The 114965-nt window shown below is 36.4% G+C and overlaps 10 protein-coding genes across 10 annotated transcripts in view; 5 read left to right on the top strand and 5 right to left on the bottom strand.

Moving 5' to 3' along the window:
• LOC120421069 (glucose-induced degradation protein 4 homolog) overlaps positions 1-3283 on the top strand; it is a 7734-nt gene extending 4451 nt beyond the window's left edge. Inside the window, exons 2-5 of the mRNA XM_039584214.2 lie at positions 1523-1690; positions 1754-1867; positions 1930-2048; positions 2106-3283. Coding sequence (XP_039440148.1) covers positions 1523-1690; positions 1754-1867; positions 1930-2048; positions 2106-2169 — 465 coding nt within the window. The 3' untranslated portion in view covers positions 2170-3283. The remainder of the gene's footprint in view (positions 1-1522; positions 1691-1753; positions 1868-1929; positions 2049-2105) is intronic.
• A 4130-nt stretch (positions 3284-7413) lies between these two features.
• Positions 7414-16938, top strand: LOC120421059 (uncharacterized). The gene is made up of 4 exons (XM_039584204.2): positions 7414-7883; positions 7958-8972; positions 13987-16297; positions 16356-16938. The coding sequence occupies exons 1-4, from the start codon at positions 7782-7784 to the stop codon at positions 16612-16614; spliced, it is 3687 nt and encodes a 1228-aa protein (XP_039440138.1). The 5' UTR covers positions 7414-7781; the 3' UTR covers positions 16615-16938.
• Positions 16939-24185: 7247 nt separating this feature from the next.
• Positions 24186-35599, bottom strand: LOC120421081 (protein spitz-like). Its single transcript, XM_039584228.2, has 2 exons — positions 35382-35599; positions 24186-25893 (listed from the first exon to the last, which is right to left on the bottom strand). The coding sequence occupies exons 1-2, from the start codon at positions 35449-35451 to the stop codon at positions 25193-25195; spliced, it is 771 nt and encodes a 256-aa protein (XP_039440162.1). The 5' UTR covers positions 35452-35599; the 3' UTR covers positions 24186-25192.
• A 749-nt stretch (positions 35600-36348) lies between these two features.
• LOC120421080 (max-like protein X) lies at positions 36349-92404 on the bottom strand. The gene is made up of 4 exons (XM_039584227.2): positions 92176-92404; positions 91972-92100; positions 91309-91905; positions 36349-36505 (listed from the first exon to the last, which is right to left on the bottom strand). The coding sequence occupies exons 1-4, from the start codon at positions 92183-92185 to the stop codon at positions 36408-36410; spliced, it is 834 nt and encodes a 277-aa protein (XP_039440161.1). The 5' UTR covers positions 92186-92404; the 3' UTR covers positions 36349-36407.
• LOC120421078 (DDB1- and CUL4-associated factor 7) lies at positions 66136-68083 on the top strand. Its single transcript, XM_039584225.2, has 2 exons — positions 66136-66389; positions 66974-68083. The coding sequence occupies exons 1-2, from the start codon at positions 66151-66153 to the stop codon at positions 67815-67817; spliced, it is 1083 nt and encodes a 360-aa protein (XP_039440159.1). The 5' UTR covers positions 66136-66150; the 3' UTR covers positions 67818-68083.
• Positions 73097-79997, top strand: LOC120421076 (aminoacylase-1B-like). The gene is made up of 2 exons (XM_039584221.2): positions 73097-73336; positions 78844-79997. The coding sequence occupies exons 1-2, from the start codon at positions 73219-73221 to the stop codon at positions 79953-79955; spliced, it is 1230 nt and encodes a 409-aa protein (XP_039440155.1). The 5' UTR covers positions 73097-73218; the 3' UTR covers positions 79956-79997.
• LOC120421082 (uncharacterized) lies at positions 79988-81533 on the bottom strand. Its single transcript, XM_039584229.2, has 2 exons — positions 81295-81533; positions 79988-80361 (listed from the first exon to the last, which is right to left on the bottom strand). The coding sequence occupies exons 1-2, from the start codon at positions 81472-81474 to the stop codon at positions 80008-80010; spliced, it is 534 nt and encodes a 177-aa protein (XP_039440163.1). The 5' UTR covers positions 81475-81533; the 3' UTR covers positions 79988-80007.
• On the bottom strand, positions 80368-81288 carry LOC120421079 (probable histone-lysine N-methyltransferase set-23). The gene has a single exon (XM_039584226.2). It carries the CDS (start codon positions 81232-81234, stop codon positions 80389-80391), a length of 846 nt encoding a protein of 281 aa, XP_039440160.1. The 5' UTR covers positions 81235-81288; the 3' UTR covers positions 80368-80388.
• On the top strand, positions 83893-85256 carry LOC120421077 (tRNA:m(4)X modification enzyme TRM13 homolog). Its single transcript, XM_039584222.2, has one exon. It carries the CDS (start codon positions 83929-83931, stop codon positions 85192-85194), a length of 1266 nt encoding a protein of 421 aa, XP_039440156.1. The 5' UTR covers positions 83893-83928; the 3' UTR covers positions 85195-85256.
• A 1650-nt stretch (positions 92405-94054) lies between the features above and the next one.
• Positions 94055-97335, bottom strand: LOC120421049 (actin-5C). The gene is made up of 2 exons (XM_039584191.2): positions 97175-97335; positions 94055-95489 (listed from the first exon to the last, which is right to left on the bottom strand). The coding sequence occupies exon 2, from the start codon at positions 95479-95481 to the stop codon at positions 94351-94353; it is 1131 nt and encodes a 376-aa protein (XP_039440125.1). The 5' UTR covers positions 95482-95489; positions 97175-97335; the 3' UTR covers positions 94055-94350.
• Between the last annotated feature and the right edge of the window lie 17630 nt (positions 97336-114965).

Here is a 114965-nt window from a genome sequence, read left to right as displayed (position 1 = left end):
ATTCAGAATTACAAAAAATTATAATATAATAGAATAATAATATTTAAAATTCAAGACAAAATCAAAAATATAGAATTCGAAAATCGAGCATCTAGAAATTTATAGATTCAAAAACTCAAAAATTAAAAAAAATATATATAAAAAATAAGATTCAAAATTAAAAAATCCTAAATAAATAAAAAAATAAAAACAATTGCAAAATCTGGGGATTTTAAAGATTCCTAAATTTAAAGGATTAACAATTTTAAAATTGAAACCTGAAAATTCAAAAAAACATAGATTTAACTTCAAAAAATTTAATTCCGTTTTTGAAAAAATAAATAAAATGAATAAATCAAAAATGTAAAAGTTCAATAATCAAGAGCCTAAACATAAAAATTCAGATGTCTTAAAATTCATAAAATTACAAATTCAGATGTCTTAAAATAAAAAAAAAAATCAAAGGCTAAAAATAATTAAAAAAAAACAATAAAATTAAAGATTCTTAAATCTAGGGATTTTAAAAATGTAAATAAAGTTCATACTCGATTATTTTTTTAAGTCCACACCAAAATTTCATTCCGGATAATCGAACCACGAAATGTTGATTTTCCTCAAAATTTGTGTTTCTTCTCTAACCTAAAATATGACTTCAAAGACTTAAAGAATTTAGAAATTTAAGAACTAAACTATTTTTGCCTTCCTCACCTTACTGAGGAAAGGCTTTAACATCACTCGAAAAATGAACTTCCTAATTTGACCTCCTAGACCCACCTTCACGTATACATATCGACTCAGATTCAGATCAAATTCTGAGCAAGTTTGTGTGTGTGTGTGTGTGTGTGTGTGTGTGTGTGTGTGTGTGTGTGTGTGTGTGTGTGTGTGTGTGTGGGGATAGGGATGTTGGTCTGTGCACCGAAAAATATGCACTTGATTATCTCAGCACTGGCTGAACCGATTTGGCGTCCCTATTGAAAATTATTAAGTTTAGTAAAGTACTTCAAAAGTTATGCTAAAAAAAATATTTTGACTAAAGTCCGGAAGATTGTAAAAAGGGTGGTGGATTAAGCAAGGTTTTTTGTTACTAAATTTATGTTTTTTTTTATATCTTGACATTTTTAAATTTTAAATATTTAAAATAAAATAAAATTATTTCTTGATTTTACAAATTTCTACAGATTTTTTTAAAAGTCCTATAATATATCTAGTGTGTTTCATAACAAAGTTCACGATTTCATGAGCAAAAGAGTTGGAATGACGATCAAAAAAATAAGCAGCGTTAAACAAAATTCACAGCTCATGAAAAATGTTCACGAGTTCGTGAATCGTGAATGATATTCTTAAAGACGAGTCAAATCTCTATGTTTATTTTTTTAGCGTTCATAAAGTTCATAGTTCCGTGACGAACATTCACGAAATCGTGAATCGAATTCATGGAAATCATGAACAAAACTCATGACGGGCATCACTGAAACTCAAGACATCATGAATCAATTTTGAGGTTTTTTAAAAACAATGTCTTACTTTAAATTCCAATTTCCAGCACGTCGACGAGGCCAACTCGTTCCTGTGCGGCTACCTCAAGATCACCGGCCTCACGTTCGAGTTCCCGACGCTGACGACGTTCTTCGACGGCGAGATCATCTCGAAAAAGTACCCCTTCCTGACGCGCAAGTGGGACGCCGACGAGGACGTCGACCGGAAGCACTTTGTATGGGGGTTTTTCTGGCGTGAAATTTTTTCGTGATTTTTGCATTGATTGAGATTTTTTCAGGGCAAATTTGCAGCCTTTGTCGACTACCAGAAGAACTTCAACTCGGACGACTTCGACTACGACGAGCTGCAGAAGAGCGACTACGTGTTTATGCGATGGAAAGAGCACTTTTTGGTAAAATTATTGTGAATTTTCGATTATTTAATAAATTTCTAAAATCAAAATGGCTTCGGCAGGTACCTGACCACAAGATTAAGGACATCAACGGAGCGTCATTTGCCGGATTCTATTATATTTGCTTCCAAAAGTCGCGGGCGGTTATGGAAGGTTACTACTACCACAGATCCTCGGAATGGTTAGTTGATTCAACTAAAAAATTAGCTGGAATTCAAATCTCTACTCTATTTTACAGGTACCAATCGTTAACGCTGGAGCATGTTCCAGAGTCGTGCATTCAGATTTACGAGTTTAGATAAATCTGCTGCTTACTTAAAAAAAATAAAAAAAACACAAGTTTTGCTTGTTGATTAACCTACACATAGAATTGTGCGTTATCAGCTATTGTTGAAAATGTTGAAGAAAAAAAAAACTCACAAAACATACACGCAAAAAAAAACACTTTAATTTATAATGGGACAAATCATTAGCGTGCGTCGCGAGCTTGGAGCAATTTTTATCCTCGTTTACTCTAACAAAACCATATGCTACAATCTAATAGGACAGTAAAATGAAACCAACAAATCTTAACTGAGTTCTCTGTAGGAGGAAACGCTAGCGTCACTTACACACAGACACAAACACATATTAATACGATGATAATAATTTTATATTGCGCCTCGAACATTATGACACGTAAGCAAAAAAAAACTAGTTTCAAGCTACTCGTAGCAAGTTATAGTCAACCTTTTCGGCGAGTCTAACGAAATTCAAATTTTGACGAACGAAACGAAAAGATTACAATTACAACCCCCTACTTATAATTTTGGGAGTAATGTTATCCAATAAACGATATAAACAGCCCGCATAAATAAAAGTTCTTGGAAGAAAATCCAATCTAAATGCCATTTCGCCACACGGTCCCAACACCAATTCGCGTGTGAATTATTTAAAACTTATGTCCCAACTCAAGTTAAAAAAAAGCAAACCGACGAAACGAATAAGAGTGAAAAACCACAAAGTAGGAATAGCATGTTCCCCCTTAAAAAAAAACTAATATTTCAAAAAAAAAACAAAATTAAACACCCTCTTTGATGTTGTACGTGCGAGGGCGCAACTCGCTAGACTAAAGTTACGAGTTGGGTGGGCCGAACAGAGCAGGGAGACCTGCGTATAGGGTATTTTGTAAGCGAGCGAGCGAACGCGCAACACGCGTTCTTGGAGGAGAATATTTTTTTTCGAGATGCTGTAATGATATTACTAGACACGTATTGTAATAACACTGTACTACTCTCTCTCTCTCTCTGTCACACATCGCGCCCCCTTGTCTCTGTCGAAAGCAAAACTTGGGTCATGAATCGTATGAATTATATATATACATACTTATATTTTCAATAAAAAGCGGGATCGCGACAAAAGAAACGCGAGTCAACGGTTTTTTTTTTTAAGTTGATTTTCAGTATCACAGCCTTCCCCCAAACTTCCGTGCTGCCTTCCGTATCACACAGAAAACTGCTTTGTAGAATCAACCTGTACGAGGTTTAAATCAACAAAATTTTTGTTGAATATAAGCAACAAAAAAAATGCGATGAAACAAACCTTGATTTTCTCAATTCCTTCCACAAAAGTCTTTTGTTTTTTTTAAAAAAGCTGCTTTGACGTTTAGCGTTGATTCAACAACAGGGTTGTTACGGGAGAGTCGAAAAAAAATCCGCGCCAAATCCGCGCCGACCTATAATCCGAAACCGCGCGAAATCCGCGACATATAAAAAAATACCGCGACCAACATTTAAGAAATTTTATTTTTTAATGAAGAAAAACTAATTCAGGGGGATCGAAGTAATCTGGGAGCGTGAACAGACGTATATTTTTTTCCGCTGTCATATTTTTGGAATTGGATTTTTTTTAAAAACGTTCGATTTCAATTTTTAAACCGGAGTTCCTGTACAATTTTAATGGTGGTAGCGGTTGAGGTAGTGTCAGTGGAATATCAAAACCCAGAATTCAACTTCTCGTCGGCTTGATGCTCTTCATGGGGGTGACGATTACACGAATAAGAAGGCAGGATCAGCAACAGCTGGAGCACTTTATGAAGTGGTCATCATCTAGGGGGCGGACAAAGTCGTCAATACACTATCAGTACATTAACATAAACGGTTAAAGTATTGATATTTCGTCAATATATTGACGAAATCCCACCGTTATTACTTTACCTTGATTGCCCGAACTGTCATAATATTTACAAAGAAAACATAACCACATTTTTGGAATTATAAAAAAAATGCGTGAAGGCACAACAACGTTTGAAATAATGGACCAGCGATTGGACCAACTCGGAGAACCCACGGATGCCGACCGACGTCGGTGCTGGACCGCGATAGGAGGAATGGTCGCCGCACCGCATAGCCGATCTTTTTCTAGCAGACGATCTGTGTCTCGTGGCACGGGCACTCGACGGTCGTACTCCCGGGAAGAACCCGGTCGGCGTTGGCATTTTCAGCTTTGTAGTCTAAAGGGCGGTCATCATGCTCCTGTTCCAATCTACCAATCCGGCCAGCAGTAGCAGACTAAATGCATCGTGTGGTGAGAAGTACCAACTTGCGGCGTCTTATGCCTTTGCTGCCGGTCGAGCTGTACCAGGATTGCTGCTGGAAGAACTGAAACCTTGATTGTTGCTGCCCGCTTCTTTACTGTAGTCCTGTTCAAGTCCAGAAGTCTTAGAAGAATTACGATTCAAGTGGATGGGTGGATTTGTTGGGCCATTACACCTGAGGTGCGGGGGGTTGAGGGGACTGGGGGAGTGCGTTATTGGGGTGAGTTCAGTTATGTGATTGTTGTGGGGTGGAAGGTGGGGGTGTGATGGGGGTGGTTGATTTGGTGTTGAAATGGGGTGACATAGAAATAGGAAGGTGGGCAGTGAATATGAGGTTTTTTGCGGATTTTGTGTTTGTATTGTAGGTTTTTAAGTTTTGGGTTCTAGGTTTTTTTTGTTGAGCATTTTTGTTTGATTTTGATTTGTGGGGTTGGGTGTAATTGGGGTTGGGAGTTTGGATTTTTTGATTTTTAAGAGGTATGTGGGTGACTGGGGTGTATCCTTTTGCCGCGCAATTTGGGTTAGCACTGTTAGTTGGGATGGGGCGTGAGGGATTGTTGAGGGTGGCGTTGTGGGCTATTGCGATTAACATAAAAAAAATATGACTTCAAAAATTGTGGCATTCAAGATTTTAAGAATTTGAGAATTCAAGAATTTAAGAGTTAAAGAATTTAAGAATTTTAAAATTTTAGAATTTAATAATTTAAAAGCTTAAAAATACTAAAATTATTTTAGATTTGAGAAATATTATTTGTTATTTTCTATATTGTTTTGAATTTGATATTTTTTAGTTTTTAAATTATGACTTTTTAATTTTGATTTTTTTTTAAATCTTCAAATTTTTGATTACTTAAAGTTTTTGTTATTTTAAATTTCAGATTTCATAAATTTTGAATTAGGAATTTCAGATTTTTTAAATTACAATTTTAGAAATTTCGAAAACAAATTAGTGTGTATTTTGATTTTTTTTGTTAATAAAAACTATTAAAACAAAAAAAAGTTTCGAATTTTTGAATTTCTGAAGCTTTGAATTTGGAATGTTCGGATTTTTTTATTTTAGAAAAAAAAATATTTCTACCGATTAAATCTTATATATATATAAAAAATTTCAACGGTTTTGTTCGAACGCGAATCAATTCAACACGGAACGTCGGATTAAGGTGCTCTTTGTTGCGTTGGGTTCGTATAAGTCCAAGGAAGGTTCTTACGCCAAAAAGTTACAAAGATTGTATGGGAAAAGTTACGCAAAATCAAATTTTGATCACAGGAGGCTGAATAAGCAAAAAAATTAAAACGACAACAAACGAAAAAAGGACAAGACGAAGTTTGTCGGGTAAGGCTTGTTCCATCTAAAATTCTAAAGTGGAGGCCAGCTTCTGTTACGTCCAGTCAAGCTCATATTTGGCGCCCACCAGAACAAGCTCCAATAATAGTTTTTGTTACACATTCTGATGTCTATATCTTCGGGAAAAGTTTGTAATATTTGATTTACAACATTAAAAATTGAATAAATCCAGTATAAAATTTAAAAAATAAGGTTAAAAATTATTATCAAAACTCAAATGAAATTAAATATTCAGAGCCGGAGACGTTAAGAAATGACAAGAAACATATAAAAAATAATTTCTACATAATCTTCATCTTCATTTTTCGACGTTTCGTACTAAGACAATACAAACAAACAGTTTTAGAAGAAAATTCAATTGATAAAAAAATGAAATTCTTGCACCCAAAGGAAAAAACTATTTATCGTAATCACTGATAATATTTTTCTTAATAACTTGAAAGTAATTCTATTCCTCTCAATTAACTTATTTATCAAAATCGCCATCCGCGCGAAATCCGCGCCTGGGCAAAATTAGCCAGCAAATCCGCGCCAGATCCGCGCCATCCGTAACAACCCTGAACAAAAATCTTGATTTTCAAATTAACAAAACGTTTTGTTGATTCAAATATGCCTTATTTTTCTGCGTAATGGTGTAATCAATGTGTTCGTTGAAGTTCAGTTTTTCAGCCAGCATAACCCCGAGGCATTTCATCGTCTCCACCCGCTCCACAACTTCGTTTGCACTTTGTCTTCGCAATGTTTAGCTGCAGCTTCTTCCATTTCAACCAGCACGTGAATCCTACTAGCTCTTCGTTCGTCACCAATCACAAATAGAACCGTGTCATTGGCGAACCGGTACTCTTCGCACTGCCGGTTTTTGTGTCGTTTATGAACAACAGTGGGCCTAGCACGCTTCCTTGAGGAACTCCGATGGATGTTGAAAAATACTCACCAACATCTTCAGCTCTGTATCTCCTTAACACGCCGCACAAGGCAATCGTTCCGAAACCTCTCCGTTTCGACGTCTCATCGTGGTCGTTGGCGGCTGTCCTCCAAGATGAATCGAAAATTTCAAACACCTCCTCAAAGTTGACCTCGTTGTTGCCTGAAAAGAAAGAAAAAAATATCAGTATCGATAAATTAAAAAGAGAGATGTGAGCCGGTAACATGGAGTGAAACTTTCGCAACTGTCATGGTAAACTTCACAGCAGCTTGACTGAAAGTTTAACTCCATGTTGCCCTTTTGATTTCTCGATAGAAAAACCTGCATCTGCAAGAGGTACCTTGAATAGCAAGTCCGTGTTCGGGAAATGCTCCGTTCGAAACGCGCTCAGACGGAAATATGGTTGGCGTCTAAGCTAGAAGCGTTTAGTTCCGTTTTGGCACTCTTTTAGATCACATTGACTACCTTGCGGGGAGTCATCCCTCGATTGCGTAGTGTAAGGTTGCACATGTTTCACATACAAAAACATGTTTTTACGTTGTTTTTATGTATTTTTTTTGAAAAGCAGTAAAAACATGCAAAAGTTTAAATTTCTTACTCAATCATGGACGACCCCCCGCAACCAAAACAAACCACCGGCAAGCCGCCGAAAGCGACCGAATTCCGACACTCCTCCCACCCCCCTTCACCTGGTGCACGACGCGAGGTGGAAATTCTAGCCCCGTGAAACGTCAAACCACCTCACACACCCAAACAAAAAAAGGAAAACATTAGCAACGTGTCGTCGGGTGCGTTCTTACTTTCGCTCACTTTGATTGATTCCGCGCACTATCGCGCGCGCTGCTGATAAAAATGTGCATCCTCTGTTGACGACGGTCGGGCGATCGATCGCAGCAACCTAGTTGCAGTTTCCGCGTGCGGCGATTCATTCATCGATCGGAAGAGAGAGCGAGCGAGCGCGTGAGGAGTGGAAAGTGTCTTGAGCTTTAAAGCAGGGCTTGCTGGGGTTTTTTACACACATAGAACAAAAACAGACACCTGTGTCAGCAAGAAAATAAAAAAAAGCGTCATGGAACTAACGGTAACTGGAGAGTACGAGACGAAACGGCTCGAGTGGCTGGACCGGCTGGATGCGGCCACCGGAATCAACAGTGTCCTGCAGATATGCCAGGTGAGAGGGCACTAACCTTACCCAACGCACACGCGAGAACACTGTGCAAATTACGCAACTTGGCCTCGTTTCAGGACATTTGCACCGGCGTCGATCGGAAGCAACCGGTCGGGGAGGAACCACCGGGGACGGAGATCGCGCCCGGTTCGCCGATCTGGGGCACCCGGCTCTACCTGAACAACGAGCTGCTGGTGCGGTTGCGACGGCTGATGGAGAGCACGCGGACCACGTTCGCCCAGCGCCGGATCATCGCCAAGTCTCTGTTCAAGATCTACGCGCACCAGTTTCGCCAGTCGCGGATGGTCTTCCCCGTGGGCGGTGTCCTGCCCAAGGGCGCGATCGCCGAGGAGGAAACCATCTCCATCTACGGCATGATCTTCTCCGGCTTCCTCACCCTCCCGGGACTGGAAGATCTGACCACGATCGTCAAGCGCAACTTCGAGCTGTTTCAAACGTCCGGCTGTTACACCCGTCACTTCAACACCGTCGCCGAAAACATGCTGGCCCTCTGCAAGATTGACCGGTACGACAAGTTCTTCAAAGATCACCAGGAAAAGATCTGGCACACGATCCTACTCAATCTAGAATCCCCCTACAAGGGCATCCGCGAGGGCATGCTCGCCCTCCTGAAAAATCTCATCTACGACGACAAATTCGTGCGCTCACTAGTACTCCCAGCCATCCTCCGCTGGAGTTGGCTTAACCGCAACAAACTGCACATCCTGCTAGCCCTGCTTGGCCGCTACCAGTTCAAATATCTCGAGTGTCTCGCCGGCGAACAGATCCACCTCTACCCCACCCTGGAGCTCTCCCTCCACTACAAGCACCTCTTCTCGGGCAGCCAAGGAATCGTGCGGGTGCTGCAGAAGCAGGGCGACGATCGGGTGTTTGAGCTGCAGGTTAAAATCCTCATGTACGGCGAGATTGGACTGGTGCGGACGATGATCAAGCAGTGGTTCTCGAACCTGACGCAGGCCGATTTTCGACGGTTGTTTCAAATGTTGCAGCTTGATCAGCTGAAGGTCGGTGAGAATAGAAAGCTGATACCGGAGTATCTGAAGCGGGACAACTTTGTCAAGTTTTTCCAGTGTGAGTATTTCTTTTTATGTTAGTTGAACCTATCCAAAGTATCCTTGAATTCAGAAATTTAATTCGACCACGGTAACAACTGCTGCTGATGGGCATGTTCAGGGATGTCCCCGCAACTTCTCGGTAACATCATGACCTATGTCACCAACTTTAGGGATAATCTGAGTTAGCTAGAGCTCACCACATAGTGCAGAATAAACCTGTTTATCGACGATCTAAACGTTAAGACTGCATTCGCATTCGCATGGAGATGGTGATCTTAGCGGGTTGCAGACTGGATTTCGTCATGTATGTGTGATAATTGTCCAGCCTAGGGACGATCTAAACGTTAAGACTGCTCCATAAAACTCAAAATTAAAAAAATGTTTAATTGTCATAAAAGGATAAATGGCAAATTTGAACACTGCAAATTCTACAAGTATAAAAATCTGAATTTGCAAAATTTTACAAACCAATATGGAATTTAAAATGTTTTTTTTTTTTATGTCAAGGTGCTATAGCCAGGATCAAGTCAGTACAAGTCTAGTAACAAACCAAATTCAAATTTAAAAATGATTAATCTAAACAATAAACTTGATCCTGGCTATCCTACATCGATTCGCTAAAAAAATGAATTTTAAATTAATAATATTAATTAATCTTTACAAAGCTAAAAAATTAATAAAAAAAATCCAGAATTTTACTGAAGAAATTTCATAAATTTCATATTTATTTTAACAACTTTGAAAATTAAGATTCAAAAAATATCTTATCAGAAAAAACTTAAATTCAAACATTTTGAAATTTCAAAATGCTATAATTTATAAACCAATCAAATTCTTTTTTTTTTTTTTTTTTTTTTTTGGGAGGGTGGTCCAGCCGCACATCGTTGATGTTGAAACCTCTAAACTGGGCCCTCGTCCTGTCACGTCCGTCAGTAGTCTTGTCGTACATTACAACTAGAATCAGATCTGCCAATGAATTAGTACACTTCGACCAAATAAACACTGACGCTGTATGGATCTGACTCTAGAATAAATGCACAGTTGTGTGTTATTCATTAGTCCAAAATGTTCAATTATTCATTAAAGTCCAAATATTCATTTGCTAACTACTTTGGATTGAAAATCTAAATTTTAATCTAAAATCCCCTAAACATTATGTTCAAAACTAAACGTTCCTTTAACTGTTGTAGTACTACTTCTATCAAAAAACAATAAAAATTTGTGAACTGATATACAAATAGGATAGAATCGCGATTTTACAAAGAAATGACCATTTACGTCAAAAGATCCGTAGTTCCTCGATTCGCAACAATGATCAATACAACCATAATCCGAAAACCGTTAGTTCAACAGATCAACGAATTTTGTCCGATATCATTACATTATTGATTGATCGAGACTCTATGGACAATTTGACATAAAAGAATGCCTAGTATTCTACATCAATCAAAGTTTATTGACAGCATTACTCTAACTTAACAATTACAACTAAATTTATCATCAAATAAATTTGGAAAGCATACAGTCCCACCTAAATCCCACATTGTGATAGTGAAAAAGTCACAGAAGCAGCGGTGTCTTGTGCAATTGTGATATTTTCACTATCGGAGAACTACCTAGTTCACGAAGACAGCTTATCGGTCAACGCTTAAGCCCTGGGGCTGCGACAAAGCGAGTTCTCGTAGCATGAAGTGGTGTCCATAGTGCTTATAAAAAAGAATGTATACCCAAATTTTAACTAATGCACTAGGATCAAATCATGCCCCTTGACTTTACAAGGCCCAGGGAATTTATAAACCAATCAAATTCTGAATTAAAACTAGAGTAGATGACCCTATTTTGGACCTACTATGCAAAGCATCAACATAGTTTGCCTTGTTCTCGGGAACGGTTAAACTAATTTGACTCGATGCAATTCTGTAGCTTAATTTATGCTTAACGGAGCACATCAACCAGAGCTTTTGCACCAAGAATTTTGTTACCGATATTTTAGTATTTTCGAAACTACGGGAACTGTCTATATTTTTTTTTTTCAACCCCTAATGTACTGTTTACTAAGCGATTTACAACAAAATTACCTTTTTTTACAATCAGATTGTTGCAGGATTGGGTCCGTAAGTTTGTCAATTTTGGAATAAAAAGACTTCCTTGGTTGCTGTGCACCCTTAACATTAACTATACTATTGAAAATATATTTTTTTTGATTATTATATGCATTTCAAGCTGTCCCTATTTTCGACCCAAGTGGGTCGATCGATTAGTTGAAATTTTGACAACTCGAATTGCGGAATGTTATTGGCAACACGCAGGTTCAACTCGAGGGGATGCTTGAACTTTGGAGTACCAAAAAAACACGTGTACTTTGAATTTTTCAAAAATATTCAGACGGGTCTCCAAAATTTGTATGTGATTTGTATTTTTTTTTGTCATTTTTTGTAGGTCAGTTTGATCAATCAAATCAAAAATTGATCAATTTTAAATTCCAAATTTGCTATTAAAAAATATTAAGCTCAAATTTAAAAAAAGCTCATAATCAAAATGTAAAAACAAAAATCATTTAAAAATCGAGGACTCAAAATATTTTTTCAAAGTTGAAATTAAAAAAAAAAATAATTGAAAAATAAAATAAAAGAAATACAAAATCAGCAAACAAACAACATCATATTCAAATCAAACACTCAAGGAGGTATTAGATTATGATAAACAAATAAACAAACATACTCGCCAACTCTCAAATTCGCCAAGCTCGCACATACCAATTTTTTTTTGCTGAAATTCAGTAAAGTTTTACTGCATTTTCATCTACTGAAATTTCAGTAAACGATTCAGTAATTTAGATTTTACTGAATTCTCAGTTAACTGATATTTGTCACTTTGACAGATGATTTACTGAAATTTCAGTAAAATGGTTGTCAAAACAACTGAAATTTCAGCAAAAGAAACGTCAAATTATTTTGCTGAAAATTCAGTAATTTTCTTGTGGCAGTTTGACAGATCATTTTCTGAAGATTCAGCAATCATTGCTGGTATTTCAGTTACCAAATTTTTATTTCGGTTGTCATTAAAATACTGTTATTCATTCATTTATTTCATCAATCGTCCTAACCTGAAAAACAGGTGGTTAGCATCGAGGCCTTCGTTATCAACATTTTTCTTACCTTTGTTTCTAAAGATCACAACACTATTTGAAAGAGGATTTTCTCTCGGCAGCATCCAAACAATAAGTCAGAAGTGACGTTTCAGTTTGACAGATAGCCAGTTACGGATTTTTCAGTAATTTTTTTGTTTATTACCGAATTTCAGTAAATGTGATGATAACTGAATCGCATTCAGTTATTTATTTTACTGAAATTGCAACCAAACAAACTGTCAAAAGTGCGAATTTGTTTGTCGTAGTCTAATACCTCTTTCCGTTTGAAAAAAAAAAACCTTAAAGATTCCCGTTCCCAAATTCAACATTTGACATTAAAACCTAATTAAAAAATTTCAAGTTTCACAAAACTTTCGAAATTAATAAACAAAAACAAGATAAAATAACAGTTAAGTTCAAAAACTTCAAATTTCAAATAGATAAAAAAATTATTGAAATAGATTAAAAATTCTAAAACTTTTGATTGAAGAACTTAAAATTCTTTAAGTTCTGAATAAAAAATATGCTCGAAAACCCAAAACAAAAGTCAAAAATTTCAATTTATAAAAAATCTAAATTATTTTTTTTAATGATGTAACATATAAACTTATTAAATTCACAAACTTTTTTATTCAAATTTGCTAATTCAAAAATTTAAGTTCCCAAATTTAAAAATTCAAAATCTGGAGTTTTTTTTTTTTTTTTTTTAAAAGGTCCAATAAACCAAATTTTCAGTTTTTGCTGTTTGTGTGCTATTTAATACCCCTGACATAAGGCGGTTTCAAAAACACCCAAAAAGCAAAAACTGAAAATTTGGTTTATTGGACCTTTTCAAAAAAAAACTCACGAAATACATTAAATTAACAAAACAAACTAGAACCCTGAAATTAAAAATTTTCAAAACAAAACCCTTAACAAATACAAGATCCAAAAGTTTTATTTAAATTAAAAATTTAATTTTGATAAAAAAAAACATAATTGTCAAAAGGTTTCATAAATAGTCAAGATTCGCCATTTTTATTGCCGATGGATAAGCTGTTCCTATTTTTTTTTTTTTTTTAAAATCTGCCGGAGTTCAGTTGATAAATCTGTGTATGATCGATCAGCTATTATTTTTTAAATATTATAATTAAGCCTTGACAAAAAAAATTATAAATAGAAATAAAAAGATACTTGGGTTGAATTACAGCACAGATAATATTTGTGATTAAAGTCCAAGTGAAATTTTCTAATGTTTTCGAATAATCGTGTCGGTTGATTTTTTTTTTAAATATGAAAGTGCAAATTTATAAATTATTTTAATCTTTTCTAGATAAACCAGTTATATTAAAAAGCAAAAGTTAAAAAAACTCTTTTTTTATGAAATTGATCAATGAAATGAATCAATTAATTAATTAAAAAGTAAGGAAAAAAAGGAATACAAATTTTTAAACATTTCAATAATCCTAAACCTGGCTATTTTTTTATTTTCATACCTTTCCAAAACAAAAAAATCACCACCATTAGTAAACGAAGATAAAGGCCACCACCTTAGCTTACAAATTTCTAGATCACTTCGGAGTTTATGTTTAAAGCTCAATGACCCAATAAAAGACCAATGAGAAAAATACGTGAGAAATGTCCGAAGTTATTTTAATGGAGTCTTAATTATTTTTTTAAATATTTTTTTATTTAATATATTTTAAATTTGACAGTTTCATAAATTGAAAGTTTAGTATAAAATGTTCTAAATGATTTTTGAACTTTTTTTTTTACTTTTTAAAGTTGATAGCCAATTTTAGATCGTCGATCTACTGAAAAATTAGGGCGGCCAGGCCTACTGCGTAAACTTAACCGCAGAGATGATTCGTCAAAGTGGATCGCGACTTAGTTTAAAATTATCATTTTTCCCTTCCCGCAGACATGAACCTCTTCCGGCGCGAGTTCCAAACCTGCAAGGACCTCAACATCCTGCTCGTCCTGATGCTCCAGGTCAGCACCGAAGTCGAGCTGGAAAGTTCCTCGATCGCGCTGCTGGTGGAAACGCTCGTCCACCACATTACGACGCCCAGCGCCAGCATCCACCCCTCGACCAGCGTGTTCTACATCTTCAAGCTGAAGGAGTACATCCTGCAGAACCTGGCCGTGCCGTCCTCGATCATCGGGGCGACGTTTGTGGCGCAGAGCGCCAAACTGCTCTCCCACATTGCGTCCCTCTCGCTGGACCGGTACGAGCAGAACGAGGACGCTTACGCGATCGTGTCGGAGTTGATGGGAACGTCGGTGTTCCATCAGCATCTGCAGAAGCAGGCCGCACCGGAGAGCAACTACCACGCGATCATAACCAGCTTGAAGATGTTCCAGTGCTTTGCGTCGTTGTTTTTGGAGTTTACCGACGAGTCGCCGTACAGGTTGCAGGAGAAGACCGTGGACGGGGTGCCGCACCTGCTGCCCGTTGAGGCGGACACGTTCTACGACATGATCTACACGGTGGAGCACTTGCTGGTGTCGGAGTTTGACGATGTGAAGGCGACGGCGTTGAGGTTGCTGTACAACAAGCACTTTGCGTATCATTACGGGCCGGCGATGCAGGGTCGGCTGTCGTTGATCTACTCGTACAAGAACCCGTCGGCGGTGCTGGAGGCGATGATCAGCTTCTTTGACGAGTCGCACATTGCGCTGCTGTCGTCGTTGCGCGACCACGAGCGGGATCTGTTTGCGATGATGAAGAATGATGGGCAGTTGTACAATCAGATTGACGCGATCACGGAGGCGTTTTTCGGGTACACGGAGTCGCGGACGTTGCGGATTCTGGACGACATTAAGGCGTTTCCGAAGATGTTGATCTTGGTGAATCGGGTGGTGGAGTTTGTGCTGCGATCGCTGAACTGTGCCAAGACGGACGAGCAGCGGTTGATGGTGGGGTCGACGTTTGAGATTATGGACAATAGCTTGCAGCTGCTGTTGGAGCGATCGTCGCAGCGATCGACGAATTTGGCGGCGGACAAGAAGACCATGATGGTGGCGATGTGGAAGGCGCTGCGATCGGCGGGGAGTTTCCTGGAGAATTACGCCATGTGGACGCTGGACAATTACCGGAATCGGTTGGATACGATCGATCATCTGTCGATCTGTTTGAGGGCGTTCATCATGATGCTGCTCAACTGTTGCCACCGAGGGGCGATCGAGTCCGCTGGAGTTGGGTTTGGTCGGGTGATCAAGAAGATCGCCGCGTTGAAGGAGTGTTTGGTTGTGAGGAACGATCACCGGAGTCGACAGGCGAAGCGCATCGTGGAGCTTGCCGAGCGGATGTTCCGCGCGTTGGTTCGACTGGATCTGCAGGAGAGTGACTTCCGGCGGTGTCGCGGCTACCTCTGGCTCATCCACAACTTTATCAAAAGTGACTCTAATACTAACGCGGAGCGATCGTATTTGAAGATCTACATCGAGATGCATCGGATGCCGGTGAACGGAATGCTCGTTCCGGCGGATGCCCTCAGCAAAATGTCCGTACTACAGCTACACCAGCTCAACCTGATGGTTCGTGAGGCCACGATGAACGAAACGATCCTCGAGTACATTGACGACCTGATGATCATCGCGCTGGAGCGGTTCAAATCCCCCGAATGGACCATGCGAAACGCAGCCCTGCAACTGTACTCCTCGATCGTGACCAAGCTCGTCGGTCAACGGCAGCAGTGCTCCGACCCCGACTGCAACTGGCCGATCGTGTACGTCTCCCTCAACGAGATCATCTTCAAACTAACGAAATCCACCAAATACATCCTGAAGCAACTCCGCTCCGCCGATCGCGTCCCAACGCCCTTCCTCATCCTGGTGCTCGAGTTCCTCGCCAAGGTCGAATACCGCGCGTACAGCGTCCCCGGCCAGAAGGCCACCGTCGTCGACTTCCGGATACAGATGTGGCGCTTCCTGAGCCACGAAAACGACCAGGTTCGCATCCTGGCGGCCACCTGCTTCACCCAACTCCACGAGTTCCACGACGAAATCCCGCGCATGATGGAGAACCTCATCATCATCCTGTTCACGGCCCGCGGCAACGAAAACTTCCGCCACGGCCTGCTCAAGGCGATCCACTTTTGCATCCGGAAGTACGTCACCAACGCACGCCACGTCGGCGCCTCCAAGGAAGACTTCCTCGCCCAAATGCGCCACCTGATGGAGAAGTACTCCGTACTGGACACGGCGATGGTCTCCAGCTATCGACTACGGTAAGGAGATCTTCAAACTTCCTCAACGTCCAAAAGTCAAACTCTCTCTCTCTTCCAGATACCACCTGCTCGACCTGCTGCTCTACCTCGGTTTTGCCAAGATGGACCGCACCGTAGTTGCCCAAGTCTTCCACAAGCTGGCCCCCAGCAACCACGGGTTGAACGTGTTCCTCATGAAGACGAACGCGCTGTACAACGCCCGGGCGGAGGAGACTTCTCACGGTGGCGACCCGCCTGCGATGGAGTACGAGGTGATCATCGAGTGCTCGGACAATTTTGGCGGCCCCGGAGGCGATGCGGATCCCGACGAGGACTAGCGGCGGGGAAAGGGGGTGGTAGAGACGACGCCCCCTCCTCCTTAGAAGATGTTTTTTCTTGTTATACTCTTTTGCGTTCTGCAGGTTAAGATTGTTAGTACAAACGGCACGGTTTTGTCGTTTTAAGATGTAGGTTAGAAAGTGATTGTGAATTCGATTTTTTAACGGTTGGATTGAATGTAATTGTGTATATTGATGAAATCAAGTTTGAAAATATACTCGTGCAAAGCAGCTTAAAGATTGCGTGTGTGGACTTGCATGCAAATTGGCAATCAAATTGCAGCACCATCTGGTTGTTGAGACAAGAACTAAGATAAAATGATGTCTTGCTGAGTAATTTTATGGATTTATGCAAATTGTTCATGTTTTTGTTTAAATATGTATCTATTATTTCAATTTTTACTGTCAGTTCACAAAAAACTACCTTTTTTCAAAAGAAAATATTTTTTCGGCGACAAATGAGTTTGTGTTTGTGCGTTTGTGTGAGATGATTAAAATTTGATTTTCTATATGGTTTTTTTTTAAGATCCGGGCAAATTTTTAATAAATCATTTTGTGACATTTCCAAAAAGCTAGACTTGACATAAAAAACTTTTTTTTTGTAAAAATAAAAAAAAAATATAAATTTATATAAAATCAAAGCTTTGAAAATTCAAAAGTTTTTGAACTTTAAAATATTCTGATTTAGAATTTCAACTTTATTTTTTTAAATGACAAAAAAAAAAGATTTTTCAGAGAAAACGTATTCTTTCTTTAAAAATACAGTTTTTGATTTGAAAAATCATTAGAAAATCAATACAATATGTGCCATCAAGGTGGATTTTAATTTAATTTTCAAAATTTACGACGATAAAAAATTTCAGATTGGGCTAAAAAACATATTTAAAGTATAACATTCAAAACCAAATAAAAAAAAATCTTAAGCGTTCCAAATTCTGGAGTTTGAAATTTATGGAATTATATTACAAAATTTATAAATCCTTTGATTCTAGATTTTTTTTAAATTCTTTAAATCTAAAATTCAAAATATACATTTTTGGAGCCATATTTTAGGTTACAAACTCAGCTTTGTGGATAAGAGTACAAACTGGTTTTAAAATTTTAAAATTCCAGGATAATCGTTTATTTTTTAAACTTTGACTTTATATTTTTTTAACTAACAGTTTTTCAATTATAATTTCCTTGAACTTTTTAATTGAAGCATTGCTGTTTTTTTTTATTTTTTGTGTTCTAAAATTTAGAATTTTAGATTTTTTTTATTAATTTTTGATATTTAGAATTTTAAATTTGTAAATAACTTGAGTTTTTTATAATTTGAAATTGAGCAGTTCTCTACTGAATCGGTCTTTTTTCTTTAATTTGAATTTTTGTATTTTTTATTCCGACTGAAACTTTTTTGGTGCCTTCGGTATGCCCAAAGAAGCCATTTTGCATCATTAGTTTGTCCATATAATTTTCCATACAAATTTGGCAGCTGTCCATACAAAAATGATATGTGAAAATTCAAAAATCTGTATCTTTTGAAGGAATTTTTTGATCGATTTGGTGTCTTCGGCAAAGTTGTAGGCATGGAAAAGGACTACACTGAAAAAAATTGATACACGGTAAATAAAATTGGTGATTTTTTTTCACTTTTTGTCACTAAAACTTGATTTGCAAATAAAAAAACTTTTTTTTTCTTATATGTTTTAGGGAACATCAAATGCCAACTTTTCAGAAATTTCCAGAATAGGCAAAAAATCTTTGACCGAGTTATGATTTTTTGAATCAATACATTTGAAGACACCAAATCGATCAAAAAATTCCTTCGAAGAATACAGATTTTTGAATTTTCACATATCATTTTTGTATGGACAGCTGCCAAATTTGTATGGAAAATTATATGGACAAACTAATGATGCAAAAAAGTTTCAGCCGGATTAAAAAATACAAAGAAAATCAAATGACCGAAATCTCAGAGATTTTTCTAAATTTTTTATTTGTTTTGTTTTAGCTTTGTATTTGTATTTTTGAAATTCTAATTCAATTTCAAATCCTAAATTACTGTGTATATTTTTTTGCGTTTTTTTTATATGGAGTTTTGCGTTCTTTTCGAGCTCCGTATCAGCCTTTGGTGCTGAAAAATTTAACACTTCTGGCGCAACTTGTCCGATTGTCTCGAATTTTTCAAAATAGTTTCAGCTGTCAAAATGCTTATCCTCCCCTTTTCAAATGTTGCCTCAGAAGTGTCAAACTGCAAAATAGGATCGAAAAGTATTCTTTTTCGATATAAGTACTAAAAAGTTGAACTTTTCAGCACTCAAACGGATGCTGAAAAGTACTTTTTAGCATTGTTATTTTTTTGCCTTTTCGTTTTTAGATAACGGCAGAAAATGTAAGTTGTTTCGAAACGGAATCCTAATAAATGTGTTTATGTTTTTAACCATAAAAAATTAAAGCAATAATTATTTTTAAATCGAAAAAAAATATTCAAAAAATATATTTTAAGTTTATCTTGATTGCTTGATTGCTATCTTGATTGTTTATTTTGTCCTCTTGAATAATTTTAGTTTTTGAGGTAAACAAGCTTTTTTTTATTAAAAAAAACTATTTTAGTATTTTAGAGAGAAACTCATGGTGAAACTATTTTTTTTTGCATTGTCCTAATCAATGATTTTTTTTAAATCAGAATTGCAATCAACTGAAAACAAATCAAAATTAATTTAAGCATTTTAAAATACTGCAGCGCCGCATAACGTTTTATTAATTTCGATTTTATCGCAAAATTGAAAAAAAAATCTTCAAATTGCTGACATAGAAAATGCATTGATAATGTTAAATAAAAAAAAACTCATAAAATAAAATAATAAGCAAATTGCGAAAATCTAGAGAATTACTCTTTAAACCAAAGCATCTCGAAGATGGCGTCGGAAATTGCATGCAAGTTGGCACTTGGTTTGCAGCACCACCTAGTTATTGAGGCAACAACTATGACAATTTCGTTCCAGAAACAAAATAAAATAATATTTCTGTGAGTTTGATAAAACTCTCACCACTTTAGGGGTGTTTTCGGACTTTCGAGATGCGCCCATTACCTTACAGATGCTCAACCAGAACGCTCAAACTCTTTAAGACTTGTTTTCTGTTCTTTCTTTAACTCTATTTACGCGACAAATAAATCTTTATCAACGAACAAACAGGGACTTTCTCTATCATTATTTCTAGTTTGAAGAAACCTTCCCGGTGTGGTTATTTTTATAACTTTTTATATTTTTTTTAAATAATAAATTTTAGGTCAGTTGTTTGTTGTGTTGGACATCATCTCGAGTGTATGTGTGTGATTTTGTTTTAGTGTAGTAGTAACATGTTATTGTCAACCTGCTCTCTGTTAACCTCTACTTTATCCTTCTCTTTTACTCGTTTCGATGTTATGAGTGTTTGTGATTTTATGTGGATGAATCTGCAGAGGTTTGTTTGTGTGTAGGTGTGTCTCTTGTAGTTGATTAAATAGTAGTTTAAGTAGAGTTAAGACATTTACATCAGTCTTCATCGTATGTGTTGTAGGTTTTTTGTTTGTTTTCCACTTTATTTTGTCATGCCATCTCTTTGTTCTCGCTTCTATTGTTCTCGCTTTTTCTCTCTCTCTCTGTTGCTTGCAAAACATCATAAACAATCCAATTCGTTCAACAAATAACATTTAAAGGCGTTTTATTAAATTTTTCACTTGAAGCCCACTGTGTTGCATTGGTGAATGTGTGTGAGTGTGTGTGCGAGAGTGAAAGTCGGTTTTGCATCTGTGAGCGTGAGCTCTCGTTGTGAGCGATTTTGAGATTTCTAAGCTTTATCGTGTTGAAGGATAACTTTTACTTAAATTTTTACAGAAAAAAAATAATACAGAGCATTGTTTTCCATCGTTGCGTTGTTTTGAGAGCAATAGTTTTAGATTCCGTTTTTTTCTGGATGTACAAAAGTACATTTTTGATTCTTTTGAAGGCAACGAGTGTTTCAACTCTTTTTTATTCGTCATATTTTTTAGTTTGATTTTTGTGTTTCAGTGTAAGGCTTGAAGCATTTTTTTTTATTACGAGTATATTTCTTACAGTGTGTGTTTGTGTAAATGTGAGTGTTTTTTTTCTTGCATTCTAAACGAGAAATGTTTTCTTACATTAATAATAATAGGCTTCGAATAGCAGCGTGTAATATATAAGTATAGCGTGGTTGCTTTTTTAAAATATATATTTTTTTCAGTAATCATAATCGCATATATAAATACATAATATTATAAAAAAGTGATGGAATGTTAGTGAGTTGTGTGTTTTTCTTTTACTTTTAGAGAGACGTTCACTTGATTTCTTTTCATTTGTTTTAAATCCCAAGTATTGTGAAATTGTCTAACTAGGGTGTATAAAGTGTCAGTGTGTGATGATTTTTTGCATTATTTTTCGTTTGCGTTAAATAAACTCAACTCGTTAGTTGATAGGAACCAAATGTTTTTTTTTTATCTTCTTCTTCCTCTTCGTGTCATCGTGAATATTTTGCTCTAGATTAAAGTGTAATTGCTCGTTGGTTTTTTTTTTTTCATTTTGCTTGTGAATGAACGAGATTGCTTTAAGAGTGAGTATTACCGTCTCTTGGTGCGCGATGAACACGTTGAATGTTGCAAAAATTGATGACAAACCAGCTCTAACTAAATCAGCTTGTATTTAAGCGGAACAGTCTAGCACGTAAAGTGCGCCAAATGCTGTGGCAACCGCAAAGCGAACCATCGCGAGCATTTTTTTTTTGCTTTGAGAAAAATAACGAATCTTTAGAAATTTGTCAGTATAAAATAAGGCTGGCAAAAAAATTATTTTTAAAGTTTTTGTCAATTTAATTATAAAATTTGATATTATTTTTTTAAATATTTGGTACAAAAAAATTAAAAACATAAAAAAAATAATTTCAAAATTAATTATTTTCAATTTTTTCAGAAATTTTAGAAATTTGAAAAGAATAAAGAAATCGCATCAAACTTTTCAGAATAACAATCATAAAATGAAAGAAAACTCGCAAAATAAAAAAAAATTGAGAACTCAGAATCGGTTTGGAGAAAAATATATTTTTAAGAATTCTTTGATATTTTGCATTTTTTTTAGGATAGAAAAAGGCCGATGCAAATATTTTTCAAAGTTTATGTCGCCCCCCCCCCCCCCCCTTCAAAATCGGTCTGAAAAATCAGGGGGCAAAAAAAATATTTTTCCAAGAAACTTCAAAATTTCCATGAAAATAGAAGTCTAATGAACTGAAAACAATCTAAAAAGCACATTTCTGCATTAATAATCTTATTTAGCATGTTTGGGCTTATTTGAAAATGTTTTTATTTTTTATGAAATTCCAATGTACAGCACCGCAAAAAATATATTTTTCGCAAAAAATAAAATTTTCGTCAATACTTAGATATTTTGGAAACTAATGATGGCAAAACTACTGGACAGGTGTATAATGCATTTTAAAACACTTTTTTCATTAAAATGTTGATACCATGGCTCGTAATTTCAAATTTTATACTTTTTTATTTTTTTGCCCCAAATTAAGTTTCCAAAAATTCTAAAATTTAAAAATTGTAAAGATTTAAAAAAAGTTTTTTGAATTTTTTTTTTAATACAAAGAGACGAGTTGGAACAACTCGTCTCTTTGTATTCATAGTAATGCATTCTGCTAAAACGCTCAACCAAACCACAATATTATTTTTTGAATACAAAAAATTTAAATTTTTTTTTTAACTGGAAATTTTGTTTTTTTTAATTTTTCTGAAAATTTACAAATCTTATAAAACTGCTCTCAAAATTGAGCCAAAGTGTCAACTTTTTGATCAACATCCAAAATTAATGAAATTGTAAAAGGTTTTAAAAATGTAACAGAATTCCAATTTTTTTTATCTAATCTAATCTAACCCTATCGCAGCCAGTCTTTCGAGGGCATCCAGGAGAATGCCTCAGGTTGATTAACACCAAGCATCTTCTTGTCATTATTAACATTTGCAGTGACCCATTGCATTAAATTGCATTGAAACATCATAAACGTTTAAGCGGCCAGGCCAACTGCGTAAAGTTAACCGCAAAGAGGATTCCATTTTTTTTATTTAAAAAATTAAAAAATAAGAAAATTATTTTTTTTAATTACAAAAAAAAATGGTGCCGTCATCAGGGGTGACATTAGGTCATTGGGGGATTGGGACATTTAGTTGAGATTGGTTCATACAAATTTCGACATTTTTGCAAAAAAAAATAAAAAATTGTTAAATCTTTATATTTAATAAGTAATAATTTTGAAAAAGAAATTAAAAATAACGACAAAATAAAAATTATTTATACAAAAAATTCAGACATTTAAAAAATCCAAAAAATTTAAAGAATTCAAAATTTTGATTTTTTTTAATTTGTCTGAAATTTTAAAATTTTTAAAAATTTACAAATCTTTAAAAACTTTTTTTTATATCAAAATTTTAAAAGTACAGTACAGACTTCAATTTTTCAAAATTTATACAAAAAAATCAGACATTTAAAAAATCCAAAAAAATTAAAAGAATTCAAAATTTTGATTTTTTTTAAATTTGTCTGAAATTTTAAATTTTTTAAAAATTTACAAATCTTTAAAAACTTTTTTTTGTAACAACATTTTAAAAGTACTGTGCAGACTCAATTTTCTGAAAGCCTCGGAAAAAGGATATAATACTCTGTCAAAAATTACAAAATTTACAATTACAAAATAAGCAAAAAGTTACCTATAAAATCTAGATTAATTTTGCATAGGAAACCAATGACTCATAGGTTGTTTTGAAAATTTATTCTTAGAAATTAAATGTTGCAGTCCAAAAAGGATGATTCCGTAAACATAATCTAGCGCACTTTACTAAAAGCTCCAATAGCAGATAGGAGGAGATAAAAAAGCTCGCCGTAACAGCCGCAAATTTGTTATAGAAAAAAATAAACATGCAGCTGGTTATGTTGTAATAGACATGACCAGTATGACAAAGAGCATTACAGAATAACAAAATTCAAATTATTTTAAAGAAATATTTGCGAATTTTGGAATTTTATATTTTTTTAAATAAATTTTGTTAATTTTAAAAGATTTTTTTTATGGTTTTGAAATTGAGCTATTCAATTTTGAATGTGGCTTCTCTGTAAAATTTGCAATACAGAACTCTAACAAAGTCCAGATGGTTATGTTGTCACAGACATGACCAGAATGACAAAGACCAATTTTCGCCACAATTTTTTCTGTTTCAAGTGTCATTCAACGCGCACCCTTTCTGTTTCCGCGGTAAATGTGTAAAAGAGTGTGTTAAGTGTGTGTGTGTGTGTATGTGTAGGAATAATATTTAGCAACTTGCCATTGTTTTGTAATACTGATGTTTTTGTTTTTTAAGATCTACACAGAAAAGAGGGTTGGAGGAAAAAGGAAATTTAGGGGTTAAGGTTTTTTTTGTTGTTGTTTTGTTTTGAGATGAATTTATTTTTACTTTTCTCGCAAGAAAATGCTACCTAGTTGTTATAATATATTTTTTATGTATAAGTTTTGCGGGGGGTTTGGGTTTTCAAGGGTAGGGGATGTAGAAGGTTGGGATATTGCGCGCGCAAAAATATAATAAACAAAAAAAATATAAGCTTGCAACTTACAACTTATAAAAGTACTAAAACGTACTCTTTGGCTTACGTGTTGAATGTGGGTGCAAAGTGAGAATGATCTTTTTTTTTGTTTTGTTTTGTTTACTGTTTAATCATTGCATGGCTATTGTCGTTGTCGGTTGTCTCGGTTTAGTTTTTTTGTTTTGTTTGTTCGGGTGTGACTATTGTTTGTTCTACTTTTCTCAAGTAACTTTCTACGCTTTTGCTCTTACTTTACTGTTTAACAAAATGTGTGAGTGTGTGAGTGAGGGATTTTTTTGGGTGTTTTGTGTCTTAAATGGCTAGGCGGGAGGGGAAATAAAGAAAAACAAAAGCTGACGGAGAAACGCGCAAGCGTTTCCCCGGGCTTTTTAAACACTATACGGAACTTACGGAACTAGCTTTTTACACATTGGGAAATTATCATCGCGCTTGGACGCTCACGTGTTAAGGAAGGCCACTCTCACTCTCTCTCTCTCTCGCTCTAACTAAGTAACTAACTAAGAATAATTTAATAATACGTTTTCTCTCTCTCTGTTTAGCTGTTCAGCTGTGTTTTAGGTCGTCTAGTTCGGGGTCTTTTGTTGGGGGGAGGAGGAGGACGATTCCACAACGGAACAGTTCTTCTCAGCTTGCTAATCCAGCGCAAAAACTGAACCTGAACCAGAAAGGTGTGAAGTTGGCAATCGCGCGCGCGCGCGCGCCCTTTACCCTAATCTCAATTCCCATGCGCGTCCAGCATGCAAAAACAAACGAAACCAAATCTATTGCGCGCACGCGCGCACGCAAACCTGTGTCCTTCAAGGACCATGTCCCTTTCCTCCCGCGCGCCCTCTCCGGAGAGAACTCTCTACTCTCGAGTTGTCGTCGTCGTCGTCGTCATGGATTGGTGGGGGGGTCGTCGATCTATCCCAACCAGCTCGGGGATACAGATCTCGCTCGCTCTCGGACTAACTCACCACCTTTTTGCTCTTCTTCAGCAGGAGTTGCTTGCTTCCGCTAGCTGAACTCACCGCCGACGCCGCCGCCGCTCCGGCTTGGAAGCAGTGCAGGAAGTATAGCAAAACGAGCACCGCTATCAGTGCCAGAAACGCGCCGTAATAGATGCTGGCCGTCTCGATGTGGATCTTGGACTTGCGCATGCTCAGATAAGTTCCGTCCAGGTACTTGGACTCGCACCGTTCGCCCATGAACCCGTCCGCGCACTCGCACGTCGGCATCGTCGAGTTGGCGATCGTAAAGTTGTAGCACTTGCCCCCGTTCAGGCAGTAGTTCTCCTCGAACAGCAGCGAGCACTTGCCCATCCGCATCAGCTGGTCCTTGTTCGGCTGCGGAGGCTGGTTCTGCCGTTGATCCGAACTGCTGCTGCTGGTGGTACCTCCGGGGCCGGGGCCACTCCGCGGGTCCGTCACCGTCGAGGTCGGTCCGCTCCCCGTCACGATGGCCGTCTTGGTCGTGATCAGGGTGAAGGTCGCCGTCGCCGAGTCCGGCATCTGCTGCTGCTGCTGGCCGCCATCGCCGCCGTTCAGGTTCAGGTTGCCGTGACTGCCGGTCGTCGTCGTAATCTTGGCCGACGACGTCGTTATCACACCGCGAAAGTGGGACACTGGTCGGGGGCGCGATTTCGGCATGGATCTGCTTGAACAGCAGTCTAAGGGAGAGAGTGAGAAAAAAAGAAAATTAGTTTAGTCTTTGAAATTGATTTTTGTAGTCCATCCTGTAGCATCGAAGCTCGGATGGCACGTCGGCGGTTATACTGATGTCCACAGTGCCACGTGAAAAAAAAATAAAGAACTCCAAACTTCCAAACTTATTCGACTCATCCAAAATGGGTTTTCCAACATGTTGCGAATCAAAACAATACCTTCTACATTAGCATACATTCCTTCTCCAATTTTACGTGTACCTCTCTGATAGCCGCTCAACTCGGATCACTTTTGATCAGAAGATTGCTAGTCCTTCCCACAGGTCACTTATTAGGTTAGAACATGATATTTTGATGAAGATTTCGATTTCACGTGGGTGTTAAAATTTCTTTCAAAATTAAAAAAAAATATATTCAAGGATGGTATCCATAAAAAATCTGAAATTTAAATTAATTCGTGAATTTTCTGTTTTTAAAACCATAAACATTTAGCACAAAACGTGTCGCCAACAGCAAATTCGGAGCAACATTTGAAACGGGCACATAAGCATTTTGACAGCTGGAACTATTTTGGCAGTTTGATAATAAGTCATGGACTTTTTTTTCTTGAGTTCAAGTATTTAGTGCACGGGTTGATGTGAATTTTATTCACGTTGATTATTTCTTTGATCGTAGTCATTCCATTATATTCACGAAATCATGAGCATTGTTCATGATCACATGAGACATGGCTTCTGAACTATTCATATCTCAAGTATTACCTAACAATTCGAATTCGAAAATTCATGACATAGAAATGAAATACTCGCGTATTAATGTAATCACAATTGTTTTTTCCGCGTGTTAAAACTTCCAATTTCTCAAAAGTAAAAAAAAAAGGTTTCAAAGAATACGTTTGCACATTATCTTTCATCATCTAAATAATTCGTTAACCCTCCACAGCCAAATTTTTTTTTCGTAATTTTTAGCAACTTTTGTTCTACGAAAAACTTTTCTTCTCTTGTTTTATGTTTTTCTTGTTTTATTTTTTGTCTTTTAATTTGCATTTGTCTTGTTTAGTTTATGTTTGTTTTTAGTAATATTTGGCCTATTCTACCACCTGCTATCATTACATTTTGCCTATCCAAATTTTTTCATGTTTTTACAGACACTTTTTTTTTTGCTTGCTATAGAATAGCACCATTATCATTTAAATTGTAGAAAAAATGCGTAGAGGCATAGTCTAGAACACTAAAAAAATAACTGCATACTTCTTTTTACTTAAAAAATTGGAAATGTTGATAAAAAAACACAGCCAAAGTTAGCCCCTATTTTTTTTTAGTTATTGGTCACATAAAACAAGTAAAACTTTCAATACAAAAAATCTCTAAAATTTTACAGTTCTTCTTTCTAATGCTTTTTAAAATTGGTTGAAAAATGGAATTTTGGCGATTTTTTAAATCGAAGCCCGTCTAGAGAATCCCTTGGATAATTGAGTCTGGACTGTACCCCTAAATCTGTACAAGATTATTTTAAAATACTAAAAACTTTAGAAAATAAAATTAAAGGAAAAAACATTAAAAAAAAATTAATTAAAAAAAACATTTTTTCAATTATTCTATTATCTGAAGTCCCATATAAACCTTTGGATAATCGATCAAAAATTCGGATAATCGAGTCTGGACTGTATGCTAAAAATACTACTAAAAATTTAAATTATCCAAAGGTAATGCAATTTATTTCTTTTAAATATGTAGTGCAAAAAAAAATTAAGGCATTAAAAAAATTTATATTTTAAAAATATTCGTTTTTTTTATTTTGTCAGAAATTTAAAAAAAATAAAAAAATAAAGAAATCCAATCAAACTTTAACAATTTACAAACAAAAAATTATTTTGAGAACTCAGAATCGGTTTTTTGAAAAAAATATTTTTAAAACTTAAACTTTAAAAAATATTTGCAACGGCCTAACTGTATTTTGCTATATTTTTGGTTTCGAAATTACGAAAATCACGTTTGAAATTTAATTTTTTAGGTGAAAAATCAAACTTTACAGAGATAATTTTGGGATTTTCATTTGTCTTCTGGAAAGTTGTTGGGCTTGTCAATTTCGCAATTCGCAATTTTCAGTGTAAGAACGGGCCTTGACCGATCTTATGCACCAGGTTCCCGACGAACACGCACTGCCCTTACACCTACATCTCACCCTTGCTCTGAGTCAGTACGAGCAACTCGCTAGAACACGCTTTGAGTGTTCGTGCCAGGCATGCACACCTTCTTTTCCGGTTACGCATTTTAACTCGGCCGGGGGTGGTACATTACGTAGGGTTTGATGTAAGTATAAGCGCCTAACCATTTATAGTGTGCCTATCAACTTTCATTAAAGCAAAAACTGTTTTATTTTTAGTTTGAATTCAAAACTAATTGTTATTTTACTGTGTATTGTTTTCTCCTGAAATATTCCCTAATGTTAAGTCGTGTTTATCTGTTGATATTTCTTATGTCGCGGTGTTTTGTTACAATTTTTTGGACCCAAGCATGTTATTCAAAAGTTTACCAAAAGTACAATAGTAGTATTTGTGTTAACCCTTCAATCATTCCATTAATTGAATAAGGGCTCGAACCTCACTTGTTAGAAAACAATAGACAGTAAAGGAGAATATACTTTATAAAGAAGCAATAGTAAGAGAATCATAATTGTATGTTAAAAAATAAAAAGAACAAGCTTGATGTAGTAGATGTAGAAATAGGCAATAGTTTATAAATAGAGATAACAAACAAGCTTAGATTATTGCTATGATGGGCAAGATAAATAATTATTAAAATAAATAAATAAAGAAGTAAATCAACAAAGAATAGGCAAATGATAAATAGACTTGGTATTACTAGTACATTAGGGGAAGGTTTATTTTAAAGAAAACACATAGTTTGTCAAAGCAGCATTATTTGGAAAAAAAGAGTGACAAGCATTGAGAGATACGAGAATCAAGAGTTAATAAAATCAAAACCAAATGGAAAACAGAAGAATCAGTGAAGAAGTACGAATCAGTACTAAAAACATGAGATAGATGGTAGCTAAGAATGAAGAGAAGAGAAACCCCGTTGTGCGATGTTTCAGGTAAATCCACAGCAGTTGACTCAACATACTGCGAATCAAAACAATACCGTCTACAATCACAAATGACTTCCCTTTCCCACATTGTCGCGCCCCTTTCTTTTAGCCGTCTCGACTCTGACCCGCGGTGGTCAAAGGTTTACGATCCGTTTCCACAGGCCACCAGCTAGGTCATCATGAAAACCAAGCCAACGTGGAGGTAAGAAAATAGGACACTCGCAAGGAACCAGAGCTATACTGTTCTGATCAAGATAATTCGGATGATCTAACAGAACTACGGATGTAGTTAGTTACGCTCCTTCCAGGATGTTCCTTACGTGGACGTCAACCGAAGAGCACGAAACAAGGTCAGTGCCATTGCATGCTCTTAGGTATCAATCCTTGGCCTGCAAAGTTGTTGGGCTTGTCAATGTCTTAAAAAACGGAAGGAGGAGAGTAAATTTTGGCTCATTTTAGCGTAACGTACTTTATGGATAAACCAAACCTACGATCAAATTTAGAGAAAACATCGCAAACAATAAAAAAAACTGAACTCATAATTAAGTGAATTAAGTAATTAAGTGACAACTTCTTGGTCAACATCCAAAATAAAAAAAAAAATCTATAAAATTATAAATTGTGAAAAGTTTCAAAAATTTAAAAAAATTCAATAATAAGTTTTTATAAAAATCACAAAAAAATGTTAGGTGCCATCATCAGGGGTGACATTGGGTCTGGGGGTGAGGTTGGGTCACACAGCAGCATTTTTGTATGACCAAATCTTACCCCCTAGACCCAATGACCCCTGATGACGGTAGTACAAAAAAAAACATTTTAAAAATTTAAACAAATTATAAATCTTAACATTTAATAAGTAATAATCTTGAAAAAAAATTGATTAATTAAAAAAAATAAAAAAGCATTAATAATTTCATTTTTTTTTAATTTAAAAGAATCCTAAAATTAAAAAAAAAACTTCCAAAAAATCGAAGAAAAAAATTTCAGAAATTTAAAAATTGAAAAGATTTTTTAAAATGTAAAATTTTATAAATGAAAATGATTAAGTTTTTTTTAAAAATGACAAAAAAATTAAATATTTTTTTCAGAAATAACCCAAAAAGTTCAAACATTTCAAAAAAAAAATTTGAAAGAGCTCGAAATTTTGTTTTTTTTTATTTGTAAAATCTTACAAATTTTGAAAATTCACAAATCTTTAACAACTGCGGAATTTAAGCACTGTAAAGGTGTAAGTAGTAAATGTTGACAAAGTGTTAAGCAAGTGTATTTTTTAAAAACAAAGCATGAAAAAATAAAATCCTTCCATTTTTTTAATTTGTCTATTTTTTGAAACTTTAAAAATATAAAAAATTAAAAGACAAAATAGACTAAAATGTAATAGTCATTTATTAAAAGCTATGCATTATAGTTAAACAGTTTTTTTTCACGATAAATGAAACATTTCCTATTCCGAAAAAATAACCTGCCATCAGTGCACCGCCCAGTCCTGAAACAACAGGGTGAACACCTTATCGGTAAAAAGTGATCTACATTTCGGCCCGTTTTTCACCTTCCCTAAATGAGAGTCTTTTTTTCCGAGGTGTGAACAGTTGGTCGTCGGTGAAAAGTAAAAAGTGAAATAAAAAAAACACACACACATAAAAAAGCAAGCGTTCCAAGAAGATAAATGTAGGGTAATGGTTAATGATATTCAACTGGCCACACGCGTCGATTTGTTGACAAATTTTCCCCTTGTTTGAGTTTCGAGGCTTGCTCGAAAAGGGAGTGCCCTCAAACCAACCACCCGGGGGGGGATCAGGTGACCGACACACGAAGCGACGAACCCCTCCTCCTTCGGGGGCAATATGTTAATCGGATGGGATGGATATTGGTCGTGATGAGTTTTTTTATTCAGTCTTATTTGTTGGTTCGGGAAAAGGGGGAAATTGTTTAATACAATGTGCAAATGTTTTAATGATGCCCGACCTGGTGGATTGGCTTAGCTTCTTGAAGATTGATATCTAAGAAAGGAACATGTGTTATTCTTGCATTTAGTTATACACTTTGCGAAATTTATTTCTGGCAGACTTGAATTTTGACAGTTTAACGAATAATTTAGATAGTATCTCTCATCCTGGGAACAAAAACATTTCTAAAGTAAACTACTTTTATAAATTTTTCAACACCGTTAGGACATTGCAAATATTTTTCAAATGATGTTTCTACCACCCCCTCCTTAAAAATTCTGATTTGAATAATTAAAATATAGGTAAGTTTCTTTTCGTGGTTTGACCAATAAAATTTTTTGGCCCATCTTTAAAGCACATGAATATAATTTTGGAAATCTAATCTTACGACAAGTTACTCTTTTACGTACTTTTACTTTGTAGTAGATCCCATTAATTTCCATTTTCCAATTCATACGCCATGTACAATTTGCTGAAGGAGCTATTGCACTAAGCTATTGCACAGCTGTCAAAATGTGCGAGTTTGTTTGCCGTAGTCTAATACCTCCTGCAGTAAGATTTGCCCCTGTAGATTTTGCGAAATGTGATCCGTTCTCAGAATCCGCTCTGCGGTAAACACGACGAAGTGGGGCTGGCCACTTCAAGATTTAAGTAGTTCTCTCCGTTTGCATCGATCAGCAAGATTTTGTTTTGTTTTTTTTTTTTTTTGATACGCATGAAACTTTGTCATTTTATTCCCTGTGTCCGAGGAGTCATTTGGCATCCATTTTTTCCATACAAGTCTCCATACAATTTTGAAGGGCTGGTCATACAAAAAGGGTACACAGAAAAAAAAGTTGAATTTTGGAATGTTGAAAATTTGGCAGGTTGAATATTACCTCTTTTTTTTGAGTAATAATTACATAAAAAATGTGTAAAACTGTGAACCTGATGAATATTCATCAAAAACTGATGAAAATTCATCATTTTCTGGGATTAAATTAATCTTTTTTTTTTACGCAAAATCTGTTACCATTTCCTGATGAATATTACCATCATTTTTTTTCTGTGTAAGGTTTACCCTTTAAACTTCCGTTTATGTCATTCGGAAGTTTTTCTGGTCATTTTAATAAAAATAATTTTAAAATGCATGTTTTCCTGAGCAAAAATTTAATTTATGAGTTTCCCTATTTTGAAATTACTTTTATGGGGTGGTAGTTCAAGGCCTTTAGGACGACCAAGAAAATCCTCAAAACCTAATATTTGGATAATTCCTTAAATTTAGAAAAAATCTATGTTTTTAATTGGATGTTCTGAGTCCCCCTAAATGTCCAAAATGTGGGATAGAGATCTTGGAGTCTTCCGCCTTAACAACAGGGTTCTACCAAGTTCGCAATCATGGTTCATATTCAGTGATGTCCGTGGGACCCTTTGGCATCATTATGAACTGTGTGGCCAAGCATGTAGCGTTGATTTTGGTTCTGGGTCCTCCAGAGTGTCCTCAAATACAGAACCCGCTTTTAAAGATTTGGCGATCTCCGATTTTTTAAAATTAGCAAAGAAATCCTTCGCAAAAAGCGTCTTCATCGGCTCCCACTCCACAGTCCTGCTTTGGAGGACTCATAATATTGGATGTATGGGCTTACAGATATAAGCTTTTAATTACATTGCTCATAACTGATAAATTGATAATAGTTAATTTTTTTCAGTGTGGTAAAAATCTGGACTGTAAATAAGCTTACGTAAATATTAAAACGAATCAAATTAAAAAGCTGGCAAACTTATGGGAAACTGGACGAGCTTTCCGGTTAAAAAATTTCAATCCCTGAAAAATCAAGTCCGTCGTATAGAAATTGCCAAAAACCACCAAAAAACCTATTTTTTCAACATTTTTATTTTTTTAAACCGCTGTATCTTCACAAGGATTAGTCAAAGGACAATGGTCAATATGAAGACATTTATGTAAAATTGTTTGGAAAATCGATTCCCACTATCGGAAATTTTGACGTTTAGACCACTTTTCAAAAAAACAGTTTTAGTAAATGATTTTTGTATTTTTTTTTTTTTTGAGAGACATACTCCTGCGTTTTTTGTGAGTCTTTTTATAACATCTTAGACTATTTCCTCAAAAATTTTGAATGGAAAAAATTGTAATATCACCTAAAAATTTAACTTTTAAACTTAAAAATTTAAAAATCTCATAAAATTGGCCTGGATTTTTCATTCAGTGCATTTTTATCAGAAAGCCCGTCCAAGTTTCATTGAAATCGGAGAGGGTTTGGTACAACAGTACCAGAAAAATTCCAGATTTGAGCTGGAATTGCTCTTTTAAAAAACCCAGAACAAAAATTCAACTTTTTCTGCTTGTTTTTTTTTCGTTTGGAAGTTTTGAATGTTGATTAAAATGGCTTTTGTAAATTTCTTAGAGACTATCATTGGAAAGGTAGTTCGAAGACCTGTTCGATGAGTTAAACAATTGAATGATCTGGCAACCCTATTGTGACATATCATCACTTAACAGAGTTTCTTTAAGCTTTTCTAGACCATATGTTGGACATTTCGAAATTATACGGTTAAACTACACTGCTTTTGAAGATCTAGAAATTTTTACAGTATCATTTGATTTATATCAAGAGTTAATATGGCAAAATGTTTTAATTTTTTGAATAAATTAATAAAAACGTTACTTAATCCACCTTTAGGTGTTGGGTGCCTTCCTCGCATTCATAAAGTGAATACACTACACAGCCTCAAAAATGTGTATAAATAACACTTATTTTATCAAAATATCTAAGATCCGGCTTGAAAAAATTTATTAAAAACACTAAAGTACTTATAACTTTTGATAGGGTTATCAGATCTTATTTCTTTTGGGCTCGTTAAAATGATCTTTTGATTACCTATCCATGGGTCGCATGATAGATCCGGACAACTTTTTCATCAAAATATTTGAGACCCGGCGTCAAAAAGCGTATAAATGACGCTTAAGTACTCATAACTTTTGATGGGGTTGTCAAAAGTTACTTCAGTAAAGTCTGTTTAATCATGATTTTAAATAAAGTAACATAAACAAAATATCTGCCATTACCAGTTCCTGTTTATATAGCCCTGTCAACCTGTCAAACAAAAGACTACATGAACCTCGTGACGAAAAAAAAGCATCATGAAAAAAGCGTCCGCCTCAATAACAGCAGGGTGATATAGACGTTGGTGATTTCAAAAGAAGTTATGTTTGTTTTTCTCAAATAAAATTACGGAAATTATGTTTTATTGAATTTGGATGATCAAGTATTAATAAAAGCAAGGTTTTTCATCGTTTGTTATCATTAGCACATCTTATTTTGCTTTTATATTAAAATGGGAATTGAAAATGGATGCTCAACATTCAAATGCGTTTTTCTTGAAACGAATGGTTTGTACATGATGCTTTTTGAAATGTTGGCATCGATTTGTTCAGAATTTGATTCTGAGTCGATAGGCATACGTGATGGTGGGTCTACGAGGTCAAATAAAGAAGTTCATTTTTCGAGTGATGTTATAGCCTTTCCTCATTGAGGTGAGGAAGGCAAAACTAGAAATGCAAAAGATAATGATAGGAGGTGATAGAATAGGCCAAATACTATCAAAAATAAACATAAATTAAACAAGATAAATGCAAATAAAAATACAAAAAAATAATAAAACAGGAAAAACACAAAACAAAAGAAGCAAAGCTTTTCGTAGAACATAAGTTGCTCAAAATGACCTTCTGAACACGGAAAAAAATAGTAAAAGCTTAGTGTTTTTCATAAATTTCAAAATTCAATGAGTCCAGAACTTTTTCGTTGAGAGCAGACGGGAATCGAACTCAGGACCATTCGCTTCCAAAGCAAACATCGAAACCATTTAGCCACGATTGCTCCCCTCAAATAACGACCCAAAATAAGAAAAAAAAAAGTTTTTTCGTGATTGACAATTTCTTTTTTTGAATGGATTTTTTTTTTCAAGGACTCTGGATAATTGAGTCTGGACTGAAATCCAGGTTGATGTGCGTCATGCATTTGAAATGTTATTGTTGAAATTTAAATACTACAAATGAGAAAAAAATATCAATATTATGGCAACGAAATTTAGTTTTTTTTTAGTCTGAAGTATTTAATTTTGATGAAAATGACTATGGTAGACGTATTACTCTGCTGCTTGATATCGCTCCAGTCCGTCCGTGTAATTTCGTCAATTTTGACATTTTGTAACAGCAAAAAAAATGTTTTAACTATCATAGTTTTCCATAAAATTTTGTAAAATTTAGGTGAAACCGACATAACATTAAAAAGTTGCACAAAAACATATTCATATAAACCAAATTAAGAAAACTGATCACACGATTAGATTTTTCTCAAAACAGACAACAAAAATTAATTTAGTCTTTTAATAAATGATGATGTACAAAATTTACGCAAAACAAACAAACAAACAAACAGAAATAAAGAAAAAACTCACCTGTGATTAACACAACTGATGACAGCATGATGAATAGTGTTGCATAGAATTTTACTATATTCCTATTCATTGCTTATGAATGAAAGAAGGCAATCGTCTTCTTCTTCTTCGTCTGCTTCCTCGTCGTCTTCTTCTGCGTTTTTGTGGTGGTGGTGTTGTTGATGCGACGTACGTCACGTACGTCTCTCCTTCTACTGGTAGTATGTGTGTCTTCTTCTTCCTCTTCTCCTTCTTCTTCTCAACTGTGCCTGTATGTGTGTGACTGTCTTTCGTTTCGCTTTTCGCTTTGGGTTGTTTTTATTTCTTCGTTTCGGGGGAAGATTTTCACTTCTTCTGCTTCTTCTTCGAGGGGGGGAGTCTTTCTCCACGTTGTTTGAATGCCGCTTCGAACAAACACACTCACGTGCACGCACACACACGGACAGACACACACGCTAGTTTCGAAAAACTATTTTGCGTTTATTAATGCTACTGAAATTGGTTATTCACTCTTCATTCGCTGCTACTAGCTTCGTTAATAAACAGAACTATACACAATTAACTTCCCGAGATGCACTTTTTTGCTTCTTCTTCTTCCTCTTCTTCAAGCTTATTTTGGGTGGTCAGTTTTTCTTTTCTTCGTTGTTTGATTCTTCTCAGAGCTTGCCGCCGCGACAAAGAGGGATCGAGCGTGGGAGGCGCGGTTCGGTTCACCTGTCCGGTTCTTCCCGCTGGACGATCTTACCCCTGGAATCGACGGGGAATCTGCTGTTGAGGCTGCTGCTGCTGGTCCAGATGATCGACGACATTCCAACGGACGTCGGATAATCGAGGGGCAGACGACGACGACGACCAAGCAGCATTCTCACCGTGGCGGGACGGCACCCTCCGGCGAAGAAGATGATGGCGGTTCGGTCGTTCCGCGAGGACCATTTTCGAAGACCCTCTTAGCGACTACGACGTTCGAAGCCGGCAATCCTTCGGCGGGATGTCCTCGACGGTCGTCGCGACGTCACTTCCTTCCGCATGATGACGATGACGATATCTTCAGCAGCGAGTCTTCAGCAACGGGTTCATCACCGTCTGGGACCAAACCCCGAGAGAATCCAGTTCACACACAGTCGTCGTCGTCGCGGTGGTCCGGGCTAAAAGAGAGAGAGACAGAGAGAAAGAAGGGAAAAGATGAAAAAGTACGAAAATAATGATATTGTGAGGTTGACCCGCTCTGCTACAACTCTGTGTGGAGTCAATCGGTTTTCGAACACGTTCGGGCTCGGAATTGTGGGAACGGGAAGAAGGTAGAGAGCGAGAGATGAGGCAAGAATGTGCTTTGACGAGGGCGTATCGAAGGTTAGGGTTCGATTGTTTATCGCACGTACGCTGAATTAGAAACGCACAGATCTGATTTTGAAGGTAACTCTGAAACCTTCGAAGACCATAGGAATCTTTAACTGGACCACCCTAATGATCATATGAACAACACTCCCCTTTAGATTCAGTATTGTGTTGTCGTTTGAACATTTGTGCTCAAGCGCAACCGATTTCAACAAATCGTTTTTGCGGTTAACTTTACGCAGTGGGCCTGGCCTGGTACTAATGAAAAAAAAAAACAATATTTTGCAAAAATGTCGTGAAAATGTTTTCAGATGAATTATTTCAATGTTTTCAATCATTATTGTCGAACCAGCTATTTAAAAAAATCACTTTAACTTTTTACGCAGTCTGGCAACCCTGCCTATAACTGGGAGCAAATATTTTTTTAATTACGTAGTATTTCAACAAATCCCTAAATCATATGGATTTGTCATGCTCGATAGCGATAGTTCAAATTGACTTCATGAATAAGAGAAAGCCGGAAAAGAATTTCATAGTTTTTATTTATTTTGCCTAAACTTTGTATTGGCCTTTTCTTTGACCAAAGAAGCTTATTGGAACCTGTTTTTGCCCATACAAGTTTCCATACAATTTTGGCAGCAATGCGCATACAAAAGGGATCAGGAAATTACGATCAATTTGGTGTCTTCAGCAAAGTTGTAGGTACTGGTTAGGACTAAACAGAAAAAATAGTAATACAGTCCAGACTCGATTATCCGAAGGCCTTGGCAAATTTTCACTTGGGATAATTGAACAACGAAAAAAAAAATTTTTAGTTGTCTTATTTTTGATTGTTGAGCTTTAGTATGACCCCTAAACTGCCGTTCAAGCATAATTGTCCCATGTTCAAAAAAGTGCAACTGAGAAAAACGCAATTGAAATTAATTCGACCGTTTTTTGTGTTTCTACGCATAATTGTCCCGTGGGTCCCTGTTCACCCCATAAGTCCCTAATCATTCCAGTTAGCAGTTTATCACTCTTATTAGTTATCTTCTTGGTATACAACAGGTAAACAAGACACAATACTTCGTCAAACTAATGATTTAGTGAAAGAAAATACTTGGTGGGACAATTATGCGTAGAAGTACAACGATGGGACAAACAGACTTGGTGTTGTTTTCAATGAGTTTCCGAACAAAGTACTAGATTTTATGTGTTTTTCTTAAAGTATACGTTAAACTAAACTTAAAAATGTCTAAAAGTCAAAATCGTCGAAAAATGACATGGGACAATTATGCGTAGAACGGCAGTAAACTACTCTAAAGTGATTTTAAAAAAAATCCAAGATGGCGGCCAAAATGGCGATGATGGAATTTTGAAAAAAAAAACATTTTTTAATTTTACATGCAATCGACCATTAAAATTTGACTTAAATGGGATCGCAGAAATCGAATTTCATGTTTAAAGTAAGAAAAATATGAAAAAAAAGTGATCGTGATTCGATTACTCGAGGTCCCATACAAACCTTCGGATAATCGAACTTTGGATAATCGAGTCTGGACTGTAATCTCAAAAAAAAAAAAAATACTCGATTTTAAAATATATTTTTTATTACTAAAAGTTGAGTTCCCAAAACCCGTGTTTCAAGGGACCAAAAAATGCTTTTTGAGCAAAATGTTACAATTTTTTAAAATGGCGAATTTTGAAACAAAGACAAACAAAGTAAAATCTAATTTCCATTCAAAATTACTGTTTACAGATTTTTTTGAAAAATTTCACCGTTTCCAAGTTAAATTAACCTTTTTTTTCGATTTTCAAACAAAGTGCCCATAAGTGTCTGTTAAAAAAAAATCAAAAAGCAACAGAAATTTCCTGAAAGTTTCTCTAATAAAGATGGAAGATTTGTCTATTCGTTGCTGCGATACAGCCACTCAAATATGCAGAAACAATAAAATTGATTCTTTTTAAGGTGTCACCATGGATGTCACCGAAACAGCACTCAATTTTCGAATAACGATATCTCGGAACCTAATGGCCCGATTAACAATGAAATAAATAAATAAATAAACAACCATTTATGGAATTTTCTGAACCATTTGAAAAAAATATATTTTGAAAATATTAAACTTGCAACTAATTTTTCAAAAAGTTGTAATATTCAATTTTTGGACCTTTAGAAATGTTAGTCTTAATTTTAATTTTTTTAAGAGATCACAAAATTTCACGAATGATTCCTTTGTTTAACTTAGAAAATCGCAGAAAAAAACGATCTCATTATTTTTTTTATTGACAACTATGCAAAACAATATTTTTAAGAAAAACTTCAAAATTTTAATGGGAGTGGAATATTTTTTATTTTGAGTATTGTATTAATACAATAATATAATTTAAAATTCAAAATCTCTTACAAAAGTGCGTTTCTTAAAAAAAAAAAGTTTCGTAACATCACGCAGAAAAATATTTTGTAGAATCAACCTGTACGAGGTTTGATTCAACAATTTTTTTGTTGAATCTAATCAACGTCGATTTTGCGTTGAAACAAACCTTGATTTTCTCAATTCCACAAAAATCTTTTGTTGTTTTGAAAAAGTTGCTTTGGCGTTTAGCGTTGATTCAACAAAAATTATGATTTTGAAATCAACAAAACGTTTTTGCGTGATGTTTTAAATCAAAATTCAACTATAAGAAATGCTTAAGTTTTAAACTGAGATTTTTTTTATTATTTCCTGAGTTTTTTTTTTTAAAAAAGAACCAATAAACTATTGTCTTTCATATGTTTATAGGACCTAATAAAAAAAACTCAAGATTTCTTCCAATGATTGCACAAAATCTTTTTTTAAACTGGTCACCTTTGAAAATATTTTTTTATGCTGAATTGATTTCTAAATACTCACATTTAAAGCAGTGCAAACTGTTTTTTTTTAAATCCAATTATTTTTTTAAAAAACGTTCCATGAATGTAAAACATGAAAAAATAACATCGAAGGATTTAAAAAAAATAAAAAAAAAAGCTTTTTCTTCATTTGACGAGTCAAAAACTTTTGAAATTTGGCAACCCTGTCATGAAATTTCGCCCCTGAATGAATTAATGTAATGCGTCATTCATACTTGGTATGTTTCATTTAAAATAAAATCAGACAATATTTTTTTTAAATGCTCTCAAATGATGAAAAAAGATTTTTTTTCCAAGTGTAACCAAAATAATGACACATTTTCATAGCAGCTATTTTATACATTTCGAAATTAAATACCTATTAAGATTTTTTAAAGAACTTTTAGACAATAATATTTGAAAAATGTTATAAATCAAGAATTGAATAATTTGAGTAATAACAAGTTAGACTCGAAAACTGAATAAAAATCTCTGCATGGCTTGATTAATATCAGAATTTCCAATCAACATTGTAAAACAGTTAAGGGGGTATTAGACTATGACAAACAAACTCGCACTTTTTTACAGTTTGCCTGCATTTGTTTGCAGAAGTGCGAGTTAGTTTGTTTGCCATAATCGAATACCTCCTTTAAGCTAAAAATCGATTTTGGCAAAAGTCCAAACATTTACATTTTAAGAAATAATTTTGAAGGATATCAAAGATCTGGCAACTCTGCCAAAAATTAAGAGTAGCGAAGTAAAACTTTCAAAACGATCCAAAATCAAGTGTAGTTAATTTTAGAAAATAAAAAATTCAGAAAGTCTTTCTAAACATCATTGATTTATATTTTCTTCCAAAGTGTCTGAAACATTGATGATCTGGCAATTTTTTCAATATATCACCACTTTAAAGAATTTTTTTTTCTAATTTCGAGTGGGAAATTTTACAAAAAAAAAAAACCATTCTGATTACAATTTTTTCAATATTAATAGATTTTTTTCTAGTTTTATAATTCCAGAGCGAAAGAAAAAAGGTAGATTTCAAGCCAACAGAAAGAACATAGCCAACCTCGACGACGATGATGTTGGCCACACCGTAAGAAACTACAGGAAAAAAAAGGTTCCAAAGGAAGGAAGGAAACAAAGGAACGTAAGAGCCACGGTGGGTTTATTTATTTTCTTGAAAAAAAAAGTGATCTGTTACATTTTTTAAAACAATTTTTTTATAAAGTAAAACTTAATTGTGTATAAAACACAAAAAATTAAGTCTATGATATCAATGATATCATAACTGTTTTTTTTTTCTGTTTGATCCAACATTTTTCGAAGGGGGAATTGATGTAGGTAAGGGAGATTAAATAATGCATTGTTTTTCTAACCGTTTTGGGATGATCGTCAACCTTCTTCAGTTTTTAAAGTTATTGTATTTTCGTTTCGTGCTAGATTTAATTTAGTTTAATGACTATTTTATTTTTATGTAGGGGAAACACATGTAGGTACATTGAGGTTTATTTTCAATCTTTTAATTTTTACGATCAATTTAAAAGTACACCGCGTTGCAAATATGTCTGTTTTCCATCTCTTTTATGCTGGATGAGACTGTGTAAGTGCAGCAGAAAATGAAACGTGTGAACATCAACAGAGAGATGGGAAGTGAGGAGGAGAGGAAGAAAAAAGAGGCACCGACTTGGAGAAACATAAATGAAGGAAAAAGGAACGGCCAGAAAAGAAGACAATTATAGTGGATCGAAATTGGGCGCCGTGTCGGAGTTGTGTGGAGGTTTTTTCCCTCTCTCTCTCTCTCTCTTGAATTTTGCCTACGACGACTTGGTGGGTACTTGCTCTGTGCTCAAATCAACAGCAAAAACTACAAGAAGAAAGATGGATGATGGTCTCTGAGAGCAGTTTTTGGGCAATATTTTACGACCGGCCAAAAGAGGCAGCAGCAGCAGCCAAATAACAGCTAAATAATAATGCCCCTTCCCGAGACTGACCATAGATCTAAAATATATATAAAAAAAAGAAAAATGTACACGCAAAACAAACAGACTCAGAGCCGAGTCGAGTCGTCACAAATGGGATGGGAAAAAGGCGATTTTGTTGTTGTTGTTTTTCTTTTCTTTGATGATTTTATGGCTGCTGCTGGTGAGGATGATGATGATGATGGTACTTTCCAGCAACCAATGCACTTCTCTCTCTCTCTCCCTTTCGGATTTGGTGGTTGGGTATAATAATTTTGATATTCAAAACTGCCCAGCAAAGAAACGGCAAGCAAGCGAAACCCATCCCCAACCCAGCAACACGATTCATGTCGAGACGGGCAGCTGCTGCTGTTGCTCTTGGAGTTGGGTTTTCGGGTTGAAATATGGATGGTTGGTTGTTTTCGGGGGGAAAAAAACGAGCTAAAAATTATGGTGCCATCGACATGCTAGCTGCCCCCCTTCCCATTCCCATTGTGGCCGGCGAAAAGTTTGGCACAAACCCGTTGGATGGCCAAAAAGATATGATTCATGGACAGTTGCTTCGTTTTCTCAAGTTTGAAGTTCTTAAAAAAAACAAATTGAATCATTTGAAACTGAATATTGACCAAGTTCATAGCATCGCTGCTTGGGAGGCACGTCGACGAGTAAAATTGCGCAACTTTAGACCTAGCCTTCACCGAAATTAAAGAGACCCAAATTTGCATCTGCCCAACAATATGCTCGTCCAAGTATAAAGGTACAGGGCTTTTAAACACGTAAATTACACGCAGTCCGGAACAGGCACACCTTCTGGGCGACGACGGTCAACAAAAGTCGGGAAATCGATATCGAATCGATCGACACTCTTCACATTGGGTGAGTTTGAACTGAAAAATTGACATCTTGGGTCGTCGGTTGGCGTATGGTCAGAACCCTTGGAGGAAGATCGCCAAGTTAAGCGCGCAAGACTAGAAAAAGATAGTGGTGAAATTTAGCAAATATGTATATTAGCACTTGTGAATAAAAAATAATATGGTTGTTGAAGTATTTTTTCCGACCTTCTAAAATATTTGTTTTATTATTATACGACATTTCTTTATTTATTATTGCACTAAACATGACCGTCGTAGCAAAAACGCAATAATAAATTGGAGCGGTATGTCCACGGATACCCTCTTTCCCTATAAATTATGTGAAATGTGAAATCTGCTCACAGAATCCTCACTGCGGTAAACACAACGTAGTAGGGCTGGCAGCTTTTTTGTGTAATAAATTTCGAACTGTATTTGTCTGTAATTGAAGACCATTTTCCCTGACTTTAGTTTCGCTATTTTACTAAACTTGACAACACTGTTGAATGAATTGTCGCCGCCTTATGTTAGAGCTCAAAATGTGTTTTTTTTTTTCAATTTTTTATTCGAAGTTCTTAAAATTAAACATTTTAATTCAAAGTTTATCCCATAAATCTTCTACTGATACAAGAATAAATGATATTGAATGAATGTGAAGTACTTTGACCTATAAGTAAAATTGTCATTGAAGCAACTTGAAATCATTTTTTAAAAAAATACTATTTTTTAATGATTAAGAATTAAAATATCTTATAAATGTTTTTATTTGTCAAATACTGCTAATGTTCGAAAAAAATGGCAATACTCACAGGAAAAAAAATGTTTTGAAAAAACGGAAATCCTTCCAGAAATACTGCAAAAACGTGTGAACAAACTTTCAAAATTTGCAGTACTATTTTTTTATAACATTGAAGGTTAAAAATATATAGTTTTTTTCTTTCTTTTATTGAACAAACTGTATTACATTAGAAAGAAGTTAAAGTTATTTAAAAAGGTCATGAAATTAAATACTTCCATTTGACACTTTTTATCGGAAATGTTGTTAAAAAAAAATGCACAGAAATGCACATGCACATGTATCTGTGACGTGAACCGTAATGTACGACAATTTAAAGTAATATTCTCTGTAAAATCGAAATGTAGCAAATTAAAAAAGGTTTCCTTTACGCTACAAGAAATAAACAAACAAACAAACATTCTACACAGCAAAAAAAAATGAAAGGAAAAAAATGGTTTTAAAATTTTGAACTTTTATCAAAACACAAAATGGGTATGTAAATTTATGAAATTCTGTATCTTGAGGAGGAATTTTCTGATCGATTTGGTGTCTTCGTCAAAGTTGGTAGGGTTTATGATAAAGTCTTTTCAGAACAGTAGGCACACGGAAAAAATCCCGTTTTTCATTTACCTTTTTATGACTGAAAGTTGAGTTACCAAAAAACGTTTTTTTTTTATTTGCGAGATTCTTTCATAAAAAAATAAAAATGTCTGAAAATAGATATTTTTTTTATTTTAAATTTTAAAAACATACAATTGTTGAAATATTGTATGTATACTGAAAAGAAACTAATATACCCGGTTTTCAAAAATCCAGAAAGAAAATTACAGAAAATTTTCTCGGCCTTTTAACAATACTTTTTCAGAGGTGCTTCTCGATGAGAAAAATAAATAAAAAATATTAAAATATCCAAAAAATCTAAATAAAAAAAAAACAAAAATTAATGAATTTATGCCTTTAAAAATACAAAAAAAAAGAAACAAAATTAACAAAAAATACAATTCTAAAATTCTGGAATTAAATTTTCAAATTCCTTAATAGGTATCTGAAAATCTTATTTTCTAAAATATTCAAATTCTTAAAAGCTACCATTTTTGTCGCCATCTAAAATTACAAAAAAAAAAATTAGTCATATTTTAGGTTTTTGAATTTTGACAAGGACTTAGAGGCTAGGGTACGTTATCCATTAGTGGACCCCTTTCCTATAGTGGACCCTCTGAAGGGTTTTTGATGAAAAATTCAATAATATCACAATTTTAAGCGTGTTGTTGACTACAAATCTTTTATTTGGAATATTCAGCATCATTTAGAACAATGTTGACTGACATTGAATTGTCCTTTTCACCAAAATAAGTGTTTTGAGTTCGACATCTGAAATCAGCCATGGCCACTAGCATTTTCGCAACAAAACTGCATTTATATTTTATGATTAAATTAACCATCCAATCATTTTTTGACTGATTATTTAACTTTAGCAAGTCGAAGTAATGTAAGTTTAAGGATCTTTACTAAAATAAAGCGAAGAAATGCAATTTTTGAGCAAAAATTAGGGGGGTCCAATATAGGACAACGAAAATCCAAACTTTTCCAAAAGTGGACCCCTGTTAATAAAACCTTCAAAAATGATGAAAACTGTGTATTCAAGCAAAAGTTTCTCTAAAACATGCAATAAATGCTTGTTGTTATCAACCTAAACGCATATTTTTCCAATTACGAGTATAAATATAGCTGTTTTCATGTTAAAAGTACCAACAATGCTGAAGCCGTAAGAATTTATAATTAATCAAAACTATAGTTAATTGTACTTAACTGAAGCATCATAATTGCAGTTTGAAATGATATTTTGTAATAATAAATCAATAACAAAACATTTTTTCACAATAAACATGCGTGGTTTTATCAGCAACTGTAAACAATTCTATTGTTTAGTTTCGGTCAACCATTTATGTAATTAATATGGAAAAATTTGCATCAAGATTACTTTTTTCAAATTATTTTTATGTTTACAGTGGTTTTTGAAACGTTTTCTCTGATCTTTTTCGGAAATAAATGTGTTTAAATGTCTGTTAGGTTTTTTGTTGTTTAAAGCCAAATTGGTTAACAAAAAATATTTGTTTATGATGAAAAGTGAGCAAAATCCATCTTTTATTCATTATATCTATCATAAGACCTACACCATGCATCAAAACATCAAATATCGGTAAAATTTGGTATAAAAATAACAGTTTGCCTATAGTGGACCCGGGTCCACAATCGGATTATGGACCCGGGTCCACTATAGGAAAAGGGGTCCATAACAGGCAAAAAAAACTTTTTTTTCAATTGGCTATTTTTCTGCTCAAAAACAAATAACTGATGAAACAAATAGTCAAAATTGTTCAAAAGACTTCAGATTTCTTTGTTTTGTACAAAGGGTTATGAAAAAGTGCTTAAAATATTGAAAATTTGTGAAAAATGTGCTTCGGCTCTACTAGGGGGTCCACTAATGGTTAAAATACCCTAAATGTTAAAAAAAATAAAAACCTGGATTCAAGATTTTTAATTTTTAGTGGTTTATGAAATTATATTTTTTTTCATGTTTAAATTGTATAATTGTTGAATATATGATTTTTTATGTTTAGAATCTTAAAATTACTAACTGTTTAAAAAAAATCAAAACCTAGATTTAGAATTTTAAATTTAAGAGTTTTAGCAATTTTAACACTGGAACGCCCAACGCATGTCCAACTTACACGGACGCCCAAGCCTCCCAAAAAAGTTGGAACGGTAACTTCAACTCGCTGGTTCTCGGGCATTACTCAACCAATCCAGACGATTCTTGTTTCCAGGGATTTGTAAGAATGTCTAGATGATCCTAAAATTTTGCAGAACTTGATTTGAACAAATCTGTTATTTCTGCGACCGAAAACATCGTTCCAACTTTTTCAAAAAGACTGCCTCCGCGGAATTTTTGGCGATTTTTTTTTTACACGCGAAAAAAAAAGTTGGAACGATGTTTTTGATCACAAAAATTACAGATTTGATCAAATTGAGTTCTGCAAAGTTCTAGGATCATCTAGACTTCTAACAAATCACTGGAAAAAAGAATCATCTTGATTGGGTGAGTTATGCCCGAGAACCAGCGAGTTGAAGTTACCGTTCCAACTTTTTTGGAGCCTTGGGCGTTGGAATGTTAATTTACATTTTTCTTAATTGTATTGGTTTATGAAATTATAATTTAAATAGGGATTTTAAAGTTTTAAAAATTTTGATTACCATTTTTTTGTATTTTAGTGGTTTATGAAATCATAATTTTTTTAATGTTTGTAATTGTATCTTTGTTGAATATTTGTTTTTTTTTTTAATTTTGAATCATAAAATTACTAGCTGTTAAAAAAATCAAATCCTAGATTTAGAATTTTTAATTTAAGAGTTTTAAAAATTTTAATTTACATTTTTTTTAATTGTAGTGGTTTATGAAATTATAATTTAAATTATGATTTTAAAGTTTTAAAAATTTTGATTACCATGTTTTTATTGAAATTATAATTACTCTATATATTTTTTAATGTTTGTAATTGTATAATTGTTGAATATTTGTTTTTTTATATATATTTTGAATCTTAAAATTACTAACTGTTAAAAAAAATCAAATCCTAGATTCAATAATTTTAAACTCATAAGGCTGGTACAAATATTTTTAATAGTTTTTGTCTCCCCCCCCCCCCCCCCCCCTTCAAAATTGGCCCGAAAAATCAGGGGGCAAAAAAATATTTTTACAATAAACTTCAAAATTTCAATGAAAATTCAAGTGCAACCAGCTGAAATCAAATTAAAATACATTCTCCTGCGTTTAAAATCATTTTTAGCATGTTTGGGTTTATTAAAAAATCTTAAGATTTTTTGAAAATTTTCGATGCAAAATCTTTTTTTTCGATACAATTTTTGTTTTTGTCAGATCTTAGATTTTTTGAAAACTAATGATTGCAAAACAACTGAACTAGTGTAAAATGCATTTTAAAACACTTTTTACATTTAAATGTGAAGACTATGGCTTGTTATTTAAATTTTTATATTTTTTTATTTTTTTGCCCCCCCCCCTTGAAATTTTAATGGTTTGTGACATTAAAACCCTTATATATATATTTTTTTATGTTTTAATTGTATCATTGTTGAACATTTAAATTTTTGATATTTTGAATTTTAAATTATTAAAATTTATAATATTGAACTAGTGGTTTTTCAAATATCTAAATTTTAGAACATATATATATTTTTAATTTTTACTTGTTTATTTTTGAAGCTTTTAATTTGTGATTTTTGATGTATTTTTTATATGTTTTGACAAACATATTTTTATTTTAAAATATCTTAATGCCTGTTTTTTTTTGTAACTCAATATATCTTCTTTTGAAACTTAAAGTTTATGTTTTTTCCGAATTTTTGATTTTGTAATTTAACTATTTTTTTTAATCTTTTGGACTTTTCTGCCCGAAAATTTTATAATTATTGTTTGGGAGAATTAGTTTACTTCATTTCGAGCAAAAAAAAAAAACTAAACAGAATCCATCCTTTTAATTTCAAGATTCTGCGTTTAGAATTTCGGCAGCAGAGGGAAATGTGGATTTTTCAATATTATTACATTGAATACAACATTTTTGATACGTTTGTAATTTTCTGTCGCATTCAAATAAGCAAATCCAAAATGTTTGATTCTTTCATCAAAATATCTTGCCTAGGTCAAATGATAAAATGCCTAAAGGTCGAAATAAGTCTGTAAAAAAGTAAAAAAGTTTTTAAAGCATAAAAGTTCTTAAACTTTTTCAAAGTTTATTACCTAAAAATCAAAATTTCTAAACAATAACCTTGGCATGGTTCTAAAAATCATTTCCCACCATTACCTAAAATATATTTTAGAAAATGTGTTACAAATATTAAAGCGGCCAGCCCTACTGCGCTGTGTTAACCACATAGAACCTGAGAACGAACCACGAAATCCACAGATGAGGAGGGATGCGTGGACATACCGTACCGAAAGCTTCGGAGTTTAATATGGATTTGCACGGAAAATAAGTTAAGATTTTTCAACGACCGGGGAATCAAATATTTGTTTTTTTTTTTTTTCCTCTCCAGCGCTCAACCTGCCCACAATCTCCGATGGATGGATGGATGGACTGTCGGACGGTCGACGACGACGACGGTGTTGTTTCCCCGTGCAATGTGCACCTTTTTTCGGGCCAGCTCAGCGCTCTTTTCCCCTTTTTTCAAAAGAACCTCCTCCTCTCCCATCCCCTCGGCAAACTAACTACTGCTACAGAGAGAGCACAGGTGGTCGATCGGCTTTGCCGTAGCCGCAGCCGCTCATCGGTCTCATCAGTCTGACTGTCTGACGCGGTCGGTCTGTCGAAGGTAAGGCAAGGCAAGTTGCGCGCGCTCGTAGCAGGTGCTGCGCGGAGGAGGTTCAAGCCGAAACAGAACGTCTATCGGAATCTCTTTCACGCTCATTTTTGTGGGTAAATTAGAGCCTCTTCATCGCCAAAGTCCACGTTGAAGTCGACGGTCTGACGACGACGATGTGGCCATTGTACCTCTCTCCTCCTGCCCCCTTTCGGTTCTTCAGGTATGAACTCCGGCGACTTGGCTCTCTGCAACATCATGAAATACACTTTTCAATATTATTTCTTGCACTTCTTGGCCAAGCAGCCATGGTACCGCTCGATTTCTGCCCCAGCTGACCTTCTTCTTCTTCTTCTTCCTCTTCAGCTCTTCAAAGTATTGCCACAAAAGACGAGGCCGCGGCGACAACACAAAATCGAACTCCGTCACTTGCTCTGCTCTTGTTCTTGAGTCGCGTTGAAGTCTCGCTCTCTCTCATGACGGGGTTAGAGAGACCAGAACTAACTGCGCGCGACGACGAGACTTGCGGCTGAGCGTGGAATCGACCTCCTGAGCTGGAGCTTGAAGTTCTGTTGATGGGAACGGCCAAGATTATTCGTGTGATCGGATTGGACTTAATAACCGAACCGAAACCGGCAGAGTTGGACGGCAGGCGGCCTGTGTCAAGTGCTGATGATGACGATGATTTGTTGAGGTACAGCAGCGCGCGGAGTGGAATTCAGGGGGTGACGTGACAAAGTCATTCACTTCTGGAAATCGTCGCTGGGGGGTCTGCTGTGCGCTCTGCGGAGATGTGGCGGCGTGAACGGAGGGGGTTGATCGGGAGATTAGCTGATCCGTGAACGCGGATGGAGAGAATAGGAGGTAGAACGTTTATATTTCCTTGAGTAAAGCTCTCTTGGGAAAAATGATCGCAGCAATTGATTTGAACTATTTTTCTTATTTAATATCAACTCTTCACTGTTTGAAAAGCTATTTGAAATCGGGTTATAATTAGCTCATAACAAATTTCACCTTATATAGCTTCAATGCAAACAAACTGTGTCACCATAATCCAAATTTATTTTTGCTAGGATGATGTAAACCAGAGGGAAAAGCCATAACAATATTTTTAGCAAAAAGAGATCCAAAATATAATTAAAACATTTAGAAATTTAATTATAAAAACGAAATAAAATTTATTCCAAATTTTCACAAATTTAAAATAATCATAAAACTCTTAAATCTAGACATTTGACAACTCGATGAGACTCACCAGAGAGTCATTCAGCAAAATCGAAACACGAAATTTTTATTATCTTCTCAAAATGTCTCTAACCTAAAATAAGACCCCGAAATCAATGATGGTGACAAAAAAGGTAGCAGAGCAGTTCTCTCAGATTTCGGTCATTCGCTTTTTTTGTATTGTTTAATCTGACTGAAACTTTTTTGGTGCCTTCGGTATGCCCAAAGAAGCCGTTTTGCATCATTAGTTTGTCCATATTATTTTCCATACAAATTTGGCAGCTGGCCATACAAAAATTATGTATGAAAATTCAAAAATCTGTATCTTTTGAAGGTCTTCGGCAAAGTTGTAGGTATGGATATGGACTAGACTGAAAAAAAATGATGCACGGTAAAAAAATTTTGGTGATTTTTTATTTAGGCTGGTACAAATATTTTTAAAAGTTTTTGTCACCCCCCCCCCCCCCTTCAAAATTGGCCCGAAAAATCAGGGGGCAAAAAAAATATTTTTACAATAAACTTCAAAATTTCAATGAAAATTCAAGTGCAACCAGCTGAAATCAAATTAAAATACATTCTTCTGCGTTTAAAATCATTTTTAGCATGTTTGGGTTTATTAAAAAAATCTTAAGATTTTTTGAAAATTTTCGATGCAAAATCTTTTTTTTCGATACAATTTTTGTTTTTGCCAGATCTTAGATTTTTTGAAAACTAATGATTGCAAAACAACTGAACTAGTGTAAAATGCCTTTTAAAACACTTTTTTCATTTAAATGTGAAGACTATGGCTTGTTATTTAAATTTTTATATTTTTTTGCCCCCCCCCCCCCCCCTTGACTTCGGCCAGGGCCGAGGGACAAAAACTTTTTTAAATATTTGCATCGGCCTTAACTTGTTGTCACTAAAACTTGATTTGCAAAAAAACACTATTTTTTTTTATTTTTTGATATGTTTCAGAGGACATCAAATGCCAACTTTTCAGAAATTTCCAGGTTTCAACTTTATTTTTTGATGTAAAATCAAATTTGCAATCAAAAAGTACTTTAGTGAAATTTTGATAAAGTGCACAGTTTTCAAGTTAAATCCATTTTTAGGTAACTTTTTAAAAAATAATCGAAGTTTCTCATTTTTTAAAATTAGTGCACATCACATTTTTGTCCACCCCTGAAAAAAATATTTTTGAAAAGCTGAGAAAATTCACTATATTTTGCATTTTTAAACTTTGTTGATACGACCCTTAGTTGCTGAGATATTGCCATGCAAAGGTTTAAAATCAGGAAAATTGATGTTTTCTAAGTCCCACCCAAACAACACACCATTTTCTAATGTCGATATCTCAGCAACTAATGGTCCGATTTTCAATAATAAAATATGAAACATGCGTGAAATTTTCCGATCTTTTCGAAAAAAATATTTTCAAAATTTTTAAACCAAGACTAACATTTTCAATTTCAATTTCAATTCGGTTTTATTGGTGAATAATCAAGAAACAATAAATGCTTTTGAGGTACATAACAGAGTTTTGGAGATCCTTTCAGCTGTGTGTCACATCATTATCCATTTTGGAACAATTATTGCTTGTAAATAAAGGTGTCACCAAGAGTAAGAAAAAATATAACAAAAAAACTTACTAAGATTGCAAGGGAAAGGGGATAGAAATAGAGAAAGCTTAGAACTAGATCACAGATTTTTATCCTTTATAGATGTGCTTGATCATCAGCTCCCCAAGGGCCAGGAATTGCTCCGCTTTGTTACGGCAGGTCCGAAACCGCGTCATCATCTCCCCTGCGAGAGCAAAGAACTCTGGTAGGGTAAAGAGATCTTCCCCGGTAACTTCTTGCTGGGCCGCATTGCCGCTACCGGCAGCGACCACGCTGGCGAACGATCGCCCCCATCCAGGAGGGAACGCTGAGCTGTCCGCTGGAACCGTACGATGACCAGCTGCCGGCACGGTTACGCTCGTACTTCGTTGAGGAGGGTGGGATGCTGCTGCTTTCTTCTTCCTCTTTTCCTGCTCCTCGAGGTAGTTTTTCCGTGCGCTGCATCCACGGTAGTTGCTGGTATGGTTACCTCCACAGTTGGCGCACTTGATGCGCGCCTTCGTTTGCTCTGCCTTGTCCCCCAAGTCCGCTTTGCAAGGCAGTGCACACGCCTCAGAGAGGTGTGATTCACCGCACTTCACACAGCGGGGCGGGAGGTTGCAGTTCCGCGAGCCGTGGCCGAATTTCTGGCAACGGTGGCATTGTGCTGCGTCCGACGGGTTCTTTGAGTAGAACCGCCAGTTTACCCAAAACCCGTCCAACGCCTTAGTTCGCCGCAGGTCTTGAATCTTGACGGTGCCACGGTCGAAGTACAACAGGTACAGTGTGTGTGTACCTGTGACTGTTGTCTTCCGCGAGAGGACTTTTATGTCACGCGGCGTTATTCCAGCACCCGAGAGGTCCTTCTTGAGGTCGGAGATCGGGCGGTCTTGGTACCCCTGCAAGACGACCTTAACGGCTGTCTTCTGCACGGGGTCGAATGTGTAGAACTTGAAGTTTTTACTCTTCAGTTTCTCCAGAACCAGGTCGAAGTTCTTTTCGTCAAATGTGTAGACTTGCACTGACGACTTACCGATTTTAAGACAATATCCGAGGCCTTCCAGCAACTCGTCAACATCGTCCGCCAACGTGTCCAAAACAAAAATTGGAGGTGGTCTACGTTCCTTTGGAGAATTGTTCTTTTTTGGCGTCGACACTTTCTTCCGTGCACGTCCGTCATCGTCGTCGTCGTCGGTAGTGCTGCTACCATCGGTGTTGTTGTTTTCTTCGTCGTCGCTCAGCATCTGGAACTCGTTCCTGATGGGGATGTTGGCGGATGTCTGCGCTCACGCTCCCCTGCGCGATGGCGGCCGACACGGCGTTGGTTTGTTTACCTTTTTGCACACGGCCGGTAGACGAACTTCGCGGGTTTTTCGAGGCCGCACTCGAACTGCCACGGCCACGGCCGGCCTTCGGCATGCTGGAGGAGCAAACTCGCGGGTAATCACAATCAACTTCGGCGAAAAATTTCGAAAAAACGGTAGAGCACAGAGCACTTCACTGCTGCTTGCTCTCGTGCGTACACGGAGGAGACTAACATTTTAAAAGGGCGTAATATTGAATGTTTGGCCCTTTTGAAATGTTAGTCTCGGTTTAAAAAAAAAAAATATTGTTTTCGAAAAGATCGGAAAACTTCACGAATGTTTCATATTTTAACATTGAACATTGGACCATTAGTTGCTGAGATATCGACATAAGAAAATGGTGGGTTGTTTGAGTGAGACTTAGAAAACATCAATTTTCCTGTTTTTATACCTTTGCATGGCAATATCTCAGCAATTATGGGTGGTATCAACAAAGTTCAAAAGTGCAAAATATAGAGAATTTTCTCAGCTTTTCAAAAATATTTGTTTCAAAAGTGGGCATACATGTGCACTAATTTAAAAAAATGAAAAACTTCGACTATTTTCAAAAAAGTCACCTAAAAATGGATTTAACTTGAAAACGGTGCACTTTATCAAAATTTCACTAAAGTACTTTTTGATTGCAAATTTGATTTTACATCAAAAAATGAAGTTGGAAAATTTTTGCGACCAATTTTTCGATTTTTTGAAAAAATCAGTATTGATTCAAAAATTCATAACTCGCTCAAAGATTTTTTGCATAACCAATTTTTTTTTTACCGTGTATCATTTTTTTTTTTTCAGTGTAGTCCATATCCATACCTATAACTTTGCCGAAGACACCAAATCGATCAAAAGAATACAGTTTTTTTTATTTTCATACATCATTTTTGTATGGCCAGCTGCCAAATTTGTATGGAAAATTATATGGACAAACTAATGATGCAAAATGGCTTCTTTGGGCATACCGAAGGCTCCAAAAAAGTTGCATTCGGATTTAAAAATACTAAAATTAAAATTTAAGAAAAAATACAGATTTCGTAGAGAATTTCTCAGCATTAAATTTTTAAAAAATAAAAAAAAATAATTTAAGAATTTAGGAATTTAAGAATTTAAGAATTTAAGAATTTAAGAATTTACGAATTTACGAATTTAAGAATTTAAGAATTTAAAATTTGAGAAGTTATTATTTTTCTCTTGATTATTTTTAATTTGAAATTTTCAGAATTTTTAAATTCTGAATTCTTGAATTTTGAAATTTTTAAATTCCTGGATTGTTGGAATTTTGAATTTCAGATTTTTTAATTATTTGGAAATTTAGGATTTTTAAATTATTGAATCGGAGTTTTTTTTTTAAGTTTTTGGATGCTAGAAAAATCAAAAAAAGGTTTAGATTTTTGAATTTCTGATATTTTGAACTTTGATCCTTTTTATTTGATCTCCAAGAATGTTTTAATTTATAAAAAAATCATTCTAAGGGTTAAATCCCATCTAAGAGCCAGCTTCTGTTACGTCAAATCAAGCTCATATATTAGCCGGGACCGTGGTGTAGGGGTAAGCGTGATTGCCTCTCACCCAGTCGGCCTGGGTTCGATCCCAGAAGGTCCCGGTGGCAAATTTTGAGACGAGATTTGTCTGATCACGCCTTCCGTCGGACGGAAAGTAAATGTTGGCCCCGGACAAACCTAATAAGAAAGGTTAGGTCGTTAGCTCAGTCCAGGTGTAGGAGTCGTCTCCCTGGGTCCTGTCCTGGTGGAGTCGCTGGTAGGCAGTTGGACTCACAATCGAAAGGTCGTCAGTTCGAATCCCGGGGTGGATGGAAGCTAAGGTGTAAAAAGAGGTTTGCAATTGCCTCAACAATAAAGCCTTCGGACACCTAGTTTCGAGTAGGAATCTCGCAATCGAGAACGCCAAGGCAATGCTGTAGAGCGAATAATTTGATTTTTTTGATTTTTTGATATTGGAATTTTAACACAGTATGCCCACCGGAACAAGTCCCAATGATCATTTCTGTTACATCAAATGTCTATATCTTGGGGAAAAGTTTGAAATATGATTCACTAGATTAAAAATTGAACGTGACTCAAAACTTAAAACAAAATAAATATTCAGATCTGTTAACAAAGATGTTAAAAAATCATTTGGATGTAGTAATACATTTAAGAAATCCTCAACAATACATTTTGAAAAACAAAAATTTTTTATGAAGATTATTTCGACGTTTCTTATTAAGAAAATACTAACATCAAAATGTTTGCGCTTATCGAAAAAATAACAAAAAAATATTCTAATTCCTGATATTATTTTTCTCTATAAAAACTTGAAAGTAATTTTATCTCTCTCTCAATTAATTAATTTATCAAAATTGCCACCTGCGCGAAATCCGCGCCATCCGTAACAACCCTTTACATGGAGATATCGTGGAGAATTTTCCTTAAAAAGAGGTGCATCATCTTGATCTTGATTCTATTCCCAATCGTCAACCAAGGCAAAATTCAAAAAAAAAATCAGACATGCCACTTGAGTGACAATTGTAAGTTTTTTTCGGATTTTTTACGCTTTTTTACATTTTTTTGAAAACATTTTTAAAGTGGACACCGGTTTGGTAAACCCGGAACATCCTGGAAACATGATTTGTTATTATTATTTTTATTTATTTATTTTTTACTTTTTATCATAAAACCGACTCTTTGGCCAATCTTTTGGAAAATTTTATTTTATAGTAAATTATTACACAGTGACACGACATACTACCCCTAAATGTTTGTGTGGGACAAACTTCAAATGCATTTTTCTCTGCTTGCTGTTTTTGCATATGGGACATTTATGCGATCATGGGCTGTATAAACATGTGAAACACAATAGCTTATAGGACCATTTAGAAAAAAAAAACTCTAGATTTAGTGCATGAAGTTGCAAATTCTGAACAAATTGCAGGACTGTGTAAACAAATCGAACCAAACATTTCATTGGGGCACAGAACCAGAAACCGCGATTCGAGAAAATCGCAGGCGAAAAACGGACGTTTTTTCAATTCCTGTTGAAAAAGAAGCTTGACTGATAGTATTTTAACCCTGCTTTAATACTTTTTAATTTACGTTGATTTTCGCTATCAAAATGGAGCCTAACATTTCAAAAAAGCACGTAACTTTTGTAAACAATAGTGTATCCCTTTCACTCAAATGACCGTTTACATAAGGTGTGAGAGGGACACACTTTTGTTTACAAAAGTTACGTGCCCTTTGGCAATGGAAGGTACGACATCACAATTTGAAACAATCTCATTAAATTTTCCAAGTGTTGTTCATAATGGGCCCTTTCCAAAAATGCAATTTAGAAAAAAACAGCAAGGACACAAAAGAGCTGTCATCTGATTATTGCTTTGAATGTAGCTTATGAGCCCATTTGAAATAACGAGGAATTCTAGATTAAATTTTCAAAAGGTCCTATCTGCATAGGAAACCCATTACGGATAGGTTGTTTTAAAAATTAAATCTAGAATTGAGCGATAATTTTGATAATTAGTAAAGGTTTGCGATAAAATGGTGAAGATAAAATTCTTCAAAAGTGTACTGAACAGCAGTTGCAGTCGCAGGAGCAACTCAAAGTGTCTAGTTCGTCGAAAACTTGGTTTTGAAGTGAATTAGTGTTAAGAATGCCGAAAAACTAACGAAAAAGAAAAGGGCACATCTATACCAATTTATGTGATTTGGGATTAACATCATTATGTGCCCTCACGTATTTATCATATTTTCAATAAGATATTGTTTGCTGCCAATCTGATTCTTGGAGGGGCATGTAGAAAGCGTATTAATGAATGGAATAGTGGATAAGTAACAATATCCTAAGGCAGGGATGCCAGATCTTCAAATTGATGGCTTGTCTATAATGATTATGAACACCTTTGTAGCGAATAAAAAACTACACACTTTGACCAACACATTTTACCTTGAAATATGCACATTTTCTAATATTTTTTTATCTTCGACCAAAGTTACAACAAAGTTTTACAAAATCTAAAATCAGGATATTTTTAAAGGTTTTCTTAAATGTTTAAAGGTTTTCTGAACGGAAGTATCAAATTGAAATAATATTTTATTCTTTGTCTAGCTTCTGTTATCTACTCTAATCAAAAAATCAAAATGGCTTAGATGAAATATTTAGAAAATGCATTTTTTTCTTTAAGGTCCTATAAACCAAATTTAGAATTTTCAATTTTTGGGTGTTTTTGAATACCCCTGACTCCAGGCGATTCTAAATACACCCAAAAAGCAAAAATTGAAAATTTGGTTTAAAGGGTTTAAAAAAACTCTAAAATTAATCATTAAAATTTGACTGAAATAAAATCGTAGAACTCGAATTTGATGCTAAAATTAAGAAAAAAAAATTCTCAAAGATTCAATAATCTGTTATTATAAATAACTACACTAAAACCCCCGATTACGCTCAGGCGTTACGCTTTTTGCTAGGTTGATTTCTCGAAAACAGTGTAATGTTTCTACAATCTTTTGAAATCAATTTGTAGATCTGCACAAGACGTATAAATTGCTTTAAAAAGATTGCAAAAATGTTGCGTCGTTTCAGAGAAATCGACGAAATACAAAGCGTAACGCCTGAGCGTAATCGGGGGTTTTAGTGTATTAATTATCTTCTTTTAAAGTTTTTGTCAAGACTCTAGTCCAAGCCTTCTGCTTAATATCAGTTTAACTAAAACTAACACAGTTTGTATGGATTATTTCTATTAATTATATTTTTCCTACAATTACTTCCTTGACCTGATAGAAACTGGTAAACTAACAAGTTATCGTAATAAATTAAAGCACAAATTACAAAAAATAAAGAAATCAAATCTTCGGATAATCGAGTCTGAACTGTATTATAAATAATAAATATTAATAATTAGTATTATGAAAATTTAGTATTTAACGACGGAAAATTTTGATAATCTAAAATTCCACAAAATAACGAATTCGTTTTAAAATATGTACTCAATTTTTGTTATAACTTGAAATACGTGTTTCATAAGACGCATTTTTGACTTTATAAAAATTCGAATATCGAATAGTTATAAAATTATTTTCATTGCTTTTACGAATAAAATTAGTTCAATTCAAAACGCGTTAAAAATGCTTTAAAAAACGCTAAATTTCAAAACACGCAAAAAATGATTTCCTTCGATTGCACCCGCATTTCCTCCCAATTAAAACTCTCGCAATTTGTTGCGTCCTTCCAAAATGTTGCTCCCCACATTCATTGCATTTTATTTTACTCACCGTTTTTTCTCTCTTTTGCTCCCTTTCAGCACCTCTTTGTCGCACCGCAGCGTCTCAGCTTCTCTCTCTCTCTTTCACTCCATCACGGCAGCCGTCACTCTTCTGCAACTGCAACAATGTGAATTAAAAGGTGTGCTGTGTCTGTATGTGTGTGTGCATGTGCGCGATTCAAGGGTGACGGACGCGGGTCCACGTGGGGGGAGGGTAAGGAGAAGTGGGTGGGCGGACGGGTGTCGGAAAGGTGAATGTGAAACACTCCAATTTTCTTCCTCTTCTTCTTTTCCCACCCAGTCACAACGCAGTCTGTGTCGCAAACACACACACACAAAAAAAGCTTTTTTCTCGTCTTCTCACGCACACACACTTTTCTGCTCGGGATGTCGCTTTTTTTTTCGTTTCTCAGGACGCAAATTTCGTCGCTGAGCCCTTTTCCGTTCTTCCTGCTTTTGTTTTCTTCTTGCTCTCTCTCTCTCCCTTCTCGGTTTGGTTTTCTTCCTGCTGCGCTTACCCAAAATAATGCGTAAAAATTACGCAGTCAAAAGCCGCCGCCGCCGCCGTCGCCACAGGGAAACGGGAATCGGTTCCGCGGGGGCACATGCAATGCACTCACACACGCAGCAAAGAAAAAAGAAGAGGAATTTTCCCCTGGTCAAGACTGGTTGGCTTTGCAAGACTTTTCCACACACTTTTTTCTCCTGCAACGCGAAATTTCCGAAACCGATGGTCGCGACGAAATTGCTCGACAGAGGGAAAATCTAAACGAGATTCCCGAGAATCAAAAAGAATACTCAAAAAAATCCCCGGAGAGAAAAGGCGCAGCGAGCGTAGCGTACAACAGCACGGACGGACTACGAATTGTGAATAAAAGTGGGATTTCGACGTCGTCGTCGTCGGACGATGCGATGGCATTTCGTGCGAGAGAGCAAATGTGCGCGGTGGGCGAGAGAAAGAGAAGTGAGATGGGGCTTGACAATTGGTGGTGTGAATGGGGCTGAACAAGGATCGCGAAAGTTTTGGAAAGGTCGCATAGAGAAAAATCTAATGTTTTTTTTTTACAATGGAGCCTACACGCGAAAAAAAATGATTGGCGGGATTTTTTTAAATGCATTATGTAGAAAATTAAAAATACAGAAAACTTCACATTCTTTAAACCCAAAAATCAAAAATTCATTATTTTGATAACTTAACATTTAAAAAAATATAAAGTTATAAAGTTAAATTCCAAAACTCATCAATATCGAGAAATTAAAAATGAGAGGGTGTGCGTGCAACATGGAGGTCAATTTTTCAAAGTGCCATGGTAATCTTCACAGCAACTTCACAGAAAGCTTAACTCCATGTTGCACACACTCTCACTTTTAATTTCTAGATGAATATATCAAGAACTCTAAACTGACGTCTGAAAGTTGAGTTAAGATTTATTTATTTAATTGAAAACAACGATTAAGCTTTAATTTTATGAAGGAGTAATTAGGCTACGGCCAAGGCTACGGCAACCAAACAAACAAACAAACTCACTCATTTTGACAATTTGTCTGCGTTGTTTGTTCGCCAAAATTTGGTTGCAGAAGCGTCGGCTAGCATACATTTTGTCTGGTTTGCGAGTTTGCGAGTTGGGCAAACTGTCAAAATGGATTCTCATATTCAATGCTTTCCAGCATTGTGAAACATACCAAAACAGGGAAAAACAAGCTTTTGCTCAAATTAGTTCAAGCATCTACTTTAAAACTTTTTGATGTCATTCAAACTGTCTTTGTGCTTGGAAAAATAATTGTTATCAGTGTGTGCAATAAACTGAGATTTTTAAACATAATATTAGGAACCGATTCCTAAATTTTAAAACTCAAAACTTCTCAAAAGCCGCATTTTTGCAGACATCTTAAATTACAGAAAATTAGACAACTATGGAGCAAATTTTGAGAAAAAAAAATCATGATTTGACTTCCAGAGTAAAGCTTCGGATAATCGAATACGAACTGCATTTCTATAGAGTTTTTTTAAAGGTGCTATAAGTTATTTTCTTTCATATATTTAAAAAAAAACTCTAGATTTGAATCTTTAATTCCCAGATTTATGAATTTAATGTTCTTAATTAAAAAAATGGCAATATTTTTTTAAATTTTTAATGAATAACATTTTGAATTTTTGATTTTCTAAATTTTTACCTCCAATTTTTTTGTTTCGAAATATTTTTTAGTTGTCTTTGATTTTTTAAATTTTTTATGTTATAATTTTTTTGCATATTTTTTTAATTTAGATTTTTTGAAACTTGAATGCATCGTCGTACCTACACGGAGAAAAAAGAGTTCCCAAAATCGTGAACAAGCGTTCATGAAAATGGGAACCACGAACAAAGTGTTCAAATGCCATGGTATACGTTTTTCAACATCGTACCATGGGATTTGAACACTTTGTTCGTGGTTCCCATTTTCATGAACGCTTGTTCACGATTTTGGGAACTCTTTTTTCTCCGTGTAGGGGTGGGCGACCACCAAGGGCGCCAACCCTTGGGGGCGCCGAAATCGATGATTGTACAAAATTTTCTTGTCAGCTATAATTTCCTCATAAGATATTTAAAACAGAAAGGGCGCTGGATTATGAAATAGAATAACAAATAATAATAATTGATAATTTGGTTTAAAATGTAAAAAATATGGTCATATTTTGAGCTTCTTTGAAAAAGAGATCATTTTAACATTAAAACATGTCCCTTTCTTTTGAATTTTTTTACCTTCTCGAGTTAAAAAAATGCCCTTTGAAATATTTTCAGCTCGATTTACCCTTTTATAATCAACTTCGTGCATTGAAATTTGCATACTCTTTTTCAAAATACTAGAGTTTTGAAATTGGAAAACTGCTGAAAATTTCCCCAACAAGACCAACATTATTTGTTTAAGAAAAAAAGTTTTTCAGAGCACATCACTTTTCCAGTATTAACGGTATACGCATTTCGGAAGAAACCGGTCAAGAAAAAAATCAAATGGGCAGCAGCGGCAGCTAAAGCAAGCCAGAGAGGGTGAAGAAAAGCCCCAAGAAATCACTCCCTCTCCTTTGTTCTGCTGTTCGTAAAGCCATTTCTTGACCCCTTTCCTTCCGATCAGCGTACTAGCCTATTAGCTTAACCTCGTGAGCAACTCTCTACGAAATCGGCCGATTTCGACCATTTTTATTTTTTGTATTTTTTTATTTGACTCAAACTTTGTGGGGGCCTTCCCTATGACCAAATAAGCTATTTTGCGTCATTGGTTCACCCATACAAGTCTCCATACAATTTTGGCAGCTGTCCATACAAAAATGGTATGTAAATATTCAAACAGCTGTAACTTTTGAGTGAATTTTCTGATCAATTTGGTGTCTTCGGCAAAGTTGTGGGTATTGTTGAGGACTTTTGAGAAAAAAATAGGTACACGGAAAAAAAAATTTGCAGATTTTTTTATCAACTTTTTTTTCACTAAAACTCAATTTCCCAAAATACGTATTTTTTGATTTTCGAGATTTTTTGATATGTTTTAGGGGACAAAAATCCGCAACTTTTGAGCCATAGAGAAACATGGTCAAAAAATCTGCCGCCGAGTTATGAATTTTTGAAAAAATAGTGATTTTTGGAAAAAATCGAAGTTTCATGCAAAAACAAGTTTGACATTATTTTTTAATGCAACATTGAATTTGCAATCGAAAAGTACTTTACAGATTTTTTGATTAAGGGCTCCGTTTACAAAATATAGCCACCGAAAGTTTGATTTTAGCGAAATATTTGCAGTTTTTCAATTTTTAAAAATAGTGACCATGAGTGACCATTTCTAAAAATATTTTTTTTGAAAAGTTCAGAAAATTTGCTATAAAATTGTCTAAGAGACATTGAAGATTGGACCTCTGGTTGCTGAGATACAGCGGCTTAAAGAAAAAGAAACACGAAAATTGAAGTTTTCTAAGTCTCACCCAAACAGCCCACCATTTTCTAATGACGATATCTCAGCAATTAATGGTCCGATTTTCAATGTTAATACATGAAACATTCGTGAAATTTTCCGATCTTTTCGAAAAAAATATTTTGAAAATTTTGAAATCTAGACTAGCATTTTAAATGGGCGTAATATTCAATATTTGGCCCTTTTCAAATGTTAGTCTTGATTTAAAAAATATCAAAAATATCAATATCAAAATATTTTTTTCGAAGAGATCGGAAAATTTTACGAATGTTTCATGTATTAACATTGAAAATCGGACCATTAGTTGCTGAGATATCGTCATTAGAAAATGGTGGGCTGTTTGGGTGAGACTTAGAAAACTTCAATTTTCGTGTTTCTTTTTCTTTAAGCCGCTGTATCTCAGCAACCAGAGGTCCAATCTTCAATGTCTCTTAGACAATTTTATAGCAAATTTTCTGAACTTTTCAAAAAAAATATTTTTAGAAATGGTCACTCATGGTCACTATTTTTAAAAAATTGAAAAACTGCAAATATTTCGCTAAAATCAAACTTTTGGTGGCTATATCTTGTAAACGGAGCCCTTAATCAAAAAATCTGTAAAGTACTTTTCGATTGCAAATTCAATTTTGAATTAAAAAATAATGTCAAACTTGTTTTTGCATGAAACTTCGATTTTTTCCAAAAATCACTATTTTTTCAAAAATTCATAACTCGGCGGCAGATTTTTTGACCATGTTTCTCTATGGCTCAAAAGTTGCGGATTTTTGTCCCCTAAAACATATCAAAAAATCTCGAAAATAAAAAAATACGTATTTTGGGAAATTGAGTTTTAGTGAAAAAAAAGTTGATAAAAAAATCTGCAAATTTTTTTTTCCGTGTACCTATTTTTTTCTCAAAAGTCCTCAACAATACCTACAACTTTGCCGAAGACACCAAATTGATCAGAAAATTCACTCAAAAGTTATAGCTGTTTGAATATTTACATACCATTTTTGTATGGACAGCTGCCAAAATTGTATGGAGACTTGTATGGGTGAACCAATGACACAAAATAGCATATTTGGTCATAGGGAAGGCCCCCACAAAGTTTGAGCCAAATCAAAAAAATACAAATAAAATCCATTTCCGGTTTTGGTAGAGAATTGCTCTCGTCTAAAAAGCTTTGATAATGAAAAAAATCAATTAATAACAAAAACATATATTTTATCATGGTACATTTGTTTAGTTTTGCGCAATAAATATTTTTTCTAGAATATAAAAATTTAATTAAACGAATTAAAAACAAATAAATAAATTCTAAAACATAATAAAAAATTAAAATAAAAAATAAATTCATAACTTATTTTTATTAGTTCCTTTTAGGTGCTGCGGCCTAGACCGAGGAACGATAATACAAAAAATAATAAAACGAAGATGATCATTTTCCCGCACCATGTGTCAACAAGTGTGCGATAAAAATAAAATTATGAAATATATTATAAAGCATCGTATGGGCAAATCACTCAAAATTAATTTAAATTTCTTATCTTTATATTTTTTTACCTTTTTTCCAACAAACGAAAATTCGCCAATACTTAGAAATTTTGGAAACTTATGACAAACAACTGGACAGGTGTATAATGCATTTTAATACACTTTTTTCATTCAAATGTTGAAACCGTGACCTGTGATTTCAATTTTTAAACTTTTTTTGGTCAGAGTCGAGGGTAATAAAATTCAAAAAAAAAATTGCAAATGCCTGAATTGATTTTGACGCAATTTTGTTCTGCAGCTGCATGTTTAAAAATTATACAATAATTATATTTTTCTTTCAATTTTGAAGAAGGATTTTTTTCTTTTTTCGTTGTAATTAATGAAATTAAATCCAAAGCCAAATCAGCTAATTATTTTACGAATCTGGGAAAGTTCTTTGCTCATACAATCAAATTAATACTAGATCAGATCAAATTATGCAGGCTTAGGAATATAAAATTAGCTTACAAGTTATAGCAATATTTATCATGATTAAGCATTTAATTCTGTGCATTTATCTGAAACAAAAATTAAAAAAAAAATAAAAACCTGCTATCATTATCAATTTTATGAAATCTGAAAAAATATTCAGCCAACTATACTACTGTAGTAAATTTTCAATTCAACTTATCTTATGTTATTTGAAAATTAAACATAAAATAACTGTGTTTCTGAATTTTAAGGTATCCAATTGCAATTATAAAATCAAAACCTCGATCAAAACCGAGGTCTAGGAGGTCTAGGAGGTAGTTAGCTAAAAAGTTCATTTTTCGAGTGATTTTATAGCCTTCCCTCAGTAAGGTGAGAAAGGCAAAAAAACTTCACAGTCCTTCTTGACAGAAAAGGTTCTTCTTGACAGCTCAGAAATAATTTTTTAACGTGTTTTTAACCGTTGTATATAAAATTTTACATGGGGCTTTAGGACCCATATGTCCCTAGATTTGTCCTATGTTTTTCGGTTATGTGCCTGACATATACTGTTTAACTCGGGGTTTTACTTTTTTTTATTTGAATTGTTAAATAAACATAAATATTTAAAGAACTAATTTTCATCAGCAAATAATTTTAAGTTTAATTATTGTTTTAAATTTTAAATGTTCAAAAGAAAATCTGACAAACGCGTCTATGGCGTCTATGACAATTAGATTGCTGATATTATTGTTTACAGCGATAAAGCTTATTTTTCTGAGTACAATGACACTTTGTACGACCACAAAGAGTTTAAAATGGATTTTTAAATCAATTTTGAAAAATTAACCTCGCGGTCCTTCTTGACAGAAAAGCTCCTTCTTGACAGCTCGTTCCAAGGGGACCATAGTTGATCCATCGAAAAAATGTTTTCTTGACAACTTTTTTTTTTTTTTTTCATTAAAATGAAAAAAAGTGATCAGAAATGGTTTTTAATCGTGTTTTGTACCGTTGTACATAAAAATTTACATAGGGCTTTAGTACCCAATTGGGTCCTAAAATGAAGCTTAGATTGCTGATATTATTGTTTACAGCGATAAAGCTTATTTTTCTGAGTACAATGACCCTTTGTACGACCACAAAGAGTTTAAAATGGATTTTTTAATCAATTTTGAAAAATTAACCTCGCGGTCCTTCTTGACAGAAAAGCTCCTACTTGACAGCTCGTTCCAAGGGGACCATAGTTAATCCATCGAAAAAATGTTGTCTTGTCAAAAAAAATTTTTGCATTAAAATGAAAAAAAGTGGTCAGAAATGGTTTTTAATCGTGTTTTTTAACGTTGTACATAAAAATTGACATAAGGCTTTAGTACCCAATTGTTTGATTAATCCCTCGAACCAAACATTCAGCCCCCTTCACACCGCGCAAACCAAAAACCATCCTACCTTGCACACATCAAACCACCTTGCCCCCAAAACGCCAGAATCCTTTCAAAGAGGGATTTCTTCTTCTTTTCGCGTCGTCGTCTCGCCGAAGAAGCCGTCAAAGGAAAAAGGACAGCCTCTCTGGGCAGCAGCAGTCGCAAAAATCGAAAGGAGGAAAAAACAAAAACACTTCTCTCTTGTGTCGTGTGTGCGTCTCGTCGTCAGTGGAATTTCCAGGAAGGTTCCTTTGCCGAGGGTGGCCATCGTCGAACGGAACAGCAGCCCTACGTGACCACGGATAATTAGGGGGCATCTCTTTTTTTTTGTTTGTTGGCGGAAGGAAGAATCGGGAGAAAACGGGGCGAGGTGAGTGGCAGTCGTCTGACGTTTCTCCGCTGGCATGGCCAACTAGATTGTCTCTTCTGTAGGTCGATCGTGACTAAAAAGCTAGAAGCGAAAAAAAAAACAAGACTAGAATCGTCATCGCCGCGCCGGAAAATAGTCTTTGTTGTCATCGGCGTCCCCGTCCTCTCTTCCCCTCTTTCGTTCCGCGCGTGACCAAGCCGGGGCCGGGTTAAAAATAGAACCGCGGAGCGCGCGGGTGAGTGCATGATTTAATTACGTCCTCCAATCTGTGTGTTGTCCCGAATTTGCCTTTCAATCGATTCGTACGCGCGAGAGAGATTTTAACAGACAGATTGCGCAAACACTTGCCCAGCAGCGGAGACACATTTTCAGCAATGGAAAATCTAAGAAAAATCATCCATCTTTCCAGGAGCCAACCGGACATCCAGCAGGGACCACGCCAGCAGCATCACCGGAATCAGCACAGATCGCCAGGGGCTTCGGCGGCATCGAGTTCCGTCCAGCAGCAGCATCATCACCATCACCTTCCGGGAGTGATCGGAAGTGGGCTCAGAGGAAGAGGACTTCGCGGAAGTATCATGTCCGGAACGACCGGCGGGGGTGGGAGTGTGGCAGGGGGTGGCGGAGGTGGTGGTGGCGGCGGCAAGCGCAAGGAGATCTACAAGTATCTGGCGCCGTGGCCGCTGTACTCGATGAACTGGTCCGTGCGGCCGGATAAGAGGTTCCGGCTGGCGCTCGGGAGCTTCGTGGAGGAGTACAACAACAAGGTGCAGATTATCAGCTTGGATGAGGACACGAGCGAGTTTAGTGCGAAGAGGTGAGTATCTTTTTTCCAGGATAGTTGCTGAAAGGTCTCGAATATTGTCTGAAAATCGGTAAATCGTCAGCGCAAGTGATTACACTGAACAAACTGAACTTCCATCCTGGCACCGTCAAAATCCAAGACCTTTGAAGCTGTCTGCTGTCCTTCGATCGTGGCTCCGTTAAAATCCAAGATCTTTAAAGCTGTCTGCTGTACTTCAATCGTAGCTCCGTCAAAATCCAAGACCTTTAAAGCTGTCTTCAGTACTTCGATCGTGGCTCCGTCAAAATCCAAGACCTTTGAAGCTGTCTCCTGCACTTCGATCGTGGCTCCGTCAAATCCAAGACCTTTGAAGCTGTCTTCTGTCCTTGGACTGTGTCTCCATTAAAATCCAAGACTCTCAGTAAGCTGATGATGAAGCACATCTACAAATCTTAGGCTGCATCAGAAGACATCGGAACCTAGCTTTCTATCTCTATCTATTTTCTTGAGTGTTCGCCACAGGTTTAAGTTAGTTTTGTTCACCTATCCAACGACGTGCCTTTCAAGCCGCAATGATAAAGCAAGGGCCAAAATACTGATATCTATCGATCCCGCAGCACCTTCGACCACCCGTACCCGACGACCAAGATCATGTGGATCCCGGACTCGAAGGGCGTCTTCCCGGACCTGCTGGCCACCAGCGGGGACTACCTGCGGGTGTGGCGCGCCGGCGAACCGGACACCCGGCTCGAGTGCGTGCTGAACAACAACAAAAACAGCGACTTTTGCGCGCCGCTGACCTCGTTCGACTGGAACGAGGTCGACCCGAACCTGGTGGGCACGTCGTCGATCGACACGACCTGCACGATTTGGGGCCTGGAGACGGGCCAGCCGCTGGGGCGGATCAATCTGGTGTCCGGCCACGTCAAGACGCAGCTGATTGCGCACGACAAGGAGGTGTACGATATTGCGTTTAGCCGCGCTGGCGGAGGTCGGGACATGTTCGCGTCGGTTGGGGCGGACGGGAGCGTCCGGATGTTTGACCTGCGCCACCTGGAGCACTCGACGATCATTTACGAAGATCCGGCACACACACCGCTGCTGCGGTTGGCCTGGAACAAGCAAGATCCGAACTATCTGGCGACTGTGGCGATGGACTCGTGCGAGGTGATCATCCTGGACGTGCGCGTTCCGTGTACTCCGGTGGCACGGCTCAGCAATCACCGGGCGTGCGTGAACGGGATCGCCTGGGCGCCGCACAGTTCGTGCCACATCTGCACCGCTGGGGACGACCACCAGGCGCTGATTTGGGACATTCAGCAGATGCCGCGGCCGATCGAGGATCCGATCCTGGCGTACACGGCCGCGGAAGGCGAGGTCAACCAGATCCAGTGGGGCGCCACCCAGCCGGACTGGATTGCCATCTGCTACAAGACGGCGTGCGAGATTCTGAGGGTTTAAGGGTTTTCTTTTCTCTCTCTTTTTCCTGCTCTTTTATTAATTGTACATACAAAGACTGATTTGGTTTGGTTTTGGTCCTTCCTCTTTCCTTCCTTATTTCCTTTCCTGATTGTGGTTCCGCATCTTTTGTGCTTAAAGTTTTTTTTTAACAGTTGTCAATCGATGTTTATTATTTGTATATACAACACACACTTAAATTAACACAACACTAAAACATACAACTAAATACGATTAATATATTATGCAATATATTGTGTGACTAAGTTTATTCTGCCCTCTTTGGAGTAATTCTAAAAACAATAAGCAAACAAAATAAAAAGTAAAACAATTACGACGTCAAATTTATAACCGAACCCAACAAACACACACAGCATTTAGCGAAGCGGAAACATTTAGAGAGCGGCCTATTTAGCCAAATTTCTCCAGTTTGATCATCACACTCCAAAAAAGCGGTCTAACTTAGCGAAACCAATAGACGACGAAACGGCCGGTCACTTTTTTCGTTGATTCTTTTTGATTTTTGTTTTGAAGGACGACAAATTTCTATAAAAAACGACAACAGCGGAAAAGATTATAAAATTATGAAGAAAAACAAGAATAAATCAAGATATTTTTAAGGAATGTTAGGAAGTAAGCGTAAAACTCACAAAAATATAATTAAAAACATACTGAAAGTATAGTCTAACTTAGCTCTTAAGTCAAATTAACTTATCTCAGCATGCAATTGGAACGGCACACAGTAAAAAGTAAGAAACAAAAACTCATTTAACTTTGATGTTTAGTGACATACATCCTGGCTATTGCAAGTGTTCGTGATTTTTAAATCAATGATCTAAATATTTAGATTGCTAATCAAAACATTTGGAATAAAAGATTAATAAGTAATTTTTTTTGTTATTTGAAGATTCTTTTCCGAAATTTTATTCTACTGAAAAAAATTGTTAATTGTTAAACTAAAATAATTTGTTATTGAAAGCATTTTTATTTATCTGGATTTTTTCAAGTTCGATTCTTTTCATTTTCGATTTTATTATAATTTTTGAGCAATCTAAATATTTCGAACGGTGATCTAAAAACAAAGCGGATTCGTTAAATCTAATTTCGAAAGTTTTAGAATTAACGAAATTAATTGACAAACTGACGTTTACACTTTTAAAAATCAAAAAGTTTAGTTTTTTTTTTAATTTTGTGCAAATTAGCTTTCGAGAATTAAAAAAAAATAATTTAAATAAACTAAACAACTATTTCTAAAAAAAAATGATCTTCTAAAATTTGAAATATAATTCTTTGATTTTGTTGATTTTATGTTGAAAAAAAAAAGTCGGAAAAAAGTTACAAAATTTGTTGTTAGTAGAGATTTTTCCTGACTTTTTTTTTAATTTTCAAATTCATTTTTTTCCAATTTGTAAAATTTTCAATTTTAAGACTTAAAAACATTTTTTAAAAGCTGGAAAAATTCAACAAACTTACTTCAAACTATGTATGGATTACTTTTAAATTGCGAGCTTCTAAAAAACGTATGTTTTTAAATTTGGTATACATTTTCAATTGCTGAATAAAAAAGAAAATTAAAAAAAATCAGGAAAATGAAAAAAAAGCTTTTTTCAAACTATTTCTATTAGATTTTTTTTATTTCGAGCGTCAACATTTGTTTTATATTCAAATGTTGTTAAATTGTTAATCCTATGAATTAAAAAAGACATATGAAATGTAAAAGGGTTTAAAAAAATTCTGATTTTTTTTCAATTTTGGGTTTCTAAAATTCAAAAAGTTTCTTTTTACATTTTTTTATTTTTTTAATTAAATTGAAAACAAATGGTAAAAAGAAAAAAAAACTTTTCAAAACTATATTTTATGTTTTTTAAATTTGTTCGATTTTTGATTTTGAGGATTAAAGAAAATAACTGTAAAAAAGTTAAAAAAAAACTTCAATAAAACTTTTTTTTCAATTTCGATTTTATAAAATTCAAAAAGTATTTTTTAAATATTCAATTCTTGATTTTACAAGACTTTACAACTTAGTTGCAAACTTTTTTCAATCAGGTATTTTGCCTGATTTTTTTTTGTTAAATTCAAGCCTTTCAAATTATTTTTTTTTTTCAATTTGTAATTTTTTCGATTTTAAGACTGAATAAGAATAAAAAAAGGCTGTAGAAATGTGACAAACTTTCTCCAAACTATTTCCCTATTTTTTAATTGCGGGCTTCTAAAATTCGTATTTTTTAACATTGGTAAAGCTTTAATTTTCTGAATAAATAAGAATAGACATAAAATCTGGAAAATCTATTTTTTTAAATTTCAAGCTTCTTAAACTCGTTTTATTTTAAAATTTTGTGAAATTTGCAATTCTATGAATTGGAGACGACTTAAAAAAAGAAAAAAATATAAATATTATTTTTCTGATGTTTTATTTCCATTATAAGTATCTTAAGATCAATAAGATTTTTTCGCATTTTTGTAAAAAAAAATATAATAAAAATGTAAAAGATTGAAACAAATGGAAAAAAGTAAAAACCTTTTAAAACTTTGTTTTACTCAACAAGCTGGAAAAAATAACAAACTGTTTTTAAACTATTTTTCCTGATTTCTTAACCAAAGAAGACTAAAGAAAAAACAGGTGAAAAGCAACAAAGTTCAAACTATTTATTTCGTGTTTTTTTTCAATTTCTAGTTTCCAAAATTCGTTTTTTTAAATTGTTAAATTTCATGCAATTGTCTTACACGAAACAAAAAATCTGGAAACGTCACAAACTTTTTTTTAAATATAATTATAAATTGAGAAGGTTTTTCAAAATTATTTTTACCTAATTTTTTTCTAGCTTCTAAAGTTTGAAAAGTTTTTTTTAGTTCTGTAAAAATTGTTAAGTTTTATTTTTTTTAATTCAGTATTTTTTTTGATTTTATGAGTTGGAAAAAAATAAAAATCCAGAAAAAAAAACAAATTATTTTTCCGGATTTTTTTTTTTTATTTGAGGCTTTTAAACATCAAAAAGATTTTTTAGAATTTTGTAAAAAAATGGTTTGGAAAAAACAAAAAAAAAGCTCGATTAAAGTCACAAAGAAGAAAACACATGTTGCTAAAAATGATCCAAATGTAAAAAAAATACTGATCTAAATGTGACGTAAGAATCGTCGATCTACTAAAAACGATCACAATCTAACAAACGCTTGCAATAATCAGGGTCAGGACCAGCTTTCAGTGACCAAATTAACATCAAATAACATATAACAAAAAAAAACAAATAGCATTTTTGTAGTAGAATAACAGCGAACCTCTGCAGGCCAAGTGCGAATGATTCTGATGATACCTCTTCAGTTGACGCTCAGGCGAGGAACATCCTGGAAGGAGCGTCACTGACTACGTCCGTAGTCCTGTTAGATCATTTCTTGATCAAGACAGTATAGCTCTGGTTCCTTGCAAGTGTCCTATTTTCTTACCTCCACGTTGGCTTGGTTTTCATGATGACCTAGCTGGTGGCCTGTGGAAACGGATCGTAAACCTTTGACCACCGCGGGTCAAAGTCGAGACGGCTAAAAGAAAGGGGCGCGACAATGTGGGAAAGGGATGTAATTTGTGATTGTAGACGGTATTGTTTTGATTCGCGGTATGTTGAGTCAACTGCCGTGGATGTACCTGAAACATCGCACAACGGGGTTTCTCTTCATTCTATTTCATCTACCACCTATCTTCTGTTTATTTTGTTCCACTGATTTTCTAACGCGACTTCTGTTAACTTCTGTTTACTCCATTTGATTTCGATTTTACTCATTTGATTCTCTTATGTCTCAACGCTTTTCCACTCTATTTTACCAATTGATGCTGCTGTAACAAACTGTCTGTTTTTCCTTAATTTGGCAGCGATGTCAATTTTGTTTATCTTTATTTATCTATCTGAATAATTTTTCATCTGCCCTATAAATTGCACTTAACACCTTAACCACATTGTTACCTCTTGTTATTAACTATTGTTAATTTCATTATCTACTTAATAAATTACTATCTTTCTTTTACTATTGATTCTTTACATAGTATATTTCTTTCACTGTCCATTGTTTTCAATCTTCACCCTTTTCTTCAAACAAATGAGGTTCGAGCCCTTACTCAATTTTTGGAATGATCAAAGAATTAACACAAATATTACTATTGTACTTTTGAAAAACTTTTATAAAATGCTTAGGACCAAAAATTGTAACAAAACACCGCGACAAAAGAAATAGCAACATATAAACACGACTCAACACTAGGAAAGATTTCAGGAGAAAACAATACACAGTAAATAACAATTAGTTTTTGAATTCAAACTAAAAATAAAACAGTCTTTGCTTTAATGAAAGTTGTTAGGCACACTTTAAATGGTTAGGCGCTTATACTTACATCAAACCCTACGTAATGTACCACCCCCGGCCGAGTTAAAATGCGTAACCGGAAAAGAAGGTGTGCATGCCTGGCACGAACACTCAAAGCGTGTTCTAGCGTGTTGCTCGTACTGACTCAGAGCAAGGGTGAGATGTAGGTGTAAGGGCAGTGCGTGTTCGTCGGGAACCTGGTGCATAAGATCGGTCAAGGCCCGTTCTTACACTGAAAATTGCGAATTGCGAAGAATAACAGCGAACCTCCATTAGAAATCAACTAGTAAGTAAACAAACATCTGCAATTAGGTTTTTTTTGTCGTAAATGAGTTTAAAAAGTGAAATAATAAAAATAAGAAGTGAAAATCAACCGCAATCGTCAAACTTCTTCCAGAGAAACTTCCACAGATGATAAGTGTCTGGGACCGGCTTTTTGTGGTCAAACAACGCTGCTGCCGTTTGATAAGGTGAAGATCATTCGCGGGCGCGCAGTTATCGTGTAAACCCTCCAAAAACAGTGTTTTTGAGTAACTGTAGGATGGTGCTTCTGTGGAATGCATCAATGGAGCAGTGGCGTATTTTTCAAATTACTCCAGTTGACGGTTCTCACTCCCCTTTCGGATACAATTGTTTTCAATTTATTTCGTCGCAATTCTCACGCCAATTAACGCCTCGGATTTATTTTTGTAAAACAACAAGAAGAGGGAAAAAGTGCATTGAAATTTATGTTGGATGAATTTTGCAAATCGGAAAAATGTCAAACAAAAATCTCCTCCAAATTTAAACAAAACTAATCTCAACAAGCCATGACCGATGCGACATTGGCCCTCTGCGGTTTAAGCCCCTATCCCAACTGACTCGCGCTTATCACACCGCCTACTAGCATACCATAATGATGTTGGTGATTGAAGCTCATAAAAACCGACCGGTCGCGGCCAGAACTGCTCCAGTCTTGCGCTGCCACTCGACCGTGACTGAGATCGTCATCCTCGCGAAGAAATCAAGTTGGAGAAAGTTAGTTGGCAAAAAAAAAGTGAAAGGTGCTTCCAAGATGTGCGAAAAGGGCTCGCAGTGCTACAAAAAGTTCCAGGAGTGGGAGAGCAACGAGGAGATCCAGATCTTTCGGGACTACCTGCGGATCCCGTCGGTGCACCCGGATGTGAATTATGGTAAGAGTTTCTCGTTTAAAAAGTTTAGAATTTCAAATTTAAGCAAGTCACGTTGCTTAGTAGGCGTGGGTCGTTGGTTAAGCTGCATCAAAGTATAGCGCAATCTCTCAATTAGACTTAATTTACACCGAGTGCAACCGCAATTGTGGTGAGATATTTGAAACAAAACGATCGTTTCCTGTTGACCGTTTAGCTACGTAAGGGATTTCTGCAGAATAAATTTTTAGTTTTGTAAAATTCAGGAAAATTTAAAAGGACCTAATTTTTATCAGAAAATGCAAATTTCATAAGAAAAAAAAAAAAATCAAATGGCAGCAATTCATCTCTGTCGACGGCTGTTGTCTGTTGCAATGTAGAGAACCTGAATCTTCTGCTGATAAGAGAATAGCTCTTATCTTCAACGAACGACAGAACGAGTATATTTACACCGGATAACTAAGCCGCTTGATTATTTACTTGCATAGGAATATCTTGAACCTTGCAAGTAAACTGAGTAGGTCAAGTTTTGAAAGTCTTCATTGGCACTTTTTGCTGAATTCCTGAGAATATTTTACATTGGTTCTCCATTTGGGTTCAATGTTTTATCTTAAGTTCAGGAGTTCTAAAAAAGAATTCGAAAATTACGAAATTTTGAACATCCTTCCTTCTTTCAATTCTCAAATTCCTTTCATCTTTAAATTTTAAATTATTGAATAAGACTATTTTTAAATTCTTAAACTATTTAATTCTGAATTGAATTTCCTAGTTTTTGAACTGCCATGTTATTCTATTTTCGATGTTTTATAATTTTGAAATCTTGATTGTTTTTTTTTTTCGCACTTTCTGATCTTTGGAATTTTATAAATCTTGATTCAAATTTTTGTATTTTTTATTTCAATTTTTTTATGTTTGAATGTTATTATTGATTTCAGATTTTTTTATTTAGTTTTTTTTGTCTCTCCATAATTTTATTTTAAGTTCAGGAGAACTAAAATAATCAAAAATTCCTAAATTCTTTAAATTATTTAAATTTTAAAATATCAAATAATGTTTTTTTTAATTCTTAAACTCTTGACTTCTAAAAACTATTTATTTTGGATTTTTTGAAATTTTAAATTGTTGAAAAATTTAATTTTCAAGGTTTGAAATTGTTTTTGTTTATTTCCGATGTTTTATAATTTTAAAATCGTGGCGTTTTTTAAGCATTTTGTAAATGTATAAAATTTTAAAATTCGTGATCTGATTTTTTTTTGTTTTTCTTTTATTTTTATTTTAAATTGCCAAACATATTTTTTTGATTTTTTATACTTTGGATGTAATCGCTTTGAATTTCTTGATATCGGATTTTTATTAATTTACTTTTTTATATCCCTGATTTTTTTTATTGATTTCTTGAAAATTTTAATTGAAAATAAAATGTAATGATTTTTTATATTGTTCTTGAATCCAAAAATCTTTTATTCTTGATTTTTTGAAATTGTAACTTATTCAAAAAAAAAAAAAGTTTCCTAGTTTTTAAATTGTTTTTTTTTTATTTCTGATGTTTAATAATTTTGAAATCTTGATTGTTTTTTCTCACTTTTGAAATCATTGAAATTTTGAAATCCTTGATTCCAAAATGTAATTTTGTTTTGAATTTTAATATTTGTTTTTTTTTATTTTTATGTCAAATTTTGAAAAAAAATTATTTAAGCTTTGAATGTTATTTTTTTTTAATCTCTTGATTTCGGATATTTATTAATTAACTTTATTTATCCCTGATTTTTTTTGATTGATTTCTTGAAAATTTTAATTTACAATAAAATGTAAGGTTTTTTTTTTATATTGTTCTTGAAAGTATTAGTTTCTCATTAATTCTAAATATCTTTTATTCTTGATTTTTTGAAATTTAAATTCTTCAAAAAAATAATTTCCTAGTTTTTTTTCTATATCTGATGTTTTATAATTTTGAAATCTTGATTGTTTTTTCGCATTTTTGAAATCATTGATTCAAAAATTTAATTTTATTTTGAATTTTTAGATTAATTTTTATTTTATTTTTAAATTCTTATTTTAATTTTTTAAATGTTTTTTTTTTTTAATTTTATGTTTTGAATGTTATTATTTTTATTTTCTTGATTTCGGATTTCTTTAATTTACTTTTTTATCCCTGATATTTTTTTGAATTCTTGAAAATTTTAATTTAAGATACAATTGAAAAAAAAAAAGTAAATCTTTCCCAGTTCCTGAGGGGAACACCCTTGAAGAGTATCGGGGCCGACATTTACAAAGCGGATTCAGTGGCAGTTTCATTCTCAACTTAATTTTAACATGTTAAGGTTAATGTTAACATTCCATAGGTCGCCTCCCTAAGGTGTCGTGATAAGGTCCAGTTTGTGACGATACACTACCTTCCCTTTACTAAGCAATCGATTCCAGAAGGGAAAAGATCACCAGTTGTGTTGGTCCGAGCCGGGATTTGAACCCCGATCTACCGCTTACGAGGCGGAAGCGTTACCACTGGGCTACGTGGCTCGGACTACAATTGAAGGGTTTTTATTTTGTATATTGTTCTTGAATGCATTAATTTCTCTTTAACCCTAAAAATCTTTTATCCATGAATTTTTGAAATTTTAGATTCTTGTAAAATTGAATTTTCTAGTTTTAAAATTGCTTCTTTTTTAATTTCCGATGTTTTACTTTTCGGAAATCTTAGAATTTCAAAAAATTTATCTTTTTTTTAATTTTTTTTAAAGTTTCCTTTTTTTGAACTTTTATATTTCGCAATTCGCAATTTTCAGTGTAAGAACGAGCCTTGACCGGTTTTTTTGAAATTTTGTACTTTGAATGATATTATTTTAAAGATGCTTGATTTCTGATTTTTTTTTATTTACTTTTTTAATCCCTGATTTTTTTTTCTTGAAAATTTGAATTTATGATAAAATTTAAGGGTTTTTTTTATATTGCTTTTAAATTTATTAGTTTCTGAATAATTGAATTCCGCTGAATCCTGAATTTAAAAATTTCTGAACTTAAGACCATTGAAAATTTAGAAATTTTTAATAGGTGAAAATATTAAATTATAAAACTCTTGAATTTTAAGTTTTTCCAAATTTTGAAATATTTGTTATTTTGAATTTCTATTAAAAGGTTACATACATGACGAAAATCTAAAAAAATGCGAATTGCGAAAAATTAAATTTAAATTAAATTTTACAATTTTACAATTTTACAATTCTACAATTTTACAATTTTACAATTTTACAATTTTACAATTTTACAATTTTACAATTCTAGAGTTTTTTTTGAAAAGGACCAATAAACTATTGTCTTTCATATGTTTATAGGACCTAATCAAAAAAAACTCTAGAATTTTACAATTTTTCAGGTAGTAATCGGTGCTTGCGGGCGTGAAATTTTTTTTTTTTTTGCTGCGTCAGAGTGAAGTCTTCCGAGTGTTGGTCCAGAAGGGATTTCTACTTTCTTTTCGTATGGATATCGTTGAAGACGTCGGGAAGCTGTTCCAAGGAAATTGGAATGTTGGGTTCCGATCCCTACGTAATCTACCAAGCCGATGGATCGGAATTTTGCTTGTGAAGGAGGTTTATTATGGATCGTTGAATCTGAATCTTGATTTGGTGAGATGTATCCATTTTATCTATCATTATTTGATTATTTCCCTTATTTTATATAATATTCTATTGATCAAATGATATATCCATATTATCCCTTTCCCACCTTCCCTTTCTCCTATCCTCATTTCCTCCCCCTCCCAACCCCCCCCCCCCTCTAAATATTATTATCTGCCAAATTTACACTAACACACCACACCACAACTGATTCGGAGCGTTTGGTACGGTATGTCCACGCATCCTTCCTCCCCTGATGATTCTGTGAAATGTGATCCGTTCACAGAATCTGTCTCTGCGGTTAATGCAACGCAGTAGGCCTGGCCGCTTTAATTTTTGCTATACATTTTCGGGGTAACTCGGATGTACTGTAATCATTAATATTGACAAGAAAGGACTTGAGGCGTAATCTTACCACAAGTTCTTCCAGGATGCTTTCTTTGGACTGGCTGCGCTTGTGTTCGATTAGATTAGATTAGATTAGATTAGAAAATGCGAATTGCGAAAAATTTTTGTATCTGGATTTTTTTATTCATTTTTTTTTTTTCATCCAGAATTTCAAAACCTTTTGTTTTTTTTTAGTTTAAGTAATTTTGAATTTTAAGTTTATATATTATTGAATATTTAAAATCTAAAATCTTAAAATTTTAAATTTTCGTGATCTGAACTTTTGATTTCCTAAATTCTTAAAATTTTTAATTTCGGAGCTTGGACCTATTTTTACATTTTTGAAACTTTAAATTTTTAAGTATTTTGAATTTCAAGTTTATAAATTATTGATTATTTGAATTCTTGAATTTAGAAATTTTCCAGATTGTAATCTTTTGATTTCCTAAAATCATAAAATTTTGAATTTCGGTATTTGGGAAATTTATGATATTTTTGAAATTTTGAATTTGAAGTTTATAAATTGCTTGAATATTTGTGTCTCCTACGAATGGCCGAATCTCAAAAGGCCGAATCCCGTAAGGCCGAAATTCAAAAGGCAGAATTCTCATAAGGCCGAACTTCGTTTGTAATGCGTTTCCGCCTTTTTGGGCGCGGTTTGCTATTATAATTTTTTTAAACCATAGTTATGTAATAAACATTGGTTTCGAAATAAAGAAGGCATAACTTTCTAGCATTGCTGCTAACTAAATTTTAAAATATTCTATTTATTTGCCGCAAAACAAATTTATAATTATTTAATTTCATTTAAGTACTTGGTGACGAATGATCAAATTTCGGTTATCGTGACCATAATTCAATCAACAACAAGATTGAAACACTTTTGAAATGCTTTAATACATTCTACTCTACTCATTTGTATGCATGGTAACAATATGATCGGTAAAGATAAACATAACGTATTCATTATGTACTCATTTCGCTCAAAATTATAAAAAAAGAACACCGTTCATTAGTTTACTGTATCTTTGAACATCATAATCAATGAAAATCGTGAAAATATGAACAAAATTCTGAATTCCATAATCATTCTACCTTTCGAGACATTCGGCCTTTTGAGTCGTTCTGCCTTCTAGGCAAAAGACAAAATTCGGCCATTTGAATTTCGGCCTTCCGAGATTCTGCCTTTTGAGTTTCAGCCTTTTGAGGCAATCCCGAATATTTGCATTCTTGAATTTTGAATGTTTAAATTTTCGTGATTCTATTTTTTTTATTTCCTAAAATCTTAAAATTTTAATTTTCATAATTTGTAAAATTTTTGACAATTTTGAAATTTAAATTCTTGATTCCATATTTTTTAAGAATTTTTAATTTCAGATTTTTTTTTAAAACAAATCACGAATTTTTTTTATGAAAAAAATTAATAAATGGCTTCTTCTTCAATACAGAAAACTTTAAACTTTTGTTTTGCTCAAATGTGATCTAAAAAAAATATATTTTTTTCACAAAAAAAAACCTTTCTTCCTCTTCCAGACGGCTGCGTCGACTTCCTGAAGCGCCAGGCCGCCTCGCTCGACCTCCCGGTGCAGGTCATCGAGGTGAACCCGGGCAAACCGATCGTGATCATCAGCTGGGAGGGCGCGGACCCGTCGGCCAAGTCCATCATCCTGAACTCGCACATGGACGTGGTTCCGGTGTACGCGGAACGGTGGTCCCACCCGCCCTTTGCGGCCCACATGACCACGGAGGGTCGGATCTACGCGCGGGGGGCGCAGGACATGAAGTGCGTCGGGATGCAGTTTTTGGGGGCGATTCGGGCGCTGCGGAGGGAGGGGGTCGTGCTGAAGCGGACGCTGCACGCGACGTTCGTGCCGGACGAGGAGATTGGGGGGAAGCTGGGGATGAAGGAGTTTGTCCATCAGGAGGGATTTAGGCGGTTGAATTGTGGGTTTGCGATTGACGAGGGGATTGCGGGACCGGGGGAGGAGTTTCCGCTGTTTTACGGGGAGAGGAGCGTGTGGCACGTGTTGTTCCACATTTCGGGGACGCCGGGTCATGGGTCGTTGCTGTTGAAGGGGACGGCCGGGGAGAAGGCGCGGTATGTTATTGATAAGCTGATGGATATGAGGGCGCGGGAGGTTAAGAAGATGGAGGACAATCCGGAGCTGACGATTGGGGACGTGACGACGGTGAATATTACGATGATGTCGGGTGGCGTGCAGAGCAACGTGGTTCCGCCGGAGCTGATGGTGTGCTTTGATGTTAGGGTGGCGGTTGATGTGAAGCACTTGGAGTTGGAGAACCAGCTGTTGGACTGGTGTCGTGAAGCGGGTGGTGGCATTGAGTTGGAGTACGACCAGAAGAGTCCGTACGTTAAGCCGACCACGTTGGACGGGTCCAACCCGTACTGGGTCGCGTTCAAGGACTCGTTGGATGAGCTGGGACTGAAGGTGAAGCCGCAGATCTTCCCGGGAGGAACGGACAGTCGGTACATCCGGGGTGTGGGGATTCCAGCGATTGGGTTCTCTCCGATGAACAATACGCCAGTGCTGCTGCACGACCACGATGAGTTCCTGGACGCGGATGTCTACCTGAAGGGAATCGACATCTACAAGAAGATTATCGCCAACGTGGCCAACGCCTAGGACGTGATATCACTTTTAAATAAACTCATCTATCTTAATCAACTTCCTTGTTTTATTTCTCCAACTTGTCCATGTACGCACCCTCGATCAAATCCCCCGTCTCAATCTCATACGCCTTCATCAGCTCATCCGCGATGGCCGTTCCCTCCTCCAGCGTCTGTTCCGGCCTCAGCACCACTTCAAACTCCAAAAAGTACCCCAATCCCTCCACATCGTCCAGGTGAACCCGCGTCTGACCGTGCATAAACAGGTGCCGCGTCTTCCGGACCTCCCCCCGCACTCCAACCGACTCCGCCAGAATCTTCTCCATCAGCTGGGGCTCGTCCAGGTCCAGCTTGTGGTACGTGGACAGCTTCGGTCCACCCACGTCCGGCCGGAAGTACTGAATCAGCTCGGACTTTTTCGTCTGCAACGAGGAGGAGAAGAGGGTCGGTCAGTACTGCTGCTGACAGGGAAGCCAACCGCGACAGGACGGTGCTCCGCACCGACAGCGCGTGGAACCGGTTCCCGAGGGTTGACCTCCGGCGTAGTCGAAGAGTAGTTCGGTGCCGGGTGGGATGTCTTGACGTGCAAAGATGCCGATTCGGGGTGGGGGATTGCCGATGTGGACGGAGACGGTTCGGCAGTTTGGGTCGCAGCTGTGGTTCAGGTAGCGGCCGATGTTGCCGCGACGTTCCGGGTCGATGAAGGTTTGGGACTGGTGGAGGTTGTCGGAGGACAGCTCGTTCAGGCAGAGGACGTAGTTTTTCTTTTGGTTGGTATCGTTGAAGCGGTTTCTTTTTTCGGCCTCCGGCCGAGTCAGGATTTCTCCGGCGTATTCGCAGATGAAGGCTCCTCGTGGGATTGGTTCGACGGTGAAGAGTCCCAGTTGGTTTGGAACTAGCAAGCTAGGCTTGATTACGAGGTTCTTCCTTGGACCAAATTGAACCAGTCGGTTCCAGCAGGTTGATTGACATTGACACTCTTCCGAACACTCGAAGATTACGTCTTGGTTTCGTGCCAGAACCAATTCTTCCCCACAGGGAGTGTAGCTTCCTCCCAGAGGACAAGCTTGACAATTGTCGGAACAGCTACAATGCGTCCCATAGCTAGTGTTCAGCAATTCCAGAAGCTCCCTGAACTCCTCACTCCCATCGTCCTCCTGCGGTTGATTCTCGATCCAGTACTCCACCCCCGGTTCCACGTGCTCGTACTCATCTTCAACCTCCAGAATCTCCCTGCCTCCAACCACTCTCACCACCCCACTCCCCCGTCCAAACACATCCGGAACCTGCTCCATATCTGCCCCCGTTTTTTTCAACGATCATACCAAGATGAAAACACAACCCCATCAACTCACCTCCAGGTACCGCAGCTTTAGCCGGCCCTTCTCCGCCCGGAAGAACACGTCCCGCTGGCGGATCAGCTCGCCCTCGGAGCCGGTCAACCGGCGGGCGATGTCGACGCGCCGCTGGAACCCGTCGGCACCGCCCGCCAGCTGGGCCTTGATCTCGACGTTGCGGGCCGGTTCGGTGGACATGGCGAGTTCTCTTACAGGAATGTTTCGTGAAGATTCAGGATTGAGCGCGCGAATCTGACTTTCGAGATGTTAGAAGTGCAACCTGGAGTGAAGCTTTCTGTGAAGTTTATGTTTACAAACGTCAGAAAGAGAGGCGTCCAAGCAGGCTGGTTGACCTTGTCAAGTACGGTATGCAGATCGGAAGGAACGCGGTCAAGAAATGATGCGATTTCTTTTCGTGATATTAGCAAATTAGTAAAATAAAAATAATAAGAAAATAAGAAAATTAAGAAATTAGGAAACTAGGAAATTAAGAAATTAGGAAATAAATATGTAAGGAAATAAGGAAATTAGGAAGTTAGGAAATTCGGAAATAAGAAAACTAAGAATTAGGAAATTAGGAAATAAGGAAATTAGAATATTCGAAAACTAGGAAATTAGGAAGTTTTGAAATTAAGAAATTATAAAATAAGGCTGGTACAAATGTTTATTTTTTTGAATTCTTAAATTATTAAATTCTTAAATTGTTAAATGCTTCAAATGGGTACTAAAGCCCTATGTAAATTTTTATGTACAACGGTAAAAACACGTTTAAAACCCATTTGTGATCACTTTTTTCATTTTAATGCAAAAAAAATATTGACAAGACAACATTTTTTCGATGGATCAACTATGGTCCCCTTGGAACGAGCTGTCAGGTAGGAACTTTTCTGTCAAGGAGGACCGCGAGGTTAATTTTTCCAAATTGATTTAAAAATCCATTTTAAACTCTTTGTGGTCGTACAAAGGGTCATTGTACTCAGAAAAATAAGCTTTTTCGCTGTAAACAACAATATCAGCAATCTAAGCTTCATTTAAGGACCAAATTCTTAAATACTTAAACGCTTAGTTTTCAATGTTTAAGTTTTTAAATTATTGAATTATTGATTTTCATGTTTTTTTTAAATTTAAAATATTGAAATGTGTAAATTTGTAATTTTGTAAATTTGTAACTTTTAAAATCTTTTGATTTTGAAATTTTTTTAAATTTCTAAATTTTTTATTTTTTTTTCTAGTTTTTTTTAATTTTGGAAAAATAGAGTTTTTGAATGTTATAGGTTCGAGGTTTTTGTAAATTTGTATTTACGAATTTCTATATTTCCGATTTTAAAACTTTTGGAATTTCGACTTATACATTCGTTTCGAATTTTCACATTTTAGAGCTATTGAATTTATAAAAACTTTAATATTAAAATTATTATTCAATTCTGCATATTTTTTATTTATTTTTTTACAGATTTTTGTTGAAATTTTCTTTATAATAAAAAAAAAAGTTATTTGAAATTTCTGAAATGTTTGTTTTTTTTCATTATTTTGAATTTGTTGTTTGGTTGGATTTAAAAATTTCAGATTATTATTGAATTATAAGTAAGATTATTTGTATGATTATTGTCAAGTTTAATTTCACTCTGATTTACTTCATTTTGGTCCCGCCAGTGTTGATCAATCGGACAGCGCAGGGGACTCATAATCCAGAGGTAGCTGGTTGGTTGGGCGTTGGTGACACGATGGCCGACATCTATAAAGACAACTTTGTTTTACTCCATTTCGACCAAAAAACTAAATCTTTCCTTTTAATTTCAAAATTCTGCATTTTGAGATTCGGCGGGAATTTTAAATATTATTAAAAAATTATTAAAACGTTTAAAAAATTGTTAAAACGTTTGTAATTATCAGTCGCATTCAAAAAGGAAAATTATAATTCTTTGATTTATGCATCAAAACATATTGCAAACAAGCACCGCGCGAAGAAACGTCAAATGCAATCTTTCCGTTTCTGTTACTTTTTAGCTGCGTACCGCTTAAGAACAATCTTTTTGCAATTCCGTCGTGAAACTACTTACTTTTCCTGTCATTCTTGAACGACGAAATAGCCTACTTTTCTGTACCAAAAATAACAGAATCGAATAGCAACACTTTTCAAAATAAATGCTGAAAAGTTCTACTTATCAGCACTGAAATGGGTGCTGAAAAGTTGAACTTTTCAGCACTTGTCTCGAAAAGTAACACTTTTCAATTTTTTTTTGGATTTAAACGATTTATTGACAAAATACGTGAAAATTTGACATAAAATATCACTCAATGGATGTTTTTCGGAATTGCAAAAAATGTTGTATGGAACTCGTTGCAAAACTTGATTTTTTCAGCACTCTTCGTATTTATCCAACTCAGTGAACCTCGTTGGATAAATGTACGACTCGTGCTGAAAAAATCCTCTTTTGCAACTTGTTGCATAAACTACTATTTCGTGACCCTTTCCTTGACCGGTTCTTGGGCGTTTTTTTATATGGAGTTTTGCGTTCCTTGCGATCTGCATACCAGACTTCAAGCTGTAGCGAATGATGCCAAAATAGAATCAACAATGACATTTCTCGTTGTCAAAGTTAATTTTGATTGCGTGAACGTTTTGTTTTGATACTTTTTAAGGAAGTCGAGATGAGTTCCTCCGGAACGGAAGAACCGCCTTCGGGCAAGCGACCAAAGCTGAATCCGGACCAAAGCAATCCGGAGTCGCACTGCCAGCACTTTGTTCAGCGCAAGAAGCGCTTCTGCAAGATGACGGTTGCCCGTGGAAAGAGCTACTGCGGTGAGCATGACGTGCACGCGTCGGAGAACGCCGACCGGATTCCGTGTCCACTGGATCCGAAGCACTCGGTGTCGGCGGCCAAGCTCGAGAAGCACCTGAAGATTTGTAACGCTAAGGAAGCTGATAGACCGCCGTTCATTGAACCTGGGGTTAATGCGCTGTCCGACTACGAGGACGATCAGGAGGACGTGGCCGCAGGCTTGAAGCTGGCGGATGTTCCGGACAGCGAACTCAAAACGGCCATCGAGAAGATCCTTAAACTGTACGACGAGTCCCGCATCGGGATGATTGACGAACTGCTGAAGGAACATCCCGCGTTCAAGGAAGAACTCGCCAACAAATCGTACGGTCCCCAAACCCTCAAACACCTGGTGCAATCCGCCTCCCTCCTCGGAATCATAGAGCACGAGGGATTCCTACAAAACGAAACCGCTTTCGTTGAATTCGGCGCCGGCAAGGGCCAAGTCGCCTTCTGGCTCGCCACAATCCTCCAGCAATCCGCGCTGACCAACACGAAGGTCCTCCTCGTCGACCGAGCTTCCCACCGCCACAAAAAGGACAACAAAATCGAAGACCGCGAGCTCATCCAGCGCGTCCGCGCGGACATTGCCGACCTCGTCCTCAACAAGCTGGAGCTCGGCGCGATCCGGAGCGTGGTCGGCGTCGGCAAGCATCTCTGCGGTGGCGCCACCGATCTCGCCCTGCGCTGTCTCATCCACGCCAACCGGCAGTCGCGAGGATTCGTGTTCGCGCTGTGCTGTCACCATCGGTGCGACTGGCGCACCTACACCGGCAAGCGGTTCCTGCTGGAAGCCGGACTCGGTCGCAGAGATTTCGAACTGATGGTGCGGATGGTGAGCTGGGCCGTTTGCGGAACCGGGACCAGTCGGGAGAGGAGAAAGGACGTCGTCGGGCACGATGGCACGGCGATCAAGTACGGGCTGACCCGGACCCAGCGGGAGGACATTGGGCGTAAGTGCAAGCGAGTGCTGGACGCTGGCCGGATACGGTACCTCGAGCGGAACGGGTTCGACGCAGGGTTGAAGTTTTACGCGGCGAGTGAGGTTACGCTGGAGAATGTTTGTATGATTGGACATGTTAGGAGTAAAGTTTGAGTGGTTTGTGACGAAAATTTGCCGTTATTCAAAATAATTGCAAAATAAAAAAAAATCATAAATAAAAAAAAGAAGTTGGCGATTTTGGCAAACTGTCAAACACGAAAAAGTGCGAGTTTTGTTTTGTTTTTATAGTCTAATGTCTCCTTCAGATTACAACCATATTTTAGGCCCAAATTTTTAGAAAAAGTTAAATAAAAATCGTAACTGGACGTACCAAGCGAAAGTTTTGGTGAGGACTTCGGATAATTGAATAAGAATTATATTTAAAAATTAAAATTTTTCAAATGCACAAATTTCTTAAGATTTCAAAATTTCGAGTTTTGAAAAAAAATTGTGTTCAAAAGTTTTGAATTCTCAATTTATAAATTTCATATTTTTTTTCAAAGTTATTTTTTTGAATTAACACTTATTTTAGGTATTTATATTTTTGATTTATTTATAAAAATATTCATTTTTATTACCCCCTACCGCACATTTTTTTTTTCGAAAATTTTTATTTTTCCCTTGGTCATTTTGAGCAACTTTTGTTCTTCGAAAAACTTAACTTCTCTTGTTTTATTTTAATATTTTAATTGGCATTTATCTTGTTTAGTTTATGTTTGTTATGAGCAGAGGTGGGCAAAAAAAGAGCGAGCCGCTCTCAGAGCCGGTTCACTTATAAGAGCAAACAAATCATGGCTCACAAAAAAAGAGCCGCGATTCTTTTTGAAACTCCGGTCTTTTGAAAGATCCGTTCCACGATGGAATAATTTTTAAACGTTTATCCATTCTTCAATGCTTATAGTAAAATTTGTCTGAATTATTTACACGGTGTACTTTTTCACGTACCGTAAACTGGGGTGACTTTGATAGGTTTTTCAAATGCCCGTCAAATTAATATCTAAACATTTTTGAGAATTTTGAGTATGTGAGCATTAAGGGATAGCTTATTATCCAACATATATGCAAAAAAGAGACTGTTTAATTGGATGTATCAAAATAAGTGGCCAAATCAAATTTCTATCAATGTCACCCCGGGCTATCAAAGTCACCCCAGTTTACGGTACTTAAATTACTTTAAAAGTGATAGATTTCTGAACAAAGTAAAAACTTTTCATTGCACAACTGATCGGAATATTAAAGAATTACCCAAGTACAAATTTGATTATTTCAAAATGCTTAACTTGGAAAAATTTTGCTGAAAACTAATAAGTATCCATATCAGAACTCCTCTTGCCCGTTAAACTTTGGCATTTATCGAGAAATTAAAAGTGCAACATGGAGTTAAACTTTCTGTCAAGCTGCTGTAAAGTTTTCCATGACAGCTGGGAGAGTTTCACTCCATGTTACCGGCTCACATCTCTCTTTTTAATTTCTCGATAGACTTTTTAGATTATATCAGAATGTAGCAAAGAGTTGGCAGAATATTTGCTCAAAATAAAATACCAAAATTTGCTAAATTTGAGCTGAAATAAGCGCAATTCCTTGATTTAAGTTTTGGTGTTCTCCCCATCCAATTATTCGATTATTAACCTATCGAGAAATTAAAAAGAGAGATGTGAGCCGGTAACATGGAGTGAAACTTTCGCAAGTGTCATGGAAAACTTCACAGTAGCTTGACAGAAAGTTTAACTCCATGTTGTACTTTTAATTTCTCGATGGTTCTCAAGCGAATTTTCTCGTGTTTCGCTTTTTTGAAAAATGTATAAAAGTCTAACAAAAACAAACAACCACACAATTCTTTAAAATAGAATTTTCAACAAAACTTTGAAAAAGAGCGAAAGAGCCGTTCAAAAGAGCGGCTCATTTTTAAGAGCGATCGAAAATGAGCGGCTCTTAAAAAGACCGGTTTTGCCCACCTTTAGTTTTTGGTAGTATTTGGCTCTTCTTCTACCTCTAATAATTACATTTGTAGAGTTTTTTTTTTTTGAAAAGGACCTATAAACTAGAGAGCCTGGAGCTTATTATAGCTTATTAATAAGCTCCAGGCTCTCTACTATAAACTATTGTCTTCCATATGTTTATACTGCCGTTCTACGCATAATTGTCCCATGTCATTTTTGGTCGATTCTGACTTTTTGTCATTTTTAGGTTTAGTTTGACGTTTACTTTTCAAAAAACACATAAAATCTAGTACTTTGTTAGGAAACTCATCAAAAACAACACCAAGTCTGTTTGTCCCATCGTTGAACTTCTACGCATAATTGTCCCACCAAGTATTTTCTTACACGGAATCATTAGTTTTACAAAGCATTGTATCTTGTTTACCTTTTGTAAAGCAAGAGAATAACAAATAAGAGTGATAAACTGCTAACTGGGGCGATCAGGGACATATGGGGTGAATATGGACCCACGGGACAATTATGCGTAGAAACACAAAAAACGGTCGAAAAATTTCAATCGCGTTTTTCTCAGTTGCACTTTTTTGAACATGGGACAATTATGCGTAGAACGGCAGTATAGGACCTATTCAAAAAAACTCTAGATTTTGCCTTTCTATTTTTTTATGTTTTACAGTCATTTTTTTAAATTTTTTGCTTGTTTTTCACATTTTTTGCTAGAGAATGGCACCATTATCATTTAAATTGTTAAAAAATGCGTAGAGGCATAGTTTAGGACACTACAAAAATTACTGCGTACTTATTTTTACTTACAATTTAGGAAATGTTAGTAAAAACACAGCCAAGTCAAACTTCCAACCCTGAAATTTTCAAAAAATTTCAAGATTTTTTCTTTCTAATGCTCTTTAAAGATCATAAATTGGCTAAAAATTGATTTTTGGTGATTTTTTCAGATCGAAGCCCGTCTAGAGGCGGGATTGGATTGCAGAGGGTTAATTGAATAATTTTGAGCTGTACAATTTGGAATTCCCGTTTTTTTTTATTTCAGAATTCTCCGAGGGGAATGTCACTCCGCGATTACACACTAAAACGCACAAAAACGAGCTCGAAAATCCTTAACGCTACTCATCGTGCCGATTTTTCACATTTGCTCTTGACATTTGCTCTTGACAGTTCTCTGTAATTCTGTAATTTCGGAATACATTCGTCCGGCTTCAGCTGAAGATTCATGCTGTCCCATGTTGCATGTTCGAGTGTAGACCTACGGAAAACCTTGCCGCGAGGAGAGGTGAGTGAGAAGTACACGAACCACCTACGACATAATTCCTCGGGCGGCCCAGGTCAACTCGAAGTTACCCCAGGCACCCCCAGTGCAGGACACATTGGGGGTAGAAAGCGGATAGAATTTTCAGTGAATACAATAATTATGACAATATAGGTTCATATAATCCTTATTCATTGATCTTACCTTTTGACACTATCAAACCTAGCAATATTACTATTGCATCTTACCATTTTACTTTTGATAGTGTCAACTTCAAACCTTCATCCATTGAGCAATTAACACATAATTTCCGCTATATTCTTCATGCGGAATCGTCGTCTACTTTCTTCGCCTTATTATCACTTAACCACGACGCGATATTGTTCTCACATTTTTTGAGCTTCAACGACCGATTGTTATTCACGCACTTATAAAAATACTTGTTCTGTTTCGCGGCTTTGTGAAAAATACACGTGTGTTGGCTTATACAATGACTTTTTTGGTCATCGTATGCTCGCAAGGTACATGAAAGAGAAAAAGAGAAAGAGAAAAAATGGGATAAGTACAATGTAAAATAAAATCGAACATTGAATAAAGAAAGAATAAAGAAACCTTATTTTGCAACTAGACAGAAATACCAACTTGTAACGAGAAGTTTACAAGAAAACAACTGAAGTTGTGAAATATGGGACAAGACAAGCAAACTAGAATAGTTAATATATATAATAAAACAGATTGAACGTACCTTTAATCATATTAATAACAGTTATGCCCAAATTTCTTACCAATTTTTTTCAGCAGTTACATTTCTACAATAATGTATTGCGATTCCAAGTTTGAAAAATAGAGTAGTTAAAGTTTGTGAGGTAAGGGACAAGTTATAGCAATAGCAAAATAAATAGATGCATAGATTTTAGATTTTACTAAATTGTATCTTAAAAGAATAGTAAACATCTATCTTGTTTTGAAAATAGCCAATGCACCAATTGCAAACATACAGCATGTCACGTTCACACCGTATGGAGTAAATGTGATAAGCTATATGTCCACATTCGGGGCACCACCTTTTTTCAAAATACAGGAAATGATAGAAGGAAGACCCCTTCTGTATAGTGGAAGATTTCTGCAACACCTTGGATTCGGACCAGACATTTTGTCTGAAATAAGAGAGAAAGACAAATATTAAAATTGTGGTATTATCACTAAATCCTATCATCCTTTCACCCCCCAAGACATGGTCTATCCTTCGTGCCTTTGTGTCTTGGGTGATGGCGAATTCTACCTTCTTCAATGATCTTCGGACCACCTCCAACTAGAATTCACAACAGGACCCCCCTCGGCTCCAGTTTACAACATGACAGCGACGAGAACACAGCCGAATGGGAGTTGACAGTATCAAATGCATGCTATACACTTTGCTTTGCTGGATACTTACTAATAGCAAAGGGCGAGAGTCCTGCGACTCTCAGCAATCATGAATACTGCCCATTTGCCACATTTGCTCTTGACAGTTCTCGCTGTCAAAAAAAATCGAGCAGTTTGATGCGTGAACGCAAGAAAAGGTAAACCAAAAAGCGAGTTATCGCGGTTAACGCGAGTTAAAGCAAGTTAAAGCGGAAAAGCAAAAGTTAGCGCTGCAAAGGTTTGAAAGGGGAGCTTTATCGCTCGGTGAACGCAGGAGTGACGTCCCCCTCGAGCTATTATTTAAAAAAACATGTTTTTTTTTGAGTCGCTCAAAATAGGTCAGTTTAAAAATATTTCAAAGCAAGCCGTAAATCCTAAAAAATTATCTACTGATTGATTCGAAAGGCGCTACCCTAGAGGAAATTTTAACTTCCCTAATTAAGCAGTTTTTTTAACAATCAATATTTTTTCAAATTTTAAATTTATTAGCGTTTGTGTTTATGAATTTTTGATGGCTCTGTTACAAAATTAAATATTTTTTTTTAATATTAGGCCGATGCAAAAATATAAAAGAAATACAAGAATTGAAATAACAAGCCATTATCTCAACATTTGAATGAAAAAAGTGTTTTAAAATGCAGAGACTAAAACTTTTTTTTAATATTTGTACCAGCCTAACCAATTTGAAAATTATAGATTTCCGAATTTTTATTTTTATATTTTTCAATTTGAGTTTTGGATTTTAGAATTTAAAATTTATAAATTTGTGAAAATTTTTAGAATTTGTTTTTTTTTGCAGAAACAAAAAAACATCGTGATTGGACGTTCCTATTGAAATTTCAGCGAGGACTTCGGATAATTAAGTACGAACCTAAGTACGAACTGTATTAAAATTTTTTAAACCGAAATTTGTTCAGTTTTTAGGGCTTTGAAATTTTAATATTCTTTGTTTTATTTAATTCGCTGAATTTTTTTTTATTTTATCTTATATTAAAATTTCCGAATTTTTAAATTTTTGAATATGTACGTTTTTTTAAGTTATCCAGATTTTTAAGCGAAGATGGCGTTCGAATGGTGAGCGCCCGAAATGTCAAAATCACGCAGTGGTACCAACATTACGAAAAAAAAGTGTGCCATGGCATGACAGCCATACTTTTTTTCTAATGTTGGTGGTTGGTGGTTTGACAATTCGGGCGTTCACAATTCGAACGCCATCTTCGCTTAAAAACCAGGATAAATATTTGTATTGACGATTTTTATAAGATATATCGTCGAATTTAAAATTTTAGAATTCTTTGATAGAATTTAAAAAAAATATCCGAATTTATCATTTTTTTTTTGTACATATCACAGTCTGTGTACATATTTTGAATTTCTCAATTTCTGAGTTTTAGGATTTATAAATTTTTAAATTTAAAATTTATAAACGCCTGTGTATTTGAATTTTTGATCGTTTTTGTTAGAAAATTAAATAATTAAATATAAGCATCGGACTTCCTTGCAGACTTTAAAACAAATGGCTTTCTTTTAAAATTAAACATCACCCACTAAAGTCATAGAATTTATAGAAAACAACACAAAACATCAACGCCCGAAACTATTCCATCTTTACGTTCGTCTTACCTCCTCCTTGCTGCTGCTGCTGAACATAGCTTGCCGTAATCCCACCCAGCGTCCGATTGACCACGTCCCGCAGCAGATGCGGCTTGCAGTGCTCCTCCAGCCACGGAATAACCCCACTGGTCAGCTCCGCAAAATCATTCATCGGCAGCTGCTCAAACGTCACGAACATTTCGTCCATGATGGCGCGGAACACCTGGAACTTGACGTCGTCGCTGAGCCGCGCCTCGGTCCGACCCGGACTCTGCTGCTGCTGCTGGAGCATGTGCTCGTAGTTCTTCTGGATGATCCGCAGCGCCATCACCTCCTTCTGGAGCGAGGCCTTCTCCTCGTCCTGCTTCTTCTTGTGCTGGTGCAGGAAGCCGATGTAATCGATCGACTTTTGCAGCACGGAAGCCTTGCTCAGCTTGTAACCGGAAGCGTCCGTCTGCTGGCAGCTGGGGACCAGCTCCTGCAGCGAATCGTACCCCTTCTTGATGGCGTCCCGGCGCTTCTGCTCGGCTTGGGTGTGCGCCTCGCGGCGCCGTTCCTTGTAGCTGATGCTGCTGCTTCCACCGGAAGTGCCACCCTTGCCGTTGTCCCCGGAGTCCTCTTCGTCTTCTGCCGGAGAGATTGCGCGCTTTATGAAATCATCGAAACAGGGGAGGTGGATGTGCTGCTACTCACCGGAGTTGTGGGCCGACGAGGTCGGCGTGTGGGCACTTCCGGCGCTGGAACACCGCGAGTACATGCTGCTGCGGTCCTTCTCCGGCGGGCTGCTCGGTTCCATCTTCATGTCCATCTCGTGCTTGATGTCTGAAAGCAAAGCACACAAAGAGCTCCAATAAACACAACAGCACTAGGAAGAAAGACACGGTCTAATCTGCTCACTTTCAGACATATTGTGGAGGCGCAGTTTTATCTCCCCGTAAACGCGGAAGGAGAGAGAGTGAGGCAGAAGGTTCCCTTATCACCAGCACCACCTTGCCGTGGAGACGCTGCGTGTGTGATGCTGCAAAAGTGACACACACACACCGCTTATCAGCGCGAGCGCCGTCGATTGTGATAAGAAGCAGCTTAAACCTTAAATTTGCTTGTTGGTTTGAAAAAAAAACAAACGAATTTGACGCAATCAAGTTGGCTGATGTTGTTTTGTTTTGCTCTCCGCTTTCGTGACTGCTTTCGCGAGAGATGTGAGCAGTGCCGCGTGGCAAACTGCGCTGCTGTTGGCGGCGTGCATTTCCCAATCACGGACGTCGGAATCGAGGTACTTCCTTGGATCGATTCGTGTGATTGTCGCTGTCGTGCTATTTTGACGCACGTTTAAACATTTTTGTTTGAGCGAGTGTCGTTTTAGTGCGACAGCGACGTGTTGAGGAGAAATCGAGTTTGGGCCATCAAATGCAGGAATCGTATTGTGTTCATACTTTCAGCGAGTTTTCAGATTTTTAAGCATGCGAAATAACTTCAGAGTAAATCACGGATTACAATTCTTTTTTGAGACGAAAAACATGTTCGCATGTAAGGAGCTGAAAATGCGGTGTTTGAAACTGGTGAATTCAATTTCTTTTAAACATAATTCTTCTGCCGAAGGTAAATGTGAGAAAACTATTTAACGGAAAATCTTGTTCAAAAACATTCCAATAGATGACCAGTTCATCACATCTGGAGTTTTTTTTTTTTTTTGAAAAGGTCCAGTAAACCAAATTTCCAGGTTTTGCTTTTTGGGTGTTTTTAGAACCGCCTTAAGTCAGGGGTATTAAAAAACACCCAAAAAGCAAAAAGTGGAAATTTGGTTTATTGGTCCTTTAAAAAAAAAAAAAAAATACGAGACATGTAAGTGAACAGTCATGTGATAAAGTTAGTCAGAAAAGAAAGGACTACCTCGAATCTTAAGTCCGTAATCGAAGAAGTTTGGAATTTCGGATTTTTCTTGATGCGAAACCACAAGTACCCACACATACGCAATTTTCTAACAGGCCAACCAACGACAACTGAGAGAACCAAAACGAACCAGTTACGACTATCTAAATAAAGTGCGATTTCATGTTTTAAATTCGAATGATCATTCCATGGAAAATAATGTCGAGCTTCTGGCAGCGTCCCAGAAAAGCCCGCGCAATTTTCCAATCTTTATTGTTATCCAATTATCCTATCCACAAATTGCTCATCACAATTTCCTTCCTGCAACAAAGAGTAGAGTATTTTTTTTTTCTCTCTAAATATAAAACGCAATCAATCTCTCCAACTCTTTCAACCTCCTTTGCGCGCCGGCTGCGATCGCAGCTGGGATGTTTTTAAGCGCCCAAAGGAGGCTGGGGCACGCGCGATGTTCGGCGACGCTCGCCACACGAAAACAAATTGTGAGTAACTATTTGATGAACGACGCACTCTCGGAATAAATTAATTGCTAATAAATATTTTGACAAGCCTAAACACAAAACGATACAAAACGGTCATTCGATTTGGGCAGTTGGTTTTTTTCGCTTCTAGCTTCTTTTTTAAACTTTTTTTTCGTGATTTTCTTATTTTTTCTGACTTCGCGCTCCTACAAAATTACAAAAAAGAAAAATGAAAGTATCGCTAACTTGAGTAACTGTCTGTCTTTTTTTTTTGGTTCTCTCACTCGCGCTCGCTCGCACACTCGAAGTTTAACGCGCTCTCGCTATCTCAACATGGAATAATATGATAATTGCGTATGTGTGTGTGTGTTTTTGTGTGGGTGACTAAATAATTCACAAAATCAAATCATTAAATAAACGTGTGGTACTTCGATATTATAAGTAATAATACAGGAATTGTCTTTTTATTTTTAAGTTGTTCTCAAATGTGTGTGTTGTTTGTGTGTATGTGTTTTTTGAGTCATTCAACACTTCGGATGTTCTTGCTGGGAATGATTTTTGAGATGATGTTGCGCTGTTGTTGTTGCTGTTGATTTTTCCTCGCTTTGATGGAAAGTATCTGGTTTTTTGTTTGTTTTTTTAATTATAAAGGAGAAGGACGACGATCACGCGGCCGCGATCGGGGTCCTGTGCAGGGGATGGTGTTGTTGCGGCGTGAAGGCGCTTAGAAGCACTTTCGGTGGACGATGGACGGGCCGGACTCGTCGTACTCCTGCTTGGAGATCCACATCTGCTGGAAGGTGGACAGCGAGGCCAGGATGGAGCCACCGATCCAGACGGAGTACTTGCGCTCTGGTGGGGCGATGATCTTGATCTTCATGGTCGAAGGGGCGAGGGCGGTGATTTCCTTCTGCATGCGGTCGGCGATTCCCGGGTACATGGTGGTACCTCCGGACAGCACTGTGTTGGCGTACAGATCCTTTCGGATGTCGACGTCGCACTTCATGATCGAGTTGTATGTGGTCTCGTGGATGCCGCACGCTTCCATACCCAGGAAGGAAGGCTGGAAGAGGGCCTCGGGGCAACGGAAACGCTCGTTACCGATGGTGATGACCTGTCCGTCGGGGAGTTCGTACGACTTCTCGAGCGAGGAGGAGGAGGCGGCGGTGGCCATCTCCTGCTCAAAGTCGAGGGCGACGTAGCAGAGCTTCTCCTTGATGTCGCGCACGATTTCACGCTCGGCAGTGGTGGTGAACGAGTAGCCACGCTCGGTCAGGATCTTCATCAGGTAGTCGGTGAGATCGCGACCGGCCAAGTCCAGACGGAGGATGGCGTGTGGCAGGGCATAACCTTCGTAGATTGGGACGGTGTGGGAGACACCGTCGCCGGAGTCCAGCACGATACCGGTGGTACGACCGGACGCGTACAGCGACAGCACGGCCTGGATGGCGACGTACATGGCCGGTGTGTTGAACGTTTCGAACATGATCTGGGTCATCTTCTCGCGGTTAGCCTTCGGGTTGAGCGGGGCCTCTGTCAGCAGCACCGGGTGCTCCTCGGGGGCGACACGCAGCTCGTTGTAGAACGTGTGGTGCCAGATCTTCTCCATATCGTCCCAGTTCGTGACGATACCGTGCTCGATCGGGTACTTGAGCGTCAGGATACCACGCTTGCTCTGGGCCTCGTCACCGACGTACGAGTCCTTCTGGCCCATGCCGACCATCACACCCTGGTGACGCGGGCGTCCCACGATCGACGGGAACACGGCGCGGGGCGCATCGTCTCCGGCGAAACCGGCCTTGCACATACCGGATCCATTGTCGACAACGAGCGCGGCAACCTCTTCGTCACACATGTTGATATCTGCGCGCAAGAAGGGGAGAAGAGTCAGATTAGATTTCCAGATTCAACGGTAAACAGCTTCGCGAGAGAGAGAGAGAGATTGCAACAACCGTTGGGATTAACTGTTATCTACACGCGCGCCACGGACAAGATAATGCGAGGCCACGTCAGCGGCAAGTACCACATGACCAACCCAACGCAGTTAATTAAATTACGATCGAATTACTTGCGTTGAAATCTCTCCACAAACTCGGTATCGTGCGCTCTCTCCGTCTCTCAGTTGGTTCGTGTCTTGCGCGCTTTCTCCCTCCCTCCGTCTGCGGGGTTCTGCAGGTAGCGAGGACCAGGCAGACAACGCCCACGCAGAAAAAGGGACCGTCTTCCCGGGAAGGGAGAAAGAGGGCAAGACAAGCGAGTTGAAAATTGTTCGACTGTGCAGGCAGGGAACCTGTTTCTACGGCGGGGGTCCTTTTCTTGAGTGTTTCTTGACGCGGGTAGACGACTTTGCGGGGGATTTGGAACCGGGTAGAGTCGGCAACGGCGGGGGTGTGTTAATTGATTTTGAGGAAAGAGACTTGAGTGAGCAATTAGCGGCAGACGATGACGCTGGGAGGTAGAAATTTGACGATTTAGGCTGATTTGCACGAAAATTAGGTGATGAAATCGACCTTGAAAAGGCTTAAAATTGCTATATCCTAATATATTTCCTAAAACTTTGAAGAAATACATTGTTTGAAAGTAGTTCTACGTCAATTTTAGAAAATTTAGTCAATTTGATATTTTTTGCTTGACAACAAACGTTACTAAGTTTGTTTAATAAAAGATTAAGTTTAAATTTGAAACATTCAAAGATTTTTAAGTTGTCAAGCGTAGTCCCACGTCAAACAAATACAACATATTCAAATTTGGAGCAAGTTTGACAAGTTTTTTTCAAAATCCGGGCAATTTTTATTTAATTTCCAAAAAAAAAAAAACTAAAAACTAAATCAACAAATTTCAAAAAGTTGATAAAATTAAGCAAAATTTTACCCCACTTTCCCCTTTAAAAAATCTCACCAAAACCCAAGCCGCTTGACTCAACTGTCAAGAGAGGGGTGCAACAACTTTTTTTCATCTCCGTTTTATTCCAAATTTCCCAGAAGAGCGATCAAGAACCTAGGCTCTTCTTCTTTTCTCTTCCCCTCACACATTCACAGCAGCATAATTGGATACAAACGCCGCTTGCTGTGTGAGGTGACGTGGGGTGGGCTGCACTTGTAGTGGTGCGCGCCCTCCTCTGCAGTTGAATCTTCCTTTTCGCTCTTTGGCTGTGTGAGTGAGAAAAGGATCACACTTTTTCTCCTTCTTTTTTTTCAAGTTGGGAGAAGTCAACCTTTTTGGGCTTGTCTAGCCACTTAAAATATGTCAAAATTTAAAATTTTTAAAATTTAAATTTCCAACAATCTTCAAAAATGTTGAAGTTTAAAAAGGATTTGCCAGAATCGCAATAAAAATCGATTCGAGCCGGCATTTTGGCACGTCCCCACGCACACACTCTCACACTGCAGACCTCCGGCCGGAACAAAATGCCGGCCAACGCCCCACACACCGGCCACAACCCCTCTTACCCTTTTCTTACAAAAGTGAGAAAAATGACCGTTACACAGGTTCTACTTCAACTTCAAAAAAACTACACGAAATTTTCCAGAAAATTTAAAAAAACGCACCGTTTGAAAATTCTTTTGACAGCAGCTAACAAAAGAAAGGGAACCACCACACTTGGATTGCTTTGATTTGAGTGACTTTAGAATAATTTGCACCGGCACACACACGCGACCGCACCAGCCGAACGACAACGAGCGAATGAGAGGTGGGCTTGGGCTTCGGGCTCGGATGGTGGCTCTCCTTCGCTAACGGCTCTTTTCGCCCTCTCTCATTCTCGCGAGAGCGCGCAACTTTCGAAAAGTTCTCACCCGAGCCGAATCTGACGCGAGAGAAAACGATTACGAACTTTTCAAAAGCTTCCACCGGATCTTTCTGGAAGGCACTTCGCGGCCTGGAGAATGAGAGAGCGGGAGCGAGCTAACCCGCTCGCGCTCTCACCCTTTTACGGAGCGTCGACCAATCGCGTGAACATGACCATATAAGGCAATGTTTGAAAAATGCTCAAACTTCCAGCGGCGCGGTCCAAGAAGGCCGGTTTTCGCACACGTGAACTTGCCGGTAAAGATGGTGGTGGGAGTGGGAGAGGAAGAGAGAGCTTTATAAGGTGTGTGTGTGCGCGAACTTGAAAAGCTTGCGGGGGTTGCTTGGAGAGGGGAAGGAAAGTCAGCCGACGCGTCATCCGGTGGGGTGGTTCCACGGTTGAAATTTTGTGATAAATTTGAGTTTAAAATAATAATTTTATAGAAACTTTTCAAAAATTTCTTAAAATGTTGCCTGTCAAAGGAAACTTAAAAGAGTTAGATTTTTTTACTTGTTCAAACATTTTTTTTTGCAAATTCAATTGAAAAAAAAATTGGAAGATGTTCAATTGAAAAGCAATCAAAATCAAAATTTTTGAAGTTTCTTGAACAGATTCTTCAACAAACATACATCCAGCAAAACAAACGTGCTTCGAATGTCAAACATCGCTCGACACGTAGGAAATGCAAAAATTCCAACAATTTATGTAACTCAAAAGAGGTGGCTAGACGTGACAATTTCCCCATCAACCTTCAAGAACTTGCCAAACAAAAGAAAGTTGATAAAATTTGGGCGCGCTGCAGGTAGAAATACTTGCAACCAAGATAAAAACTCGTTTTGCAGGTAAAAATAGCAAAATTTCGAGGTTCAAACAGCCCTTGGCGTAGTTTGAAGTGTGCGGTGCACAAACAGGGCTGGAATTGTTTGTAAACAAATCGTTACATGCACGGTGGAATGTCAGAGCTGGCTTTCAAGGTGATGACGGCGGTTTGGTGGGCGCATCAAGTAGGCCACGTGTGCTTATCAGGTGGAAAGTGGGTTACTTTTCAATGTTGAGTTTGATAGACTTTTTGTTCTTAGTAAAATTTAAGAGCCAGTTTTGACAATAGCAACTTGCCTATAAATGGCATTTAGGATGAAAATAAGGCTTGAGATTTATTTATTTTTGCGTGGGACAAACATTTTGATCAAAATTTGTACGAGCCTAAAAAGATTTTGAAAATTAAATTGATTATCGATTTAATGCACTGATGTAGACAAATTTATGTTGATATTTGTCAAAATTGAATCTAAATCTGCAAGATTTTGTCTGAAATTTATGTTTGATTTGATATTATTTTTAGTTTAATCATATTTTCGCCACTTTTGTTGATGAAATCTTTAAAAACTTCGTGAGAATTCATAAAAATGTCCATCTGATCAACATTTTCCACACAATTTCCACCACTTTCCAGCGCACATTAGCCACGTTGACTTAGCCTCTGCTTCGTGCAGCCAAAACGGTACATCTCCGAGGTGCATTCCAGCGCTGTCTCGCCACCAAACTTTCCCCGCACTGTCTGTCATGATTGACGTGGGACTACACCCCACGTCGTTATTGTTGCCACGTGTTTCGAGTGGAACCACCACCCAAAAAAATCCGGACGAGCTGCATTCCACCCGGCTTTTGCCGCACCCAAAACCAAATCCTGCGCGCGGTTCGTCGCTTAATCCGGAACCCGTTGAAGTCACTTTAGAGTTCATTGTTTTTTCAAATGTCTTTTTGGGCACAAATCACTGCATTTTTTTGCGGGGCACAACTTGGTAAATGTCCTTTGTAGTCCTTTTTTGAGCACTTGTCGAACAATTTTCACTTGCTTTTTTCCGATGATTTGTTTTTTTCCATAGACGACGAAACTTGTTACTTACATTTGGTTTATTAAATACAAAAAAGCCTAAATTACAAATAAATTAATTGTGTGCTGTGAGTTTCTGCGCTGGTGTTTCGTAGAAACGTAGGCTGGTAGCTGGTGCTTTTTCACAGAAAATAAGTTAATAAACAGCTACTACTAGTTTGTTCGATCTGTTCGATCTCTGTCTCTGGTGTGTTCACAGCACGATTACAAGAACTGTAGTGATACAATTTTTAAACAACACTCAGATTATAAATAGTACCCCTCCAATCCGGACGGGTATCCCAACGGTTGCCTCGGTTGATTCGGGGTTCGCTCGCGCTTATGACCATATATGGTATTGGCAGTCCGCCGGAACCACCACAGACGCGTTTTTTCTCCAGAGAAGAAACTCACACACTCTCACAAACAGAGAGCGAACGAACGATTCGGTGGGCGCTCGCAGCTAGCGAACCGGCATAAGCAGGCGGTGACGACGACGACGGCGAGGAACCAACGGAAGTATCAAGCGCGATAGAGAGGAGAAAAGAAGCAGCCGAGTAGGCTATGAAGTGCCCAGGGTTGGGCACACACACTCTTCTTCGTTGACCGATGCACCATCTCTTCATGCATATGCATCGCCAGAGCAGCGTGTGTAGAAAAGCATATCGGCGTGTGGGGTGCGGCGCCGCGCCGCACCCAGCCCTCTTGGATCCCACTTTTGACAGTTTGGGGTTCAATCAAATACTTTTTTCTTCTTAATTGTCAGACGCATCTAATGACTTTATGGCACCCTACTTCACTTACTTGTTTCATGTTTTGGCGTTGCCGGTTTTCCGATCGGAGCAAGTCATGCACAATTTCGAGGAATCGCTTGAACGATGGTGGCGGCGGTTACGAATATCCAACAGCAGAGCCAACTTTGATAACAAAGTGATAAGAGGTAATCTTGGCGGTGTCACGTCACCTAGTTTGAGTTGGTTGTTTTTTTCAGAGTTCCCAAATGAACCGGTTAGGCTAGGTTCACCTATAAACTTGGTTCGGCTTAAGCCTCCCTTTGTGGTTCAATCCTGGTTCAGTGAACCATGAACCATGGCTTAAGCCAGGCTAACCAGGCTAATAAAAACCATAGGAATAATGCACTGTGTAACAAATCTTATAGTGTAGCAATGTTACAATGTAACATTTATTACACCGTAACATTCGTTACACCGCATCATTCGTTACACCGTAACATTCGTTACACCGTAACATTGTTACACCGTAACACTGTTACACCGTATTATAATTACACCGTAACATTGTTGCACCACAAAATTCGTTACACCGTAACATTTATTACACCGTAACACCGTAATATGGTTACACCATAACATTGTAACACCGCAACATTCGTCACACCGTAACATTGTTACACCGTAACATTGTTACACCGTAACATTGTTACACCGTAACATTGTTACACCGTAACATTGTTACACCGTAACATTGTTACACCGTAACATTGTTACACCGTAACATTGTTACACCGTAACATTGTTACACCGTAACATTGTTACACCATAACATTGTTAAAACGTAACATTGTTACACCGTAACATTGTTACACCGTAACAGTATTACACCGAAAACATTGTTACACCGTAACATTGTTACACCACAACATTCGTTGCATCGTAGCTATCATTACACCGTGACATTCCTTACACCGTAATAATGTTACGGTGTAATACTGTTACGGTGTAACAATGTTACGGTGTAACAATGTTACGGTGTAACAATGTTACGGTGTAACAATGTTACGGTGTAACAATGTTACGGTTTGAGCATACTACGGTGTAACAAAGCTTGCCGTTTAGCCTAACATTCTTTGATCAGGTTCAAGCCAATGGTTCATTTTGGCTAGCCTCGCCTGGTTTGAACCAAATGAACCATGGCTCACGGCACTCAGTGAGCCTGAGCCGACGATGCTTGCCGACGTGTGGTGTGAACGTGAACCAGAAAAATGAACCTAGCCTAGCCGATGGCTTAGGCTCGTGGGAACACTGGTTTTTTTTCTTTGCAGAATTCTTTTGAAATAGATAACAAATGGTCGCGTTAAAGGTGGAACCATCGATGGTATTGTGTAAGAGGTCCCCCCCCCCCTCGTGTTATCAGTTCGAGTGGTCTTTGTTCTGAATTATGTGAAGAATGTCAACGCGGGAATGAAGGTCGGGAAGGGGATTTTTTTGCGCTTGCTGATAAAGAAATTGGTGACAAATCAATTAAGTGTGGAGTTTTTTAAGGTCCAATAAACCATTTTTTTACTCAGGAAGGTTTTTCAACACAGAGAAAACAAATAAGAAAAATTTGGTTTATTGGACCTTTTAAAAAAAGACTCTGGAAGTGTTTTTGTACTTTTAAAAATGTTGGTGTTGGTTTTTTTGCCAAATGATTTTTAATCCAATTTTTGCAGTTTTTTCAAAAAATATTTTATTTTGGAAAAATTAAAAAAGAGTTCTTGAAAAACTTGTCGTTTTTATTAAACTAATTTCAAAGTTTGCCTAAGACATCAAATCGTTCAGAAAAACCGTTCGCAAGATCCCGAGTTTTTGAATATTTTGGTTGCAGTTTTGTTTGGAAAGCTGGCTGTTTTGTTTATAAAGGAAGTACTCACAATGTTTGAATTATGATAAAATTAGGGTACCTCCAATAAGTTGTAACAGTTTTATTTTTATGTTTTTCAAATACAGGTCCAAGAGCAAATTTCGGATAAAAATAAAAATGTCGTTATTAAATCATCCAAAGTGAAATATTAGCTAGGACTTTGGATTATAAAAACGCATCTTTCTCTGTTTTTTTTGTCAGTAAAGTTCTGTGTATGTATTAAAATTGTATTATTTTAAAATGCTTTCTTTTTCATTGTGATAACATTTTTTTAGAATTGAGACCAATAGAAATTAATTTTTTTGACCTTCTGCTCTGGATGCAGAGGGAATGAAAATTAAAAACTTGCTGTAAAAAAATACAAACAAATTACAAAAAAGACAAGTTTGACGTCTAATTTAAATCTGTGCCTCTTTTTTTACACCCTGACCAAAAATCCTGATTTTCTGAGTTTAATATCTCACTTTCCATGCGATTTTTTTGAGTTCAGTTTCTACAACCATAAAAAGGGTTATATGAGTTAAACTGAAAAATTCGTATGAAAAGAAGGGAATAATGATTTTTGGTAAGGGTGTACAGAGTAACCTGATTTGACAATTTCGGCTAAACACAAAAAAAAACATTTTAAAATGTTTTGTGAAGAGTTAAATTGTTGTAATTGTATTTTTTTTTTATTTTTTTTTCAAGGATCGAGACCACACATATTTATTTTTTATTTTTTGTCCTTCTGCTCTGGTTAACCCTCTACAACCCAACCCCGCCTTTAGACGGGCTTCGATTTAAAAAAATCGCCAAAAATCCATTTTCAACCAATTTTTGATCTTTAGAAAACATTAGAAAGAAGAACTCTTAAAATTTTAGAAAATTCATGGGTTGGAAGTTTTACTTGTTTTATGTGACTTTGCCACTGTTTTCAAAAATGTCATTTTTTTAGGTGTCAACTTTGGCTGTATTTTTTACTAACTTTTCCTATATTTTAATTTAAAAGAAGTATGCAGTAATTTTTCTAGTGTCCCAGACTATGCCTCTACGCATTTATGTACAATTTAAATGATAATGGTGCCATTTTATAGCAGAAAATGTGAAAAACAAGCAAAAAATTGAAAAAGTGGCTATAAAAACATGAAAAAAATTGATAGGCAAAATGTAATGATAGGAGGTGGTAGAATAGGCCAAATACTACCAAAAAATAAACATAAACTAAACAAGATAAATGCAAATTAAAATGCTAAATATGAAACAAGAAAAACATAAAACAAGAGAAGTAAAGTTTTTCGTAGAACAAAAGTTGCTCAAAATGACCTTCTAAACACGGGAAAAATAAAAATTTTCGAAAAAAGACTTGGGCAGTAGAGGGTTAAGTACAGAAGGGATGGAAATAAAAAACATGCTGCCAAAAATTTACGGAGAAATATTTTGAAATAACATAAAATGTTTGACGTCTAATTTCAATCTGTGCTCCAATTTTTTTTAGAGTGTATCCTGTTTTGACAATTTTGGCTTAACACAACTAAGTAAAACAACCCCATAGAAATTCGAGCCGACGTTCTCAACGATTTAGTCCCCCATAAAAATTTGACAGTTCTCAAAACCGACGAAATGATAGACTAAATCGGTCCCTACAGAATCGGTCTACAAATTGAATGATTAAATCGGTTTTAGTATTGTTTACAAAGTGGACTTAGCAAAAATTTTGGTTGCAGTTTGTTTTTCAATAAATTTGTTTAGAGAGCAATTATATTGGGTATGTTTTTCATAAAGTCAATCATTTATTGCATAAGTTTAAGTAGAAAGTGGAGTTTATACTAATCTTGATAAAATCTTACTTCTAAAATTATTTTTTTGTAGGTTTTTCTAATTTCTAAGAAATTTCTAAGTGCGAATATAAATAATTTCAAATACTTTTGGAAGATCCGGACAATAGCACATGCGGACAAATCAAGCAAAACAATGCCAAAGGGCCGTTGTGGGTTTATAAACAAAGAGTGTGTCCTCTTCACGCTAGAGGGTGTTTACATCTGGCATGAAAGGGATACACTCTTTGTTTACAAACCCACAACGGCCCTTTGGCATTGTTTTGCTAGAAATAGTTTATGATGACAGCTCTTGTTCTTGCTGCAGGTTTCCGGAACATCCAACGTTATTGAAGACAGTCGAAAAAATTGAGGTTAGTTTTATATATTTGATTCAAACCCTGATCAGCAACCAATTGGGGACTACACGGGGTGTAAATGTGTTGGAAGAGTCTGCTCTTGTGTACTTGACAGCCGGCTCAATCCGGTCCATACGGCCAGCCGGATTCTTCCAGAACGCCGTTTAAATCCATCGATCAATCAATCGATTTTGTCAGTTGCAGTCGGCCGATTTAGTCAGCCGATTAGTCGGTCGATCCCTGTGTTAAGCTCCCATAAGAGTCGGTGAAACAAACGGCCGATTAGTCGGTAGATTTAGTCGGTCGATTCAACAGACTGAAACCGACTAAATCGTTGAGAACGTCGGCTCAAATTTCTATGGGTTAGTCTGTTGAATCGACCGACTAAATCTACCGACTAATTGGCCGTTTGTTTCACCGACTCTTATGTGAGCTTAACACAGGGATCGACCGACTAATCGGAAGACTAAATCGGCCGACTGCAACCGACAAAATCGATTGATTGATCGATGGATTTAAACGGCGTTCTGGAAGAATCCGGCTGGCCGTATGGACCGGATTGAGCCGGCTGTCAAGTACACAAGAGCAGACTCTTCCAACACATTTACACCCCGTGTAGTCCCCAATTGGTTGCTGACAGGGGGGCGACATCTATATCTCACTACAGGCAGCTCGCCCGCAGCCAACACAAGTTGTCAACTTCGGCACCAGAACAAAAGGGAAATGTCAACTTCGGCTCCAGCACAAAAGAACAGCTGTTCGTTACGGAACCAAAACAAAGCAACTGCGCACTGTAAAAAAAGTGCAAAAACTGCAGGCATAAAATGGAAATAAAGTAATTATTGTTTCTATGTAAAATGTTACCGCAATGTACGTTTAAGAGTTAGTGTATGTATGTGAGGTGATTTTTATCATTTTTTTTGCAAAATAAACTACTAAAGTTGGGATTATTAAGCACACATCGGGCCGATGACCTCATTTAAAGTTGTACTTTTATCACATGAAACGTTTAACTTAACTACTGTGTAATTTGACTTTTACTAAAGTAATTCTTATAACAAAAATTGAATTATTAAAAAAAGAAATATTTTTGTTTTCACTGTGCGCAGTTTGCGCGCGTTATCAATCTCAATCACCCAAGATGGCTGCCGTTAGCATCCCCCTGGTTGCTGATCAGGGTTTGAATCAAATATATAAAACTAACCTCAATTTTTTCGACTGTCTTCAATAACGTTGGATGTTCCGGAAACCTGCAGCAAGAACAAGAGCTGTCATCATAAACTATTTGTCCGCATGTGCTATTGTCCGGATCTTCCAAAAGTATTTGAAATTATTTATATTCGCACTTAGAAATTTCTTAGAAATTAGAAAAACCTACAAAAAATAATTTTAGAAGTAAGATTTTATCAAGATTAGTATAAACTCCACTTTCTACTTAAACTTATGCAATAAATGATTGACTTTATGAAAAACATACCCAATATAATTGCTCTCTAAACAAATTTATTGAAAAACAAACTGCAACCAAAATTTTTGCTAAGTCCACTTTGTAAACAATACTAAAACCGATTTAATCATTCAATTTGTAGACCGATTCTGTAGGGACCGATTTAGTCTATCATTTCGTCGGTTTTGAGAACTGTCAAATTTTTATGGGGAAGTAAAAGTCCGAATTTTTGCGTTACGTAATAAAAGAACGCTCCCTTTGTGGTAAAAAAAAGGGGCATTGTGCTGATCTCAATAAGCTTTATCGGTGTTGAGATCCAGAAAAAAAGATCCGACAGCAATTTGTACTGATTTGACGATTGCTGAGGGTGCCGAAACAATTGCAAAAGGAAATTATTACAGTGAGGATTCGTTGATTAGAATTTCGCTACTTCGAATATCAGCAATTTCGAATGCTCTTCAATTCACATTCGAATCAAAAAGCACTCAGTTGTTAAAATTGAGTTATCAAACTAATGTTTACATTTCGACTCCTTTGTTTGTCGGACTTTTGACAGTTGTTACTCGTTCAGATGAGTGAATCTGCTCTGTATCACAGTTATCTACAAAGACTTTTCAAAAAACAAAGAATTATTCTAAAATCCCTAAAAAATCCCCCAATGTTTACACTCCCAAGATAAGCGGACCTTGACATCAAGATAGCATCTTATCACCCGCTCTCGAGTGAATGTCAAAAAGGCCTCCTCCATTAAGTAAACAAACCGCTGCGGAGCGAGGGAAAAATATTTACACAAATTACTCTCACAGAGTCCACCGCATCCCAGGCAAGCCGGGGGTAAATTGGCAAATTGGCCATGCCGGCCGCGGCCTACTGCGCTCTGTTTACAAACAGCGAGCCACTGGGATAAAATTGCCGGTTATGAATCATCCATTCAGCGAAAACTATGTGTGTGTATGAGCATAATGTCGGAGAAAGAACTCGGCTGTGTCACATCTGTTTGAGTCATGGGCAAAAATGTGGCTGTTGAGACATATTGTGGCCATATTGGGAAGAAAGAGTGGTTCTGTTCGCCGGCTGTCACAGCTTGTTTACATTTTTGTGCGATTTTTTTCTCTGTGTAGAATGTCTTCTGAGAAGAATGACGGCTATTTTTACGATATTTAAAAAGTGCTGCCAGCTTTAACCTAACTCGTTTTCCAAAAAAACCTAAAACAACAACCATATCGTGCAATTATCATGTATCGCTTATCTCATCCATAACCTCTCTTTCGTCTAACCTTCGTTAAGGTGCTTCCGTTCTGATCGAAAACTGCGTTCTCTCGCGCGTTCTGTGCCTTGAATACCAAAAAGTGGCCAACCTTAATAAACGACTTCCGGCGGAGAAGTTCTTCTTCGGCCCGGCCGCACCCATATGGATCATTGGCCGTTAATGGAATAATAATAACAATATAGTAATAATCGTTACGCAAAGGCGTTGTAAAACTTTTCTTCGACTCAGAGAGGAGAAAGAGGAGAGGAGGGGAGGGATCGCTCAATAAAGTCACTTCCGGTGCACCATCGCGGGCCATTATCATCACTGTGGCGAAGGCAGCAATCATTCATTAGTGCAAGTGCTCTCTCTTGATTGCAGTCTTGCTGCGAGAAGGACTGCTGAGAGTGGCTGCCTGGCAGCACTGGAGTTTTTGACAGTTGGATTGCAAATCGGAACATTCCATCTGGAAAGCTATTCTATGGTCTAGAATAGCAGGCTGATTGACAATTGACCCTCATTAGATCGGACAATGATGTGATGACCCAAGAAGGCCACGCGTTGTAGTAGGCCATGCCCGAGCGCATTGTACTCGGTTCGTGTCTTCGATATTGTGGCAAGGTGAATGGGCAGTAAAACAAAAACAAAAATTCTGATGGTTTTAGGTTTTGCTTCAGCGAGTTTTATATGGCTTCCAGAACTGTGGTGCAGGAGAGTTTTCCAGTTTTTTTTATCTGAAGGTTTGTTATATTTTTTGCCGAAAAACTTCGTCTTAGAGCTCTATACTAAAATTTCGCGAAACTATTCAAGTATCTGAAGTTCTTTGTCATGATGGTTATGCTTGTAGCATAAACACTGCACCTATTTTTTTAAACCTAAATTCCCTTTCTACACATTTGTAATAACTGCTTTGGTTTGAATGAAAAAAAAAATGACAAAAATGACAAAAACGACAAAAATGACAAAAATGACAAAAATGACAAAAATGACAAAAATGACAAAAATGACAAAAATGACAAAAATGACAAAAATGACAAAAATGACAAAAATGACAAAAATGACAAAAATGACAAAAATGACAAAAATGACAAAAATGACAAAAATTACAAAAATTACAAAAATGACAAAAATGACAAAAATGACAAAAATGACAAAAATGACAAAAATGACAAAAATGACAAAAATGACAAAAATGACAAAAATGACAAAAATTACAAAAATTACAAAAATGACAAAAATTACAAAAATTAAAAAAATTACAAAAATGACAAAAATGACAAAAATGACAAAAATGACAAAAATGACAAAAATGACAAAAATGACAAAAATGACAAAAATGACAAAAATGACAAAAATGACAAAAATGACAAAAATGACAAAAATGACAAAAATGACAAAAATGACAAAAATGACAAAAATGACAAAAATGACAAAAATGACAAAAATGACAAAAATGACAAAAATGACAAAAATGACAAAAATGACAAAAATGACAAAAAATGACAAAAAATTACAAAAAATGACAAAAAATGACAAAAAATGACAAATATGACAAAAATGACAAAAATGATAAAAATGACAAAAATGACAAAAATAAAAAAAATGACAAAAATGACAAAAATGACAAAAATGACAAAAATGACAAAAATGACAAAAATGACAAAAATGACAAAAATGACAAAAATGACAAAAATGACAAAAATTACAAAAATGACAAAAATTACAAAAATGACAAAAATGACAAAAATGACAAAAATGACAAAAATGACAAAAATGACAAAAATGACAAAAATGACAAAAATGACAAAATTGACGGAAATTACAAAAATACACTAAAAACATCCAACTTTAATCTGCTCAACATTGAAATTGATACCATTATTCCAGTGTTGCCATCTACCACCTGCTCGTTGCTTCCGAAAGGTTTCATAAATAAAACATTAGTTTTTTTTTCCTCCCCCCCAAAAAAACGAGTGCCCAAATTATCGGCGAGGGTAAAGATTAAATTATCGCTTGAAACAATTGAAGTGAATTAGAAATTACGTGTTTGGTCAGCCGTCAGGTTCCATCCAAAAGAAGCAGAAGAAAACAAAAGAGAAAACTTTCCGGGTTGCGAGCGCCAAAGAGCAACAACTCTTCGATCATCGTAGTATGCCAAGAGTCGTGGTAAGGTCAAAAACAGGTTTACTTTTACGACGACGACGGGCGTTTCTCAAAGCCTACTTTTCACGCCAAGACTCTTCCGATCTCGGAGGTGACAAGTGGCGAGCGAGCGCGCGCCAACTGTCATTACATCACACGATCTCCGGCGGAGATCGCAGGAGGTGGTGCGGTGAAGTCTGGACCCGCGGAACTGGTTCGCGATTTAACGAGACGCGTGACAGAATGTGGTGCGTGGGAAAACCTGCGGGAACGGCCAAGTCTGGACGAAATGGCGATAAAATATTGCATGCGAGACTGAAATTATGACTTCATCTCTGGGCGTTGAGGACGACGTGTGGTTGACAAATAGTGCGCGTGGTCATTAGTCATAGTAGGCAGGAAAATTCTTGCGAAGTGCAAGATTGGCTATCATTTCATAAAAATCGAACTAATAATAGTTTTCGTGGTGAAACGTAGTGTGCTACCCCTCGACCACGAACTGTCAAAGTTGGTGCAAAAAGCATGTTTTCAAGCTTTCTAGTGACAGTCACCTCAAGCAAAGCCTACTGCAAAAACCTTTGGTCAACAAAATTCCCTTCCAAGGGGCCATTCAAGTTGTGTAACAAACCAGAAAAACGGTGACAGCATGAACCGAGGGGCTAGCCACTGCAGAACGAGCGTTCCCCTCTCCGGGCTAAATGGCATTCTTTGAGTGCGCACGTGAACAAATGCGCCCGTCAGTTGACACACGATGTGACATAATGCAAACAGAAGCTCCGTGTGCCAAACGAAGCGCGTAATTTAGGGCATGCGTTCCGATATGGCCCGAACGAACGCCGACTTTATCAAAGAAGCTAGAATGTTTTCCCATAATTAGCCAGTTCGAGGGCAGGCCGGGTTTTGAATTGTATTGTTGTTTTTTTTTTTCAGTGCCGCTAAACTGTGTGTCTGTGACAATCGTCGCGGAGTTGGGATGGGCTCCGCCGAGTTTTGTCGTAAAATCAGGTGTATTTTTTGTGCCCTTTTATGGGCATTCTTGTTATCGATCCAAAACGGGCCTGATCAACTCGTTGAGTTGAGGAGATTGTTGATCGATTGGTTGCGAGCGCAGTGTTGACACTCGGACATGATCGCCGTGCGCAAATATGGAGGGATGGCTTTGCTGGCAACACTGTTTTTTGAAAAATCTTTTTTCTCAAATTTAAAAAAAACTACATTATCACGAGTGCAAAAAGTGTTGCCCAAACCCGCTATAATCTCAAGTTCGTTGCAATCAGTTTTTCGCTTACTCAACGCGCACTTATGATAAGCGGGTTTTTATCAGTGTCACGACAAAGTTGGCCATGCTGATAGGCGCGTCGGTTGACGCAATGCACGTTATCGGAAGACTAATAAAGTTAAGTTGCTGACAAATGGCGTCCAGATATGTAGACGATAAAAATATGAAATGGGAGCAGTCATAATAATAATTTTCAAGATTTTGCTAATAATTTGAAATTTTGCCTTTTAACATTTTTTTTAAACTAATCAAAATTTTCAAAAGATTAAACAATCTTCAACTTTCTCCAAACTGTTTAAAATGTTCAAAATGATCAAAATGATCAAGATGATCAAAATGATCAAAATGATCAAAATGATCAAAATGATCAAAATGATCAAAATGATCAAAATGATCAAAATGATCAAAATGATCAAAATGATCAAAATGATCAAAATTATCAAAATTGACAAAATTGACAAAATTGTCAAAATGATCAAAACTGTCCAAAAAGTTAAAATTGTCAAAATTGTCAAAATTGTCAAAATTGTCAAAATTGTCAAAATTGTCAAAATTGTCAAAATTGTCAAAATTGTCAAAATTGTCAAAATTGTCAAAATTGTCAAAATTGTCAAAATTGTCAAAATTGTCAAAATTGTCAAAATTGTCAAAATCGTCAAAATTGTCAAAATTGTCAAAATTGTCAAAATTGTCAAAATTGTCAAAATTGTCAAAATTGTCAAAATTGTCAAAATTGTCAAAATTGTCAAAATTGTCAAAAGTGTCAAAATTGTCAAAATTGACAAAATTGACAAAATTGACAAAATTGTCAAAATTTTCAAAATTGTTAATTGTCAAAATTGTCAAAATTGTCAAAATTGTCAAAATTGACAAAATTGACAAAATTGACAAAATTGACAAAATTGTCCAAATTGTCAAAATTGTCAAAATTGTTAATATTGTCAAAATTGTTCAAATTGTCCAAATAGTCCAAATTGTCCAAATCGTCCAAATTGTCAAAATGGATAAAATTGTCAAAATTGTCAAAATGGATAAAATTGTCAAAATTGTCAAAATTGTCAAAATTGTCAAAATTGTCAAAATTGTCAAAATTGTCAAAATTGTCAAAATTGTCAAAATTGTCAAAATTGTCAAAAGTGTCAAAATTGTCAAAATTGTCAAAATTGTCAAAATTGTCAAAATTGTCAAAATTGTCAAAATTGTCAAAATTGTCAAAATTGTCAAAATTGTCAAAACTGTCAAAATTGTTAAAATTGTTAAAATTGTCAAAATTGTCAAAATTGTCAAAATTGTCAAAATTGTCCAAATTGTCAAAATTGTCAAAATTGACAAATTTGTCAAAATTGTCAAAATTTTAAAATTTTTAAAATTGTCAAAATTGTCAATATTGTAAAAATTGTCAAAATTGTCAAAATTGTCAAAATTGTCAAAATTGTCAAAATTGTCAAAATTGTCAAAATTGTCAAAATTGTCAAAATTGTCAAAATTGTCAAAATTGTCAAAATAGTCAAAATTGTCAAAATTGTCAAAATTGTCAAAATTGTCAAAATTGTCAAAATTGTCAAAATTGTCAAAATTGTCAAAATTGTCAAAATTGTCAAAATTGTCAAAATTGTCATAATTGTCATAATTGTCAAAATTGTCAAAATTGTCAAAATTTACAAAATTGTCAAAATTGTCAAAATTGTCAAAATTGTCAAAATTGTCAAAATTGTCAAAATTGTCAAAATTGTCAAAATTGTCAAAATTGTCAAAATTGTCAAAATTGTCAAAATTGTCAAAATTGTCAAAATTGTCAAAATTGTCAAAATTGTCAAAATTGTCAAAATTGTCCAAATAATCCAAATTTTCCAAATTGTCCAAATCGTCCAAATTGTCAAAATGGATAAAATTGTCAAAGTTGTCAAAATTGTCAAAATTGTCAAAATGGATAAAATTGTCAAAATTGTCAAAATTGTCAAAATTGTCAAAATTGTCAAAATTTTCAAAATTTTCAAAATTTTCAAAATTTTCAAAATTTTCAAAATTTTTAAAATTTTTAAAATTTTCAAAATTTTCAAAATTTTCAAAATTTTCAAAATTTTCCAAATTTTCAACAATTTTAAAATTTTCAAAATTGTCAAAATTGTCAAAATTTTCAAAATTGTCAAAACATAAAACAATACAAAAACATAAAATTCATTTTGGCAAGCATTTTGGTACAAAGAAACATTTTATAACAAATCAAGCTTATCATCACAATTTCCGAAGAAAGTCCGATTACCATAAATCCAAAAAGCAATCCCAATTCGATACCCTTTAGCCATGAGTCATCACGAGCGACTCGCGAGTGCGATTGCAATTTTTACTCCTCAAAAGAACACACCCAGCAAAAAATCCCGCCCAGACTTGTTGAGATTTTCTGCACGAAAAATCGCGTTTTTTCCAAAATCAAGTGTGTCATGACTCATCAACAAGGGTAAATTTCAAGTAGTCGTACGCGTAGAGGGGGTGACTGGAGTTTTCCCGAGCTCGATCTAATTGTATTACTCAGCGAATTAAGGGCGAAAAGTGGTATTAAGGGTGGAAAAGGCACTTCAACGCAGGGGTGGGTGGACAAGGGTCGGATTTCTGCAAATCCCTCGTCCATTGAGAGAGTCTCCCGATGGTGAGCTGAATGGCTTTTTGGGGTAATTTGATATTCTTTGTACGAAAAGTAGAAAAATAGGTTAAGTTTCTACAAACGTGTAGAAATGGAAATGTCAAACGTGGCAGTGATGCCAATATGACAGTTTTTAAAATTCGTTCAAAATCTGCTAAACGCCCCAACTGCTGTCCAGACAGCCCAAAAATGGGAGCAAGGGTTGCTAGGATCGCTCGTACCACACCCTACGTCAACAATGTTGGGAAAAGCGAAGTTGCCGGACGCGCAGCAGGCGAGGATTTTCCGCTCCGTCGCGGGACGATTCAATGACCTAGGGTAACGTTTGACGTTCGGCTTGCTGCGATGTGTTGGTGTCCTGCTGCGTACACACCCATTTCGAGGAGAGGATGCACCAATACGTGCAAAGGGGGAAAAGGAGGCCGGCAACTAGAACTTTGCTGTCACAATTGACCATTTTCGCGTCGGAACTACGGAATTGCGTGCCGGAACGTTGCGTAAAAGGCGTGAGGCGAGGGGTCAGCAAAGTTTTGCCCCTAGATGGCGCTCGGTGAGCACAAATCTTCCTTTTTTTTGCTCCGCGGAGACCCCGAAGCTGTCAATATTAATAATTAAGCCAAAAATAGTCATCAATCGCGCGATAAAAAACGCGCGTCAATTCCTTTCTAACGCGCGCGCGTTCCTCTGCGAACTCGCACCTTAAATAGCAATGAATCTTTCGCGTTTTTTGGTCCGTCGTCTGAGTGATACAGAGAGAGAGATTCCGGAGGGGTTAAACTTCTCATCGGGGTAGGCCATGCTGTACGTGACCAGATTGTTCTACAACTGACAGCTACTTCTTTTTCTGTCAGTGGGCAAGACAATGGGGCAACGCCAACTGCGATCGATGGCTGGTCGTGACATTTTTTGCGATTGCTTCGGCAGTAATTATTTAACGAAATTGTTAATTAAAAAATGCTCGACGCACCAAAAACAGTCAACTGTCCAAAATTGGACCGAACTGGACATGGTCCTCTTAACCTTCCGCGCTCCCAGGCGTAGCAGAGGTCCGCCAGATATGGCCACACGGTGGCGCACACGCTCTTTATTTAGAGAGCTGTGTCGTGCCGGAGGAGAGACTCGTTTAATAACGCATTAAATTGGAAATTGAGCTCTGAAAGATGGTGGCAAAAGGAGGCAGCAGCACACAAAACGTCAGACTCCGTCTGGCCAGACTGCATTACCACCAGTGCAAGAAGAAAACAAACGACTAAAAAAAAGAGTTTGCTTGAAAACAACGAAATAAAAGCGAAAACATTACCATATATGGAAGAGAGCGGGTGCTGCTCTGATATTGAGCTCCGACCGAAGTTTGCGCCTTCTTCGTCGTCTTCGTCTAGTAGTCCACCACTGGCAGCACTGCCATCGCAGCATGCCGAGAGACTCACTGACACCGAAATTGTCGCCAATGGCGTAGAAAAATGGTCCGAATTGCGCAGGCCAGACGAGAAACGAAATTGAGGTTAGGGTTCCGGAACGGAACCCGGCGGCCGGGGGGATATCCCGCCTGTCAATGCACCGGGGATCCAGACGGTTTTAATGGAGCATTAACGAGCATGCTGGAGCTGGTGCAGGTTGGTGGCCCAGATCCGGGCGACGATCTTTGGGTCGTAATCAGGGACGAGAAGAAAGGTCCGCCGAACGTTGTCCCAGTTGTCGCGGAGGATGATGAGACTGTGGCAGGTTTGCGAATCGTAGCAGTCTATGATGTTATGAGGAGAAAAATGGGATGAGTCATCATTCTTTGTTGCTTTAATGCTGAGTAATGGGAAAAGTGAACTGTCACAAGGACATCAACATGATTGAGGTTAGGAGTTTGTGGTTGATGGGAGAAGAGGCATTCTTTCAGAGTAAATTAGGGCAACCGTTTGAGATTTCTTTCCAAATTATTTTATTTGACATTGTTAGTCACTTGCTTTTCCAAGTAACATTTTAGGCTTTATCAAAGCTGCCACAACCGCTATAAAACCTATCAGCCAAAACCAAAATTAAAACCCCTTAGTCGTAACAAACTCCCCAGAACCTTGATAAACCCCACTTAAAACCCAAAAGGACCTCCGCAAAAGGTTGTTACGGCCTATTTATAA

This window comes from Culex pipiens, chromosome 1 (assembly GCF_016801865.2).
Source record: "Culex pipiens pallens isolate TS chromosome 1, TS_CPP_V2, whole genome shotgun sequence".
NCBI lineage: Eukaryota > Metazoa > Arthropoda > Insecta > Diptera > Culicidae > Culex > Culex pipiens.
The sequence above is the reverse complement of the archived record's forward strand: the minus strand, read 5'-3'. Positions and strand labels throughout refer to the sequence as shown.

Excerpts from the sequence above, each read along its gene's own strand:
- LOC120421081 (XM_039584228.2), bottom strand. The coding sequence starts at position 35,451 with ATGAATAGGAATATAGTAAAATTCTATGCAACACTATTCATCATGCTG. Across the intron at positions 25,894-35,381 it reads ATCAGTTGTGTTAATCACAG|ACTGCTGTTCAAGCAGATCC; the intron begins GTGAGTTTTTTC and ends TCTCTCCCTTAG.
- LOC120421079 (XM_039584226.2), bottom strand. The coding sequence starts at position 81,234 with ATGGAGCAGGTTCCGGATGTGTTTGGACGGGGGAGTGGGGTGGTGAGA.
- LOC120421049 (XM_039584191.2), bottom strand. The coding sequence starts at position 95,481 with ATGTGTGACGAAGAGGTTGCCGCGCTCGTTGTCGACAATGGATCCGGT.
- LOC120421082 (XM_039584229.2), bottom strand. The coding sequence starts at position 81,474 with ATGTCCACCGAACCGGCCCGCAACGTCGAGATCAAGGCCCAGCTGGCG. Across the intron at positions 80,362-81,294 it reads TAAAGCTGCGGTACCTGGAG|ACGAAAAAGTCCGAGCTGAT; the intron begins GTGAGTTGATGG and ends TCCTCGTTGCAG.
- LOC120421059 (XM_039584204.2), top strand. The coding sequence starts at position 7,782 with ATGGAACTAACGGTAACTGGAGAGTACGAGACGAAACGGCTCGAGTGG. Across the intron at positions 7,884-7,957 it reads GTGTCCTGCAGATATGCCAG|GACATTTGCACCGGCGTCGA; the intron begins GTGAGAGGGCAC and ends GCCTCGTTTCAG. Across the intron at positions 16,298-16,355 it reads GTCTCCAGCTATCGACTACG|ATACCACCTGCTCGACCTGC; the intron begins GTAAGGAGATCT and ends TCTCTCTTCCAG.
- LOC120421077 (XM_039584222.2), top strand. The coding sequence starts at position 83,929 with ATGAGTTCCTCCGGAACGGAAGAACCGCCTTCGGGCAAGCGACCAAAG.
- LOC120421076 (XM_039584221.2), top strand. The coding sequence starts at position 73,219 with ATGTGCGAAAAGGGCTCGCAGTGCTACAAAAAGTTCCAGGAGTGGGAG. Across the intron at positions 73,337-78,843 it reads GCACCCGGATGTGAATTATG|ACGGCTGCGTCGACTTCCTG; the intron begins GTAAGAGTTTCT and ends TTCCTCTTCCAG.
- LOC120421078 (XM_039584225.2), top strand. The coding sequence starts at position 66,151 with ATGTCCGGAACGACCGGCGGGGGTGGGAGTGTGGCAGGGGGTGGCGGA. Across the intron at positions 66,390-66,973 it reads AGCGAGTTTAGTGCGAAGAG|CACCTTCGACCACCCGTACC; the intron begins GTGAGTATCTTT and ends TCGATCCCGCAG.
- LOC120421080 (XM_039584227.2), bottom strand. Across the intron at positions 91,906-91,971 it reads CTCGTCGGCCCACAACTCCG|AAGACGAAGAGGACTCCGGG; the intron begins GTGAGTAGCAGC and ends TCTCTCCGGCAG. Across the intron at positions 36,506-91,308 it reads GCAGCAGCAGCAAGGAGGAG|CCCGGACCACCGCGACGACG; the intron begins GTAAGACGAACG and ends TCTCTCTTTTAG.